Source organism: Selaginella moellendorffii, unplaced genomic scaffold (assembly GCF_000143415.4).
Source record: "Selaginella moellendorffii unplaced genomic scaffold, v1.0 SELMOscaffold_8, whole genome shotgun sequence".
NCBI lineage: Eukaryota > Viridiplantae > Streptophyta > Lycopodiopsida > Selaginellales > Selaginellaceae > Selaginella > Selaginella moellendorffii.
The window spans coordinates 2,134,462-2,256,922 of NW_003314269.1; the positions used below are offsets into that span (position 1 = coordinate 2,134,462).

At 45.7% G+C, this 122,461-nt stretch overlaps 32 protein-coding genes across 56 annotated transcripts in view; 14 read left to right on the forward strand and 18 right to left on the reverse strand.

The window, feature by feature from the left end:
* Positions 1 to 25,798: 25,798 nt before the first annotated feature.
* LOC9635400 (patatin-like protein 2) lies at positions 25,799 to 28,160 on the reverse strand. Its single transcript, XM_024672113.1, has 8 exons — positions 27,778 to 28,160; positions 27,187 to 27,277; positions 26,938 to 27,119; positions 26,696 to 26,864; positions 26,494 to 26,643; positions 26,351 to 26,428; positions 26,077 to 26,298; positions 25,799 to 26,017 (listed from the first exon to the last, which is right to left on the reverse strand). The coding sequence occupies exons 1-8, from the start codon at positions 28,158 to 28,160 to the stop codon at positions 25,799 to 25,801; spliced, it is 1,494 nt and encodes a 497-aa protein (XP_024527881.1).
* Positions 28,110 to 29,328, reverse strand: LOC9632090 (probable xyloglucan endotransglucosylase/hydrolase protein 8). Its single transcript, XM_002967327.2, has 4 exons — positions 29,134 to 29,328; positions 28,979 to 29,079; positions 28,733 to 28,926; positions 28,110 to 28,684 (listed from the first exon to the last, which is right to left on the reverse strand). The coding sequence occupies exons 1-4, from the start codon at positions 29,306 to 29,308 to the stop codon at positions 28,291 to 28,293; spliced, it is 864 nt and encodes a 287-aa protein (XP_002967373.1). The 5' UTR covers positions 29,309 to 29,328; the 3' UTR covers positions 28,110 to 28,290.
* Positions 29,329 to 29,424: 96 nt separating this feature from the next.
* On the reverse strand, positions 29,425 to 31,195 carry LOC112345444 (protein FAM133B-like). 3 transcript variants are annotated; one of them, XR_002992049.1, is made up of 10 exons: positions 30,761 to 31,195; positions 30,651 to 30,696; positions 30,537 to 30,586; positions 30,351 to 30,392; positions 30,176 to 30,292; positions 30,047 to 30,125; positions 29,908 to 29,979; positions 29,738 to 29,852; positions 29,620 to 29,672; positions 29,425 to 29,558 (listed from the first exon to the last, which is right to left on the reverse strand). XR_002992049.1 is itself a non-coding variant. In XM_024672193.1 (8 exons), the coding sequence occupies exons 1-8, from the start codon at positions 31,189 to 31,191 to the stop codon at positions 29,808 to 29,810; spliced, it is 882 nt and encodes a 293-aa protein (XP_024527961.1). In that variant the 5' UTR covers positions 31,192 to 31,195; the 3' UTR covers positions 29,699 to 29,807. The 3 variants fall into 3 exon arrangements, 1 of the variants encoding a protein (XP_024527961.1); XR_002992048.1 differs by having other exon boundaries at positions 29,620 to 29,678; XM_024672193.1 differs by lacking the exons at positions 29,425 to 29,558; positions 29,620 to 29,672 and having other exon boundaries at positions 29,699 to 29,852.
* Positions 31,196 to 31,324: 129 nt separating this feature from the next.
* LOC9632091 (ATP synthase subunit beta, mitochondrial) lies at positions 31,325 to 33,657 on the forward strand. Its single transcript, XM_002966979.2, has 9 exons — positions 31,325 to 31,811; positions 31,865 to 31,940; positions 32,000 to 32,088; positions 32,145 to 32,262; positions 32,315 to 32,418; positions 32,475 to 32,633; positions 32,685 to 32,909; positions 32,968 to 33,279; positions 33,351 to 33,657. The coding sequence occupies exons 1-9, from the start codon at positions 31,374 to 31,376 to the stop codon at positions 33,465 to 33,467; spliced, it is 1,638 nt and encodes a 545-aa protein (XP_002967025.2). The 5' UTR covers positions 31,325 to 31,373; the 3' UTR covers positions 33,468 to 33,657.
* A 26-nt stretch (positions 33,658 to 33,683) lies between these two features.
* Positions 33,684 to 37,629, forward strand: LOC9635401 (DNA replication licensing factor MCM7). 2 transcript variants are annotated; one of them, XM_024671707.1, is made up of 16 exons: positions 33,684 to 33,782; positions 33,837 to 33,904; positions 33,955 to 34,014; positions 34,075 to 34,298; positions 34,354 to 34,531; positions 34,581 to 34,703; positions 34,757 to 34,846; positions 34,900 to 35,042; positions 35,099 to 35,276; positions 35,332 to 35,523; positions 35,584 to 35,756; positions 35,814 to 36,017; positions 36,077 to 36,242; positions 36,301 to 36,522; positions 36,582 to 36,931; positions 37,008 to 37,629. In XM_024671707.1, the coding sequence occupies exons 1-15, from the start codon at positions 33,713 to 33,715 to the stop codon at positions 36,684 to 36,686; spliced, it is 2,196 nt and encodes a 731-aa protein (XP_024527475.1). In that variant the 5' UTR covers positions 33,684 to 33,712; the 3' UTR covers positions 36,687 to 36,931; positions 37,008 to 37,629. The 2 variants fall into 2 exon arrangements, with proteins under 2 accessions (XP_024527475.1, XP_024527474.1); XM_024671706.1 differs by having other exon boundaries at positions 33,955 to 34,298.
* On the reverse strand, positions 36,524 to 39,273 carry LOC112345294 (alpha-dioxygenase 1-like). The gene is given in 11 exon segments (XM_024671708.1): positions 36,524 to 36,958; positions 37,015 to 37,258; positions 37,330 to 37,532; positions 37,596 to 37,832; positions 37,898 to 38,043; positions 38,118 to 38,271; positions 38,273 to 38,320; positions 38,367 to 38,500; positions 38,562 to 38,720; positions 38,787 to 39,062; positions 39,153 to 39,273. Coding segments are annotated over 11 exon segments (1,860 nt in total). The 5' UTR covers positions 39,234 to 39,273; the 3' UTR covers positions 36,524 to 36,780.
* A 2,643-nt stretch (positions 39,274 to 41,916) lies between these two features.
* On the reverse strand, positions 41,917 to 44,010 carry LOC9635402 (uncharacterized WD repeat-containing protein all2124). Its single transcript, XM_002967328.2, has 10 exons — positions 43,663 to 44,010; positions 43,443 to 43,548; positions 43,312 to 43,372; positions 42,950 to 43,254; positions 42,750 to 42,889; positions 42,621 to 42,695; positions 42,479 to 42,569; positions 42,236 to 42,427; positions 42,131 to 42,175; positions 41,917 to 42,065 (listed from the first exon to the last, which is right to left on the reverse strand). Exons 1-10 carry the CDS (start codon positions 43,978 to 43,980, stop codon positions 41,992 to 41,994), a joined length of 1,407 nt encoding a protein of 468 aa, XP_002967374.2. The 5' UTR covers positions 43,981 to 44,010; the 3' UTR covers positions 41,917 to 41,991.
* Positions 43,999 to 46,440, forward strand: LOC112345357 (ALBINO3-like protein 3, mitochondrial). Of its 3 annotated transcripts, XM_024671873.1 has the most exons (15): positions 44,001 to 44,302; positions 44,357 to 44,463; positions 44,516 to 44,643; positions 44,705 to 44,776; positions 44,827 to 44,928; positions 44,976 to 45,029; positions 45,074 to 45,139; positions 45,185 to 45,232; positions 45,289 to 45,399; positions 45,448 to 45,503; positions 45,560 to 45,677; positions 45,740 to 45,802; positions 45,851 to 45,960; positions 46,018 to 46,218; positions 46,267 to 46,440. In XM_024671873.1, exons 1-14 carry the CDS (start codon positions 44,034 to 44,036, stop codon positions 46,196 to 46,198), a joined length of 1,485 nt encoding a protein of 494 aa, XP_024527641.1. In that variant the 5' UTR covers positions 44,001 to 44,033; the 3' UTR covers positions 46,199 to 46,218; positions 46,267 to 46,440. The 3 variants fall into 3 exon arrangements, with proteins under 3 accessions (XP_024527642.1, XP_024527641.1, XP_024527640.1); XM_024671872.1 differs by having other exon boundaries at positions 45,740 to 45,960; XM_024671874.1 differs by lacking the exon at positions 46,267 to 46,440 and having other exon boundaries at positions 43,999 to 44,302; positions 45,740 to 45,956; positions 46,018 to 46,097.
* On the reverse strand, positions 45,745 to 48,684 carry LOC9632092 (fatty acyl-CoA reductase 2). 4 transcript variants are annotated; one of them, XM_024671871.1, is made up of 11 exons: positions 48,169 to 48,679; positions 48,006 to 48,109; positions 47,749 to 47,948; positions 47,582 to 47,682; positions 47,373 to 47,529; positions 47,165 to 47,326; positions 47,030 to 47,111; positions 46,706 to 46,969; positions 46,539 to 46,657; positions 46,234 to 46,481; positions 45,985 to 46,163 (listed from the first exon to the last, which is right to left on the reverse strand). In XM_024671871.1, exons 1-10 carry the CDS (start codon positions 48,467 to 48,469, stop codon positions 46,271 to 46,273), a joined length of 1,701 nt encoding a protein of 566 aa, XP_024527639.1. In that variant the 5' UTR covers positions 48,470 to 48,679; the 3' UTR covers positions 45,985 to 46,163; positions 46,234 to 46,270. The 4 variants fall into 4 exon arrangements, with proteins under 4 accessions (XP_024527638.1, XP_024527637.1, XP_024527639.1 ...); XM_024671870.1 differs by having other exon boundaries at positions 45,745 to 46,481; XM_002967329.2 differs by having other exon boundaries at positions 46,539 to 46,969; positions 48,169 to 48,684.
* A 650-nt stretch (positions 48,685 to 49,334) lies between these two features.
* LOC9632093 (probable NAD(P)H dehydrogenase (quinone) FQR1-like 1) lies at positions 49,335 to 50,444 on the reverse strand. The gene is made up of 3 exons (XM_002967330.2): positions 50,140 to 50,444; positions 49,702 to 50,061; positions 49,335 to 49,633 (listed from the first exon to the last, which is right to left on the reverse strand). Exons 1-3 carry the CDS (start codon positions 50,367 to 50,369, stop codon positions 49,399 to 49,401), a joined length of 825 nt encoding a protein of 274 aa, XP_002967376.2. The 5' UTR covers positions 50,370 to 50,444; the 3' UTR covers positions 49,335 to 49,398.
* Positions 50,445 to 51,319: 875 nt separating this feature from the next.
* Positions 51,320 to 52,390, forward strand: LOC9632094 (CASP-like protein UU2). The gene is made up of 3 exons (XM_002966981.2): positions 51,320 to 51,722; positions 51,829 to 51,970; positions 52,030 to 52,390. The coding sequence occupies exons 1-3, from the start codon at positions 51,520 to 51,522 to the stop codon at positions 52,234 to 52,236; spliced, it is 552 nt and encodes a 183-aa protein (XP_002967027.1). The 5' UTR covers positions 51,320 to 51,519; the 3' UTR covers positions 52,237 to 52,390.
* Positions 52,390 to 53,712, reverse strand: LOC9635403 (auxin-repressed 12.5 kDa protein). Of its 2 annotated transcripts, XM_024672221.1 has the most exons (5): positions 53,503 to 53,712; positions 53,253 to 53,444; positions 53,011 to 53,140; positions 52,737 to 52,798; positions 52,390 to 52,677 (listed from the first exon to the last, which is right to left on the reverse strand). In XM_024672221.1, exons 1-4 carry the CDS (start codon positions 53,621 to 53,623, stop codon positions 52,771 to 52,773), a joined length of 471 nt encoding a protein of 156 aa, XP_024527989.1. In that variant the 5' UTR covers positions 53,624 to 53,712; the 3' UTR covers positions 52,390 to 52,677; positions 52,737 to 52,770. The 2 variants fall into 2 exon arrangements, with proteins under 2 accessions (XP_024527989.1, XP_002967377.1); XM_002967331.2 differs by lacking the exon at positions 52,737 to 52,798 and having other exon boundaries at positions 53,503 to 53,702.
* Positions 53,713 to 54,135: 423 nt separating this feature from the next.
* LOC112345378 (GATA transcription factor 27-like) lies at positions 54,136 to 57,354 on the forward strand. Of its 2 annotated transcripts, none has more exons than XM_024672002.1 (8): positions 54,136 to 54,754; positions 55,107 to 55,454; positions 55,521 to 55,962; positions 56,038 to 56,110; positions 56,175 to 56,278; positions 56,347 to 56,569; positions 56,631 to 56,706; positions 56,777 to 57,354. In XM_024672002.1, the coding sequence occupies exons 1-8, from the start codon at positions 54,715 to 54,717 to the stop codon at positions 57,262 to 57,264; spliced, it is 1,794 nt and encodes a 597-aa protein (XP_024527770.1). In that variant the 5' UTR covers positions 54,136 to 54,714; the 3' UTR covers positions 57,265 to 57,354. The 2 variants fall into 2 exon arrangements, with proteins under 2 accessions (XP_024527770.1, XP_024527771.1); XM_024672003.1 differs by having other exon boundaries at positions 56,634 to 56,706.
* Positions 57,273 to 58,364, forward strand: LOC9632095 (putative methyltransferase DDB_G0268948). Its single transcript, XM_002966982.2, has 2 exons — positions 57,273 to 57,547; positions 57,593 to 58,364. The coding sequence occupies exons 1-2, from the start codon at positions 57,401 to 57,403 to the stop codon at positions 58,229 to 58,231; spliced, it is 786 nt and encodes a 261-aa protein (XP_002967028.1). The 5' UTR covers positions 57,273 to 57,400; the 3' UTR covers positions 58,232 to 58,364.
* A 773-nt stretch (positions 58,365 to 59,137) lies between these two features.
* On the forward strand, positions 59,138 to 61,117 carry LOC9635404 (histidine decarboxylase). The gene is made up of 4 exons (XM_024672114.1): positions 59,138 to 59,428; positions 59,479 to 59,672; positions 59,783 to 60,466; positions 60,523 to 61,117. The coding sequence occupies exons 1-4, from the start codon at positions 59,138 to 59,140 to the stop codon at positions 61,055 to 61,057; spliced, it is 1,704 nt and encodes a 567-aa protein (XP_024527882.1). The 3' UTR covers positions 61,058 to 61,117.
* Positions 61,118 to 62,665: 1,548 nt separating this feature from the next.
* On the reverse strand, positions 62,666 to 64,739 carry LOC9635405. Of its 2 annotated transcripts, none has more exons than XM_024671604.1 (2): positions 63,363 to 64,739; positions 62,666 to 63,310 (listed from the first exon to the last, which is right to left on the reverse strand). In XM_024671604.1, exon 1 carries the CDS (start codon positions 64,727 to 64,729, stop codon positions 63,392 to 63,394), a length of 1,338 nt encoding a protein of 445 aa, XP_024527372.1. In that variant the 5' UTR covers positions 64,730 to 64,739; the 3' UTR covers positions 62,666 to 63,310; positions 63,363 to 63,391. The 2 variants fall into 2 exon arrangements, with proteins under 2 accessions (XP_024527372.1, XP_024527371.1); XM_024671603.1 differs by having other exon boundaries at positions 62,666 to 63,318.
* A 673-nt stretch (positions 64,740 to 65,412) lies between these two features.
* LOC9632096 (40S ribosomal protein S27-3) lies at positions 65,413 to 65,970 on the reverse strand. Its single transcript, XM_002967333.2, has 3 exons — positions 65,911 to 65,970; positions 65,755 to 65,856; positions 65,413 to 65,697 (listed from the first exon to the last, which is right to left on the reverse strand). Exons 1-3 carry the CDS (start codon positions 65,911 to 65,913, stop codon positions 65,542 to 65,544), a joined length of 261 nt encoding a protein of 86 aa, XP_002967379.1. The 5' UTR covers positions 65,914 to 65,970; the 3' UTR covers positions 65,413 to 65,541.
* Positions 65,971 to 67,063: 1,093 nt separating this feature from the next.
* LOC9632097 (dihydrolipoyllysine-residue succinyltransferase component of 2-oxoglutarate dehydrogenase complex 1, mitochondrial) lies at positions 67,064 to 69,296 on the forward strand. Its single transcript, XM_024671999.1, has 13 exons — positions 67,064 to 67,191; positions 67,243 to 67,294; positions 67,386 to 67,425; positions 67,475 to 67,545; positions 67,602 to 67,673; positions 67,755 to 67,810; positions 67,865 to 67,909; positions 67,972 to 68,226; positions 68,285 to 68,379; positions 68,434 to 68,524; positions 68,584 to 68,694; positions 68,753 to 68,947; positions 69,009 to 69,296. The coding sequence occupies exons 1-13, from the start codon at positions 67,108 to 67,110 to the stop codon at positions 69,198 to 69,200; spliced, it is 1,359 nt and encodes a 452-aa protein (XP_024527767.1). The 5' UTR covers positions 67,064 to 67,107; the 3' UTR covers positions 69,201 to 69,296.
* A 37-nt stretch (positions 69,297 to 69,333) lies between these two features.
* Positions 69,334 to 71,961, forward strand: LOC112345376 (pentatricopeptide repeat-containing protein At3g02330, mitochondrial-like). Of its 2 annotated transcripts, none has more exons than XM_024671998.1 (2): positions 69,334 to 69,442; positions 69,493 to 71,961. In XM_024671998.1, the coding sequence occupies exon 2, from the start codon at positions 69,672 to 69,674 to the stop codon at positions 71,910 to 71,912; it is 2,241 nt and encodes a 746-aa protein (XP_024527766.1). In that variant the 5' UTR covers positions 69,334 to 69,442; positions 69,493 to 69,671; the 3' UTR covers positions 71,913 to 71,961. The 2 variants fall into 2 exon arrangements, with proteins under 2 accessions (XP_024527766.1, XP_024527765.1); XM_024671997.1 differs by having other exon boundaries at positions 69,341 to 69,442; positions 69,497 to 71,961.
* Positions 71,962 to 74,916: 2,955 nt separating this feature from the next.
* On the forward strand, positions 74,917 to 75,490 carry LOC9632098 (40S ribosomal protein S30). Its single transcript, XM_002966985.2, has 3 exons — positions 74,917 to 74,964; positions 75,022 to 75,159; positions 75,250 to 75,490. The coding sequence occupies exons 1-3, from the start codon at positions 74,961 to 74,963 to the stop codon at positions 75,294 to 75,296; spliced, it is 189 nt and encodes a 62-aa protein (XP_002967031.1). The 5' UTR covers positions 74,917 to 74,960; the 3' UTR covers positions 75,297 to 75,490.
* Positions 75,491 to 75,625: 135 nt separating this feature from the next.
* LOC9635407 lies at positions 75,626 to 79,582 on the reverse strand. Its single transcript, XM_002967335.2, has 12 exons — positions 79,305 to 79,582; positions 78,718 to 79,003; positions 78,580 to 78,655; positions 78,406 to 78,462; positions 78,234 to 78,350; positions 77,566 to 78,174; positions 77,061 to 77,491; positions 76,899 to 76,998; positions 76,747 to 76,806; positions 76,610 to 76,693; positions 76,427 to 76,543; positions 75,626 to 76,363 (listed from the first exon to the last, which is right to left on the reverse strand). Exons 2-12 carry the CDS (start codon positions 78,807 to 78,809, stop codon positions 76,067 to 76,069), a joined length of 2,040 nt encoding a protein of 679 aa, XP_002967381.2. The 5' UTR covers positions 78,810 to 79,003; positions 79,305 to 79,582; the 3' UTR covers positions 75,626 to 76,066.
* A 1,543-nt stretch (positions 79,583 to 81,125) lies between these two features.
* Positions 81,126 to 83,955, reverse strand: LOC9632099 (probable arabinose 5-phosphate isomerase). 2 transcript variants are annotated; one of them, XM_024672333.1, is made up of 7 exons: positions 83,231 to 83,955; positions 82,726 to 82,949; positions 82,478 to 82,661; positions 81,997 to 82,425; positions 81,800 to 81,928; positions 81,568 to 81,744; positions 81,126 to 81,485 (listed from the first exon to the last, which is right to left on the reverse strand). In XM_024672333.1, the coding sequence occupies exons 1-3, from the start codon at positions 83,834 to 83,836 to the stop codon at positions 82,505 to 82,507; spliced, it is 987 nt and encodes a 328-aa protein (XP_024528101.1). In that variant the 5' UTR covers positions 83,837 to 83,955; the 3' UTR covers positions 81,126 to 81,485; positions 81,568 to 81,744; positions 81,800 to 81,928; positions 81,997 to 82,425; positions 82,478 to 82,504. The 2 variants fall into 2 exon arrangements, with proteins under 2 accessions (XP_024528101.1, XP_002967382.1); XM_002967336.2 differs by having other exon boundaries at positions 81,800 to 82,425.
* Positions 83,956 to 84,032: 77 nt separating this feature from the next.
* LOC112345411 (pentatricopeptide repeat-containing protein At4g02750-like) lies at positions 84,033 to 86,338 on the forward strand. Its single transcript, XM_024672115.1, has one exon. It carries the CDS (start codon positions 84,033 to 84,035, stop codon positions 86,277 to 86,279), a length of 2,247 nt encoding a protein of 748 aa, XP_024527883.1. The 3' UTR covers positions 86,280 to 86,338.
* A 14,590-nt stretch (positions 86,339 to 100,928) lies between these two features.
* On the reverse strand, positions 100,929 to 103,026 carry LOC9632100 (uncharacterized protein C24B11.05). 5 transcript variants are annotated; one of them, XM_002967337.2, is made up of 8 exons: positions 102,822 to 103,025; positions 102,693 to 102,758; positions 102,426 to 102,523; positions 102,339 to 102,376; positions 102,197 to 102,284; positions 101,841 to 102,149; positions 101,721 to 101,786; positions 100,929 to 101,648 (listed from the first exon to the last, which is right to left on the reverse strand). In XM_002967337.2, exons 1-8 carry the CDS (start codon positions 102,865 to 102,867, stop codon positions 101,559 to 101,561), a joined length of 801 nt encoding a protein of 266 aa, XP_002967383.2. In that variant the 5' UTR covers positions 102,868 to 103,025; the 3' UTR covers positions 100,929 to 101,558. The 5 variants fall into 5 exon arrangements, with proteins under 5 accessions (XP_002967383.2, XP_024527737.1, XP_024527736.1 ...); XM_024671969.1 differs by adding an exon at positions 102,598 to 102,638 and having other exon boundaries at positions 100,929 to 101,786; positions 102,339 to 102,369; positions 102,822 to 102,857; XM_024671968.1 differs by adding an exon at positions 102,598 to 102,638 and having other exon boundaries at positions 100,929 to 101,786; positions 102,822 to 102,857.
* LOC112345412 lies at positions 101,021 to 101,449 on the forward strand. The gene has a single exon (XM_024672116.1). It carries the CDS (start codon positions 101,021 to 101,023, stop codon positions 101,447 to 101,449), a length of 429 nt encoding a protein of 142 aa, XP_024527884.1.
* Positions 102,904 to 104,288, reverse strand: LOC112345372 (UPF0187 protein At3g61320, chloroplastic-like). 3 transcript variants are annotated; one of them, XM_024671965.1, is made up of 6 exons: positions 103,878 to 104,288; positions 103,577 to 103,811; positions 103,316 to 103,522; positions 103,168 to 103,267; positions 103,059 to 103,117; positions 102,904 to 103,010 (listed from the first exon to the last, which is right to left on the reverse strand). In XM_024671965.1, exons 1-5 carry the CDS (start codon positions 104,276 to 104,278, stop codon positions 103,086 to 103,088), a joined length of 975 nt encoding a protein of 324 aa, XP_024527733.1. In that variant the 5' UTR covers positions 104,279 to 104,288; the 3' UTR covers positions 102,904 to 103,010; positions 103,059 to 103,085. The 3 variants fall into 3 exon arrangements, with proteins under 3 accessions (XP_024527733.1, XP_024527732.1, XP_024527734.1); XM_024671964.1 differs by having other exon boundaries at positions 103,059 to 103,123; XM_024671966.1 differs by lacking the exon at positions 102,904 to 103,010 and having other exon boundaries at positions 103,074 to 103,117; positions 103,168 to 103,220.
* Positions 104,289 to 104,311: 23 nt separating this feature from the next.
* LOC9632101 (pumilio homolog 24) lies at positions 104,312 to 108,344 on the forward strand. Its single transcript, XM_024671958.1, has 20 exons — positions 104,312 to 104,566; positions 104,620 to 104,737; positions 104,787 to 104,840; positions 104,896 to 104,957; positions 105,018 to 105,099; positions 105,158 to 105,281; positions 105,331 to 105,414; positions 105,467 to 105,572; positions 105,622 to 105,775; positions 105,824 to 105,937; positions 106,000 to 106,071; positions 106,126 to 106,176; positions 106,230 to 106,280; positions 106,330 to 106,426; positions 106,484 to 106,641; positions 106,711 to 106,785; positions 106,836 to 107,110; positions 107,194 to 107,346; positions 107,416 to 107,713; positions 107,780 to 108,344. The coding sequence occupies exons 1-18, from the start codon at positions 104,352 to 104,354 to the stop codon at positions 107,336 to 107,338; spliced, it is 2,037 nt and encodes a 678-aa protein (XP_024527726.1). The 5' UTR covers positions 104,312 to 104,351; the 3' UTR covers positions 107,339 to 107,346; positions 107,416 to 107,713; positions 107,780 to 108,344.
* Positions 108,345 to 108,922: 578 nt separating this feature from the next.
* LOC9635408 (homeobox-leucine zipper protein HOX15) lies at positions 108,923 to 110,629 on the reverse strand. The gene is made up of 4 exons (XM_002967338.2): positions 110,204 to 110,629; positions 109,744 to 110,075; positions 109,599 to 109,678; positions 108,923 to 109,535 (listed from the first exon to the last, which is right to left on the reverse strand). Exons 1-4 carry the CDS (start codon positions 110,442 to 110,444, stop codon positions 109,181 to 109,183), a joined length of 1,008 nt encoding a protein of 335 aa, XP_002967384.2. The 5' UTR covers positions 110,445 to 110,629; the 3' UTR covers positions 108,923 to 109,180.
* Positions 110,630 to 113,334: 2,705 nt separating this feature from the next.
* On the reverse strand, positions 113,335 to 114,525 carry LOC9632102. The gene is made up of 4 exons (XM_024671972.1): positions 114,301 to 114,525; positions 114,030 to 114,222; positions 113,853 to 113,964; positions 113,335 to 113,784 (listed from the first exon to the last, which is right to left on the reverse strand). The coding sequence occupies exons 1-4, from the start codon at positions 114,510 to 114,512 to the stop codon at positions 113,522 to 113,524; spliced, it is 780 nt and encodes a 259-aa protein (XP_024527740.1). The 5' UTR covers positions 114,513 to 114,525; the 3' UTR covers positions 113,335 to 113,521.
* LOC112340447 (uncharacterized methyltransferase At2g41040, chloroplastic-like) lies at positions 114,512 to 117,539 on the reverse strand. 5 transcript variants are annotated; one of them, XM_024671959.1, is made up of 8 exons: positions 116,131 to 116,220; positions 115,734 to 116,064; positions 115,551 to 115,676; positions 115,404 to 115,488; positions 115,159 to 115,352; positions 114,967 to 115,073; positions 114,779 to 114,889; positions 114,512 to 114,732 (listed from the first exon to the last, which is right to left on the reverse strand). In XM_024671959.1, exons 2-8 carry the CDS (start codon positions 115,973 to 115,975, stop codon positions 114,536 to 114,538), a joined length of 1,062 nt encoding a protein of 353 aa, XP_024527727.1. In that variant the 5' UTR covers positions 115,976 to 116,064; positions 116,131 to 116,220; the 3' UTR covers positions 114,512 to 114,535. The 5 variants fall into 5 exon arrangements, with proteins under 5 accessions (XP_024527727.1, XP_024527730.1, XP_024527728.1 ...); XM_024671962.1 differs by lacking the exon at positions 116,131 to 116,220 and having other exon boundaries at positions 115,734 to 115,869; positions 115,932 to 116,060; XM_024671960.1 differs by having other exon boundaries at positions 114,548 to 114,732; positions 114,967 to 115,078.
* A 6-nt stretch (positions 117,540 to 117,545) lies between these two features.
* LOC9632103 (uncharacterized protein At1g26090, chloroplastic) lies at positions 117,546 to 119,252 on the forward strand. Its single transcript, XM_002966987.2, has 7 exons — positions 117,546 to 117,736; positions 117,789 to 117,938; positions 117,998 to 118,075; positions 118,153 to 118,352; positions 118,412 to 118,571; positions 118,632 to 119,030; positions 119,095 to 119,252. Exons 1-7 carry the CDS (start codon positions 117,566 to 117,568, stop codon positions 119,224 to 119,226), a joined length of 1,290 nt encoding a protein of 429 aa, XP_002967033.2. The 5' UTR covers positions 117,546 to 117,565; the 3' UTR covers positions 119,227 to 119,252.
* Positions 119,253 to 119,264: 12 nt separating this feature from the next.
* Positions 119,265 to 122,461, reverse strand: part of LOC9632104 (pentatricopeptide repeat-containing protein At4g02750) — a 3,695-nt gene continuing 498 nt past the window's right edge. For both annotated transcript variants that reach the window (XM_002967341.2, XM_024671957.1), the window contains one exon: positions 119,265 to 122,461. This exon is cut by the window's right edge. In XM_002967341.2, coding sequence (XP_002967387.2) covers positions 119,288 to 122,092 — 2,805 coding nt within the window. In that variant the 5' untranslated portion in view covers positions 122,093 to 122,461 and the 3' untranslated portion in view covers positions 119,265 to 119,287.

Here is a 122,461-nt window from a genome sequence, read left to right on the forward strand (position 1 = left end):
CTTCGTCCTTCTGCTCTTCCTGCTCATTATCTTTCTCTGGCTCCTCATCCCCCTCTTGCATTTCTTCCATAGGCTGCTCAGGCTGGATTGCTTGTTTTTCCAGGACCATCTTGGAAAAATCATCTGGCCGAGTCTCCATCTCAAAATACAAGACATCCATAGCCTGTTTTAGTGCGTGACCTAGGACCGTATCCTCACCCGACTATCTTAACATGGTTTCTGCACGTTCTTGCACCCTTCGAAGACGACGAGATGAGAAAAACGTGGCCCTGACTTGAAAAGCATCCCTCATCCATTGTACCTCTCCATTGAGATTGGGGAAGGGGAGTCCGCCATAGGAATCTGAGTCAGAAGGTGGTGACTGGCTCCTTTCACTCAGCCCTTGATCTGCAATGAATGGCATGAGCACACACGCCATAACCGCGAGGCATTACCTATCATCTTTTCGTTGCCCTTCTTCCTTTTCGAATCAAACGCCTCTGATCCCGACGACTGTCCAACGTGCTTTCGCTTTTTATGACCACTGTCAGTTTGAGCTTGGCTGGTGCTTGCCTGTTTTGCCTTTGAAGAAGTGTCTCCTGCAAGGAATGGCATGAGACCACACGCCATTGCAAATATAATTTGTACCTCCTTTTTTCCTATTGCTTGTCTGTTTGTCCTTCTTCGACGCGCCACCAGTGCGCTTTTCAGTCCTCGTGTCTGAATATTCACAACGATCTATAATCAAAATGGCGTGAGGCCTCACGTGACCTTACCTTGTGCAGGTTGTGACCTCGGCCTAACATCAGTAGCTGTTAACGCCGTTTCAGCATCTGGGGGTGGCCACGCTCCTGCATACAGAGCTTGTGAGATAACATTTAAACTTAAAGTGCGTACTCACCAGGTTCGTAGAGAAGATACTGTTTTTCTTTGGCAACTGTAATTATATGCTCCATTGAAGTCACCTCTTCAATGGAGTTTGTCACCGCAACACACGGGACACCCTTGAGTAGTGCGGCTCGAAAGAATAGTCCGCCGCAGTTGTACTCGACAACGTATTTGCCCTTGGAGTCACCCGCTATTGCGTTGAAGACCCAGCTGAGCATTTCCCATGCTGCACCTGGAGCTTTCTTTGGATTCGAAAGCTCCATAGCCGTCTTCAGTTCCTCAGGCACGGGTAAATTGACCTCCCTCAGATCAATTCGATCGGCTTTGTTGAACGAAGCTGGGAAGTCACTCCAGTCCCACTCTGCTGCAGGACCAATAACAAGGGCGACTGTGAAGATGCGGACATTCGTCGGTATCTTCTTCTTAGCCATTATCCCATGGATCTCCCGCATCTCCTTGCCTTTCAACCGAGCCTTCACCTCGTTCAAGGCCTTCCAGAACTTGTGATAGGATTCGGAGTCGTAGATCATATAGTGGACTGAAGATTCCACCTCCGCAAGTCCCACCATTAAGTCAATGATGGAGCTGACTTCGTCTGCATGAGTGATCTCCTCGTTTGTGAAGTCCATCACACAAAAGATGTTCTTGACCTGCTCATCTCCGCGGGAAACGATGCTCCTCCACCTTTGATCTTCATCCGAATTCACGTATACCCGGTAAGGTTCTCGATAGGCCTCTGCTGCGGGGTCGAGCTGTTTCTGAAGCCGGCGGTCGACATCCCTCTTAATGAAATTTGGATACTGATCCAACTTCTCAGCTTTACTTTTCGTGGCATCCCGCAGCAGATCGATGAACTTGGGGGCCCCCTTCACGTACTCGTCGATGTCTTCATTTGACAAGTCCAGCTCTTCCATCATCTCTTGCGTGGTGTCGATGCTCACCCTCGCCACGGCCACTTGCTCGAAGATCCAATCCTTCAATAGCGCACGAGCTCTCAGAGTCGTGCACAAGTCCTCGTATGTCACAATATGGCCGGGAGTCATTTTGGTCTTGTTGAAGACTACCTCACCAAGTAGAAGAGCATTAGCCACTGTCAGAAGGTCGTCGTCGTCTAGAGACCGCGAGAAACGCAAGGCGTTGAGCTTCAAATCATTGGGCTTCCGGCCGTCCTCCACACCCATTGAGTTTAGCAACTCCCCGTCATGGTACCTCCTTAGCACATCTACCCATTTGTCAAAAACAACTTTTGTCGCGAGTAGAATGTTATGGATGCTGAGTGTGTCATTGACCCCCAGTGTTTTCGAGAGAAGACTCGAGAATTCCTGCAATGGAAATGGCGTGAGGCCACATGCTATGCCACATGCAACGAGGCTTACCTGCCAGGCGCTAGTTGCTAGTGCACGTCCTTGTCCTGGTTTTTGTGGCTTCTTCAGTTGAACCCAGAGCTTCCGTGTTCGTGCCAATGTCTCGTGCAGACCCGATTTGTAGCACGTTTCTTGCTTGACATTCTGCGCGTGGGAGATGTATATGATAGATCGGAGGGGCGAGTTGCCTTTTATCAGGCAGACAACTCTTGTCTTGAAGACTTTCTTCACCTCCTCGCCCACCATAATATCCACAACTATCTGTTGCATCGCCAAGCTAGAATGCTGCCCGGAGACGGCATAGAACCGGATGTTCTGATCGTCCAACACCTTTCTATTGATCAAGTCTGGAAACCTCGTCTCGCCCTTCATTGTTCGGTAGTAGGGGATCACGTCTGCGATGTCGGGTGTTACTGGACTTGCCAGCATCTTCTGCTTCAGTTTCTCCACCCACTCATCAGATACTAGCCTGTGGTTGTATTTGCTTTGGATCTCGATACGGCTCACGTCGATTGTATATACTTTGTTGGAATAGTAACAAGTACTATTATCTGCGATGATTTTTGCTGCCTCTTCTTGCTCTTTCTGCTCTTTGCGGCTCTTCTTTTTGGTGGGTGTAGTGTTCGAACCCGAGGCAATGGCATCACCGAGTAGCTTCTTTTTTGGAGCAGCAGAGTCGGACGTCGGCTTGAGCTTGACCACCCTTTTCTGCTTCGGGGTAGTTTCCAGATCAACCCCCTTCCCCTTCGCTTCGCAAACTGGAGGCACTCTCAACGGCTCAATGTTAGAATATAGTTTTTGAACATCGCCGTAGGTGAGGTCCGTGGATTCCATGTGATCTTCATAGACCCGCAGCGTCTTTGAAATTGTGGGCCTCCTGGACAACCTCTCCCTAGCTCCCTCTAGGAATTCCTCATAGCCGCTGCCCCCCTCCGGGAAGCCGCTAGGATGTGCAAGGTGGATCTTGAAGGCGGACGCTGTCTCTACCACAAGTGCCAGTCCATATTCTTGCATGGAACTGCATGGAGTGTCTGTCACTTGGATGAGGATCCCCATGCATTCTTTTCTCCCACCATCTGTGTTGTACAGCATCAGATCCTCGCCTTCCATCCCGAAAGTCCAACTGGTGAGCTCCTCCCCCTTCTCTGCATCCACATTGACAGTGGCTGGAAGAAGAACGCAATTCCTCGCCTGTTCAAAAATGCACAACAATTAGAGCTGACAGATGAAAAGCTAGCAGCTGGAAATAACGTGAGGCCACACGCCATTCACCACTGCATCAGATGTCTTGAGGCTGCATCCTAAGATGGCGTGAGGCTACACGCCATCTGTAACCGGACTGCACTCGAGAGCCCAATCGGTGCATGCCAATGTTGCTACTGAATGGCATGTGGCCTCATGCCATTTTCTACTTCGTCTAAAAGACTTACCATTTGAAGCCGAATGGAGGCCGTGACAATCGAGGCCGGACTCGCTGGCGAATGTGCACTGTGTGTGCAGCGGATCGTAGCAGCAAGGCTACTCTGCCACTTACAGTTAGAGAGTGGTGCTGAAATCTCCCGGGACGCCAAGTGGGCTGCGTGTGGGTGGTGGAGTGGGCGGCGGAGTTGGCGGCGAAGTTACAAACTGGGTGTGTCTTGAAGTGGACGCCGATGCACACGAGCGCGATGCGAGCGCGAGTGTGATGCAAGCGCGAGTGGACGCCGATGCACACGAGAAACCTGTAGAGAAGTGAGCGTGATCGCGAGTGGGAGCGCGATGCGAGCGGGAGCGCGAGTGTGATGCGAGCGCGAGCGCAAGTGTGCGAGCGCGAGTACAAAGCAAAATGCAAAACCTAACCTCACACGCGCGAAATGTCACAACGGTTGGTAATCCCGCCACGTCATCATTCCTCGGACTTGGGCGCCACCATTAATTTCTGGATTGCCGCGCGCATGCAAGCACGCAAAATCCAAAAGAAATCCGCAACGTCATCATTCCTCGGACTGCATGCACGCGAAATCCAAAAGAAAGATCATGATTGGGATATCATTTAATACCCTCGCTATATTTATACCATGCATGATTGGATATTCCAAAGCATCTTGTATTTCCAAAAATGGCAGATGTTCAGCTAAATAAAGAAATTCTATCTGTTTCTATTTTTCTCTCAAATCAATATTATAGCGTGTGGGCTCATGCAATTTTGAACCAAAGAAACCCAAAAAACGTTGGACCCAAAATATTTTGAAAAAACCCAAAAAACCCTAAACATTTTAAACCCAAAAATCCAGGCGTCCTGTGGCGTTATTCCTTGAATGGCGTGTGGGCGCATGCCATTTTCAGGGCCAAATGCTGAATGGAGAAAAATTCCCTTTCAGTGCAAATGCTGCAAGAGGCAGATGCCGAGCACAAAGGACTGTAACTACCTCACATGACACAGATAAACTTTTCTCTATTTGGCAAAGATAAACTTTATAGCGTGTGGGCTCATGCAATTTTGAACCCAAAAAATGCACCAAAAAATTCTCGGCGTCATCTGGCATTATCTCTTGAATGGCGTGGGGCCGCATGCCATTTTCAGGGGCACATAGGAGTATATTCCTAGGATATGCTGACACGCGCGAGATTTTTTTGAGTTTTCTGGAGATCCAACCGTTAGATCGCAACTAGATTTTACAGAATGGTATACATGGTCTTTCTTGATGACCCTGCAAAGAAGCATCTCAATCGGACACCACATGAGACCACACGAGCCTTACAATGTTTCAGGGTCATTTGCCATAGATCCGACCGTCATTTGCTACAATGTTTCAGGGGCATTTGCCATAGATCCGACCGTTATTTTGCTCCAAGATTTCACAGTTTGGTGTGCATTGACCTTTCCATCGAAACTGCAAAGGGACATCACAATCAGATGCGGGATCACAAGAAACTAACTTCACTAACTCTGGTTTCACCAAGATCTACATAAGGAGTTATAAAATGAAAGGACCCTCTCTATTGAAATGTGTTTATGGTCCTAGGGGCATTGTGACATATCAAAGGATTTTGCATCAAGTTCTGTATTTGCATGTTTATCAAGCTACTGAATTGCTAAACCCTAAACCCTAAACCCTAAACCCTAAACATGTGGCAAATGCTGCGTGAAGAAAGATGCCCTTTCTGGGCAAATGCTGTAAGAGGCAGATGCCGAGCAGATGTATCTCAGGCTAGCGAAGGGGACAAACGAAAGCTAGCTATAAACATGACGGGATGCAAATAGATTACTAGGCTGGTCCTACGAAAATCAAAAACCATAATTGAAAACATTGAAAATGCAAAAAGAAAGGTTTATAATATTTTTGAATTTTAGGCAACCAAAGGAATGTAAGTAGGGCATGTGTTTGTAAGTTTAAAAATGCCTCAACCACTTAAATTCCCAAGTAAATAAAGCTGTTTCTATTTTTGGTACAGGTAAACTTTATAGCGTGTGGGCTCATGCAATTTTGAACCCAAAAATGCACCAAAAAATGCTCGACTAGCATTATTCTTTGAATGGCGTGTGGCCTTATGTCGAGCATTATTCTTTGAATGGCGTGTGGCCTTATATTGCCATAAATGGACGTACACACACAGCGTAATTATTCCTTTACACGGCGAATAATCTTGGCGCGGATCGCTGACATGGCATGGCAAAGTTCGAATCACTGACATGGCACAGCTGGATCGAGGCAAGGACATGATGTGACAAAGTTCAACCTCCGACAGCAAAGTCTAGAAGCTACTCAGTTTGAAATTTGTCAGAGGAATCATAAGATTTGGTTTGTCAGAGGATTTGATGTGACGTTCAAGCGTGTGTTATTTTTGAATTCTCGAACTCATTCCTAGGTCTATCATTTTTGTGCGCCGTGTTCTTGGTTCTGCTGAGCGCAGTGAGCGCTGCTTGTGTAAGCGGCGTTGTGGGCTATGGTTTATGCGTCTACGAGCGGTTGCGGCATTGCGAGCGCCATTGCGAGCGACAGTTTATGCGAGTGGCAGTTTGTGCGAGCGGCGCTACGAGCAGTTGCGGTGTTGCGAGCGGCGCTACGAGTAGTTGCGGTGTTGCGAGCGGCACTGTCTTTGGTGTGGCTACCGCTTCCTCTTGATATTTGGCACTTGTGCTTCCTGGTATGTTCACCATGGAATGGCTTAGGACCACATTTAGAAATGGCATGAGGCCACATGCCATCTTGGGCCCTTGCAATTTCATGGCTAGCGTATTGTCATGTATGTTTTCACTTGCCTGCAGCTGTGTGTATATCAAGATGGCATGAGGCCTCATGCCAATTTTGTGAATGCGAAATTTCACGTGGGTGTCAATAGCATGTTTGAATAATGGCATGTGGCCTCATGCTATTGAGGTTGTTTGGTATGTTATGATTTAGGCCATTCTCCAATCATTTTTTGTATGGTCTTAACTTCTTTTCTGCACTTTCAGAATGGCCTTCAGGGTTGGGGAAAAGGTTTACATTTTGAATGGTGGGAAAAGAGTTGCAAAAGGGACCCTTGTGTCTATGGATCGGAACTTTGTTATACACTGTGAAAGGCTTGGGGAAGGCAATGCTGCTGTATCAGTAGAGACTGTCTTCGATGGGAATGTGGTCGCTATTGAACGAGGAGAGATGGTCGTCGGGGTAAATGTTGTTGTTGCCTTGAAAAATCTTCAGAAGAAAGCAGATGTTGGGGACAGCGCAAGTGCGACGCATGTTCCCTCCGTGGATCTTAAGAACCGTGCTACATGGATTCAGGCAAAAGTGTTTCTAAACAACCCCGAGGGGGAGGTGGTAGCTGAGGGCTTAGCCACAGTTGTCGATCCAAGAGATGCGGTTGCTAATCAAGAATTGGGCTGGGATGATATTGGAGTTGCGATTTTAGAGGTTGTTGACACAGAAGAAAACAGTCTGACTATTGGAAGCATTGTGCGGTGGAAATTGAGGCACTTAGTGTTTGAGAATGTGAAGGATTCACAATCAAACACCACTACAACTGATGACAAAACATCTCTTCATGGGAAAAGAAAGTACACCTTCCTAAAGCGCAGCCAAAGGGATCTGAGCAACGAACCGAAAAGGCAGAAAATGGCGATGGAGGTTCGAATGGTCTCGACAGTTGCTTGTTGCAAGAGGAGGTGCTGTCAACATGCTGATTGGGATGCTATTGAAGAGGAGAGAGCAAGATACAAGACATTGTCCTGGAAGGCAGCTCGCAATTTTGTGTATGAGGCATTACGGTCATCTGTTGATGCTTCAGAACATCAGGTGGGGGGCATGGTCTTCCAGAGGGGTTTGGTCTGCATGAAGGCATGGAGAATCATTTATGGAGTCCCTCGAAGCACATTCTACAGAATCAAAACTGAGTTCGAGGAACAAAGGGTTCAACAGGCAGTCCATGGGAACGACGGTACGCACAAAACCAGGGGTCATGTTGTATATGGAGAGGCAATCTTCAAGAGGTTTGTCGAGACATGTAGCGAGCAGCAACCACATAAAACCCGCCTCTTGGAAGATGGAACACGAGACACCCAACGAGTTCTCCCTTCCATGTATACCAAGGGGGCCATATTGGAAGATGTGAATCGGGAACTCCAAAGTAATGGCTACAGGAAGCTGAGCCAATCTAGATTTAGTAGATTGTGGAGCAACAGGTTCAGGGATGTGAGTATAGGAAAGTACTCCAGCTTTTCAAAGTGTGACGAGTGCACTGCTATCAAAATGGCTTTGTCGAAGAATTCTTGCAGCGCTCAAGAGCGAGAGACGTTGGTTAGAAGGCGGCTCGACCACAACATCGAGCAGAGAAGCTGCAGGACTGCATATTATCATAACAGGATTCTCTCCATGGAGAGACCTGACTCTTACCTCTGCATCATCCACGACAAAATGGACCAGAAAAAGACGTGCTTACCTCGACTCAATCCTGCCCCCAAGGCAATCTCTTCATCCATGCAGCTGCCTGTGTCTCTGTTTGGCATAATCGCTCATGGGCATGGTGCCCAGAACTATGGGAACTTCTTTGTACCTCTATGGGGTGGCGGGGGTGCAAACATGATGATTGCGTCCCTAGCAAAACACTTAAAGTCTCTGCAAAGTGCGCAGACTGAGCTGAACGGCCAACCCTTGCATAAGGCCCTTGTCGATCGAACCCCATACAAGGTTCAGCTGGAGGAGGAGCAAAGGCTTGCAGTATCGTGTGGGGCCCCATGCCATCCCAGTGAATATGTTGGCCGTCAGATTGTAGGGTTATCACGTGAGGCCTCATGCCATTCCGACGAGGCTGGTCACTCGGTGAATGCACAGCCTCATCCAAACGAAGCAGAATCTCAAGGAAGTTCTTGCAGCCGATGTGGCCTTCCACCCCATCTTCTGCTCCAAACAGACAATGCTGGCAGTGAGAACAAAAACATGTACGTCTTCGCGTACTTGGCGATGCTTGTTGCCAAAGGCATATTTGAAACGGTTACACTTGGCTTTCTCATGGTTGGGCACACTCATGAAGACGTCGATGCCATGTTCAGTCACCTGGCAGAGTCCCTCCGGCGATCCAATGTCCTCACCCTCCCACAACTCTACGATGAATTCCAAAATTGCATCAAAGGCACTGTTGAAGCTGCACTTCTGACAGAGGTTCCAGACTTTAAGGGGTTTGTAAGAGGCTACATCAGGGATGGATCCGAAACGCTGATTGGCCATTCCAAGCCTCTTCAGTTTCATTTCAGCATGTGTGACGGTGCTCCAGTGATGAGGTACAAGATGAGAGAATGGGACACAGTGTGGCTGCCAGTGGACGGCATTGAACTCTTCAAGAGAGATCCCATAACTGGGGAACCTATGATTCCTCAGGGTTCCCCACGGCCGATGCACCCGGATGGACTCAAAGACCAGGAAAGTATAGTGGCCGGGATTAGACAGCATATTGCCTTCTGGAAGAGGGGGTTGGTGTTTGGTGGAGAATCCTATTTTCAGAGGTGCAAGCCTTTGCTCGAATACTGGGAGAAGATTATATCTGCTATCCAAAATGGGCCGGTTGTATATGAAGAATTGGAAGAGTCCTTTTGGCCAGAACCCAGAGCACCAGATAGTAGCGGAACAATGTCCTCTGGAAATGCAGTGACAGATAACGATGTTGAGGATCACTATTGTGGGCCGAGGAACAAGAAGCCGGATTCAGCATTCAATCCAGTACAGGTCTGCAAAGGAATGGTCGTGCTTGTCAGACCCAGTAATAAAAAACAAATGATATGGGTGGGGCGCTGCATCACTGATGCAGAGGAGGACGCGGAAACTAACTCCTTCAATGTAACTGTGGAGTGGTTCAAGCCAAGTTCCGGATATACGAAGGATTGCCTAGAAAAGAGATGGGTGCTGAATCCAAGGGATCCCAGCATGAGCATATCGGTGGATAATGTTGTGCATGGTTGGATGCGGAAGCAGAGTGCCACCATCACCTTGCCAGACCATGCAAGAGATGCAGCAAGAGATGCAGCAAGGTGAGATTCATTAATATTCCTTTACAAAGTTTCTAATGTATTTTATTTCAAGGTGAACAATCCGAATCTAAATCAGAGGAGGCTTGATATAGTGTGTGAGGTAAAACAAAGATGATGTGACATATGCATTTACCAATCACACGTGCATAAATCTAATAATATGGCGTGTGGCCCATATTAATGGCACATAAACCCATATTGTGGGCTTACGTGCTTTATGTACCATCATTCCCTTGCAGCGTGTGTGTTGGTTTCCTTTTATAACACAACGAACTCCATATTTTAGGGTGAAGAGCGTTCTCATGGCAAGCACAAAATCTGTAAGTGAGGCAGAAAAGGAGACGGAGAAGGAGATAGGTGAAGATGTAGAATATATAAGTCTTCCAAACTCCCCGTACTATACTCCAGGTGATCATTTTTCTGAACAAACGGCAACATTAACAACTATCGAGAACGCCCCAGTAACGTCAGAGACAACAATCCAAAGCAAAACAACTGACCCGGAGAAGGATGATAGTACCGCTGAGAGTACCAAAAAGGAGGTGTCCACTAGCGCTTAGGCTTATAATGGCGTGTGCCCTCATGCCATTTACTTGATCACCAAATACCTTTTTCCCTTTGCACTAGTATATCTTAATACCGGTCTGAGAAATAGAATGGCATGTGCCCTCAGGCCTTTTACTAAATCACCTTTGAAAGAAATGCAAGCCTCTATGTCGTAAAAAAAAGGTACTAGAGAAATTCCTTAATAATATGAATGTTATTTAGTTTCATGAAAATACACTAAGGGTCAAATGAGTTAAATGACTTCTCCAGACTAGCAATGCCTCTTGCTACACCTTCACAATTAGATTCGTTAGAAAAAGATAACATTGAATAATATCTAAATGTTCTCACCATTAAGTTATATGTCTGGCTAATAGGAATGATGTTCATCTTGGAAAGCTCACCACACGCTCAATGAACAAACAAATAGTGTGTGCGCGCATGCCATCGCTCTTCTTTAGCTTCAGATTCGGCTTGTTCACCTTGACAATGAGATTTATTATACAACTAGATGGACTCAGTCTGGACATAAGGTCACCGCGCTAGTCACCATGCCCCAGATATGTCTAGCCCCTGGACAAAAAACATATAATTTCACGTCATTTTCAAATACTTGAAAATTTGTACCTAGTCCCATTTTACTGAATAAATCCCACTTTAACGAAATAGAGCTTATATATTCTTTTCTACACATGCCAAATGTCTAGGGAAATAAATTGCAAGGAAATATAGACCACATTATAGTGGTAGAGCACGTTGGCACACTACCATTCTCTCATGTGAGATTGCCTTTTAGTCTTGGAAATGTAGATAAAGTTGATTCTTTGATGTGATATTACTTTTGAGTCTTTCGAAAGATTTTGATTTCTTTTATCATTATTTACAAACAATTCCCAAAAAATTTTAATGAGGATTCACTGCAAAATATACCTTGGTCTTATCATATGAGAGGATTGCGATATAGGCTAGTAATAAAGTTTTTAATATGAATTAATATGTAAATTACAAATGTCATGGAAAGTTTTATGGAGTAGATTTCTTGGTGCTTTTCACTGTGCTGTTCATTTTTTCATTTCTCTTGCTCTGGACTGTTGTTTCAGAAGTAATAGGAGCATTTTTATCAATTGTGATAGTGGTCTCCACATTCCCAGATGGGTAATAAGGACCAAGAGTGTAATATGGAGATTGTGGTAGTGAAACAAAATTAACATTCTCACATTCCTTTGCACTACAACTCTTACTCACAGATCTTGTATTTTCCTTGCTTCCCATCTTCTCAAGAACCCTAAAAAATCTTTTGAATGAAGGAATAGTATCTACAGCTGTAAAAGTATTCAAAATATTAAGTAGTCAAATCAAATATGACAGCTGTAACAGTTGTCATAATAAAATAATATAGTTTTATAAAAGATAGGTTCTCATGAACTTTGTCTTTTTTAAACAATTCAATCTTATAGAAACTTTTAACTTAGATATTTACGTATTTTAATATTTTAAAGTTTGCTAGAACCTTCATTTGTTCAATTTAGATCTCCTTTGTAATATTTCTTATTGACTATGTTGACTTGAGTTGACTTGTGTTGAATTGAGCTCAACTCAACTTTGGACCATCCCCCATAAAGGGAACCAGCAGTACCGACCTCCTACCGTCGTGGTAGTAAGGAGAGAGTGTCCATAAGGACTAGCTAACAAGTATCTTTCAATACCTAAAGTCACATTTGCGACACTCTCCCCCCCTTAGGGAAGATTGACGTCCTCGTTGATGTATACCCGAGTCTAACAAACCGTCAAGGAAGCAACTCCAAAAGTTAACGGAAAGCACACTATGTGGGAAACACACCAACTTAAATGAGTTATGGAACGACCTCTCCTCTACGTCCAAAGATGTTAAAACTCAGACACTTGTTGAATTGAGCTCAACTCATGAGCTCAACTCAACTTTGGACCATCCCGACAAAGAAATGACTAACGGAGTTAGCCACCCTTACTGCTCCGAGTACCACTCGGCTTACAAAGAATGATACATCCCTACCCACAGGGATATAGGGAGAAGGCCAGAGGCCCAACTTCCCCTGAGTAAGAAATCAACCCCGTCGGGAAGATTTAGACAACTACTATAAATTGGTAGATTAAGTTGTTTACATAACCACGCCCCTTTTCGAAAATGAGTCATCGAGAGAGAGGTGGGAACTTGTGATCAGTCTATAATAGTTATCCCCATGGTTATGGATTGGACCCATGCACTGAAATGCCGAAGTCAGCCTGCCAAAACTGACCCAAGTATGAACGAATAAGAGAAACGACACTTTTAATTTATAGAAATATATTACTTTATTAATTTGCAAGATTTATTACAAGATTTACAAAAGCTATTTTTTATTACTATTCTCATACTCCGTGACAAGCTTACGGGCATGTGTAAGATTCCTAAGAGGTTCCCAAGTTGATTCACAAGATGGGTAACCTTTCCACTTAACTAAGTATTCCTTCGCACGACCACCACGTGCCTTACGAGACAAAAGAATGGCCTCAACCTCATACTCCGGTTCACCATCAATAACATCCGGAGCTGGACGAACATCCCTAGAGCGGCTAGGATCCTCATCATATGGGGCCAGTAAACTGACATGAAACACATCATGAAGGCTGGACATCTCTTGTGGAATATCCAACTGATAGGATACATCACCAAGTCTTTTCAACACCCGATAGGGTCCAACATACCTCGGCAAGAGCTTTCGAGACAAAGAACCCTTAATGTTCAAGTTTCGGGAAGATAGCCATATTTGATCTCCCACTTGATAGGATACATTCCGACGATGCTGATCCTTATCACGGCAATACCTATTCTGAGCTTTACCCATCGCCTCAATATCTCTAGACCAACTTTGGCGTAGTTGCTCCACATAAGTCTCAACAGCTAGGACTAACATTTTGGCCATTGGTTTCGGTACAATAATTTGTTGAGGAACCCCACGAGCATTCCCTTGCAGCATCTCCCATGGAGAATAGCTTATAGAGTTATGAAATGTGTTGTTATAACAGATTTCTACTGTGTCTAAATGCTCAACCTAGTCGCGTTAGTCCACCGTGACATAGTACCGCAGATAATCCTCAACTTGAGCATTCACACGTTCGATCTGCCCATCAGTTTAAGGATGATAAGCCATACTAAACTTCAACTTGGTACTGAACAGCTGGAATAGTGTGCCCCAAAACTTCCCTGTAAACCTTGAATCCCTATCTGAGATCATCTCTTCGGGAAGACCATGAACTCGCACTACTTCATGGAAAAAGAGCTTTGTTGCTTGTTTCGCATTTACTGTTCCCGCAGTTGGAATAAAGTGTGCAATCTTCAACAACCGATCCACAACCACTATCAAAGTATCATAACCCTTAGACTTCGGCAAGCAAGTGACGAAATCAAGTGTCACACTCTGAAATGGCCATGCCGGTGCTAGAATGCACTGCAACTTTCCAGCCTGCTTCTCAGTTCTGAGCTTATATTGCTGGCATATAGGGCAGGAATGGACATAATCCGCTACATCACCTTCCATACCAGACCAGAAAAATCCCTTTTTCAATGAAGCCAGAATCTTTTGCTGTCCACCATGTCCCGCTGCCGGAACATCATGATGTTCCCATAGAAACAACTGTTGCAAATCCTTAGAGGGAAGATACAATCTTTCCTACTTATAGAATATAAGCCCATCCCGAATTGAGAAGTGAAGCTTCACATTGGTTCAACCAATAACTTTCGCCGCTTCGCTACCAGGGTTTTGCTTCGACAACTCCGCCCAGAGTAAGATTGCTTTCGCCAATGGATCACTTCCATATGAAGCTTGAATGTCCTCTAACCAGTCTGAACTGATTGCCGATATTGCCCGGAATTGAGCCTGACGACTCAATGCATCCGGAACAATATTGGTTTATATATGATTTCAATATCATATCTAGCAAGCTTCTCTTGCCAATGAGCCTGCTTTGGCGTAAGCTTAGGCTGTGTAGCAAAGTAGCTTAGTGTGTTATTATCTGTATAAACCTTGGTATGTCCACCCAAGTAGTGTCTCCAGTGTTCTAGGGTCGACACTATAGCAAACATCTCTTTCTCATGCGTTGGCCATCTTCATTGAGTTTCATCCAATTTCTTGGAATAGAACGCAACGGGACAACCATGTCGCCTTAGCATAACACCAACCACTTTGTCACAATCTTGCTGCAACACGGCACCGATAGCATAGTCAAATGCATCACAATGCACTTCGAAGGGTTTATCAAGGTCTGGGATCCTGAGAACAGGAACTGTAGTCAAGATCTCCTTCAACCGTACAAAAGCACGCTAACAAGCTGGTGTCCAATGAAATAGAATACTACTCTTTGTCAACTCAGTCAACGGAAGAGCAATTATTGCAAATTGCGAACAAACTTACAATAGTATCCTGCCAAACCGAGGAAGAAACGAACATCTGATACAATGGTCTTGGATCAACCTCAATTACACCACCACCAACTATATGACTAAGAAAGTTTACGCACAATTGACCAAAAGCGCATTTACTTTCCTTAGCATATAGTTTGTGTTCGCGCAACTTCTGAAACACCAGCTCCAAGTGTTTCAAAATTTTTCTTTCAGTTTTTATTAAATTTTTTACACTCAACTTTCTTCACTCTAAGCTCAAGTTTCAGGGAAAGAATGTACCAATTCATTTGATGGGCTCAAGAAAAGAAAAATTCAAGAAAATTCAAGAAAAGAGGTTAGAGTTGTGTTGCCGCCAACTTTAAGGGATGTGCCGTATTATGCTCTATAGCTAGCATGTGCTATGTCCAAATGGTGCTATGAGTGGCTTAGATCCTAAAGTGAGGCTCCTTTCTAGTAAGGATAAAGATTTGGAGCCAAGATAGTAGACTAAGTGGTCATAAGAGTGTTGTTTATCGAGCTTGTGGGGTTCCATAATAAAGTACATGGATTTATGAGTGTGCTCTGGAAAGGCAAAGTTAGTAAATAAGAGCAAACAATATTGTGGATATATGGTCCAAATAAAGGACTTTGGAAAGTCTGGATCTTCTTGGCATGAGTAAACACCACTTGTTGGGAACTATGTGATCCATGTTGTTTGAGATGTTGTTTGAGTTTCCCAGAATCTCCTAATCACTGAAAGTCGATTGCTAAAACACCAATAGTGTTATCACTCGCATGCTTTCATGTTGTCCCTAACTCCAAGCTTGACTAGAATCTCATTTGTTGTTGTTGAGAGAGCTGTGAAATCCCAAGAAGCTCGGTCCTCAAATAAAGAGGTTGAGGAGTTGGTCACTACTAGTGGTACATGGGGAAGATCATCACCTTTTGTGAGCATGCACTCTAAACTAGAGTAAGGAGAAAAGTTGCATAGGATTGGCATCTAGCTGGATAAGAGCCTCCTAAATGCCTCTTGAGCCACTGGAAGTGCCCATAGCAAAACAGTCCAATCAAATTTTCTCACCTTTAGCATGTAATAAATCTCTAAAATTGTGGTTGAGTTTTTCATGGAAGCAAGTTCTAATTGTGACAAGGACTATATAGCACTAGAACATATAGATATGGATGGTTTAGTAGTAGTGTTGGATGTAGAAAAAGTGTGGATGTTGAATACCACCATTTCCAATAGTGATGGATTGTTGAGGAGCTTGGGGAAGACAACAGCCAACTCAGCTAGAAAAGTAGTCCACTTGGGCACAAAAGTATGCTTAGGCTGTGAAGTAGGAGTAGAAACCCTCTCCATCAAAGAACAGCCGTTGTAAAGCTTGTTGGTAGTGATCTTGTCACTAATTTACATCATCCTCTTCTTCCAGTATGTTTTAATATTGGGCTTGGAGGTGCTATATGCATCCCAAGATGATAAGATTGGTGAGGGAGTGTGAGTTCATTTGCTGAAAGTCCACCACCATAAAATCCACCAGCAATGAGAACCCTTGGATTGATATCGGTACTTGGCAACATATGCCTAAGGGATCATAGTATGATTTCCAAAGGTTTTGAGGATGACGGCTCTGTTGTTTTGGATCTACAGCCCAACAGACTTTGCCAATGCCAAGGAGATGATATTACTTCTTGAACTCGAATCCAAGAGTGCTTATGCTGTGATGGTATCTTGCAAAGTAATCAATGCCATAAAAACTCCTAGATCTTGTGTTCCTATGATATCTATGATATGGATCTCCTCACCAACATGAAAAATATGTTGTCATAAACATGCAAGGGTTTCTAGCTGCTATCCAAATCTTGGGATTGATCACAAAAGTTGTCCAAGTGAAAGAGTGATGGAAGTGTGCATACTTGTTGCAGGATGTTTGTCAAAAGAGCTGAAGATGCTAGAGTCATGGGAGATGTAAGCCTACAGAAGATGTGCTATCAAGTTGAGAAGGTTCAACACCAATTATAGAGGATTTAGCAAATGCCAACTTAAAGGGCAATTTGCATGCGATGGTTGGGTCTAAGACTTGTGGAACAATTGAGCCTTGCTCTCCATTGATGTCTAGGGCTGTTTGCTAATGTTTCTTTTGAGCTCGGTCACAGCTATGAGTGTCTTATTGTTGATGTTCATGTGGAGAGCCATTTCCTTTCCCTTTCTTGTCAATGGAGCGGCTTCAATTGCACATTGTTGGAGCTATTACTAATATCCATATAGAGGTGGCCAAAGTGTAGAGTTATTAACAAGTGAATGCTCTTAGACTCTTTGTCTCATAAGAGGTCAAAACTTTAAATAGAGGTGATAACACCATTTTGTCAAGTGTCTACTTACCTCATAATGGTTATACCATCAATGGGGTCATCTAGTGCTATCTCTATTTGCTAGAGTCTCAATGCCTTAAGCTCATCAAGAATGGCGGAGTTGTTGTTGTTGTTGCAAGAAAGCTTGCTATTGATGCTCAAGGAAGCCTTTGTACTAGCAAAGTTCTATGATGGTAGATTTCAACAATTGTGGGATTCTCTCTTTCGTAACTCTGGAAGCAAGTTGGCAAGAAACTGTTGTGATTAGATGCTTCAGAAGGTGGCTAAATGGAGATTGGGCAACTTGAGAAACACCTAGAGTGAGGCAAAACTCATCACCTCCCTTAGCATACTTAAAAGCTAAATGACATTTACACTTAAGAAGTTTGTGTTGGATGAGCTGCTTTAGTCCCTAGATAAAAGTGGCAACTATATGAGGTCTAGGATTTGGGTGAGGCATAGCTTCCAATGTTGCCTGAACCACTAGATATAGTCAATAATAGATTCATGCTGTCAAAAAGAAAAAAAAATTGGTGTGAAGCTATTGGAGATCCTTCTCTTGTCCAAACATCTTGAGAAAAAGCCTTGTCACCTTTGTGTATCACTTCTATTTTGTATCCAAGATTGACTCTGCTCAAATCTAAGCTTATCCATGCATTGATTGAAGAAAGTAGTTATGTTTGCCCACATTTATTGTAATTCCATTTGAGTCACAAAAGACCTCAAATTCCACTCTATGACTCTGTGCTGATGAAGCTCCATGTGTGAAGAGGGATAAATCCACATTCTGCTATATAATATAGATTAGATTAGCCATCTTTATGGGCTGCTGCAAATCCCTAGGCAAAGTATCTTCTAGATTCGATGAATCCTTCCTCATGGAAATCAAGCTCTCATATTAAATGCAAAAACTTACCTTTAAAAGTGGAGACTAGTCCTTGCCAAATTGATCCTCTAAGTGATTGTGAATGTGTTGTCATTGACATAAAATGCTTAAGTCATTGCAAATGCTTAAACGTGGTAAATGTTGCAAAGTGGCAGCCTAATTCAGCAAATTGAATCTTCCCAAATGCCTTAAGCAAAGCCCACAACCAAAATAAATTGTCATTAGTGTTCTAATGACAAAACCTCCAAGCCCACTCAACCACTTTGACATGGCTTTGCATAGTCATATGACTCCAAATTTCTTCATGTTTCAGCTCCGATTCTTAGCATGGTGTCTTCAATCATGGAGCCTTCACAGACACCATTCTCATCATGGAGATCCAGTTTGACCACAACCACACAACACATTCGATTTCATGGAAGCTTTCCCAAGCATCAACACTTTGTTCGCCCACTAAACTTCTAGAAGCACTTAGAGTGACTTTCTCCTCTTCAGCAGCATTAACATTCCCCATCCAAGAGCAGCCAACATAGCCTAACATCATGCTCCAAGTCTCATATCAATGTCTTTTGCGACCTCAAATTCTCTCGACATTGCAAGCATTGGATTATCATGCCTACCTTCAGCTTGACTTTCAAAAGAATCCAGTGCCTTCTTTAGGATTCCCTTTGCCCTCTAGAGGCAAGCTTCTTCAAGACAACACTCAAGAAAAACTCGACTCACCGTCTTCTTCACTAGCGGTGAATTTTTTCCTCTCTTTAGGTTTTTTAGATTTCTTTTCTTTTCCTCTTTATTTTCAATTTTTTCTCATATCCTTCCAAGCAGTCTTCTTTTGTAGACACAAACTCAAGGTTGGATTTCAGCCTTGGAGTGGTATTAACTCCATTTGTTTAGGAGTTTATTCTTTCGGCTTTTCCTCTTTGTTCCTAGGTTCTTGTCTCTATCACTTTCAACAACACATCCTCCTCTTCATTTCCATCCACTTACATTCATACATCACTCTATTCACTTTCATAATCACTACATTCCATCATCACAAATACCTAATCTTAGTTTTTCATCATTTCCACATGGTACTTGGGATCTTCCAAGATCACTTTATCAACTATGCTATATCTTTTGTCTTTGACATTCAAAAAGCTTGATTTTTTCTGTGTTGTATTGCTAAAGTTTGCCTTGACTCCTAGGCTGTCCTTGTGGCAGAAATGCCGCTTCAAGCGAAGTCTGAACAAATCTAAAGACATTCCAACTCTTTTCTTCAATCACTTAGGCCTGTATAGAATAGGCATCTTGACCCTCATTAGTGGAGTAAAAAACTCTCTACATCCACATGCTTTTAGCTGCATTTGGCTATAGAAGCCACTTCATCTTGGTTCATGGCACGCTCTACATGAAATCCTAATGACATATTAGCTATTACTTCCAGTCTTGCTACATCATATTAGATATGGTCCTCTTTTTCATCATCTACCACATGTTCAATGCATTCACTCCACTTTTTCTTCTATAGAACTTTGAGGATGAGTTGGGCATGTTCAAGGAATTTCTTGGAGGTGTGAAGACTTACAAGGCTAGAGTCTAGATTCATGCTTTGTTTTTCTATTGTTTTTTCTTTTTGTTATTTTTCCCAACTTGAGTGTCTAATTTTAGCTTAGAGTTTTTCCCATGTGATTTTCCCTCTAACCCAAAATTTTACACTTCATTTCCCTTTTCACTTTTTCAACTTTTTCTCCTTCTTTCCTTTGTCTTCTCTTGTTTCTATCATTTAGAGTAGTTATTAGCTCTTGGCATCAGACTTCGTCAACTTGGTTATGGATTCTTACCACATCAAACACACACACACATATATTGATATGACTTTTTGGTCAAAAGTTAATAGAAGTGATGGGATTAACTTTAGATGATCTTGGAATTTAATATGCAATAAAAATAATTAGGAACCTTAAAATTGTCAAAGAAAATAATGAACAAGCGAGCCAATAATATTGATAAATTCACACCATCCCAAGTATATCACTAGAGAATGAAGAGGACTAGTGCCACAACTACAAGCTCAACCTCAACACTTTTATCAAAAAGTTTCAAAATTAAGAAACAATAAACATGTAAAAATTACAAATACTTGATCAAAGGAGGCAAAAATAACATATTCAAAGGCATTAGAGTTGAAAGTGGAAGTTAATAGCATCAACATCAAGTAGCATATTGTAATCTTGAGTATGCAGTTATTAGTTATAAAATTAATACTACAAACAAGAAAATTTACAAAATCACAATCAACTAGATCCCAAGTTACACTTGCACATAATTCCTTCAATGTCAAACTTTTAGTACATCTTTCATCCCTAATAAGTAATATATTTTGTATATTGTATGCTTCTTAGGATAAATCCAAATAAAATCAAATGAAACTTTAGATTTATATTGAAAAAGAATTAGATATTAATATTGTATTGAAATTTAATATAATTAAAAATAATTATAAGTGTGAGTGCATGGAATATAAAAAGGGAATACAGAAAATGTATATATCAATTAGCCCAAAAACCCTAGCTTATATACAAAAGCGAGTGGTCCAAATTAAAACCAATCTAACAGTTACCAAAATCCCACTATGCTAATATTAGTATATAGCATCATAGCTATACACTTGGACTTAACATCATTCGCTCATCTCAAAATAATAAAAGCCCATCAGGGTTCTCTTGTAGATGGGCCAGGATTTGGACGAACGTCAAAAGGAGATATTGGCGAATCTGTAGGTGGTATTAGTTGTTCTTGATCCCTTTGTACGAAACATTTCAACCATTGGATATGCACAATTTTTAAAGGATCAGCTTGCTAGACATCATATCGAACCTTATAAACTTGTAATCAAATTTGCTGCAACATCTGATACGGACCTTTTCACTGAGCAAGGAGCCCCTTAGATAAACCATGTATTATAGGATGAGGAAAACAGACTAACACCAAATCATCCACTTTGTACTCCGCAAGTGGACAATGATGGGAGTTATAGCGCTATTGTTATCCCACTTGTACCTGGCCTAAGTGTTTGGCAAACTCGACTTGAACAAGTGGAAGAATGCTCGTCAAATACTAATCCCACGACTTACCATCGGTAGTTCATGGCAATCACAAAGGTAAACCCAGCTTTGTTGGTAATATTAGATCATGATCATATAAGAGTTTATATGGTGAAGCATTAACAGAACGCTACACCCCTATAACATATGCATACCGAAGAAAAAGCAAATAACCATCTCAATCCAAATACTAAAAGTTCATGTACTTCGCGATCATTCCTTTGAATATCCAAATGAGTCATTCCACTAAACCATTTAACTGTGGATAATAAACACTCGTGAAAGTGTGGCATATCCCCAACCGAAATGTCAAAATATAAAATGCCTTAGCCATAAATATGGAACCATTATCTGAAAGAATCCACTCCAAACAAGAATGTTGAAACACTACTCGATTGAGAAGGAAGTATGCAATAGCAATTGTAAAGGTGCTAGCAAGAGCACTAACTTCCACCCAATGAATCAAATAATCAAAAGCAATAATAATATACTCATTGCCAGTAGTCAATCGTGGAAAAGGTCCCATAAAATCAAACACTACCAACTCAAATGGACGGGAAATTGCAATTGACTCTAACCATCCTTTCATGACACAAGGGTGAGTATTACGAACTTAGCACCAAACGCAACTATGCACATATTGAATAACATCACGTAATATCTCTGACCAATAGAAAAACCTGAATAACTTTTCGGTCACACAACAATATCCTATATGCCCGTATAGAACAAAAGAATCATAGTAGGCATAAAGAAACCATGGAATAAAAACAAAAGGCACCACTAGCCATAAATGATCATTAGGATTCGTTCCTACAAAATAAAGAAGATCGATATTGAGAATGTAAATGCCAAAATGGCAAGTCATTAACAAGTGATGCAAGATCCTCAAACCCATCTCGAAGTCTTCAGATTTATAGCTCAATCTTTTGAGCCTCGTGAACTTCATCAAGAAAAGATAAATCTTGCTCTATATCTTGTAGACACTAAACATTAAGTATAACAACTGCCAACGGCAAAGAATCCTCATTTAAAAAATCCATAGATAATGGTATTAAACACTCATTTATCATAAAGTAGTTCACTTTCGCTAGTTGTAATATATAATTAATGTATGCAATGGGATAATGTTGAAGATCAATACATCTTCAAGACTAATATCAAAAATATCTATATGCAAAATGAAAGGTTGAATGTAATCAAGATACACCAAAATTGAGAAAATTGTCAACACTTCTTTTAGATTTATAAATGCCCTCTTGTAATCCTTAGACTAGATGAAATATGATATGAATAATTTAGTATACAATAGTTCAATACAATCAAAAGAGATTAATAAAACAATCAAGACATTACACCTTGCTAAAGAAGTATTACACATCATTCACACTTGCAAACTTTCATAAGAAATGTAAAACTTAAATTAAGTCATGTTTTGGATCCAAACACACAATTTGACCACTTTAATTTTAAATCAACTTCTCACAACATCACAGACATTCTCTTTTTACATCCCTTTTAAGTGGATCAAGATACAATTAATAAAATCAACAGTCATCTCTAGCATATCACAAAAATTTCACTATTATTTACTAAAAAGTTATTAGAGCATTATTCAATTTGAATGACATCATTAATAACTCATATAAACTAAATGGGGTATGGAAAATAGTTTTGGGAACATCCTCTTTAGCCATCGACACTTATTAGTACCCAAAAACAAAATCTAATTTAGTGAACTAACAACTTTGCTCCAAAAGGTTTAGAAAATTGGTAATGTGAGGAAGAGGGTATATATCCAAGATCATCACATCATTTAACAAATGATAATTAATATAAAAACATATATTCTTATCAAGCTTTGTCATAAAATGAAACTTATACATTTAAAGACTTTAAGTCTTTTAAATAATATTTTTCTCTGTGAGTGCATGGAATATAGAAAAGGAATACAGAAATGTGCATATCAATTACCCCAAAAACCCTAGCTTACATACAGGAGCGAGTGGTCTAAATTGAAACCAATCCGATAGTTACCAAAATCCCACTACGCTAATATTAGTATACGGCATTGTAAGGATTGAGGGTCATTAACTTATTCATACAAAATCCTTTCACTACTTACATGATTTCTCATTTTACAGAAAAATCCTAATATCAAAACCTTGCATAAATAAAATGTTCTTAGTATGAAGGACTTCACTTAAGAAATGGAAAATGCCAATCTAAAAAACACTAATAATGCTAATACATATGGCTATAATTATGGATCTAGTAAAATTTGCATCCTAGAACCAATGTGCACAGTTGAAGATAACTAACATGAATGCCATTGGAAGACTCTTTCTCTGTGTCTGCTATCTAGAGTGATCCAACTTGATCTCACATCTGTCGTCTATTGGCAATTAGCGGAAATCCCTGATATTCCTTTGCTGCGCATTTGCAGCGCCCGGCTGGTGCGTCATCAGGAGAGGCGCAAGCTCTTCTGGGCGGACGCCATGCTGTTCGCGTCTTCTACAAATGGCGCAGCACCGTGGGTAATAAGTATTTGGCGCGCAGCATCCATGAAATCTATGCCCGCGATGGCATCGCGCCCCTCTTCCCGTCCTTCCTCGATGAGCTGCACCACTTCTCGTGCTCCGAGCATCACGTTGATAAGGTGCGCTACGATATCTGCAAAAGGCATGGGTATACAAGCCGCTTGGCTCTGGATCTCTGCTGCTAACCCAAACCGACAGGAAATCTCGAGAATGAGATCCCTGACCAACTCTGCTCAAAAGGTCGTTGTGATTGGGGCATGCTAGTTCCTTCCCTGAATCACAGACACACTTCCAGCTCCTTGAGTTGAGCACTTGTCATACTTGTGAGACGAGTCAAATTGTTGACATGTAGTCGCCAGAATTTCAATGAGCGAGAGAGTTGTTCCATCTTCCAGCTCCACACCATCATCTTGTTGGCGGAAAGACTGAGCTAGTTTAGTCTCGGTAACACAATGATCCCTTTTTACCGAGAGAAAAGCTGGCACAGGGGCTCTGTCACGTCGAAAACGTGGTGGAGGGGCTTGATTTGGACTCGAACGCTTTGGGAGGTGTTGTCAAGGCTTGAAGCAGCAGAGTAGCTTATCAATCGCTGGAAAGCAGACAAAGAATCAGTACCGAAGGAACTGAAGTCTAGAAACATACAGTCATGCAACTTCTCGTCTGTCCAATAATCCTCTTCGTCTTCCTCGTCTTTCACCTGCAAAAATCGAGTCAAACGAGAAGAAAAGAAAAGTGAGTTTCTTACCGAATCCAACAGACTAATCATGATGGGACGGAATGCCGGATTGCGCCAGAAACATGCATCTGGATCCCAGCCAGGAGCGATCAAGTACGTAGACCATTTTCTTTTCTTCAAGCCTTTTCACGTTTTTCCGTTTTCTTCTTTCCTAGCAGGACATCAAAAGATCATGGACGCTCTCAGCATTCGACTGACAGATTCGCGGGTCTTCGTTCCAAAGTCGAGCTTCACTCCACAGTTTTGGAGCTCCATTGTCCGACGAGGGCCATGAGCAACCTCTTCTTCTAGTGGCTCCAATGCCCCGATGGCCAGGGCAAACACCAATATATTATGGTGGACAGATCAACGAGGCCTACAGACAACAGGGTCTACCACTCTGCCAAAACTCCCCTTCGCCCACTTATCAGAGGAATGAGTTTGGGCGCAATATGAGATATGGCGAGAGTGCATGCCTTCTGGCATTCTCCAGATCAATGCCGAGCAGAGCTTTGTGAACTTCGTGGCCGCAGTATGTGTGCAAGAAGATTCGAGTTCTCTGACGGACTGGCGACCGGACGACATGCTGTACTGGGCGTCTTCTGGAAGCTACCATTTGCTAAAGCCAGTGCTGGGTGGAGACCACAAGGCAAATGAAGTGGTTTTTATATTTTTTATCGGTGAGTGTGGGAGTGAAATCTTAGTGATTTGATTTACTGTGTCTTCTTGCAGGACTTGAACACACATGACGCGTTTCTTGTGAGGAATATCAAGGTCGAATACATGGAAAATTTCATTGAAAGCCCAGAAGAGTTTGAGATTGTTTTCCGGGAAATAAATTTACCAGGTAGAGTTCAATCTGAGATATGTTGTTTGTTAACGGGATCTGAGTGCAGAGTGCACGAGAGCTAGCATGGAGCGTCGCTTGGACGGCCCGACGATAGTTCGCTGCAGAAACGTCAACTTCGAGTGCTTCCGTCATGGTAGAGGAGGCCTATAAGCGAAAGCTCTCGTCGAAGTGGCAAGGATTTGGAGAGTTTGTTCCACAGCTGGCGTATTAATGGGAGCGTAGCAGAGAACACCACAGAGAAAGATATCGCGGAATGCAGTCGTGCAGCAAGTGACTATCCGGGAGAAAGGATTGCTCCTGTGACGCGGGGCCAAGAAGTGGGACCTTGTGTCGTCAGGCTCGTCAAGGATTGCTCTGCTTTTCTTTTGCTCTGCTCGTTCTCTAATCTGGTTTTTAAATCTCTTGCAGGATTTGACTACGAACGCAAGAAACGAGCCTAGAGAACAAATTAATGTTTTCCTGAAGGCAAGGAAGACAATATCAGACCAAAGAGATTACTGGAAGTGTTATGTAAGTGCTTGAATTTTCTCTTGAAACAGTTTGTCATTGACATTCGACATGGAGGCGTTGCTGTTTAGTCGCCTTTTCCGGTTTCTAGCTCTTCATGTGCATTGACACGGTAAGTACAAGCCTCGCCTGAAGATGTAATAAAAATTGAACTACTTACATTTCTAAATTATAATTGTTTTCAATGAGAATCTTAAAATGGAATTTTAAAGACTTGTGCCTTTTCTATTCTGTGATAACCAGTTAGCCATCCTCTTAATGGCTTCTTGGTTGGTTTCATTCCCAACATCTTGCCAGGTACCCGTTTCCAAATTCACCATTTGCACTCGCCGTTCCAACAAGCCTTTCCCAACCATGGCCAGCTTCTTCAAATTCTCCAAGCTCGAGTTGTCAACTTCCGCAATGCTGCCCTCGAGCTCCGGCGTCTGTCAAAAAGAAAAATTCCAAATCCACGACATTTGTCAAACTCGAACTTTTCTAGTACCTGAATCCGAAGGAAGTTCTGCTCGCACACACTAAGTCGGAAGAGCGACGAGATGGTGTGGTCAACAATGTCGGCGCTTGCGTTAGAGAGCATGTTGATGATTGGAGCCCCGTTCTCATGAACCACCCAGCCGAGAGCCCCCCATTTTGCTATCTCCTTGGCCGTGTAGCTCACGGTTTGATCGCCACAACCAAGAGATATGACCAGCAACTCCTCGAACCTCTGATAGCAATTCACAATAGCTAACACGAATGAAATATAGTTATCTATATACCTCGAGCAGTTTAGTGCCTACCAATCCTGGATCCTGAGCTTCTGAATCCTTCAGAGCTTGAACAATGGCTAGAAAAGTCTTCACATAGATAGAAATTAGTTGAGTAAAAGGACTAGAGCTTTAAAGACCGTATGAAAAATTACTGGATTGTTTGCGGCGAGGCCACCGTCAACCAGGTTGAATTCCACTCCCGTAGGCATCTGGAAATATTTTGGAGGCAGATAAGTTGGAGCCGCGGTGGTGCCCCGGACAACATCTCGGAGAAACGCATTCTTGGATTCGTTTGTTTTGGCCTGGAAGTCTTGAACTTCTTAAATATCAGAACACAAAATCATGGACACAAACCTCTGAAGTTGTGAAGAACACAGGCTGCTGGAGTTTAGTGTCAAAGGTTGGAATGACGAGAGGAACGAGTGTGTCTCTCATCTTCAAGTCGCCAATATACTCGTGGAGAAGGCTCTCCATAGGCTTCTCGGAGTACTTTGGCCCGAAGAGTCCAGCAGCGCTTTTGAGACTGTTCAGAGTGAGAATTCATTGCTAGGAGCTCGAAAGTTTTTTCCAGCTGAAAAAGAACAAGGAGAACATACAAGTACTGCGGGAATATCTTCTGCGCATTCGCAAAGTAGAACCCAGTGATCTCTTTTGCCATGAACATTGGCCGATTGTCTTTGCCAGGAGTCCCCAGCATTGCGGCGATGATCCCTCCGGTGCTGGTTCCAGCAATGGTGTCAAAGTAATCCGCGAGCCTGACACTAGGACCATCTAGCTCCTGACAGAGAGAGATCAGATCAAAGCCAATAAAGATGACTCTGCTTTGATAATTTTCCCAAAGAAACCTGTAAGCAATCCTCAAGGTACTCAAGAATTGTTGCGGGAATAACACCCCTCACTCCACCTCCATCGATGCTCAAGATGCACTTCCTCCTCCTGCTTGTTTCCATGAAATTCTTGTGCGATGGATAATTGTAAACAGGTGTAGTTGTGCCAACATTGGATCATGCATATATTCAGGATCCGTGACGTGTTTGTTATTTGCCCGTCTTACGAGACGTGCCTGTGAAAACCAACAGTGCAACATTTCTCTAACATGCAGCATGGACGATATATTGATCTCAAGACACCTATATCTTTTCCAAATACATACGCAATTGGATGCCTTGCGTAATTCTGTATTTTAGTTGCGTGTACGTGTAAAGAGATAAATTTAGAAATCCTATCAGTTTGCGTTTCTTGCGCTCTTCAGACAGCTGGGTTGAATGGTGTTAAATTTGCAAACCTGCGAATGGCCTCCCCGTTGTAAAAGTTGACCCCCTTATACATGTGGAAGTGGTGGTTTAGCGGCGGTGCGGCAGCCCAATGGGAAGCTGTTAGCGCGGTTCACCCACAAGCTCGATGTCTAGTAAGTTCTAGCAAGATCCGGCCCTAACTTTGCGTCGTCTTGCAGCACGGTGCAGTCGTGCTCAACGAAAAGCTTTATGTTGTTGGGGGACGCTGTGAGGACACACCTGAGCGATGCGCTGGTAAACTTCTTCTGGCTTGGTGTTTCGCTACGATGTCGTGAATTTTTCCGCAAGGTTTTCGATTTGAGAAACTCGACTTGGACTCCACAGCTGTCTCCTAATGTTGACCAGGTCGGCAAGGTTGGCCGGCTTCGAATACTCAACTTGCTGGATGTCTGATCCAAGAACAAACTACATGGATCTCTCTTATTTGGATTCTTACGCACAGCCCGAGCTAAAAAAGCGCCGAGACCACCATATCCGAGCTTGCGTTGAGGGCCACATTCGTTATTAGCTGTGTCACCCACCATCCCGCGGCGTTCTTGTCACAGTTTGGTTGCCACAGCTAAGTGATAACACGAGCAAATGCTCAAACCCCTGGAAACCACATACCCAGCAGCACCACCCTGTGGTTTTGGAAGGCACATACTTTTGATGGATCTACTTGGGATTAACGCTACACTCGGTGGGAGGTGATGGATTCCTGTTGGTGTCTAGGCAGTAGTCATATATCAAGAACTTGGATCTCACCACGCCCAGCGCTTGCTCTTCTTGAACGCTCAGCTCCCACGAACTCGGCCCATCCCACCAGTGGCTGCTCGTGTTTGCGAGGCACGCAGCGTCCCCTTCGTCGCATCCATCCACGGCGAATTCGGCGTAGGACGCCACGAACGGCGCTCCACTCCAGTCGATCTTCTCTTTTCCACCGCGCGTCGCCCAGCCGTCGGCGTTCCAGATGCTCGAGATGAGCCGCATTGGCTGTTTGGACGGGAACACGTCTTGGGTGGCGCTTGTGAGCCTGTGGACGCGGACGGGGGTCTTGTCGACGTAGAACCTGCGACTCGGAGATAAGATCGAGCAAATGAATGAAAGGAAAGCTTACACAATGTGATGCTTGTTCCAGAGGAACGAGTAAGCGTGGAAGTCTTGAGAGGGATCAAACCAGAGCATCAGCCGCTGCTCCCTCTCTCCCTTTCCATTGCTATAGACGTTGGTTTGCAAAGTATATGGCTGCCCGGATCGGTTGCCAAGGAACTCGAAGTCGAGCTCATCTCGGTTGTCGGTCTCGGACGATAGCTGCGAAACAAAGGAAATAAAAGTTGAAGCATCGAGAAAGACGAAGATTTACGTAGTAAGCAGTGACAACTCCGGCTGAATCACCCGGAACCAGCTTGAGATTCATGCTGATGAATCCAAACAGGTACTTTTTTATCGTCGAGAAGGCGGATCCTACAAAGAAAACGTAAAGGAAAATCAGTAGACTATTGAAAGAATGTTACTTACCAGAGTTGCTATCGAGCATCAGCTGCACAAGGCTCCCATTTTCTCCAGTTGTTTGTACATGGTCGTCAGCCCACATAACAGAGAAATTCTCGTCGAAAGTTGGAGGCCGCTGCTTGGCCTGCGCGAAGCTAACAGCAAGCAAAAGAACAAAACCAGCAACAAACAAACGCTCCATTCTTCTCTCTCAGTCACTCACCAACAAGCACTCCCTCCTTTCTTCCAATCCCATAAATACTACCGAGGAAGAATTCTCTCTGTAAAGCTCATCAAGATTTTAGTGGTAGTTTGAAATAAAGGAAGAAAACGTTAACTGATGCAGGCCAAAAGGCTAAAAAGGGCTGATTGCTTCAAAAGCAGTGCTGGACAGATCCAGCTTTCTTTTGTTCTGACCTCGTCTCTCAACATTTTTTGGCTCGGCTGTAGAGCTGCAGTACAAAGGACTTTTTTTAGCGTTGCAATACTTAAGCACCAATTAATACAAATAACCTGGGGTGCATAACGCTCTCCTCCACTTCTTCACACTCTCATGACGATCGGTACTGTCTCTAAATACTCATCGCAATCATTATCGAGAATCAGTCACAATGAGATTTGCTTAACGTACCCATGGAGTACAACAGCAAAATGCAACTCTGGCTGTGTTCGATTTGATAGTTTTTTCTCTCTATATGGTACTACAAAGCGTCAGGCTCCAGGCGCTTCTGGATCGCATTCGCTGCCTGGCAATACGTTCGCGTCACATTTCACAAGATCAAAAGGATGACAGGTGCTTACTTCGAGATTCCCGAGACGATATTGGTACTGCATTTCCTCACGAAGTTGGGCTTGCTCACGCATCGCTTGTGCCTGCGGGATTTACCAAAGGAGTGGAGATCATTTAACAAACTTTACGGATGGACTTATTTGAACGCACCATGCCAGTTTTCATCGAGTGCTTTAGTTCTTCAATGTGTGCCTCTTTCTCATGCTCCCGCAGCATTTTTAGTTCTTGCCTGAAACAGAAATGTGTGTATGATGGGAAAATCCTATCAGAGCAAAATACCTTCGTTGCTCTTCATCGTTGAATTCTGTCCGCTCCACTTCGACAGATCTGTATTTGGCGCCCTTCTTCCACTCCTTGAACATCTTTCGCTGGTGATACTTATCAACATTGTAGTACCTACGAAGAAATCAACGTTAAAAAAAGTAAGAAAAACCTTGACTCTAGCACTACTGACTTCTTCGAGGGAAGTGTTGCAGTGTTATAATCTTCCATGTACCTGTAAAACAACAAGCCACGACATCAGGAAATTCCAAAGCACACTGTCTCGAAGGAAAGCAAATCCACAAAGAGCGAAAACAAGATAGGTCATGCAACTCAATGCTCACATAATTCGAATGCACGCATGAGAAAAAATTCGTACTCCTTAAACATTTGTCTCTCCTCCCAATTCGGTAGCGTCTCCAGATTGACCTGCGTAAGAAAACCAAGCAACACAGTAAGAAGAAGAAACATTTTCTTTTCTGAAAATGCCTACTTTCTTCACTTCCGAAAGCCATGCGCTAAATTCCGGCCTCTTGTTCCTGCGCATAAACAAAGCTTCGCAATGCCATCCAGAAACATATTGAAAAAAATTTATGGACTCACCACATATCGATCTCCTTGATAAGTCCATACTTCCCCCATGAAGCAGTCACAGGCCCACTCTTCTGGCGCTCGGCCTTCTCCTTTTTCTTCTTCTTCTTCTCCTCCTTTCGCTTCCCCTTCCCCCTATCCTTGCGTTTCTTCTCTTTATCCCTGCTCTTGTGCCTTCGCTCCTCCTTGTGCCTTACTCGGCTGCGTGAGCGCTTACTCACATCGTCGCTACCATCGCTCTCCTCCCCGGACGAGCTACTATCAGATGATCCTCTAGTTCTTCGTCGATGATGCCGCTTCCTACGCTTGCTCCTGCGATTTTCACTCTCGCTACTACCGCTATCGCTGCTCCTGCTCCTCGAATCGGATTCTTCATGCCTCCTCTTGCTCCTCCTGCCGCGCTTCCCTCCCTCGTCCCTCTCCAGCTTCTCTTCGTGCTCCATTGATGCCCTAGCCCTAATAGCCGTTTGACGGAATATACCATCTTTTGATTGAACGGAACATCTTCGCATATTCTAGCTGGGATTACCATCGGACGGTGGAGGTTTTCTCTGAGCAAGATATAGCCCACGCATTTCCAAAGTAAGTACGCCCTAGGGTTTGGAGCTGCGAGCGAATTGCTACTATGGCGTCGAGGCGGGCGCTGGGGCAGCTCCTCCGTGCGGCATCGAGGAAATCTTCGTCCCAGCGAGCGAGGTGCCTGTCTTCGCTCTCCTTTTCTTCAGCGCTCCTCCCGGCATCGAGGAGGGCAACTGGGGATTCGTCTTTCAGTAGCGATGGCCATGGCCTGGGCACTAGGACCTACGCCACAGCGGCGGCCGTGAAGAAGGATCCGGAAGCCCTGGGCTACATTGCTCAGGTGATTGGCGCCGTGGTGGATGTCAAGTTTGACAAGGAGCTGCCATCGATTTTGAACGCTCTCGAGGTCCAGGATCACTCCTTTCGCGTCGTGCTCGAGGTCGCCCAGCATCTGGGCGATATGACCGTCAGGACGATCGCCATGGACACTACCGATGGGCTCGTGAGGGGGCAGAAGGTCTTGAACACCGGAGCTCCCATCACTGTAAGTTTTTCGCCAATGTAGGTTCTTTACGTCACGCATGACATTGTCTCTAGATTCCCGTTGGGAGGTGCACGCTCGGCAGGATCATGAACGTGATTGGAGAGCCTATCGATGAAATTGGGGATTTTGGTAAGTGTTACTCTACAGCGCTTCGTTCTAATGAAAACCTTTACTTTTTGTTTTCGCAGTCACTGACCATTATCTCCCAATCCATAGAGAGGCTCCAGTCTTCACTGAGCAGTCCACAGAACAGGAAGTTTTGGTGACGGGAATCAAGGTACGATGCAAATGTACATTTTTCTATACTGGTTAACAAGCCATTCTTTCATCCAGGTGGTGGATCTTCTTGCACCATACCAACGAGGTGGGAAAATCGGACTTTTCGGGGGTGCTGGTGTCGGGAAGACAGTGCTGATTATGGAGCTTATTAACAATATTGCTAAGGCTCACGGTACACTGGCCACCGGTTTTATAAGCTACATAGCTCAGTGTTGATCTTTCAGGTGGTTATTCTGTGTTTGCTGGTGTCGGGGAACGCACTCGTGAAGGAAACGATCTCTACAAAGAAATGATTGAAAGTGGTGTCATCAAGCTGGGTGACAAGCAAGTAAGCATTGCCTTGCATTGTTCTTATCTAACTAGTTCTGTGTTCACTTGGTTTAGAACGAAAGCAAGTGCGCACTGGTGTACGGGCAGATGAATGAGCCCCCGGGTGCTCGTGCTCGCGTTGGCCTCACAGGATTAACAGTGGCAGAGTATTTCCGTGATGCAGAAGGCCAGGACGTGCTACTGTTTATTGATAACATTTTCCGTTTCACTCAGGTGCTGTGTTTTTTCACATGGAATGTTCCCTCATTCGTTTGAAACTTACAGGCAAACTCGGAAGTGTCTGCTCTGCTGGGACGAATTCCTTCTGCTGTCGGATATCAACCCACTCTGGCAACAGATCTTGGGGGTTTACAAGAAAGAATCACGACTACTAAGAAGGGATCCATCACCTCAGTGCAAGCCATCTACGTGCCTGCTGATGATCTAACAGATCCTGCTCCAGCGACGACTTTCGCTCATCTTGATGCAACTACTGTGCTTTCACGCCAGGTACAGCGACACTGTTCTTATCTTGGAGCCTTTTGACACCTTCACTTTTGTTTTGCAGATTTCCGAGCTTGGTATCTATCCGGCCGTGGATCCTCTTGACTCAACCTCTCGTATGCTGTCTCCTCGTGTCATTGGAGGAGATCATTACCAGTGCGCTCGTGACGTCCAAAAGGTGTTGCAGAGCTACAAGAACTTACAGGATATCATCGCCATTCTGGGAATGGACGAGCTCAGCGAAGACGACAAGCTCACCGTGGCTCGGGCTCGGAAGATGCAACGTTTCCTGAGCCAGCCTTTCCATGTCGCGGAGGTTTTCACAGGCTCCCCTGGAAAGTACGTGGACTTGAAGGAGAACGTCGCGAGTTTTCGGGTCAGTAAACATCAAAAGCTCTTCTCATATTTTCCTAGCAAGCAAAGGACTGAAGTTTGGATTCTTTGCAGGGTGTTTTGGATGGCAAGTACGATGATTTGCCAGAGCAATCTTTCTACATGGTTGGAGGAATCGATGAAGTGGTCGCAAAGGCTGCTAACTTGGCTAAGGTTTCCAAGGAGAAGTAAGCAAGTGACAAAGGAGGCGGCTGCTGGAACTCGGTGACGATGATGAACAAAGAAGTTTTTTTGGTGCTTCTAAGAACTTTGAGCTCGGGGATTTTGGCCGCGAGCTCTAAAACTCCAGAACTCTTGTTGCTGGTTACCTTGTGAACGGTTTTTGGGGTATTCCAAATAATGGTAACAATAACCCGAGAGAGAGACTTTTGCTTTTTTCCCGCCAAAACTTTGCTCTAGGGTTTTTGTGCTCGGCTATGGCGGCCAGGAGCTCCCAGGGTGCGACGCGGTTCTCCGGCAAGACTCCAGATTACAAGTCCGACAAAGGTGCGTCTTCTAGAGTCGATTCTCGGCCAGCATTCGCTGATTGGATTGTTCCAGAGCAATGCAAGGATCTGCTCAGGAGTTTTGTGGATGCCGATGGGCGGATGAAATATCTGGAGATGCTGGTAAGCGAGCGAGGAGTTTGCTTCTCATCGTTTCTTCCATTCTTTCTCAGCAACAAGTCGCCAATAGAAAATTGCGCTCGGTGGATATCTCTCTGGATGACTTTTGTAATGTAAGATGTCTGTCGTTTGATCGTTTTCTTGTTCTTATTGTCTCTCTTTGCCTTCTCCAGGATTTTGACGCTGAGATGCTGGTGCAAAGAATTCGGACCAACACAAAGCGCTACCTTGGATTGTTTGCTGAGGCCATAGATGAGATTCTACCCGACCCCACGGTGCCTATCGATGTGGATGACGACTATGAAGTGCTCATGCGACAAAGGAATAATGATCCCAGTGAAAACGCTGACAATGCAGATCCACGTCAAACGCTTCCTGCCGAGATCAAACGATACTTGTGAGTTCTTTCTTTGTAGTGAGTTTGTTCTCTGGATCTCACGTTTGTCCTGCAGTGAAGTACATATTACAGCTCTCACCAGTGAGAAGCCTCGAGCGCTGAGGGAAGTCAGAGCGTCTCATATTGGACAACTTGTCAAGGTCAGAGGCATCGTTACTCGTTGCTCGGACGTGAAACCATTGATCCAAGTAGCTGTCTACACATGTGAAGAATGCGGGTTTGAGATATATCAGGTTTGAGCATCTGGATTGAAGTGGCTACATTTTGATTTGTTATTGATAGGAAGTTACTTCCCGCACGTTTATGCCGCTGCTGGAATGTCCTTCTACGAGGTGTCGTACCAACAACGTCAAAGGGAGGCTTATACTTCAGCTCAGAGCATCCAAGTTTTTGAAGTTCCAAGAGGTGAGTTAGAGATTTTATTTCTTTCTTAATCGCTTAACCATTGAAAACAACAGGCCAAGATCCAAGAGCTAGCTGAGCATGTCCCTAAAGGCCACATACCACGATCCATGACCATCAATATTCGTGGTGAACTGACTCGTCAGGTAGTGTTTAGTTCAAGGCTTCTTCTGTGCTACTCTTAATGTTGACCTTGCAGCTCGGGCCTGGAGACTTGGTAGAGATATCTGGGATTTTCCTCCCAGTTCCATTTACCGGTTTCCGGGCGATTCGTGCAGGACTCGTAGCAGATACGTATCTGGAAGCTATGTCCATAAAACATACAAAGAAACGCTACGAAGAGTTTGTATTTTGTTTCTCTTTTATCTTTCTTGTTTATAATAGTAGCCTGTTTACAGATATGTGCTTAGTGGAATTGAGCAAGACACAATCGAAGCGCTTGCTCAAGACGGGCAAATCTATGACAGGCTATCCTTTTCCATAGCTCCGGAAATTTTTGGTCATGACGATGTCAAAAAAGCATTGCTTTTGGTTCTTGTTGGAGCACCAACGCGCCATTTAAAAGATGGTATGAAGGTACGTTCTCGTAGTTTGTTTCTTTCCTTCTTGCTTCATATGCTAATTGTCTTAGATACGAGGGGATTTGCATGTTTGTTTGATGGGAGACCCTGGAGTTGCCAAGAGTCAACTTTTGAAACACATGGTAACCATCGCTCCTCGGGGAGTTTATACCACGGGTCGGGGTAGCAGTGGTGTTGGTCTGACAGCTGCAGTGCACAGAGACCCCGTTACAAACGAGATGGTCCTTGAAGGCGGTGCATTGGTATGCTCTCTTTTCTTCTCATAAAGTTTGCATTGTGCTGACAATCGAACTGTTGGCAAGGTTTTGGCAGATATGGGCATTTGTGCTATCGACGAATTTGACAAAATGGATGAAACAGATCGAACATCTATCCATGAAGTGATGGAGCAACAGACTGTAAGCATTGCCAAAGCTGGCATCACAACTAGTCTAAATGCTCGGACCGCTATCCTTGCGGCAGCAAATCCAGCATGGTAAATCCTCTTTATGATCAATGATATGTTGTAATCTTTTCTTTTCGCAAACGGCAGGGGACGATATGATATGCGACGCACGCCGGCAGAGAATATCAACTTACCACCGGCATTGCTTTCCCGATTCGATTTAATGTGGCTCATTCTAGATCGAGCAGACAGAGAGATAGACTCTGCAATGGCAACACACGTTCTTCACGTGCATACACACGGTGTACCGCCTCCTACTGCTGGCAATCCGCTGGAACCATCCATGTTAAGGTACATGGTCCCACTACAATTGTCGTAAGGTAATAGTTTTTCATGATTTTTTGTTGCAGAGCTTACGTCGCCATGGCCAGAAGAGTCGTCCCTTTTGTACCGCGTACCTTGACAGAATATATTTCCAGCGCCTACGCAGCTTTGCGCCAAGAGGAGGCCCAGAGCAACGCACCGCATTCTTACACTACCGCACGGACTCTGCTCAGCATAATGAGAATATCAGAGGTGATGGTTTCTTTTGTTCTTTGCTGGTTTCATTTTGTACTAAAGTATAAATCTTCAGGCATTGGCGCGTCTCAGGTTTTCCACCACGGTGGTCCAGAGCGACGTTGATGAGGCACTGAGGCTGATGCAAATGTCCAAGTTCTCGGTGTATGCGGACGACCAGAGAAAGACCGGGCTGGATCCAATCTCCACTATATACACTATCATTCGCGACGAATCGGCAAGGCTGAGGACCTTGAGGCTCAAGTATGGAGATGTGCTCAACCAGATCTCAGTCAAGGTTTTGCGATGCCAAAGTTCTCCGCTCTCTTTATTCGTTAATGCTTGTTTCATTTCCAGGGGTACAAGGAAGCTCAACTCAGGCAATGCTTGGAAGAGTACGCGGCTCTCAACGTCTGGCAACTCGATCCACAAACTCTTGACATACAGTTCGTGGACGTATGAGCCGTATGAGATAAGTATATCTTGAGGAAAGAGTCTCGATGGAAGAGAAGGTACTGGCACAACCAAATGGAGGCTGGAAAGATCGAGGGAACTTTCACGCACTCCACACGCTGAATGCGCTGCGTGCGTTTAGCCACTTATCAACCAAGTTGCCGTGGTGCCTCTGGAGGACGTCTTTGAGGCTCTCGGTGTTGTTCACCCACGCCAGTCCCTCCTTGGTGTAGCTCTTGGCGTTAAAGTTTGAGGTAAAGAATCGATCAGCTTCTAGCCTCCTGTGGGAAAGCAATGCAATGTGTTAAAACTGTGACTTGGTTCTAGCAGTTTTTACCTGGTGGCCATGAGGAGAAAGATGAAAAACGACGTCTCGCTAATGGCGAAGCCTTTGATCTTCTTCTCCGCCAGCAAGCCGACGAGCAAGTCGAGCTTCTCCACGTCCTCGCCGTATATCTCCCTCAGCAAGGCGAGTGTTTGTTTGTCATCGGTGAGATCCTCCCACTTCTTGATTGGAATCATCAACATGTTTCTCCGAAAGGCATTGTATCTTGCAACTTTTCTTTCGCGATCACGGTAAACTGGGACAAAAATTACAGAGAAGCAAAGATAAGATCGAGGACAACAAGCGTCTGGCAAGAACAGAACTTACTCTCGAGGGCGGCCATGTCGACGTGATTCGGCCGGTTTATGCCGTCGGTTCCAGTCTGGGGAAGGTCCCTCATCCACTGCGGATAGTTGAAAAGAACGAGCGCCCCACAAGCTTGATGCCCAAGCGACGCGATCATTCTCTCGTTTCCAATGCTACCCAGCGTTTTTTCTCCCTCACTTCCAATGAGCTCGATCATGGGAATTCTATAGAGCACAAGAAAAAGTTTAGTCAGGAGTGGTAAAAGAAAAAAAAAGAGATGGAGGTACCTCTTTCCAGTGGCTCGAGGAGTCTTTGTTTGTTTCTCTTCCGCACTGCCAGTGATGTCTCTCAGCACAATGTCGTCTGGTAGCAAAGGATGGAGGCGATAAACGCACGTAAACTCCTCCGTCAAGGCGTACGGAACGCCGTGGTTTATTGGCTCCTTCATTCCAATAAATCCACTCAGCAGCGAGGATCCAGTGTGCCCGATCCAGCTCTTGATTCTCTTCCCCAGTAAACCATACCTGGATGCACTCTCGAAGTCAGTCGAAATCGCTGGAGAAGATGGAAGTGAAGAAGAAAAGCTCACCAGTTTGCATGCATTCCAATGTCGAGCGCTTTCGTCTTGAGCAGCTCCACAGTCCAGTCGATGGTGTGAATCTTGGCAATCACGGCAGCGACCACCAATCTCGCATGAAGGTAGAGCTCTTCGTCCCCGAATTCCGGATGCGTCCTCTGGAACGAAATATCGGAGAATAGCCACGAGTTAGCGGCAATCCAGAGCTCGAGATCGATCGAGACACACGCACCTTGAGCATGTCACACACGGCATTGTGTTCCTTGACGAAAAGCGCCTGGAGAATCGAAACCCCGGCCCAGGTGTTCTTGACATCGCCGGAGATGGCGACGCCGTGGTCGTCGCGCTCAAGGAGGCCATTTTGGCCAATCTTAAGTTTGCCATCGCACCCTCGCCAGCGCACCGTCGTGGCTCCCGTATAGAACACTCCCATCCCTAGAATGTAAAATGAAACTTCCCTCCAATTACAAGAGTTTCGTACCACCACGATGTTCTCATGTTCCTATGGCCCAAAGCGATGTCTTGCGAGCCCGTTTCGTCCTCTTTCGTGCGGAGGAACCGAAATTCCTTCAAGGGACACTGCGCTGCGACTGATTCCGGAGCTACAATCTCTTGCTGGATCGAAAACAAAATCATCCGTGAGAAGAATCCTTGGCTTCGATCACACGAATCATACCTCTTTTGTGTCTTCCTGGTGGTCGACCCAGTCGTGGATCATAAACTGGATCCAGGACGCCGCGATCATGTTGAACTGCTTGCCCGTGTCCGCGAATTCGGATTCCTTTCTCGCCAGAAATTTGGTCGCCACAACACTGGGATGTGGATCCAAAAGTTCCTGCTCGACGCAAATCGAATCTCATGAATGAGAGAGAGAGAGAGAGAGAGAGAGAGAGAGAGAGACCTCGGATCCGGATGCTGCAGCAAAGGCATTTCTCCCAATGAATGATCCATAGTCTCCACTTTTGACATTGACGTGCTCGCCACCGGATTTTTTCTTCCGGAAAGGCGGAGCTATGCAATCATCCTGCGCGGCTTTTTTCTCTTCTTCTGAGATTGGAGGACCGACGTACTTCAAGTTGTAGTTTTGGTGGAGTGTCCTCCGGATGTCGAGATAAAACAGCGAGAACACAAGCGGGAGCTTGTGCCACGCCGTGTGTTTGTCGACGAAATGGACGATCTGATATCATCAATCACAAAGGAGGAAGAACACAAGAGCAAAGCTAGTTAGTCTCTGAGACATCCATAATCGCAACGAAGTCTTTCCCACTCTGAAAATGATCCGGTGCTTGAAGCTCATGCGCTTGTAGGCCTCATTGATCTGAGCGTCGCTCGACACTGCGCCTCCCATTCTCGCCCGCCCTGTGCTCTGCTTTCTTGTGGTTTCCTCTTGTCAACTATGGGGACAATATAAATTACTGCGTTACACTAGTGCACAAATATCGACTGCCATTTTGGAGCGGACTGGATCAGCACGTCGCCAACCAGCTCGTAAACCAATTAATTAGTGTCAATTCACGTGGAGCACGAGCCAGGCCAGCCGTAATAGCTACATCTCACCAACCCTAGATTAGACACAAACGTCCCTTTTCTTCTTTCTCGGCACTTGCACCCTCTTGCGATTCTGATCAAACTCCCACACAAGGCCATGGCCAGAAAGGTGGCGCTCCTTCTCCGGGAATGAATGCTCGGTTTGTATGCTCTTGCAAGCATTGCTAGTCTGGAACGAAAGTATGCATCACAGACCTGTATAGAGGGTTCAAGAGACTACCTTAGTTCCCGAGGATTCTCCAGCAAGAAGTTTTCTTTCACTGCTGCTTGGTTTGATTTCTGCCAGCTTTTTGGAATCATCTGCGTTGTTTTCTAGACCCGAGAGCGTCCTCTGAAGAGAGACAACGAAGTGATATGGCATAACTGATAAGCACAAGCGTGAACCTCCACAGAACGCTGGCTTTGTTGCAGAGCCTTCCGTTTTTCATATATACTTTCGTCGAGAGATTTCAGTGTTGCAGCGGCAGCCTGTTTCTTCGACTCAATCTCAGCTATTTCTGCAAGAGAAAAAACTTGAAAAACAAACAATAAAGATGCGAGAACTGGTTTACCTGAACACAAAAGCTTGTACTCTTCCCGAGCTCGACGGACGAGCGAGCCATCGATCTTCATAAAGCAGTCGGGATATTGCTCGCTGTGTCTCGTCGGACTCTCAACCTTCCTTCTCAAGTCTTGCTCGCTCAGCTCCTGCTCGAGGACACAGAGTCTGCTGCTTAGAATGGTGATCATGGATAGAATGTCCGTCGAAGCGTCCGGAGGCAGTTCAGTGCTGTTCTTGAGCCTCAGCGCGTGAGAACTTTTAAGTCGAAAGTTTACCCTGTCGATGCTGGCCACTGTGTCTCGAAGCTTATTACGTGTTTTGTCCCTTTCCGAGTTGAGATCGCTCTCAATCTCATTCAGTCTTTCTGTAAGCTGTTCGATTATCTGGTTTGCTTGTTTCAGCTGGTCATTCGCTGTCACGTACATTTCTCTCATCAACTCTGCCTCATTCAAAGCTCGCAGCAACGAGGCCTTCGACGCCTTAAGTTGCGCAATCGTCGACATGGCATCTTGCAGCTTGTCTTGACCTGTAAAAATGGTGAGTACAAACCTCATGAGCATAAAAACTATAAGACAAACCTGTAGAAACCTCTCGCTCGAGTTCGGCAATCTTTTTCCACAAAAGAGAGCTGGAATTGCGATCTTCTAATAAATCGCCTCCTATCCTATCAGCAGCAAGCGTTCAGATGTCCAAACTCTTAAAAACCAACCTTGTGGTCGTCGTAGACGATTTGATAAGTCGCTCACAACGTGTTTCAGTTCCTTGATAGAGTCGAAGGACTCAAGCAACTGTTTCTCAGCAGCAATGTATCTGCTTGCTGCTGACTTAAGGTCCTGTTTAAGCCCGTCATTTTCGTCAGACAGTCGTGAAACTGTTTGCAGCGCATCTTTTAGTCTCAATTCTGCACAAAAAGACCCATCAGACGTGAGTCAAAAGATTAAACCAGCAGCATACCATAGGAAAACGCCCTGCTCTGTTCACTTTCGAGGTCTTTGATCCTGTGGTTTAATCCCTCAATCGTCGCGTTAGAATGTCCGTTAGCTGTGTCGACAACCTGCTTTAGCGGCTCAGCCTGCTGTAGCACATTCCTCAACTCATTCACTGTTGCCACAGCGTCACCAACACTTAGTTGAGCTTCGGCTGTATCATTTTTTTCATTTTTTTTCTTGGCGCTCTTGAGAATGTGCTCGAGAGCTCTCGTGTCGGCAGCGTCAGCTGGACTGCAAAACAACTAGTTTACACAAAAATCAACGACATCAAAAAACAACGTCCAATAGCATACCGCTTGACATTGCAACACTTTGCAATTTCCAGCTCTTCGATTATGAGGTTGTTTTCCTTGGCAACCTGAGAACAAGGTCATATATGCAAAGTCGGAACAAGAAAAGAAAAAAAAAGAAGGAGAAAAAAAATCAACCTGATGGTGAGATTGTTGGAATTGCGCCAAGTTCTCTTCCATCTCTTTCATCTTCTCTTTCACCCAGAAAGCCCTGGCATATCACAAAGTCTTGAGCTGTTCATCCAATCTCCTCGTAAGACTTTCCTACTTTTCTCGAGGCAAACATTTTTACCCGCTGAAATTCCCATTCTCGGCACCACTGTTGGAACTCGGTCGAATTCCTTCTTCGTTGCAGTTGCTGCCGATCTCTACATTCCTTTCTAGACGGCACTCGGCCTCTGTCAAGCGCTTGCACATGCCGGCATAATCCGATCCACTGTGCTCCTTCATCGCCGTGAAGATCTCCTTGAGCTGCAATACTTCGTCCCTCAGGCATTTGCGCTTCTCCTTGAGCAGCGCATTCCTCTTCTCAGCTAGATGATCCAGCATGTCTAGCTTCGATTCGTCCATCCGGCCCCCTGGATTCGAGGCGCAAGCCGCCGCGGCTTCTATCATCGCCGATCAATCGCCGGAACATGCCGGGGATCGAAAAACCCTAGCGAGAACGCTAAAGCCACCAGTTTATAAATCTCAGCCGTCAATTTCAACAGTCAGTTTGAATTTCGCGGGCTCAACATTTTAAAGGGGCTGCGACCAGAGTTTAAGTTTCTTGTCCACGCTCGCGGTTGCCAAGATCAAAACTTTGCCTTGATCTAGCAAGAAAACAAGAAAGAAAGGCGTCACGAAACGTTCCTCTCTAAAAAATTGATTCATATACCTGTGGAGACGCTTTGAGGAGCCCAGGTAATGCACGTGATTTCACCTGTAAAGTTTTCGAGAAATCAGTGATCTCGACTAGAATTTACGAAAACTTCGCACTTACCATCGTGTGCGTTCTCTGCTGTATCAAGAACTTGGCCGTCGGCAGTGCTTAACCACGTCAGAGTTGTCCCGTGCGTGGCAGCGAGAATTTTATCGTCCGGGGACACGGCGATCTTCTCGTACAAGCCATTGTCGCTCGATGGAATCGGGAAGACTTTGATACATTTGGGATCTTCATCCATCTGGTATCTCACTGCATAAAAGGCTTTCAGTACAACACGAGAATGGAAAGATCTGCTAGTACCGTTAATGTTCCAAATTCTTATGAAACCATCTTTCGACGCGGTGATTATCTTCTGTGAATCCCATGTGAAGCACGTCCAAGTGACAGCGCTCTACACACCAAACCATGAATCAGATTACGTAGTTTACGATAACGTCGTTACCTTATGGCCCTTCAGCAGCATGACCTTCACCACATCTCGAACCTGCCCATCTTTCCCATAGACGATCTCCCAAATCTAAAACCAGAAAAGGTTCAATAGAGCCTCGTACAGAATCGAAACAAGGCCTACCTTCACATCAGCAGTGAAAGCGGCAGCGGCAAGGAAGCGGCCGTCCGGAGAAATCGTAGCCATTGTGTTCTGAAGCTGGTTCGTGTCTACAGTCTTCACGCAGGTGCCATTCCCTGCTGACCAAATCTTGATGTCGGTGCCTGGAAAAAACATGCAAAAGCGTGAGAAAACCAACCACAGCACAGATAGAAAAAACGCACCTTCAGAACAAGTGGCGATCAAGACACTCTCGCCATCACCACTTCCATATTCGCAACGAGCGCCAACACAAGTTAGCACGTTTCTTCGGTCATGGATTTGCGTTTTCCTCCATTTTATTTCTGGCGGCGGGACCTTTCCCTGCTCTCTTGCTTGCGCAGCACCCTTTCCTTCGGGAGCACCAAACATGAGAAGCCCGGACCCGTTGATGTCCTGAGTAGCCACCACAATTTGCGCAGCACCTGGTCCATCTCCAAAGGCTACCCCAGTAGGAACTGTGCCAAGGGGCACATTGAGCCTCAAAACACTGCAAAACGAAAGGCAAGATAGAACAAAGAAAACCGGAAAAGCAAACGATACATACTGCAAGTTTTTGCTGGTGGGATCATCCAGCTTGAAAATGCGCACCACTCTGTCAGCACAGGCTGGTTGGAAGAAGATCAAACAATCATGTCAAATACTCCAGACATCGAAAAAACTGATTTTTTTTTCTACCTGTAGCAAGGCCACGACTGTTGGACGAGAATGCAATGCCCGTGATAGCATCGACATGCCCTTTGATAGCGTTGAGTTCCAAACGATGCCGAGGAGTAGGCCGTGCCTGCGCAATATGAGAATCAAAGACATTAGTCTCTACACTAACTAAAGAGAAACAAAACCTTCTCCAAAGATCCTACAAGTAAATTCAAGCACTAGCTTAGCTCTTGGATATTACCTTAGGCTTCACCTGTGGCGCTGCCTTCTTCTTCCCAAGCTCCTGATCGGGGATCGCCGGAGGACGAGGAGGAGGGGAAGGGGGAGGGGGAGAAACTCGCCGCTTTCTAGCCGGCGGAGGAGTATGCTGCTGCTGCTGCTGCTGCTTCGCTTGACTCGCGACACTGGATTTCTTCCTGATCAAGATCCATGCTACTGATCTCCACACAGCCAGCACAAATCCAGCGATGAAGCGGATTACGACAGCGCATGCGCATCCGGCAGCGGCAGATCCAAGAACGGCGAGTAGCAATGCGGTGCCGTCGTAGCTCTCTCCCATCCTAGCCCTACTGGTTTAGGGTTTTACAAAATCTTCGATTAGGGTTTTAGGCTATGGCTGCGAGGTGTCTGGCGAGCGCGCTGGTGCGAAGGCGCCCATGGATGATGCCGATCGCGACTTCCTCCGCGATTACGAATCCAATGCGGTCGTTCTCGTCAGGCGCCGATGAGGAATTCCAGGTAGCGCCCGAAATCTTGAGGGATCCGGCTATTGGCGACGCATTTCATCTGGATACAAGTAATTTGTGGACGATCTTTAGAGGTCCGGTGAGCCTTGTGGCTACGTTCCTGGACAGCGTTCACGTTGCAACTGGAGCTCCCTGGTATGTTCGTGCTCGTTTCAAATATTTCGTTTTTACGTCTTTTCTTTTGATCAGGTGGATTGTCCTTGCGGGATCAACAATTGCTGTGAGGGCGGCCCTTTTCCCTGTTACTGTGATCCAGCTACGAAAGACTGCCCAGCTCGCGCAACTCTCTGGAAAATGTAAGCTCCACTATGGCCTTTTGTGATCTCACTTCTCACACTTCACGTCCAGTGCCCTCGCCAGTTCCTCCTCCTGGGAGTGGTGTCACGCAGTTAGAGCAATTCAAGCTCTATTCTCAGAAACGAAAGGAGCTTGGAGTTCCCAGTCCTGCATGGTGTTTTGCTTCTCTTTTCGTTCAAGTAAGATTAGTAAGATTTTCATGAAAACAAAAAGATTTACGTTTATTCTTTTCTCCACCAGGTGCCTATTTTCATATCCTGGACTTTAGCGATCAGAAACATGGCCATAAACAAGTACCCTGGATTTGAAACAGTCAGTAACAACTTTGGCTTTGTAAATATTTCTGATCCTTCTCCGCACAGGGTGGTGCTCTATGGTTTACAGACTTAACTGTTCCTGTCAGTGGAGATTTAGGAGCTCTCTTACCGATATCACTTTCCGTTGCATACATTTGTCATATCGAGGTAATTTTTGACTGGAGCTATTGTCAAATCTAGCGATTGTGCAGTAGGTGTCTTTGAAAGGAATTGAGCCAAAGCCCGGCATTGTGGGATCTTTGCTTTCGGTAAGAAAACTATTTTTCGAGCAGCGTACTTATGTTTCAAACAGTTCTACGGCTGGTGGCTGCGTTTCTGTGTGATTCCAGTCTGTATCTCGGGTTTTTATTTCCCTCAGGTATTTATAGCTTGGTTTGGTTCTGATCTTCAAGCTTTATTGCAGGGTGTTTTCATGTACTGGCTCCCGAACACTTTGTTCTCTCTTGCACAGGTATAAGCCGAGCAATTCTTATTCAGCTTCTTCGCGCTTGACGTTTATGATTTCAGACACTATGTTTGAGAAGCAGCTATTTTCGAAAAAGATTAGGCTTGCCCGTGATGGTTGCACCTAAAGCTTCTGCTGATCCTCGTGCCTCTCAAAGCGAGACTCTTATAAAGGTAAGTTTATCTTAGTTCGAATGTGGTGAACTTTTATAATTTGCGCAGCTCGCTGCGGAACATGTCGTTCGCAAAAACCGTGACGCAGCAGTCCAATGTTTGAAGTGAGTGTTCGTGATTGACATCTGGTATCACGTGTCTTTCATCGTTGAACTGGCAGGGCTGCTCTGAAAAAAGATCCGGAAAATGCGACAGCCTATTTCGCATTGGGAAAGTTGCATACAGACGCCAGTGAATGGGCTGAAGCAACAGACTTGCTTGCTCAAGCAGCTTCAAAGGTGTCGTTGTATCCGAAGCGTGTGTAGCTTGTCTCAATTTACTGTGTTTATCTGTTTAACAGGCCAAGGACAATAAGCTTCAAATTTCAGCCTACTTGGCGCTTGGAATCGCTCTGTACAAGCAGGTTGGTGTTTTCCATCGATGGCTACCGAATTCACTATATTGCTTGCAGGGTAAAATAGGCGAGGCCACAGCTGCGCTCAAGTGCGTGGCTAGCATGGAAGAACCTCAGGATGGCGCTTCCCGAAAGAAATATAATGTGGCCCTTGTGACTTTGGGAAGGTACCTATCTTTCAAACACGCTGATCTCTGAACTCTTTCTTCCTTTTCTTATTTCAGCTTGTTGAGCCAGGACGGACAGAAATTTGCAGCCTTGGAGTATCTTGAGCGGGCTGCACGGTACGATCCCAAGGTTGGCGACCTTTATGTGGAACAGATCAAGAAGGAACTTGCTCAAGCTAAAGAAGTTGAGGAGGTCGAGGAAGCTGATGTTCAGACAGGAGACAGTCATGTACGATGAAAAGTTGAGGGCAAGAATTGGTAAGTGTTACGTACATTACAGTATTGACAATATCTTCTGCCAATTAGATCTTTAAACTGCGAATAATCCTTGGATGGACTCTTTCATGGTGATCAAACGGAATTTTGTGTTGAAAGTGCTCCGGTTGTTCTTCCGGAGCCCTGGTAGGTGTACATTCGTTATATATTCATTCCATCTGATTGACCCGATGTCAAAGCCAAAACCTTCTTTTTCTTCGGGCAGCATTTGCTCGTACAGTGTTTTGGTGTTCGTTATATCAAACCTGTAAGCAGGTTCAAAGCTGTTACAACACAGTTGAATCTCGGAGAAGATAGCTCACCGTCCTTTGTAAAAAGTGTAAGCGGAATAAGTTTCTACGAGCTGATCAAGTCTCTCTGCGAGGATAGCGGTTCGTTTGGCAGAGTTTTGAAGCTTGCGGCTGCCAGATAACCGTGCAACCTGAAAAGAATAACAAGAATTTAAGGCAAGAAAGTTTGGAGGTCTTACATGGATCGGGAGGCTGTAGCAGAGAAACTTATGGACGGAGAATGCCAACTTGTTGTCGTAGAACGTCATCCTGCGCTCGACAGGATTTCCGTTTTCATCCAAGACTGGATTGGACTGGAAATACTCTTCGGTACACACTGCTAGTTCCCGGAACGTCAAGGGGTTCACTGTTGAAGATCCAACGTGATAGACACTGAGGCCGGGGCGTCCAGCGTGAACGCTCATGGCTGCCAGAAGTGAGTTCACAACCATGTCTGCTGGAATCTACAGGCCACAAACGAACTTGTCAGCGGACAGCAGTGACAAAGCAAAATGGCAACTCACGACATCGAGGACGCAGTCCGGATCAGCATAGAAACCCGTCAGGTGGCCAAGTCCATAGGCAAGAAGCATTGGGTCCATCATCCTGTGTAAGCTCACATTGTTTGCTCGCTATGCAGGTGGGAATACTTCACGTACCTTGTGCCTTGGATCCAGCCTCCAAATGGCTGTGCGGAAGTTCCTTCCACCACCGACGGGCGAAGAATGACCACGGGAACGTCTCCTCTGCTTTGGGTGACGAGCGTTTCGCCCATAGCTTTGGTGAAAACGTAAGTGTCTTGCCACCCGTGAAGCTGAGCTCTGCGGCATTACAAGTCAAGGCCAACACCTCCCAGTGACCGCGTACCTTTGCATTCCCAGCTCTTTTAGTTCCTCAGAAGTGGCTTTTATGTTTCTTACAGAGTCAATCTCTTTCCACACGTCCAGAGGAGGAGCTATACCGTTCGACATGCTAGCGAGAGGTTTTTCTAAAATTCTTCCTTGTCTGAGCCCGTTCGAGTATGCTGTCACCCAGATGTATCAAAACGAGAATCGTGTGCGGCTTGCGGCACTTACCAGTGGAGACGTGCAGGAACAACTGCAACCGTGAGCACTTCTTTGCAAACTCCAACAGGTTTAGCGGTCCTTTCGTGTTGACGGCCAGAGCTACGTCGTATCTTACAGCCAAGAAAGGGAAATTGCAAAATCAGCGCAAGACTGGTACGTAGCCGCGAAGAACCAACCTTTCAAAGAACTTGGTGGTCGCGGCTGAGTTAACCACAACGTCCAACTGGCTGAGGAGCTGCTCCTTGGTGTGCTTCTCGAGTCCCAGATCGTTCTTCTCCACGCTTCCGGGGATGGCAACGAGCTTCTCAAGCATGAACTGGCGATAGTCGGCCCCATACTCCTCCCGAATCAGCTCAAACAGCCTCGACTCCAGTATCTGCCAGGGAAAAATCAGATTCAGAGAAACAAAAACTCCGGCAGGGAGGCGACTTACATCCTTCTCCAGTCTCTGCCGAGCCTTCTCGTGACTGTCAGCGTGCACGAGAAGGTAGATCTTGCTCACTTTCGGCTGCGCACGCAGGATCTTCTCAACAAGCACTGGAAAAACAAAGAGAGCAGACTCATACACGACGTTTCGAGCAGAACGCCAGTGCCACCTTTTCCGAGGAAGCCCGTAGCTCCAGTGATGAGGATTCGTTTGTTCTCCAAGAACGGGAGGATCCCAAGCCGCTGCTGCTCGACATGGTCAATCCGTGGAAAGGCAGTAGCAGTAGCAACAGCAGCAGTGGCAACATTGTCGCGCGTTATGTCCAGCGCGCAGCACAAGGCACGACGGCGAGTGGACGAAACCCGGTGCGTCTCCAGCCGCGAAGAACAAGCTATCGAGTTCCGACCACCGGAAGAACCAGAACCAGCTGACCGATAGATTGCCGCCTCGAAAGACAGGGAGGGAGCCATTCTTCTGCACAGCAGGAGAGCATAGAATCAAGCGTTTTATCCTGTTGAGTGTTGGAGGAGGTCACGAGGTGGGAACACAATTCGATCGCATGTACAAGTCGGCAAAAAAGTTCCGGAGTGTTTGTGTCCACGCACTTGACATTCGATCTGCAATTACGCCCAAGCTACCCTCCACCACGCGATAGGTGGATTCAATTGACACCTGTGAAAGCGATCCGGCGAGCGAGAGCTATCGATCTTCAAAGGAAATAGAGAGAAGTATCTCGCTCTCTCTCTCTCTCTCTCTCTCTCTCTCTCTGTCGCGTGTAGTTGTTTTTTGTGCCGGGGAAGAGAGATCGAGGACAGGGTTCGGTTTGGAGGTCAAGCTTGGGTCCCTGCATCATAAAAACACAAGGAAGCGCAACACGCTGCTCTTCGAATACTTTCTCACCGCAGTGTTTTGAGCTGATTCGCTTTGACGTTTGCTCGATTATAGGTGGAAACGCTACACCTTCAATTGCGATAGGCTACAAGCCGTGTAGTCTTCCGCTGAATGCCTTTTGAAGTACTTTCTAGTCGGTAGAAATATGGTGGCATATACCATGGAAGCTTTGGTGTCTGATTCATATAATTAGTTAATTCTTGAGTGCTAGGGAACAAATTCTGGTAAAATGTTTTTTGTGCCCAATTTCAAAAGTTGGTACCAATTGAATGATCAAATATTTCTTTAACTACCTGTTAAAGGACACTACTGGGGAGAAAAAGAAGGAAAGATGTTGGAAAGTGGCAAACAGGTTTCATGCGAGTGGGGCATTGGAATTCTGCCTGACTTACGATTGTCAAAAAATAAATACGTAACTTAAAACTAAACTAGGTTAAGAATAGATTTAATGTGGAAAGATAAAAGTTTAATGGCCAAATTTGTACATAAAAATGAATTAGTTCTTCCTTTAGTCTGCTGCATTAACAAGTCTCTTCGCAATTCCTGCTGTATATCTCCCTTGGTGCTCAGCCAACTCAAGCTCGGTCTGTGTTGGTAGCCTGGAACCATCACCAGCAAAAGTTCCAGCTCCATATGGGGAGCCACCCCTCAAATCATCCAGCTTAAACATTCCAGCACCAAATGTGTAGCCGATCGGGATAAACACCATGCCGTGATGAGCAAGTTGAGTGATCGCAGTCCATCTAGAAGCAAGTCATAAGTTCAGAAGATCACTCGAAGCAAAAGATGGAAATAACTCGGACTGACTTACGCCGTCGTTTCTTGGCCACCACCTTGGGTTCCACTGCTCACGAAGAATCCGGCTGGTTTTCCAGCCAGCTTTTGCTGCTGCCACAAACTCCCAGTAGAATCGAAGAAAGCTTTCATCTGAGCGGCCATGGCACCGTAACGCGTGGGGAATCCAAAGAGAAAGGCGTCGGCGGCTACGAGCTGTGCAGCGGTGATGGTTGGAATGGACTCATCCTTCGGCGGAGCGTGCATCTTGTCCAACACCGCCTGTGACAAGTTCTCCGCCACTCTAAAGAGAAATCCCTCCGCTCCATCCACGCTATCCACGCCTTGCTTGATCTTCTTGGCCAGAGCCTCGACGTGACCATACATGGAGTAGAATCTAAGCAAGCGTCGAGTGAGAATGCGCTCTATCTTAGACCGAGATCAAAGATCGCAGGAGAAGAGAAAAAAAACTCACATAATGTAGACTTTGATGGTGGTTTCGGGAGGAGAAGATGGTGCTACCGCCGCTTCCACCGCTGGATCGTCCTCATTCTCGACTTGGGCTTGCTGGATTTCGTCCGGACCGCATTGGGTCTGTGGCGGATCATCTCCTGGATGATCGCCTCCATCGGGCTTGGAGGAGAGCGGCGAGGAGCTCTTGTTCTTCCTGGATTTGCTGGGTATGCATCCGCCCCCTCTGCCCATGACCTAAATGCCCCTCACTCGATCATCCCACTGGCACCCAGACAAAAGAGAAGAAGAAAAGGAGGATTTCTTCTTTTTTTTTTTTTGCTCGCTGCGTGGGATAATGTGCTATGATGCAGTTTGTCTGTCCTTTAGCGAATTTGGCATCGTAAATCCAACTTAGCATTTCTTGCCAATGATCAACTTGTCTACTGACGTACCGTACGTAAGAATTCAAGCATTATGCATTCCCAGCTCTTGAGCAGTGGCTTTTACGGAATTGATCTCTTTCCACACGTCCAGAGGAAGACCATTCGACGTGCTAGCGAGAGGTTTTTCTTAAATTCTTTCTTCCTTTTCTGAGCATCACCCAGATTTGCGGCACCTATTAACCGTGGAAACGTGCAAGAACGACTGCAACCGTGAGCACTTCTTGCGGTCGCTTACACAACCCAGAAAGATCGCAAAAAGACCTGACAATCAGCGCAACTTGCAACTCGTAGGTGGGAGCAAGAGTTAACCACAACGTCCAACAGGCTTCCTTCCTCGGATCGATCACAATCGGAACACATTTCTGAGCGATTGGGACTGATGAATCTTCCCAACAGATCCCTTTGAAGTGTAGACCCTTGTGACGCCAGCTGAGCTCTGAGAAGTTTGTCCGTGCTCCACACAATTACACTTAAAACAGATGATGTTTGATCGATGTTTTCTCGAGGAAACAACTAGCTGAAGGTGAAGATCTCCACCTAAGCTTTCTGGCAGTGTGTATGAAATTTGTAGCATTAACACGAAATATGGTGATATATACTGGCAATGAGAGTGATCTAAGAACTCTTCCACCTGCGAAACTTCCACCTTTCTATAGTATTTTAGCGAGCTGCAATGGAAGGTGCCTTTGGCAAAGTTTTGGACCATGACAACGTGATATCGCAAAAAGAAGAGGTTTCAAGGATGTCGCGGTTGGGTAATTTAATCCTTTCTCCCCCGCGTCGTCGTGGACTTTTGCAAGTGTCCATGTTAAATTCCTGGAGAGCGGCTACACACAATCGTGCCTGCGCGGCGTACAAAGTCGGCAACTTGGGTGTTTCCTTCGTGAAATCTGGGTTTTATACGCAGCGCTGCCTAGCCTAGGATCGACCGAGCTAGGGGAATTTTGGTAATCCAATCGATGGAAGAATCACAGCAGCAAAGCAGCAAATTCGATGCTCCCCCATCGCCCTATGTCCCGTCGCGTGTCTACTTGGCCCAGATCTACTGGAAGAAGCCCGCGATTGTGGTGCTCCGGGTGCTCCAATTCATCTTCTCGCTCATCGCATTCTCGGTCATGGCGGATGTTCTTCACGACGTCCAAGGATCAATCAAATCCTTGAGGTATGTCCCAATTCTCTGTGAATGCCCCAATTCCCTCCCTCTCTCGCGCGATCTTGCACACACCAATGAACGACGGACTCAAAGTTGCGAGTGCTCTTCTTTGCAGCTACACGGTGGCCATCGGTGTTTTGGCATGCGCGTACGCTTTGGCGCAGCTAAGTTTCTCGCTTTGGTGCGTGATCCGCGGCGCCACGTCTTCGGCTGGGGTGACTCCGCTGTACCAATACGCGACATTCATCTGCGACCAGGTCCAAACCAACGCAATGCCGATGAGATTGATTCTCATGGTTGATCTTTTCTTTGGCAGATGAGCACTTACTTCCTGATCTCGGCCGCATCCGCCACAGCCACACTGATCGACGTTTCCGGGGTGTGCGGTTCGAACGGGTCCGGCACCAACCTGTGCTCAAGATCCACTGCCTCCGTCACCTTTGCCTTCCTGGCGTTTCTCGCCTTCTCTGCCTCCTCGGTTCTCACAGGCTATTATCTCGTCAAATGCATCTTGAAAGCCTGAAAAATCTGTTAAAACACAAAAATCAAAAACCCATTTTTTATATTTTTTTAATTTTGCTAAGACTAGTTTTTGGAAGGATACTGGAGGATAAGAAATCTGATCTCGCACAGGAGCTTGCTGACGATGAGATATACACTCACCAGCATTTGCAAAAGCTGACAACTATGATATACTATTCACACCTGTACAAAAATCTTACAAACAGTGATAGTAGAGAAAGGAAGGAAGCAAATGCCAAGCAAACAACTCCTACCTCCCAGGGCCAGCTACATTAACTCTATCATCTTCAGGTATTTGCTCGTAATTTCACCACCACTCCAAACTTTTAAGACTTTCGATCGCCTCTCTTAAATAGATGAGATATTTTCTTCTTGCATGCAGCCATGGCACCTGGAGATTTACGGGTGGTGCCACTTGTTCTTGCTCTCGGGGCTGTACATCCTGAAAATCCAGGAACACAAGAAAGGATGAGAAAAAAGTTTTGACTCGGAAACTACAACCATCGACATGGAAGAAGCTCTCCCTGATCTTTCTTCAGGTGTCCAAGACACTGATCACTACCCTGCGTTTGTGTATGAGAAGTGATTGGTAGCGATTCTTACGATCTATGGACACCGAATCTGCTAAACTCTATCTTATCTAGAGAAACAAAAAAGTTCCTTAGAGCTCGTAAGAAATCCATGCAAGAAACACTAAAGCATGAAGAGATAGAGAACCAGCTAGAGCTCGGACGAACAAGGGCTAGAAACCAAGAACACGAGAGAGACGGCTTACCAGTCATACACAGACGGAGAGTTTGGTGTCACATTGTCGTAGCGAGCGGAGCCCTGGCGCTCCACTGCCCGCGCTCGCCCGGCTCCCGGATGGAACACCGATCGCCAAACGTTATCTTTGGGCGTGGTTCCTGTTCACGAGAAGAGCACAGTTAGATTCCAAAGACTCCCTCAAAATCTCGACAAGATAGCAAAGAATCGTGGGAGACAAGGCGAGGACTAGCAAGATCTTGCAGATATTACCAGGAGATCCAGCCATAGAAGATGGGGAGCCGACGCTAGAGGCGGCTCCCGTCGGGGTAGCCGGCGCGGACTCGTCGCCAAAGCTGGCCGATCGGATCAGCGGCGGGGGGCGGATGTTGATGCTCTGCGTGACCATGGTGCTGGAGCGCTGATATTTCGGGTCTCGCGCGCCAGGGGCGCCGAGCGGATCACCTGCCACAAAGATCGACCGTGTGAGCAAGAAAACGATCGCAATATCGCTGCCAGAGACCATCCAAGCCAGTGAGATCCCTGGCGACCGCCTTGGCATTCTTGTTGCGCAGCATTCCCAGGCCTCGATCCGGCTGAGGCCCGGCCACCACATCGTCCCACAGCTTGTCAAGAAGCCCCATGGTGGATCAAAGACGAGCGATCGAGAGAGAGAGAAGACGCTGTAAACCCTCTCAAGAAGAAGAGGAAGAAGAAGAAGAGAAAACAAACAAGCTCTCTCTCTAAAGCCCTACCATGTCCCCCAAGCATCTTGCGATCGCAGCCGTCCACCCAATTACCCGCCATCACCGTGGCGTCCATCCGCCGGCCACGTCAGCCCGCCAGATATCGCTATCGTACGGCGAGAATATTCACCCTGTAGAGAGACCTTATCCGGTTCCCGACCGTCGGATCCGCGCCATCACGTGCCCATCGACGACTGCTTGCTGTCACGCGCGACGATTGGCCCAGATCACCATTTACCCACGGCGAAATCTTTCACCCGGCCAGGAAACGAATCCGTCAAGATGCCAAAAGCATCTACGAGCGCATCCAACGGCGGGGAATTTTTCCGCGTGGAAAAGGAAGGAAATATAAAATGTGGTCGCCCCCACCCCCACCAAAACCCTAAAAAAAGTGACAACACAATTGTGAGCTCAAACCACACAAAAACGCACACTCTCCACTGCCCTATCTGCTCCCCTGTTCGTGCCCTGTTGGGGGCGACGGTGGCGACGCTCAATGGGCTCTTCTTCCTCGCCCATCAGGTCGCCTTTCCAACGAGCTCCATCTCGCCTAGTTCTATCCTTTTCCTTGGTTTTGTCCCCTTTGTTTTTTTTTTTTTTTTTTCTCTCTACTCTTCGTCTGGGTCGTGAGGTGAATAGCTCTTAGGGCAACCAAGAGCTTGAGAGCTCTCCAGGGAGAGAGAGCTAAGTAACTCCTCTACTGTCTCAGAGCTTTCTAGCGAAAGAAGAAGAAGAACGCAGCAGCAGCAAAAAAAAAAAAGATTTTTTTTCCTTGCCCTTTTTGTCAATTGCCTGAGTAGTTCCTCCTTAGGTCTCTCCGTCACGGCCTTGCTTGCTTGTCCGCGCGAGAGAGAATTATTTATCCATACTGTTCTTCCTCTTTCCTTCGTGATTTTTTTTTTTGCTTTGTTCTTCCTCTTCACTCGGTTGGTTCTTTGCATGGGAGGTGTTTAATCCCCTTGGAGCTGCTCCTCCACAGCAGTAGAGGAATGGGGAAGCAGGGCCCTTGCTACCACTGTGGAATTACCAGTAAGTTCTCATCCATCACCATTAAGCTACAAGGTTTGCCTTTGTATACTCTTTGTTTGGCTTTCTTGCAAACTTTGACGTGTTTCCTTCGTTGTAATGGACGTTGTGCTTTTGCTGCTTGTTTGTATCACCACGATGATTGATACGAAACAGCTCGAAGGCAAAGCTATATGACATGGTTTTTATCTCTCTGTGTATCCTGGTCTCATAATCGAATCAAACTCGGTTGTAATTGCCAAAAATGCCAGCGAAGAAACAAAGTCTTGTGGAAAAACCTCTCCAAAGTTTGCTCCCTTTGATCTATAACTTACTCGTGTGCTGCTTCGTGTTTTTGTTTTTGCCATCTTTCCAGCAACACCACTGTGGCGGAATGGCCCCCCGGAGAAGCCAGTTTTGTGCAATGCCTGTGGCTCGAGGTGGCGGACTAAAGGCACGCTCATCAACTACATGCCAATGCACTCGGGCGGATTTGGAGTTGGGAGTGACAAAGCGAGATGGAACTCTAACCGGACCGCTCCAGAGAAGACGATCATCTCGCGCAAGAGAAAGGAACCATCGGATGGAAACTCGGAGAGCGCTCTCTCGAAAACCAGCACGTATTTCTCCACCAGCGCGGAGGACGATGCCAGCACGCGATCGAGCCTCGGCTCTGAGGTTTCGACGTTCGATGGTCCCTTCTACAGATCGGCCGTCGCTCCTGGTAACTGGTTTTCACCGTTTTTCACCGTTTTCTCTTCGGCTGAACTCGTGAATTTCGTCCATGCAGTGCGTGGAACGCCTTGGGACACTCCAGTTCCATCTCGCAGGCGCACAAACATGTTCCGATCCCGGGCCTCCTCAGACAAAATCGCCAGGAACCTCGTCTCGCTCGAGGAGCAAGAGGTGTCGTCGGTGACATGCCCCGAGAATGGTGACGCTGTAGTTTTGTTCGAGACAAAGTCACCGCTGGTAGCGGTGGAGATTGGGCTTGGAAGTGTTTTTATCCGGCAGCCTGCGCAGCAAATCGCCCAGCAGCAGGAGCACGAGTCCGAGGCGAGCTCGTTGCTCATCGATAGTGGCACTAGAGGAGGAGGAGGAGCACACGAACTCGGTGAGGTTCCTGGTCAAAGTACCGGGCTCTACAATTCGGCCCCGTTGAGAGGAAAGGAGAAGCTCGCCATCGGCTACCAAAGACCCGAGACTCATTACAATCCCAGTAGAACGCTCTTGTAAGTATCTCTTTATTTTCTCTTTTCTAGTCTAGATTTCTCTATGAAGATGATTTGAAGCTTCTTGTCTTCCAGAGAAATTTTTCCCTACAACAAGAGAAATGTGCTGCAAAGCAAGCAGTCTCCACTCAACTTCCTGGAACTCAAGGCAAGCTTTCTCTATTCTCCTAAAAGGATTTACTGTAACGTGTTCTTTCGACACGATTGAACAGGATGTGATTAATGCTGATACGTTTACCGAGCTATTGACGGATCAAGAGCAACTCCAGCTTCTAAAGTTCCTCTCCTCGGTGGACATCTCGCATTGTCCACAAAGGTAAAAACTTTCTCCTTTCTTTCTTAGTATCTGAGAAAGAAAACTAAGTGGAGAGCGCTCTCGTGCAGCTTGAGCAGCATGTTTAGCAGCTCCCAGTTCGAGAGGGCAGTGTCCAACTTTCAGCGGCTTCTTTCCGAAGGAACGTTCGACTCGCCCGAAGCTGGATCCAGTCCTCGCGTTTTGCAGCACTACCAGCAACTTCTATCGGTCACGGACTTGGCAGCGTCCGGATGGGCCGAAAGCTTGTCTCAGCTTCAAAATCAAGCTCGAACTTCCAAGCGCCGGGCTGAGGTGAAACCAAACTTTCTCGTTCGCGTTTCCTTTTTTCATCTCTCTCCTACTTACGTTACAGCAGCCGCCGTGTGGCAAAGAGCACAAGCTTCTCAAGCCTCCCTGCGCAGGAAATGCATCGCTGCTCGCGATCGAGAGTAAGAGACGAAAAGGTTTCTCTCGAGGACTCAAAACCATCTCTTTTTTTTTCTTTCTTTGTCTCTGAAGGGACGGACGACTCAATCCTCCATGGAACTCACAAGCAACACGAGCTTAACTACGGGGTCTCTTCAAGCAGCTCGAAACCAAGCCAGGAATCATCCGGCCCCCGGCGAGCTACGACTTCCTCTTTCCTGCCCGAGTCCACGGCGATTCCAGCGCGAAAACCCGTGAAGAACAACCTCATGGAGGAGGGCCACGACAGCGGTGGCGAGCAGGACTTGCTCGTAAACGTCCCCTCGAGCATGTCCTTCCGCCACGACGCCGAGCTCCTGCTACTCCAAAAGCCACCATCCATGGATCATCTCAGGGACAAAGGAGGGAATGGAAACGGTGGGAGCAATGCGAGTGGAGGCGATTGCGCGGACTTGATCGTCACGAACACTTGGCATTCGACCGACTGGGATGGATTCTTGTGGACGAGCCCGGCATCGGCGAGAGGAGGAGGATCGACTAGAAGGCGGGTTCTTCCCAATGGAACCGTGCTCAATCCGTAAGTAGCAAGAACGGGAACACCGAAAAAAACGAAGAACAAAGAGAAAACGAAAAGTAATGTAACTTTTCCCGGTACATTTTGAATTTGCGAATATCCGCGCTATCTTGTCAAAGTCGCTACAGTTTTTAGGGCTCTTCATGGCGGGGCTGTTTGATACCCAGGCGGAGATCTACGCGGCTGCGCGCCCCGATTATCCGGATTCCCTCTTCGAATTCCTGGCGTCGGTTACGCACCATGGATGCGTGTGGGACGTGGGCACTGGAAATGGGCAAGCTGCGATCAAGGTAAGCCAAGCCGGGGTTTGTCTAGAATTTTTGGGGGTTTCTTAGCTCGCAGAGATCTTCGATCGAGTGATCGCGACGGACGTGAGCTCCCAGCAGCTCCAGCAAGCCCCGCAGCGCCCAAACATCAAATACGCCGTGACTTCCAAATCGATCACCCGCGACGAGCTCCACTCGGTGATCGGCCCCGACCACTCGCTCGACCTCGTCACCGTCGCGCAGGCCCTCCACTGGTTCGACCTGGACGCCTTCTACGGCCACGTCGGCGCGATGCTCCGCCGTGGCGGCGACCGCCCGGGCGTGCTGGCCGCGTGGTGCTACCAGCTCTGCCACGTGGACGCAGACGTGGACGCCGTCCTCACCGAGTTCTACGCGGCCACGTCGCCCTACTGGGCGCCACAGCGGCAGCTCGTGGACAACGGCTACCGTACAATCGACTTCCCGTTTGAGCCGGTCGCGGGCCAGGCTAGTACGGGGCCGTTACGGTTCGAGTCGATCAAGCGGCTCAATTTGGGCCAGCTCTTGGCCTACTTCCGGTCGTGGTCCGCCGTACAGACCGCCATGGACAAGGGGGTGGCCATATTGGAGGAGTTTCGGCCGGCATTTGAGAAGAGCTGGGGCGGTGATCCTATGGTGGTGAAAACGGTGACTTGGCCTGTCCATCTTCTGGTTGGCAAGCCAAAATAATTATCTTCAGCAGCGAGTTTTACAACTGGATGCAATAACTCTCCTCAATCATCCCAGGTCTAAAATAAGTATTTAGACTAAAATATCAGCAGTTGGACCCTATAAGCTAAACCATATTTAAACCCTTAAACCAGCCGATCTGGCCAATCGCTTTCTCATGATCGAGCAAGACATTTGAAAACAAAGCTTTTATTTTGTGCTTGGTCCCGTACTGTACTACTCTTGGATATCAACGTCCACAAGTTTCCATAACCATGCTCAGCACAGTTCTTTCCCGTCGGCTCCTCTCGATCCATCCATCAACATGGCGAGTTGCATGATCCTATCTCAAGCAGCAGCAGTCCCACTTCATGGCCAACCAGAAGATGACCTTTGACGAACTGCAGGACTTCCTCGACGTGCATGTAAGTATATCGTATGATTGGCTGGATATTGATTGGCTGTGGTTACTATGCATTTGTGGAGACTACGCACCGTTGTGGAACGCGAACTCACAAATCGGACCTCCTGGGTGACGAGGAAGGGAACAGCTACTGGGGATTCCTCCTCCACTATAACATAAACAATATTTTGCAACATTATAATAAGATTGCATTTTCTGTGCAACGTTATTTTTCAATGCAACTTTGTAGTAATCCTTGTACCATCAAAAAATACCAATTTGAATATATACGGTGACACCTTACGATTTTGTATTCTTCCATCGCTGGCATCAAATAATGAATTTTATGGTCCCAATCCTTTACTTATCTGATTTCTTGAAAGGGACATTTGACCCTTCAAGCTAGAATTTTGCTCCACGCTTTTCTCGTGGTTGATCTTGCATATAAACAGTTTCCATTGCTCAGCACACACTAGTCCTTTTTCTCTCTTAGCATCGGGTTCTTGATCAGTCCATCCATCAATATGGCGAGTTCCATGAGTGATCTATTTCCCGCGCAGCGCGTTTCCCCTCCCACCACTGACGATTATGTCTATCCTCCACTTCCCAAAGCTCTCGAGGGTGTCAACTTCGATCTTGCGTCGAGTTTGAGGGACAGCAAGCTCCAAGAGCATCCGGCCAACCGTCTGCAAGCCCGCCAGGAGGCCCTTAACAAGTCGCTCGACTATCTCAAGCAGCAGCAGTCCCACTTCATGGGCTTCCAGGCCAACCAGAAGATGAGCTTTGACGAACTGAATGACTTCCTCAACGTGCATGTAAGTAGATATTCATGGTCATTGTTATCAAATGTTTGCTCTGGTCCCAGATTAACAACATTGGGGACCCATTTGTGGAGGGCACTTGCACCACCAACACCAAGTTCATGGAGCGCGCCGTGCTCGACTACTACGCGTCGCTGTGGAACGCGAACTGGCCTCATAAATCGGCCCTCCTGGGTGACGAGGAAGGGAACAGCTACTGGGGATTCCTCCTCACCATGGGATCCACCGAAGGCAACATGTACGCACTGTGGAATGCCCGAGACTACCTCGGTGGCAAAATCCTCCTCATGGAATCCGGCGGAGACACAAAGAAGGCGGCGGCTCCGCGGCTTGTGTATCGCCAAGCAGCCGTGCCTCCAAATGCCAAGCCCAGGCAAGGAGCGCAGCTCCATTCCCAGAATGCTCCGACGAGTTTTGTGAGAACTACTTCTCGCCGGTTGCGTTCTATTCGGAGGACACGCACTACTCGTTCGCAAAGGCGACCCGGCTCATCGCCATCCCCACTTTCGGAGTGGTGGGCGAGGAGAAGTACCCCGGGATGTGCCCGATCACCCAAGATGGGAAGTGGCCGGACGAGGTCCCCTCGTACGAGGAGGGCCCCGAGGATGGAACCATCCACACCCAGTCTCTCGCGGAGCTAGTGCTCTTCTTTGCACGGAGGGGCCACCCCATCTTCGTTAACCTCAACTATGGCACCACCTTCAAGGGCGCCTATGATAGCGTCGTTAAGGCCATGGCCGCGCTCATGCCCATCTTCCAGTTCTACGGCCACGACAAGCGGGTCATCGACGCCGGCGGCAAGGAGAGTGTACGGACGGGATTTTGGATCCACGTCGATGGCGCACTCGGTGCTGCTTACATTCCGTATCTGAAGCTGGCCGCGGAAGAGGGCTGCAAGTTTGAGGATGGTGACGCTGTGGAAGTCGCGCCCGAGTTTGATTTCAGCCTGGACGCTGTGCATTCCATCTCAATGAGCGGGCACAAGTGGATGGGTGCGCCAATTCCATGCGGACTTTTCATGTCCAAGAGAAGGTGATGTTCTTACGCCACCTGATGAAAAACGTTGACGAAAGTTGTGGCTCTTCCAGGTACCAAATCAACCCACCGAGCAATCCGATCTACACTGGCACTCCAGACACCACCTTTGCTGGCTCCAGGAATGGCCTTTCGGCGGTCTTCTACTGGAGCTACATCTCCAAGCATACACTCAAGCAGCATATTGACAAGGCCGTGAATTGCCAGGGGATGGCACGATTCATCTACAACACCATGAAAGAGCTGGGCAAGAAACTCAAGCTCGATCTCTGGGTTGCACGATCTCCACTCTCGCTCACTGTTCGTTTCCGGCAGCTCAACCATGACCTGGTGCTCAAGTACAGCCTCTCCAACGAGACGCTAGTGGTCAATGGTGTGCAACGCCTCTATTCACACGTCTTTGCAATGGAGCATGTCACCAAGGAATTGGTGCTCATGCTAGTGGAGGACGTGATGAAGCTCGGACACAAAGCTTTCAAGGATTTATCGGATGGAATTGCAGGTGGAATCGATGGACTGGCTACAGCGATGGATGCTCCTCTTGTTTCATGTGTGCCATTCCAGAGTCGTGGTTTCACCGGCAACTAAAGAACTTGTGATCATAAATTACATAATAAGTAAATAAATGTTGTTGGAGATTGCAATGGCGCTCAATATTACTAGAAATTGCCAAGTGGAATGCTAGGCGGTTAAGAAAGCTGCTTTTAAAAGAAGTCTCCCGCTGCTTAGTCACCAGCTCCCGCCTCAAGCACTATCTTTCCTTGGGTGATGTCCTTGCTTTGCCCACACTATTAAACCTCGAGTATGGCTATAAGCAATTCCCTTTGTGCACTTTAAATATTCCATATAAGGAAATTCCTTATGAAAATGGTGGATCATTTCAAATAAAATCTTTACAAATAGGTCATGAAGGCCCGGTTTTTTCTACGTATTTAAATTATCAAATACTTGTCCTTATGAAGAGCTATATTTTATATCCCATTTAGTTTATTTTTAGTTTGCTAGTTACACAAATAATAAACGAGTGAACATTTCTGGGCATAAAAGCAAGCCACAAATGGCAATTTTTTTTAATTATTACTAGTGACATTATATTATATTCCATAATGCACTTCCTGCAATTTCTTGAGTAATATTTTTCTAGAAGAAAAAGTTGATATAAAGCTCTAGTCATACTCTTCTAGGAACAATTTTAAAATTCTTAATTAAATCACATATTGATCAATTGGACTAATAAATAATACTAAACATGAATGGTGCTACTAGTAAAAAAACCAGCAATTATTTAGAAATCTTTTAAACAATTTAGAGATTCTCTTGATAGAATTTATTGATTTCAATGTTGGTAATATGCTAAGTTTGTGTGTGACAATCCCAATGATTAATTATATTTCAACAACACTAAACCCATCTCCAAGCCTTTTTTCCACGTCTTGTGAGAGCTCAAATGAGTTCTTTCTTTCAGATTACTTGCATTTGTGCTGAGGAAGTCGAAAGATGGCGGAGTATGTATCGAACAAGCTAAGCTTCATAAACAATGAGACCAAGTAGGCCTTGATTGATGCTCCTCTACGATCTCTAATAGCGGAGGATGTTTTTCTCAGGTTTAACGTAAACGGGCCACGATACCACTCTAAATCGTATCTGAGCAAACTGCTTGAGCCAGAAAATCTGCAATCGTTCTAATCCGTTCAACGGTTTGTTGGCTTGCTTAAGTATGTCTTTCCAATGGAACTGCACTAGGAGATTCACGGGCCAAGTAGCTTGAGAAAGAATGACAAAGGACTTTTAATTAACTATATTACCGTACATGGCAATTGAAATTGAAAGAAATAATAATGTTTTAAACATAATTATCTGCTTTTTTAGCGGATCACTATCTCGATCGTCTAGACGAGGGTTTTAGAGAGCAGTTCCCTCACGTCAACCTCAAGGCCGAGGTTCCCCAAGGTTCCAAGGAGAAAAGGAGCTTGCTCGATTGCTACGATCACTGCGAGCCCGGTCGATCGCAAAGCCAAACGCCAGGGGGGGATTGTCCAGGGACCGCGAGAGGAGGAGGAAAGCTGGAGCGGCCCTCTCGCACAGCCGGGAGGAAGCGAGATTGGCCACCACTCCATACCGAGCTCCGGTGAGCTCCTTGTAGTTGACGAGCCTGTCCAGCACCAAGTGTGGAAATCGACCAAGATGACGAGCGTGAGAGCCTCGAAATGCCACCCGAATCGAGGAAACGGAATTTCTCTTCAATTGCGGGATTCAGGAATGGATTCCTGGTTTGAGCATCTCCCCGACCAGAAGTAAGGTTGTTTCTCGTCATGGACGCCGGTTTGAGTCAATGCATGGTGCTTCGTCCAGATCCCTAGAGCAAATGCTGGAGTTCATGAGAAGCTCGCTGCTCAAGTTCGACTATGGGGGTGCAAGCTCGAGAACGCTGACAAGATCGTTGGCCAGGCGGTGACGATCGAGGGATTCAAGCTTGAAGATCTGAGCGACACCGAAGTGTTGCCTCTGCACTCCGCGGGGAATCCCAGCAAGTCAATGCAAGATCGTCGGAGTGGATGGCGGGAGAACAAACTTGAGGCTGGTTGGATTTGGCGACGCCGAGCTTGTGCAAGTTTTATCCTACGAAGGTATTGAAAGGTTGTCGATTTCGACAAGGATTTCCTGGCAATTCTCGACTCCAGGGGCAAAGATCACTTGGAACACTCAGTATGAACATTTTTCCCGAGCTGGAGAAAACGGAAATGTCAAAACGCAGTGGCTGCAAATCTCAAATGTATTTTGAGGCGTTTTCTTCCGAACTTTGCTTGATCCTGGCTTGGTATTTAGATCGGCGAGTGTTACCTGCAGTTCTAAGAACTTCATGAGCTCTAGCGATTGAAAAACAAATACTTACTGTATGTGCTCGATCGTGTGGCTTGCCGCTTAAACTCGAGAGAAAGAATGCTCGGACCAAACTATGGTACCTCCAGGACGAATGTTTTCGTAGTCGCAAGTTCTCAAGTAGAGCCTCTTGAGCTGCTGGAGGAATTCCCCTTCCATCTGGTTGAGCAGCAAAACGCACCAGGTTCGCTCGTGGACTAGATCCTGGCATCGCTCGCACTGCTGCCTTGAGCAGCAAGCATGGCAGAAGCAAATTCCGGAGCTCTCCTTGGAGTGGACGTGAATCGCAATGGACTCGACGTAGCTCCTGGACAAGCCCGAGTTCTTGACCGCCACTGCCGCCGCCGCGAGGATGGCCGGGACTTTCCACCAGATTGCTCTCCTGGCTTGCAGCAATCCAAGGAAATAGTTTTCCACTTCTTCCCGCTTCTGCTGTGGAATCTCTGGAAAGCTCACCGCTCCTCCTTCAGAAGCTTGCGAAGAAGAAGGGACGAGCGAAGCCAGGAGCTTGCGGAGAACGAGTTTCCATGCAGTGGAGGCAAGATAGAGCAAGCAGAGCTCGGCAACCTCCACAACTTCGTCACCCTGCGTCGCGGAAGTCACTGCCTTTCTGTGCAAAGAATCCAAAACCGGGATCCACAGCTCCATCTCGGCGTCGAAGATCGTCATGGCTCCCGTGAGTTTGTAGATCGTCTTGGCCGACGTCCAGTAGGAGATGGCTTCCTGGCACCATCTCTCGCAAAGGCAAGAGCTTCCTCTACTGGTGTCCGGGTGATCACTAGTTCCATCTTCCTTCCAAATGGGAATAGCTCGCGTTTTCACCAACCTGCTTGAACTTATCTCCTCTACGACGCGCTCGAGCCCTTCGCCCAGTCGATCCAAGCCCGACTTTGCTCTCTCTCGAGACAATACCTCCAGAGTGATCGCCTCGGGAACCTGAAACTCATCGAAGGATCGCTTCCTGGCCGAGGATCCTCCCTTTCTCTCCCGGAGAAACTCCGCGAGATCGGTGTCGGGGGCCGCCACCACGAGCGAGACGAGCTGCCCGTTGCCAATCCCAAAGGCCTGGATCAAGAAACTTACAAGGACGTTTCTCGCAGTGGAGAGTAGCCGGCATGTGAGCTGAGGCAGGCCCGGCGGATGGGGCGTGGCGTCCATGAGATCCAGCAGCGCCATGTCGAGAATCTCCATGGACGAGCGCCCCTGGTCAGTGGCTGGAAACCCCCGCATTGCTCGCTCCAGGAGCGCCGCCCATCGCATTGCCCTGGCCACGCCCCGAGGATGCCAGAAAACGGGCGCCCCGGAAGACTGGTAGCCTGACGCGAGCACCAGAATATCGAGAAACGCGGACGCTACCTGGATCAGCTCCTCCAGGCTCATGGCCTCGTGCGCCCACGCCATGGATGCCCTAGCTACTTATTTTCTTCTTGACGAACACTTCGCGCCTAGAAAACACAGGTGGTAGAGAATAAACACAAATTATATTTATGGTAAAAAAGCATTGTTTGCTTATTTAAATTAAAATATTATCATAGATGCTTGCTTATTGAATAACTTAGTAAAATAGTATATTTGAACTTTTAAAAAATGATTGTGAAATATATAAACTTTCAACATTCAAATTAAAATAATATCTCTTTGGTATGTGTATGTCGCAAATACAGAATTCTATTAATGTTGTAATTCTGTTTTGATGGTAGTTGATATTGTTACTACTTATGTTCAAGGGCAAATGCAAGGACATGGTTATGGTTGGTTGATCAATGGTTTTTGAAAACTCATTGAAAATCCAATGCAAATAAAAGCAAAGAAGACTTACTTATAACGTTCTCGCTTTGAGAACAAAGCCGCCCTGAAAAAGATTGCTTTCCAGTAGCTCTCACCGCTCGTCATCTTCCACGACGGTGCTTGGGGTTATGTAGATATTCTTTCATGGTTTGTGACCTCTCCATGGACCTAGAAAAGCTTTTAGCATATCAAAGAGTTGGAAAGAAGAGAGCTACCAATGAACTTCTCGCTATTTCTCATACAATCCTTGCAGCTGTAAGAAACCCAAGAAGGAATTCGAGAAAAATCCCAATCCATTGAAGCAAAATTGGGCTACTTTCTATTACACATGTGAAGGGAACAAACACACACGGCTAGTGCTCTACGCATCGTTACTTTGGTTTTGATGCCTCGTTGCTGGTGTTCTAGTCGCTCTTCTTCCGGAAGGAGCAGCCTTCTGTGAGACGAGCCTTTCCTCCGGTGGGCTGGCATAGAACGTTTTGGCAATTGCTGCAAAACACCACCGTCTGCGAGTGACTGAAGACAGTCGTGATGTTGAAGCATCCCTGGCATTTCACGTCCTGCGGCGAGACGAGAATTAGCGCTATGGGAGAAAGGGGAAAGGGCTACAAGGTTACCATGAAGAAGGAATTGGGAGTGGGGACGAGGCGCTTGAGTTTGTGCTTGCGCTTCTCCAGCTCCGCCGGCGGATGCAAGAGATCGATGTCGTTGGAGAGAACCTGGCGGAAGAAGCACACGATTCAAGCACAGAAGCGGTGAGGAATTCCACTTACCATTTTCGACACACACGCACCAAAACCCTAGCCGCCAGAGCCCTAGATTCTTACTATATATCTAGCCCTAGATCGCATCCTGGCCGTTCAAAGCTGGAGCCGCGTTTTTCTCGATATTCTAGAACAGAGAGTAACTCGTCCATTTCATCGTGTTAGTTGGGTAAAACAGATCATAATGGAGGCAGCTCCTTCTCAGCATCGAAGAATGTCGAGTTTTTGTACGGTTAGGATCGTCTAAAACCTTAAAAAGTAGCATATTCTTTTCAAATAAACTTTAAGGTAAAGGAGTTTCTTTTTGTAGTAGGACACCTAAAGTAAATTAATTTTTGTCGACTTGACGACTTTAACTTTGTTTGCCAGTGCAAGTTGTATTTATTTTAAGAAACCTTTACTGTTTTAGTAATGTATTGATTTGGTCATGGATGCTAAAACATTAGCTAGAGTTTACATGTTAGTGATTTTGGTTTTCGCTTTGTTATTTTCACTCAAGGTATATAATCCAGATTTTTATCTTATTTTCTTTCTTTTCCTTTCATTTTTAATAGGCTTGCAATGGGTTTTCTAAATCATGTAGTAATTCTACAGTCAATTTTGTTGGTGTTCTATGGGCATTTTGTGCCCCATCACAGTGGTTTCAAAGTAACTTGCCTCTAGGTTCTAAACTAGGCAACGACAATGGCAAACTTGTTCTTGGGAGTGATTTTTGGAAAACATGCCAGCAGTATTTAGTGGATTCCAACGGAATAATTTCGGGACTTTGTTTAAATGAGACAGGCTACCATATTTCTGTAGTGTTCCCCTTGGATAATTTTGTCTCAAACGAGAATGGTTATTTGGTTTTTTGCTAATGTAAGCCAAGTCATTCCTCTAATGTAGCAACACACTCCCATAAATTTTTGAATCAGTACTGTTAAACCAAATGTAATTCCATTTACTAATAAGCAGCTATTTAATCAGCAAATATCTGATATCCTGCCTGAAAGTAGTGCTCCACCTTTTACCACTCTTTGCAATGGAACTCAAATTCGTATCATAGGTTTTGCTGTTAAACTGTTCGTACAGTACGGTAGGAACTAACCGGGTGTTTGTTAAGACAAATATATTTATGCTAATCATTTGGTCTTTATGTTCCACGTGGCCTAACAGGATTAGGGGCGCCGGGCATAAGCCCTAACTCTGGGATCTAGGTCTTGATTGATGGAGCGCTGTCGAGCTCGTCTCGCGCGGAGCCGCTCGCCGCTACTGCGATGGTATTCCGCGGCCTCCAGGGATCCCTCTCAGGTTTGTCGCATTTCGATCGATCCCCCGAATTCGAGCTGTCTGTGTTTGCAGCAGCGCCTGTGCTTGCTCCACCTGAGGAGCTACCTCCACACGGAGTGTGTAGGTACGCCGCCGCCGCCGCCGCCGCCTTTGATTACCGCGATTGCGCTGTGGTTTGACTGGAAATCGTGCTTCTTCTGTGTGTCTTTTGCCAGATTCTCCGTTGCATTTGCGGCGATCGCAAGTATGGAACAGGTATGGGTGGAAATCTCGCGGCTTTTGTGTGAGTGTGGCATTTTACCAGGAAAGTGGTGTTGTTGGATCGAGTGGAATCGGAGTTCCAGAAAATCCCGAGACGGGGATTTGCTGCTGGGGGTAAGCTTCAAAGCCGAGTCCCTCTTTTGCCGATGCTGATTGTTCTCACACAACAGGGGAAGGTGATATCATTGTCCCTTCAATGGGAGAGTCGATCTCAGATGGGAGCTTGGCTTCTTTTTCTAAGCGTGAGTATCACGTCTTGCTTTTACTCCTTTCCTTTTTTTTTATCGTGAGGCGAAAGCTAACCTCCTTGACAAATATTACAGAGGTTGGGGATGCTGTTAACGTTGACGATGTGATTGCACAGATAGAGAGCGAAAAGGTTTGGATTTTGTATGCATTCAAGTTAACGTTGCAGCTCTTATGGCGACTCTAGGTGACTATCGATGTTCGCAGTCCTGTTGCTGGCACTTTGAAAGAGGTACTATGCTTTTGTTTCTTCTGGGGTAGTGGAAATATATATATACTTTTTTTCTTCTACAGATCGTTGTCAAAGTCGGCACGACAGTGAAGCCGGGTGATAAGATTGCCTTTGTTGCGAAAGGGGATACTTCTGGTAAATCTTCCGCTCCACCGCCGCCGCCACCAAAGTCTGAAGAAAAGCCGTCGCCGCCTCCCAAAGAGGCAACAGCAAAGTCAGCTCCACCTCCTCCGCAACCGCCGCCGCCGCCGCCGCCACCGTCCTCGCCGCGGCCTTCAACAGAACCACAACTACCTCCTAAAGAAAGGGAGCGACGAGTAAGCGTTTTCCCATATGTCTCTAGGGACATCAGTAACTATTGTATTTTTTCCACAGGTTCCCATGACGCGCATCAGGAAAAGAATTGCCACTCGTCTAAAAGATGCTCAAAACACCTTGGCGTTGCTCACGACTTTCAACGAAGTTGATATGTAAGAGTAGTATTTGTTTAAGTCGAGCGCTTATAGGAGGCTTTATGAAAACAGGACAAATGCAATGGCTTTGCGTGCAAAGTACAAGGACGAGTTTCAAGAAAAACATGGAGCAAAGCTTGGGTTCATGTCGGTGTTTGTCAAGGTATTCGGCGTGGATTGCGTAATTCAAGAGTTTCTTTTTGCTGACAGACGTCATTTTAGGCTGCTGTTAGCGCTTTGCAGGCGCAGCCCGTTGTAAACGCTGTGATCGACGGAGATGACATCATTTACAGAGACTACGTCGACATCAGCATTGCTGTTGGAACTCCAAAGGTATTGTCATGTTCTCGGAGACTAAAAAAAACCAATTTTGTTTTTCCACGTTGTGCAGGGCCTGGTGGTTCCCGTGGTCAGGGGTTGTGAGAAGATGAACTTTGCAGATGTGGAGAAAACAATTGCCAAGCTCGCGAAGAAAGCAAACGACGGAACCATTACTATCGATGATATGGCCGGCGGGAGCTTTACCATCTCCAACGGTGGAGTATACGGCAGTTTGATCAGCACACCCATTGTCAATCCTCCTCAGGTTTGGACCTTCACATCTCAGAAGACCTTGTTTTCATTGAATTTTTGTTTTTGTTTTCCAGTCTGCTATTCTTGGAATGCATTCCATCCAGAAGCGTCCCGTGGTGATTGGCAACGAAATAGTCATCCGACCGATGATGTACATTGCTTTGACATACGATCACAGGCTGATCGACGGCAGAGAGGCGGTTCTTTTCTTGCGGCAAGTCAAGGACGTGGTTGAAGACCCAGCTCGTTTGGTTCTGGACCTCTAAAACGATCTGGTACGCGGCTTTGATTTTTATCTAAATTTTTGGATCCGTAAATTTCACTCGCAATAAAACTCAACCCGGTAGTGTTGTGTTTTTCCAGTTCATAGCTTTTCTTATGTTTTTTGCAGAGAGAAGTTAGGGCCCTTTATAGGTAGAAGAAGAGAGGCGAGTTTCTGTGAGTATGGCGCGGCATTTTGGTATGTTTTCTCTCTTCCAAGAGAAAGGATGAGCCGGCACTATCAGATGTAAGCCTCGAATTTTTTCTTTCATTCTAGCATGCTTAACAACAGTGAAGCCAGAGAGACCCACATCCTTGCGAACTTAAGCGAGGAAGGCAGGACAGGAAGCTTGGTCTCTCAGCTGAGAGCTTGCGGCAGCTCACGAGATTTACAGAGAGGCAAAAGACTTCACGCAGCGGCCGTGAGATGTGGCCGGGAGGATTCAGACATTTACGTTGCGAGCTCGCTGCTAAACATGTACTTCAGGTGTGGAAGTGTCAGGGACGCCGAGGTGGTGTTCCAGGGAATTGCTTGCCAGAATGTGGTGACTTGGACGACGCTGGTCTATGGATACAGTGAGAATGGACAGGGAAGCTTGGCTTTGCAGTGCTTCTACAGGCTCCAAGAGGAAGGCTGTAAGCCAAACGCTCGGACTTTTGTGGCTGGAATCAAGGCTTGCAGCAGCGTTGCTAAGCAGGAAGAGCTCGAGGGTGATGGACAGAAAGAGCTTCCGAGAAAAGAAGCAGCACTTAAGGCAGGGATTGCTGTCCACTTGCGAGCTGGGAAAGCTGGGATGGATACAGGGATCTTCGTTTCAAATGCGCTGGTGGATATGTACTCCAACTGTGGAAGCATGTTGCTTGCTCGAGAGGTGTTTGAGAAGATCAAGCTCCCGGATGCGGTGTCGTGGACCTCGTTGATCATGGGCTACGCGGAGAATGGAGAGGAGAAGGTGGCGCTAGAGATGTTTGAGAGGATGCAGAGAAGGGAGAGCTATTGTGCTCCAAGCGCTCGGACGTTTGTTGCTGCTCTCAAGGCTTGCTCCGGCCTGGTAGCAGAAGATGGGCAGAGGCTTGCTGCTTTGGAGAAAGGCATGGTTCTTCACTCGCAAGCTGCTTCGTTCGGGTTTGATCTGGATGTGTTCGTCGCCAACACTCTTGTGGACTTGTATGGGAAGCTCGGGACGATGGTTGATGCTCGGAAGGTTTTCGACCGGATGGTTCGTCACACAGTGGTTTCCTGGACCGCCTTGATTCTGGGATACGTTGAAAACAACGAGGCCGAGGCTGCACTGGATCTCTTCCCGTGCATGATCGCGTCGAACTCCCGGCCGGACGCGAGAAGCTTCGTAGCGGCAGTCAAGGCTTGCACGGGCGTAGCAGCCAAAGAGGATGGATCTCGAGTCGATCATGGCAAGCAGCTTCTAAAGGTGGCGGCGCTGGAGATGGGGATGTTCTTACACTCGGAGGCCATGCGACATGGTTTGGGCTCAGCCTTGGTGCTTGGAAACGCGCTGATTCACATGTACGTGGAGTGTGGAAGCCTCGTTGACGCTCACAAGGTATTCGAGAGGATGAGGCTTCGCGATCTCGCTTCATGGACTGAGCTGATACTTGGCTATGCAGAGAGCGATGGAGGGGAGCTGGCTCTTAGCCTGTTCGAGCAGCTCGTCGATCGAAACGGCTGTGCTTCGTTGGACGGCCCCGTCTTCGTTGCTGCTCTCCAGGCGTGCTTGAGCTTGTCGGAGAAGGAAGCAGGGACTGCAATGGATGGCAAACTTCTCAAGGCGAAAGCTCTCGAGCGGGGTATGGCGATACACACCTTGGCAACCAAGGCGGGGCTCAAACCCCACGACCTCGCCTTCGTTACAAACTGCCTGGTGGATCTCTACGCGAAGTGCGGCAGCATGGCGGACGCAAGCAGCGCGTTCCTCTCGATCGACTCGAGCTCCCGCGGGGTAGTGGCCTGGACAGTGCTCATACAGGGACACGCCGCGGCCGGAGATGGCGTACTGGCTTTGGAGATGCTCCAGCGGATGAAAGCCACAGGCATCGCCCTCGACGTGAAAGCTCTCGCCGCGGGGCTCAAGGCTTGCGAGGCCATGGCGGACGTGAGCGCTGCCAAGCTACTCCACTGGGAGATATGCCGGCTGGGGATGGAGAGCGATCCGGTGCTCGGGACTTGCCTGGTGAGTTGCTACGCGAAGTGTGGGAGCCCGGCCGACGCGCAGCAGGCATTCGACGCGCTGCCAAGCCGGGGCGTGGTCACCTGGAACGCTCTCCTCGCGGGTTACAGCCACCAGGGAATGACCAGCCGAGCTCTCGGCCTCCTGGAAGCGATGCGAGAGGAAGGCGTGCGACGAGACGCGGTGAGCTACCTCTCGGTGCTCACGGCGTGCAGCCATGCCGGGCTGGTGGACGAGTGCCGGGAGAAGTTCGAGGAGATGCGCAGGGAGGAGAGGGTGGAGGCCAGGATCGAGCACTACCACTGCATGGCCGATTCGCTGGGGCGCGCGGGGGAGATCGATGAAGCGGTGGCGATGGTGAGGGGGATGCCACACGAGGCGAATGAGGTTACGTGGAGGTCGGTGCTGGGGGCTTGCGCTCGATCCAAGAATGTGGAGGTGGCCAAGGTTACGTTTGAGCTCTCGGATCGCGCGAAGGACGATGCCTCTGGCGCGGGCTATATGCTCATGGCAAACACTGTGCAAAGTTGAGAGACAAACTATATTCTAAATAATATTCTTACAAATTTTGAAAGTTAAACCCTAATCTAAAAGCGATCTATTTAGGTCTGGGCTGCCTGAAATTGACTGCTTTTCATCTTCCGAAATTGACAGGCTCTCGTCAGGGATGAAGACGGGCATTGATGGAGGTCCTTACAAGGTAGTTGATAACATTTGTGTAGATTTGTACAAGGTTTGGTGTACATCAATTGAATCGTCATGGCGGGTAAACTTCGTTGTTACAGTTCAGGGCAGTAGGTTGGGATCCGTCTACCACAGTGATGTTCACGAAGGGGATAGAAAATAGGTTATCCTTGCAGGCAGCATCTCATGGCCTGGATTTGGAGTTCCAAGAAACAGTTGTATGATGGCTCTTCAAAGGAGCCTGATATCTCGTATGCTTCTAGACAGCCACGATTAGCTCTGGAAGTGGCCTACAAAAATGAGAATCTAGAAACGCTGGTAAAGTAGCAGACTGGAAGCAGTCGAGGGCCTTCCTTTCTCTTGGGGCTATGACATGGTAAAAGTAATAGAGAAATCAGAACAGGTACAAATGGCAATGTATTGGGTTCAACCATAAGTAATAAACGTCAGCCATTTCAGCAAAGAGCAAAGGAGCTTATTTTATGACAAAGACTAAATTGCACTTTCAGTTGTCTAACAGTGGTTGACGATTTTAATGTCGAGATAAACTTACGAGATTTAGGAGAACACATAATTGGGTTACTTAAGGATGAAGCAGAAGAAAATCATAGGATGGTGATGGAATCTATCACCGTTCACTCATTAATGACAATAATTCTTGCTAAACAAGAAACGAAGAAATGAAATAACACAATTCAGTGCATTGGAGTTAGACTGTCCCTATGGTTTTGTAATAACTGTAAACCTTCGTTACATGTTATAAGAGAATAGTTTTAGAGATTAAGGCCAAGGACCAAAATTGAATCTTTTTAATTCTAGTTCTCCAATATGAGTGTGAGAATAAAAAAAGAAGCTGAATTCTCCACTATGAATAGAAAGATTATTCTGTCAATATTCTCAAACATTGAAAACCATAAAAGATAAATCTAATGTTCTCAAACATTTAAAACAAGAAAGCCTTTGTATAATCTACAAATTCGCTTTGATATGGTGCCTTTTGTTTGTCATCTCCTCATGGTGTTTTTTGTCATGTCTCCTCATGAAGGATGAAGGGAATGCCATGGTTCCCCATGGTTTCATCCTTTTAAAATAAATAAGGTATGAATGCCAAGAGCTTTTTGCTCTTGCATCCGTCTTTTCTTCCTTTTTCCGGTTTAGAAAAACGAGTGTTTTGCTTGTGATCCTTCCTACCAACCAGAGCGTAGATCAATCCAAAACGACTGAAAAGCGTACCTCCTTCCGTTCCTACGTTCCGAGCTCAAGGTTAGCCTCCGAGGTGGAAGGCTAGTTCAAACGAAAGTTATAATCTCTAAACTCAGGAAGTGGTATTTACCTGGACGTCCGAATCGTGTACGCAAAGACTAGTTCCGGAGTTGGCTGTCGCAGCCACATGCTTATACACCTCACGGCTCCTAAAAACTGCTCCATTAGTCGCTTGTTCTTTCTATCAAGCACGAAAACTTACCGGTGGACGTGCTTGATGCGGGGCTTCTTCATCCCAAACTCGATGATCCTCTGGATCTGTTTCTCCATTTCTTCTCGCTTCTCTATTGCTGCCCCCAGCCGAGCAACCCAAACATCTCCAGGATCGAACACGGTGTCAGGACGACACACTGGATCCACAACCTTGGCTTGGTCTCGTTGATAACCCTGCTCGATGTAGTCGCTTCGACGTGGATCGCGACGGCAGACTGAAGTTCTTGGCGGCTCATCTGCAAGCTCGTGGACGTGCTGCATGGGAGCAAAGCCATGGAAGACCGGAGGATACTCCACCGTGCTTCCCCGGATCTCGTCCTCATAAGTTGGCACCTCCATCAGGTGGTGTTGAACTGGAGCCCCAAAGATTGGATCCACGGGGCAGACACCGCCGAAAAATGCCGAAGGAGGCAAGCGCCTTGGAGGACTGGCATTTAGCTGCGACGGTTGAAGATGCTCCTGCTGCTTCTCTCGGACGAAGGCACCGAGCTTGTCCCTGAGCCGTGCATCCTCTATCTCGCTCAAGGGAATTATGCTATCTCGCTTGCTGCTGCTGCCATCGCCAGGAAAATTGCTGCTCCCGACGTACTCCACCAAAATGCTGTCAGCCACCTTGTCTCTCCTCCTCTTGCAGAGTATCCAGATGCTGGTGACGATGGCCACCATAGCGAGCAGGAACATGACGATGCCTGCCGCGAGCAGCCCAGGCGGCGTCGCAAACGCTGCAGCTGCCGCTGCTGATGGCGATGACGACGCCGGAGGGGGAGCAATAGTGGAGGAGCTCCAGCCGAGTGACGAAGGCGGCGATGGCGGCCTTGGTTGCCATACTATCGTGTCGTGAGCGGGAGGTGGCGGCGGCCCAAACCTCCTTGGTCGCCAAGTGATTGTATCGGAAGAAGGTGGCGGCCCTGTAGCTGGAGGATGGCCGCTGCTGTGCCTCGGCTTCGCTGGTGGGGACTTGGGCTTGACCGTCTTTGCTGGAGGCGGCGGCGGTGGCGGCGGCGGAGATGACGCCCTCCTTGGCGATGGTTTTTCGCTCTTGGGCGGCGGCGCGCTCCTCCTCCTGTTGTGTGCCTGATGATGCGACGGCGCCGGTGGCGGAGTGGCGGCGATGTGGCGAGCCATAGCGCTAGCGTCTTACCAGAGAGAAAAATGGAACTCACCGCTTCTAGCTCAAAACTCGCCTTTATATTAGGGTTTCTAGGGTCTAAATGAGGCACCTTTTATACCTTATGGCCGTTTCACCGTCAGATCTTTCCCCATCCGGACGGTCCAAATGAAATTTTCATCTGGTTTAGGACTAGATTAATGTGATTAATTGAGGGGCCGTTCGATAATCAAATTCAATAAGGACCGTCGATCGGGGACACAAACATAGGGCAAATTTAGGGCAGGAAGAGTTTTGCGTGCGCGAAGAGGATGAGTAAGTGGGCGCCGGTTTGAGAGCTGTGGTGCTATAGTCTGGTGTGGTTTGTCGCAGGTAAGGTGCACGGATCTTTGGCCCGGGCGGGCAAGGTGCGCGGACAAACGCCCAAGGTCCAGAAGCAGGACAAGAAGAAGAAGCCCAAGGGCCGGGCGCACAAGCGGGAGCAGTACAACAGGCGCTTCGTCACGGCGGGTGAGTGGCAATCGCATTCTCGAGAGCTGGAAAAGCCTCCATTCTTTCATTCTTTCTCCTTGTTTTTGCTCACGCTTCTCTCGTTTCCAGTTGTTGGATTTGGCAAGAAGCGCGGCCCCAATTCGTCCGAGAAGTAAAGAGGATGAGATTGATGTTCTAGAATTTTTGTTCTTTGTATGAAACGCGATGTGAGAGGTCACTCAATTGCAAGACACTCTTTAGTGTGGATCGTGGTTATAGAAGGCCTTCAAATTTCTCAATATCTTCCAGCGGAGATCTATGTTTTTGGGCTGGAGGAGATCACAAATGCAATGGATGCAAATTGATTTTATTATCACTGAATGTGTGTTGGAAAAGATGTCCCAAGAGGAAATGTATGGAAAATGTGGTTCAACTCGTACGGTGGGGTAAGTCGTGCTTTTATTCCTTCCAGGATCTTCCCAATGTCAATTTTTCTCCATCAATGTGAGATTTACGTACTGGGCTTCTATTTCTTCAGGGTGACCATCACACTTTAAAAGGTCCCAAAACGTCCCTGTTTTGATGTTCTGGCCTCGGCTGCAAGCATGAGGTCCTTGCCCGAGCACAAGCGTCAATGCCCAGCGAGAAAGATCGATCGAGACCCCTCTTGAATGAATGCCACTAACAGTTTTGGCGATAGCAACGCCAACTTCTTCTTCGTCTTCGCGACAGTAAATGAGTGCTCTTTTCACTCCATTATATTGGCGATCAGTAAGTAACTTATATTGTACAGATACACAAAGGTGGCGGCGACGGTGGCAGCGAGGCAGCGGCGGCGATGGTTCTCTCCTTTTTCTCTGTCCTGTGTCACAGTGACTTGATCAGGCTGATCAATCCTCGAGCTTTCCCCGGTTTGATTCTCTCTCGTTGGACCGGGCTTTTGCTTCTACGCTGTCAACAAGTAACGAAAGTTGAAGTCATATGGCATCACCTGGAGGGGCGGCGATGGCGAGCAGCGCCCGATGCATCTCTGGAGCTCGCGCTGGAGGTCGCCCGGGAGCTGGTCGCAGATCCACTCCACCAGGGACTCCCTGTCCTTCGCAAACACCCGCAGGTTCCAGTCGAGCAGCTTTGGGATGAGGACTTTGCCTTTGCTCTGGCTCACTCCCACCGCCGCCTGGAGGTACTCCTTCTTTGCGGCCTCCAGCTCGTTCTCCACGTCGCCAGCTGTGTACACGCGAACCTGGAAGAACGTTCCGTGATTTCTTTCCTTTTTTCTAAGACAGAAAAACAAAGACAAACTTACAGCTGGTGAAGACTTGCTACCGCAGCAAAGTGCGAAGCAGACAAGTGGCTCGGGCCACTCAAGTCCCAAGTTGTTCTGGATGTGTGCCTTATCTTTACTTGTTAGCTTTACAAAAGCCTGGCAAAGCAGAAAGATCCATCCATCAGCCGTGACTTGATTGGTATAGAGGAGAGAATAGCTTACTTGTTTTGAGTGGGAGGGAAGGCGGAGGATAAAGTGCTCGATTGCAAGAGCGTTGAGTGTGTATCCTCCGACATTTAGCGTTGCCTGGAGATGAATGAAAATGGGATTAGCAGATCAGACACACTTCTATAGCATACCTTCCGCATAAGCCCAACAACTTGATGAGGACCACAAGGGATCCCGTATTCGAGAAAAGCCTACACAAGCATGACGGAAGTGTGAGCGAGTGGAGTCGGGTGTAAAGCGAGAATTAAAAACAAGACAAACACGAAGCCGGACAAAAACTTACATGCATCATGCATGCGTTGTATACGTTAATCCAAAATGCCAGCTTCTGCTGTCGAGTCATATGTTGTAGATCGACCCCCGCCAGCTTGCCTATCAAAACTCTGCATCGATTGCAAGAAAGAAAAGAATTAAGTATCTGGAAAAGATACAATCACAATCTCACCTCAGTCTCCGGAACAAGGATGCCGAGTTTGGTATCCTGCTGTAGTCAAAGGAATCGGCACCAATGTTCTGGAAGTGCCTGTAGGGACCGACGTCCCGAGACTGACATCCTTGGCAGCAGACTCCATATGGATCACGGTCGAGCTCGAGTGAGAAATCCGAGGCGTTCTTGGCCGTCGTGTAGCTGCTCGAGGAGGAGCTCTTTGTCTGCGAGCTAAAGCTCGAGAATGTGGACCTGGAAATAACGGACGAGGCGTCCGAATCGGAGAGCGAGTACAGTCTCGTCATCATTCCGTAGATTCCCATCAGGCACTTCACCAGCTCTTCAGAGACCCTGTTTGGTCCGCTCAGCTTCGACTTCTCGGCAGAAGCAGTAGGAGTGGGAGGTTTTGCGGAGACTGTTGGAGCCTTAAAACTTGTATGAAGCTCGGTCTGTAAATAAAACCATACTCGTGTCACTCAACCAAAGAAAAGCAAAAGTCTGAATAAACTTACAAATTACGTACCTTCGGTGTGGTGCTTGCTGGTAATAGTTCCTTGTCCGTCTCTTCTCTGGGAAATGTAACAGTCTCAACGTCCTGATTGGCTTTCTTGAGCTGTTGCTGCTGCAGATTCTCCTTCTCACGTTCTTCCTCTTGAATGACGGATAGCTTAACGTTCGGGCCGATCCCAAAGTACTTCTCCCTGACACCTTTCACGAATCCATTCGAGTTGAGCAGCTGAGACTTGTGTAAATTCCTGTTCGTGGCTTGATCCGGATTGGATACCTCGTTGGCTATAGATGCCTTTTGAACTTGCAAGCCTTTCTTCTTCACGCTTTCAGTAGCCACTTCCTGCTGTTGCTTTTGTTGCTGGTGTTGTTGGTCATCCTTTCTTACCGACGGCAGTAGCTGTGCGATCAAAACGTCCTTCTTCCCTGCTGCTGCTCGCTTATCTCCGGCCGAAAACAGCTTGGCTTTCCTCAAGCTGGCCGCTGCATCGGCTTTCTGTTGTGAAGAGAACATTGACGTGTAGACGGCTTCATCGGTTAAATCCTGTTGTAAGCACAGTACACGGTCCTCCAGCCGCACCACCTCTTCTTCTAGGACTGCTACTTCGGCCAGGAGCTTCCGGGTCTGCAGCAAATAAATGAACATATTAATGCCTTTGCTCAAATTTAACTCTAGAAGCATACCTTAGCCGGAAGATACTGTGGAACTCTGGGTATCGCCCCGATTGGTCGATTGAAAGCTCGCTGCAGTGCCTTGTGGACATTTTCCTCTTGGATCAGCTTCCTTCGCAACCCCGCGACCTGACAAACACACGACAAAAGATATCAACCATATGAATCCAGAACGTAGACATACATCTTGCTCCAGCTCAATTCGCCGCTCCCTAAGCCCATTCCTTCGCCCGACAACGACCTTCGAACAAAAAAAGTTATCAGATCTCGACTGATCACGGGAATGCAACAAGAAAAAAAGAAAAAGAGAGAAAAAAAGTACTATCAAAACGCGCAAGGAGCAAGAAAAGAAGCTTACATCGTTTTTGCTCCCGACTCTGGTGTGCCTACTTCTACCTTGCAGCATTGACACTCTCTCCGGTGCATAAGCTGCTCTGAAAGATCACGATGGAAACAATTGAGAAGCTTTAAATTTGCGGCAAGAAGAAGAACTCACCTTTCTTGGCGAAAATCCGTGAATCCCAATTTTATATCAGAAGAACCCAGGCCCTGGACAGCACTCCACGCCGCTGCTGCGCGAACCCCCATTCGCGAATTCGTATTCTTCGCTTGCGACAAGGCTTCTCCTTAGCATCTTCTAACTCAATGAAAATCAGCACCGTGTTCTTCCATCCATTCCTTTCTGGCCAGACGCTACGAGGATTGCCGCATCAGCTGCCCCTGCCGCTTGCGCGAATGCCCCAAATTTGCGATCTCTTCGTACCGTAGAAGGAACTCTGTGGCTGGAATAATCAAAGGATTTGTCCAGTTCTTAGCTCCAGCAAGGAAGAAAAGGAAAGAAAGAATCAAGCGATCACTTCGACCAAATTCTCGAGAAAAACAGGATATACGCAACCAGGACGAGGAGCTACGCTATAATCACTGGTACTGCCTCCAATCTTTTTCACATTCGTTCACGCCTTTGGGAGAAAGAGGGACAGAGTACACGGCACAGCGATGAATGAATCGGAAACCGATAGAGGAATGAAAGCAAGAAATCAAGAAAAGAGAGGAATGGAGATGATAGAAACCTCTCACGCTTACATTTACGATCACCGCCGGCGGGCGGCATAGCCTCCTCCACTCGCCGTGCTCGCGCTTCCATCACCTGCATTGGCCGACGACGCAGCTCAGCATCTCCGCGGATCGATCGATAGCCGGGAATTTCCCCCGCAATTCAGATCTATCGGCGGAACGGCGCCGGATTGGCGCTCGAAATATCGGTCAAGATCAAGATCGCGAGCTCGAGCTAGCCTAGAGCGCAAGAGAAATATGCCCGTTTGCTTTCCTCCCCGTGCTAGAGCAAGCCAGGGCACGCTTTGCTTTCCTTGCTTTGCTTTGGTTTTCTTTTTTTCTTTTTTACCTTTCACCTCTCCCGCGTGGCAACCCCGCCGCCGCTGACCGGCGGGTAATCTTGCCGACCGGATCTTCAGACCGGTGGTCGGCGCCACCACTTAGATGACCGTTGAGAACAGTTCGGAGGTTCGATTCCCAGTACCCGTAACGAACTTAATTAGTTTGTGATCCGACCGGGGATCGAATCCCATCACTCTCAAAGAGCATATTAAAATTTCTTGTAGCCATGCAAAACAAACGCATTGAATCTTACATGAAAATTTTACATCCTCTCCTGAAAAACAAGGCATATGCAACCACATGGTTGTGAGAAGTTTACTCTTAGTTTTTGCATTTCTTGGCCTTGAATCAAGGCTAATGTTTTGGGTATGGTAGCTTCCAAACATCCCCCTGCTTGCAAGGTGGCCCAGGGAAAACAAAGTAATTTGCCTGAAAAGACATGCATAGCTAGAGCTAGGCTTTCTCTCAAACTATATAATCCTCTACAAAAAGTACACAAAGGGACAAGATCCCAAAACCAAATCAATTCAAATGTGCTGGTGTGGTGGTGTTGTTAAAAAGAGCCCAGACTTGAGATCATCCATTGTTGTGTTTGAGAATAAAAAACAGTTGACCTTGTTTGTGAGTGTTGAGTTTTGTTTTCCTTGGACAGCCAATTTGGGCCTGTCTCTGGAAATCTTTTGCTCCTCCCTCCTCATGGTGCAATTGCTTGCTTGGTGCCCCACAACATAGCTAGCTCAATCCTGTCCAAGGAATAAAGAGGGATGGAGGTGGCCTGGTCATAGTCCACAGCCAAGAAAAATGGTCAGACAAAATTTTCACAGCATGCAACAGTGATCTAACTAATTTGTAGAGACAGCAGGCAGAGATATTGGATTAAAAAATTATGGGCAAAGCTGCCAATTCTCCATTCACCTCGAAAAGCTGCAATTTTTCATCTTCCTCATAATTTTTTCATATTTTTTCTCTGTTTTCCTGGGTGGCAGTAACATCTGGGCTGAGCGATCAGTTTCGCAGTTGCTAGCTGCTTCTGCTGGCTGGTGTAAGGTTGTAGAATGGGACCTGGTTCATGAAGTCCTGGTGTGTGCTTAATTCTCCTCTGAAGTTTCCCAAATCACCCAGGAACAAATACCTGGCAAATTTTCTCTTTGGCTCTGCTTTGGGAGTAAATGATTGCTGGGAGCAGCTGGTCCTGCCTGGCTGACTGCCCAAGAAGCAATACAAAGAAAACACCAAGAGCAGAGAATGGTCCTGATGATTCGTTTCCAGCACACGCGTGCACCATCCAAGTTTTTCACCCGCATGTTTTTCGTTTTTACTTTTTACACTGCAGCTGCTGGAGATCAAAAATACTTTGCGATAAAGCAGACAAAACATGATTCGCTCCCTCGACCCACAAGGCAAAATCATTGTGAATTGTTCTAAAGCCGATGGTGAAGATCATGAAAATAAGAATTCGATGGAGTGTGAAGGAGGGGCGATCGATCACCCAGTCAGTGTTGAGAAAAGTTTAGAAAGCCAGCGAGCACATGTTCACCATTACTCTGAGGGTGGTACAAAATGCAAAAGGCCACCCTTTTAAGCCACAGCTTGTTTGTCCGTCGTGTGTGTTTCTAGCGTCCAAAGCTTTGAAACATGGGAATATGGACGGCTATATCTCCACAGTCCCTTCCAAAAGAGATCTTGAGAGAGGTACTGGAAACCAGCTCGCTTTCTCGTAGCGAATCTCTCGACTCCGGTGGCTTTTTATCTGTAAACCTCACGATCAGTGTCCGAGAACAATCTTATAAGAAAAGCTAAAGCGGAGCGACGAGCACAGGTCCTCGGGAGGAGATCTAGCCGGGCACAGATCACCAATCTGATATCGTACTGCAAGCGCAACAAAGAGAGTGAAAGAGAGAAAGAAAAAATCGAATTAAAACCAGCAGCAGCAGGAGCCAGAGCAAACTACCTGGCATTGTCTTCACAAATTAACAAATGCGGAGCTCCATCGCAATCAGCCCCCTGAATTGAGCCGAGCAATTGGTAGGCCTCGTTGACAGCGACTCGAGACAGCGGTGATCCTGATGTACGTCCAGAATGACACAAAACCCTGTTGGCGATACTGATCTTCCTCGCTGTCCATTTACTGTAGAGGCCAGAATAGTTAGCTAGAGAGCGAGGAGCGAAAAGCTCTTGCAAACCTTACAACGGGGAGCGTTCGCCAGTTTACGCTTCTGCGAAGGATCAACGTTTTCGTTTTGCTATTTTTGTTTTTGTTTTTCTCTTTTTCTTCCTGGGAGCAGCCCGATTGTGTGAACTGCTCGTCTTCCCTGTCTCTTGTGCTAGGAAAGTGATCAGTTCTGGAGCATTTAACTGATGAGTACCTTGCTTGCTTTACCAGTGAAGCTGAAAGAACTTGCAGGAGCACCATGCTCTTGTTTGTCTGAAGTAACACGAGATTCTCACGAGAGTTTTTCTTTTTCTTTCCTTGCCTGCCTGCACGAATTCTCAGCACGCCTTAGAAAAAAAAAAACAGGAAATGAAAGAAACTGAGCTTTCCCGACCAGAGTAATCCATGCTGGTTATGCAGCCCCTGAGAGCTTTAAAACAAACATCAGAAGGCACACGAAAGTCATACCAAAGCAGATCTGAGTGCCGAAAACAATATGCCAACAGGGCAGAAGGATAGTTAAATTCATTTACCGGTAAGTACTAGAAGAAGTGGTCCATATGATAGCGAATAAACGCCTTCGCCTGAGAAAAACTTACAAACCGACACAGAAGCGAAGTTGTAGAGTACAAGTGTTATTGTCCGGCAGCACTTTTCCTGGAGAACCACAGTTTTGAAACTCAGTATCTAGAAGCCACCGAGAAGTAACCTGTGTGTGTGTGCGAAGTTATATAAGTCACAGGCCAGCGGAAACCAAGTCATGAAGCTTAACGATCCCGATTACAATGCCAGTTTCGTCCACCACGGGAAGAAATGTGACGGGGGATGGAGGCCCTTCCATTATCTGCATGGCATCGACAGCCATCGCATTTGCCGTTGTTTTTCGCGGAGATCTGGAGAAAGAAAAAGAAAACAGCTATGACAATGACGAGAGAAGCTTGGAGGTTTCCTGCATACCTGTTGCACATCTCCCCGACGGTCAGCTTGAAAACCTCCTCCCTCTTGGACTTGAGTGCTCGACGGAGATCACCATCGGTAAAGGTACCAAGAAGCTGCCTGTTGTCGTCGACGACGAGAAGACAACCGCAGCCCTTTGCAGAGAGTTCCAAGAGCTGCTCCATTATCAGATCGTTTTCCTTGCATAGTGGAAGTTCGTCTCCTTTCTTCATGACATCTCGAACCTTAGAGATGGATGATAGAAAAAAATCGTCAATCTACGATGGTAAAGATATAAACAAGAAAATCACGCAGAAAAACGAAGAGAAAAAACAACAAAACAAAGAGAAAAGAGACAAAAGAAAACAGAAACAATTAAAAATCCGGTAACCAAGTAGCTACGCTACGAACAAACCAGACCAAGTCTTGGAGGACAAAAAAAACAGCTTTGAAAGCCGAGATACGAAAACAAACTTACAAACCAAGCAACAAGAGAAAAGAGAAAGAAAAGGAAGAAATCACGTACTCGAAAGATGAGTCTCTTGCCAATGCGACCAGCCGGATGATTGAGAGCATACTCCTCCCTAGTCAGATTCTTCGCTTGCATGAGCGCAATCGCCACCGTATCGCCAAAGAGCATCTGGATGGCGGTGGAAGTCACCGGCGCGAGATCAAACGGGCAGAGCTCCCTCTCGAGCGGCAAATGGACGTGCATGTCACACACCCGGCTAAGCTGCGAGTTTAGCAGCGAAGAGATCCCCACCACGAACGCTCCTCTGGCTCTCAAGCACGGCACTAGTCTCAAGAGCTCCTCGGTAGCGCCACTCTTGCTCAGCAACACCACCAAGTCCTTGGATCCCACCATGCCAATGTCGCCGTGCAAGGCATCCGTGGGGTTGAGGAACACCGACTTGGTGCCCGTGGAGACGAGCGTCTGGGAGATTTTCTGGGCGATGTAGCCGCTCTTGCCCACGCCGGAGAAGAATATGACGCCCTCGGCGGCCAGGCACAGGTCCGTGAAGGCCTGGATCTGGGCGTAGTCGAGATTGGCGAAGAAGAAATCCAGGTACTTGTGCTGCTCCTCGAACAGCTGCTTGATCTGCGCGGTCCCGGAGACGGCCAGCGCCCCCATTTCGATCGCGAGCGCCGGGGATTCAAGCGCGCGCGGATCTATACCTGGATGGAGAAATGGCGCCTCCCAAATCAAAATTCCTCGCGCCTTGCCGAGCTCACTCTCACAGTGGAATGCGTCTGCCCTAAAAACCTCGCCGACGTGGCAGGATCTTAAAGATACTGGCGGCATATTCGACTTTTTTAAAAAACATGATATGCTGCTCAAGCTTAGTGGACGCGCGAGAAGCCAAGAGGCCCAGCGGCCCTGTGTAGAGAAGGAAGTGGTCGATCGCTACGCACGGGTGATAAAATTGTGTGGAGTCTCCAAGAATCTCTCGCAAGCCACACAGCTCCACCGGGAAATCCTTCTCCAGGGACTAGATGGCAGCAGATATCTTTGCAATCTCCTTGTTGACATGTATGGGCGGTGTGGGAATCTCGAAGAAGCTTGTTTTGTTGTCTCCAACATGCCGGATCCGAATGTTTTTACTTGGAACATTGTCCTTGCAGCAGTTGCCCGGAATGGGTTTGTTTTGGAAGCGGTTTTGATATTTGAAACCCTGCCGGAAAAGAACATTGTCACCTGGAACATCATGGTACAGGCATTTGCGAGAAGCAGAAATCTGCAAGAAGCTAGAACTTATTTTGAGAAGATGGAGGAGAGAGACCAAGTTTCTTGGAACTTCATGATCTTTGCATATGCCCAGAAAGGAGATATTTGCGAATCGAGAAAGTTGTTTGATCTAAACCCGTGCAAGGATGTTGTCTCGTGGAACACCATGATCACAGCATATGCAAAGAACGGGGATATTTTAGAAGCTCGAAAAGTTTTTGATGAGATGCCAGTAAAAGACACAGTCTCGTGGACGGCAATGTTTACTGCTTACGCGGAGAAAGGTGATTTGGATCAAGCAAGGCTGTTGTTCGACTCCATGCCAAATCGAAACACCATGGCTTGGAACTCGATCATTGGAGCCTACGTTCATCACAAAAAGCTGGAGCAAGCACAAGATCTTTTTGACAAAATGCCAAAGCCGGATGTAACTTCATGGAACACTATGATCACAGCTTATGCCCAAAGTGGTGGCCTCGTCAAGGCAAGAAAGATTTTTGACGAAATGCCTCGGAGAGATTCCGTTTCTTGGAATGCAATGCTAGCCGGGTATGTCCAGCACGGGCTCGTCAAAGAGGCAAGTCTCTTCTTTGAGAAAAATCCCATTCGTGACGAAGCATCATGGAACACTATGCTTGGAGCGTATGCCCAACAAGAAGATATAAAGGCGGTGGAAAGGTTCTTCAATAAAATGCCCAAGAAAGATGTGATCTCATGGACGACAATGGTGGGAGCATACGCTCAAAGTGGCGATTTAGATCAAGCCAAAGAAACGTTTGATTCAATGCCACAAAGAAATAACATGTCCTGGAACACGCTCATTGCCGGTTATGCTGAGCGTGGCGACTTGGAAATGGCTGGAAGTGTGTTTTCCGCAATGCCTTCCAAAGACACAGTATCTTGGACGGTGATGGTCGTGGCCTACGCTCAAAGTGACCGGCTTGTGGAAGCTAGAGCCATGTTTGATAAAATGCCCCACCAGGACGTGGTTGCATGGACGAGCATGGTGACGGCCTACGCCCAAAGCGGGGATCTAGTTGAAGCCCGGCACTTATTTGATAGGATGCTCGAGAGAGACGTGGTGTCTTGGAACGCGATGATCGAAGCTTATGCTCGGCGTGATCAACAAAAGGAATCAATGAGGCTCTTCGCAACAATGGACTTGGAAGGGTTTCGAGCAAACCAGCAAACTTTCCTCGCAATCCTTGAAGCTTGCACGACTCTCTCCGTGCTGGAAGAGGGCACCTTGATCCACGGAGAGATGATCCAAGCCAGGCTCGAGGCTGGAACTCTGGCTGGAAACTCGATCATCAACATGTATGGCAAGTGTGGAAATTTGGATGCAGTGCTCGAAATGTTTGAGAAGATGGCTGGAGATCGAGACCTTGTTACTTGGAACACCATGCTTTCGGCATTTGCCCAGGCTGGGTGGAACAAGGAAGCCCTTGATTTCTTTGGAAAGATGGACATAGAGGGCATCCATCCGGACGAAGTCACTTTTATGAGCATTCTCTCTTCGTGTAGTGCGGTGGGATTACTGAAAACTGGAATCAATCACTTCGTTTCTATATGTGGTGACTACCACCTTTTCCCTATCTTGGACCACTATGTGTGCATGGTTGACCTCCTTGGACGGAGTGGACGTCTTGAGGAGGCGGAGGACTTGGTCAACTATATGCCATACGAGGCAGATAGTACGGCGTGGTCAACTCTACTCGGTGCATGTAAAATGCATCGGGACACGGTCAGAGCAGCCCGAGTGTTTGAGATGGGCAGTCATTTAATCAAAGAAGAGCAGTCAGCTCCATATGTATTGATGTCTAACACAATTTTGTCGATGTCAAATTAGACATTCAGCTGAAAATGATGCTTTCTCTTTTACTTTTAAAAGTAAATACACAAATAAAATTCATATACAACAAAAAAAGATTTTAATCATAATTAAAATATCTATATCTGTTCTATCCTGTTTTCTTCTTATTTTCTCTTGTTGCTACTCTTACCTTTGCTTTTATGTAAATCCTTTCATGATATATAATCTCAATATTTTTAAAATTTTCAGTAAAATGGGAGAACTATGTAGTACCATAAAATCTAGTTTTTGTATAGCATTATAGAATTTATTATCATTTTACTTAATTATTATTTTGGTATTTTCTTCTCCATTAATTATCTTCTCTTTCATGTAGATATTTTAATTATGATTAAAATAGTTTTTTTTATATAGTGGTATATTAATTTCACTTGTGTATTTACTTTGAAATTTCTTAAGATATCAATGGGTTCTTTTTTTTAGCTCCAATCAGATTTTATTACTGTGTGGAAGTCATATCAAGTGTTAGAGCAATATAATATAACACTTCACTCATAACTCCAATAAATTATTGAACACCAACTACTTCTTGGTTTCAAATTAAATTTTAGTATGCTAGCAAAATTTAATAACATATGATCTAAGTTTTGTGGCTTCCTCAACCAAGTTAGACTTCAAAGCACCATGTAACCTAATTAATTTTCTACTTTAACTTATGAGATTAATTTTACTATGATACCTCTTTCTTGGTTTTCTATATTCTTTAGAACCTTGATCTCTTTGTTTAACACTTCACTAGCATGTTCAGCAATACTGATCAAAAGCACATCACCATTAATAAGTTGTAACAATTGCACTATGCTTAACATCAAAGTTCCAAATGGTAACCATTAATATTTCATAATACAATGTAGTTCATAAGGGATATTTCCACCTTGGCATTTGTGAGGATATCAAAGATCTCATGCTTTATTATCTAAATCTAATATCTTTCATGATTACCAATGTTTTTGTTATTTATTTTGATAATAAGAAGAATATCAATTGAGACATCATCATTAAACCTTTGTTCCTCATCTAATGACCCTAGTCTTGGAGCAACCAACACATGAGTAATATGTTATTACAATCAAGATTGAAGTCATATATTAATAGTATCTTTCTAATGCTAAAAGACAATGTCTAATCATGAACTACCTTTGGATATATTATAGCCATAAAGATCACTTATAGGAGTAATGTCCTTATCCTTGCACTTGCTATTAGGCTCATGGAGAATGAAAATATTCATTTCAATTAAAGAGAATAATTTGATAAAAAATCTATAAGGGTTTAGAGGGAAAGAGCCCATAAAAAAAATGTACCCCCTTTTCCAATTAGTTAAAAAATTTAGAATATTTAAAGTTATCATTTTTACATTTGACTAATACCCAAGATGAATGACCTCACAAGAAGTTCAAATTCAAAAGTTTACATTTGATATTACAGAGGTATCAGATTTGAATTTATTGATTGATTAAAAGAATCACACCATATGTTAAAATTAACATTTAGTATATTTAATTTGGTCCAATTGGGTTTGACATGAGGTAAGGTGTCAAAAGATTAAAGCTTTTGGGAGAGGTGTAACTCTTAGCTTTTGTTCACGAGGGTATGAATTTTTAAGAAAGCGTAATAAGTTGTAAGCAGAAAAAAAAAATTAAAAATTTGAGAAATGATTCATAAGAATCCAAATCATCTACAATATTTTAAATTAAGTATCCTAAAACCTTTAACCAATTAATAAAGGGAGTGCACTTTTTCTTATAACCACTTTCCCTTTATATTTGTCATTTTGAGTTCATTCCTTCTTTATGAATCTTTAAACATTTCTAAATTATTACTCAATTTGAATTCATTAAGTTTAATTTCTCTTTTCAAGTTTTAAGTGATAGTGGTGTTGATAAAAATTTCATTGACAAAAATTTTTCTCTTTATTGTGGCATTCTTTTTTACATTGTTCAACTTGTGTTGAAGTGATGGATGGTCAATAAATTTCTTTTGGGCTCATCAAACATAAATTAAGTTGGTATCTTTATCTCAAAGACCTTTATCATTTTTTAATCTTTTTTGATTTGATCTTGTGAATTTAATAGTGTAATAGATGTGGTTTAATGATTGAAAAAGTTTCCCTTCATTTAAGTATTATTCTCATGATTTTTTAATTAAAATTTAGCATATTTCTTCATATAAATTTTGAAATGTTAGTTATCAAAATTTTGATTTTGTCTTTGTAATTGTTATTCATTTAACATCAACTTCATTTATTAGGAACAAATCCACTCTTACCTTAAAAGTATGCTAAATTTGAGGATATTTTTTATAAAGGAGATTTAACATCTTGCCATTGTATCAACCTTTTAATTATTCTATTGATCTTGTAGAGGGGTAAATTATCACTATAAGTGTGTTATAACTCCTAAATAATAGGGAGTTTAAGTGTCTACAAGATATTAGAATTAATTTTAATCAAGTATGCTAAAAACTTTTTTTGTATGTACAATATGCATTAACAAACCAAATGCCTTAACATGTTTTACATAAACTCCTTTAACCTCTTTTTCTTACTCTACTGCTTTGAAAAATCTAGCTTTATGAATTATATTAATTAATCTTCCACTTCCTCAAGGATTTGATAATGTTTTTATTGTGGTCTACCAATTTTCCCGAATGAAAAATGTTTTACCATATCAAAAGATTATTGATGAATAACAATTGGCTAATCTTATTTGCAAGATTATTCATCTCTATAGACTATTGAACAATATTATTAATGATCAAGAGCCTTAGTTTATTTCCATCTTTCATTTATATCAAAAGCAAATTATCAACTTCTCACCATCCTCAAACAGATAACTAATTGAATTATACTATTCAAAATTTTAAGTAGTAATATGGATTTTTTATTTTCTAATAATAAGATAATTATGTTTTTCTCCTTTTTTTTATTGAGTTAATTATAATAATTTCTAGCACTCTTTAGCACATAATATCTAATTTTTTGTTAACTATGGTTTTTATCCTTGTGAGTAATATTCATTTCCTTTATAAATGATTCTATTATTGCTTTGTTACCACTTGGGATTCTTTTCATAAGGAAGTTCATCATTATTTTTCTTGTGTTCAAACTGCTTATTTCTGTGCAATTGATAATTTTCTCTAACTTAGTCATTCTTTCCAAAATGGATCAATAGTTAAGCTTATTAAAAGATTATATTTCTGTGTTCTAAATTTGATTATTAATGTCTAGGTCCTTTTTTTTGTGCTCTTTTGCATCTCTAAAATCATTTTTCGATTCAATCTTTCACCATTCATGGGCTTTCATTTTGCACTTTATTAAAATATTATCATTTCTGATCCCATTTATATTTCAACTTAGTATTGATATCATAAACTTATTATTTGGCCTTAGTCACTCTTTTAGAGATTGTATTTAAGAATTTATTTTCCAATTTGCTTATACTTTTGAGCTAATTATAAATTTTATCAGGCATTTAAACCTTATTTCACACAAATTTAGTTACTATTTAGTGTTCAGCATCAAAGGGGATGATGTTATATATTTACTATATCTTTTTATTTACTAACGATTATATTCATTAATTTTTATAATAGTAAGAATTGAGCCTTAAACCTTTAATGATATGTTATTCATATGGAAGGGATCTAAGATTAATATAGACTCATACCTAGGATGTGTTGAAGGTTTTGAAGACTTTATACTTAGAATGTTTAACATAAATCCATTTTCCTCCTTTATTATTTAATATTTCTGTGAATTTTATTATATCTCCTTCTCTCCACAATGAGCTCTTGACAATATATACTTTAGTATTTTATGTTAATTTTTTTAATAATAACTTCATAATAAAGTTAAGAAATATAATTATATTTAGCAGTAATAACCCTAAGTAGAACAAGTGGATCTTTAAATATTTCTTATAAGTATTATGTTAGAATTTATCAAATAAAAATAAAATAAAAATAATAAATATATATAATAATATAAAAATAATTTAGTGGTGTGAGATCTAAGTCTATAGCTATAATACTGTATACTAATATTACTATAGTGGGCTTTTGATACCTGTCAGATTGATTTTAATTTGGTATATAAGTGGCTAAGGTTGTTTTAGGCTAATTAATGTGTAGATTTCTGTATTCTTTTTCTATATTCCATGCACTTATATTGGAGAAGATGAGGGGAAATCTTGATTATCTCTAAGAAGTGCTTGGATTTAGAATTTTGGTTTAGATTTAAATTTTGCATACTCTAGATCTCACTTTCTTTATAACTTTTTCAATTTCTTCTTTTGCAGCAACCTTCTTCTTTGACTCTAGAGTAGTAATTGGTGCAAGTTATATGGTTGCAAATAAAAAATCACACTCAATTGACGGTGACATTCACAATACTATGTACAACTTTCATTTTTACTGCCAATCTCCACGTCCAACTGGAATTCTTCTATGGGAATATTGGGGATGATGTGTACCATTAGTTTAATCATTTTATGGTGATTATTACCTATCATTCTTGGGATAATACTTGGCATTTATGTAAGTTTCCCAAATGTTTCTAAGGGATAGCATTGCAATGGTACAATGGTTTAAATGTAGCCACTTGTGCCAATTGGAGCATTTTCCCAAATATTTTTAAGCACACATTTGGATAGTTTGACGATTGTGATGATGACTGACTTTATTGATGATGTCTTAATCCACTCGGAGGGGATTGTATATAACTAATTTTTTCATTTTACTTTAGTCACTTAACCACACCTTCAACACTTGAAAGAGTCTCACTCACAACCTTCATAAGTTTTATTCCGGACTTGGCTAACCCCGAGAATGACATTTATACCACTAAACCTTTGCACTTGGTCCAAGTGCTCCACATGTCCAATTCGATGATTGACACCCAAAGGTACCACCGATATATCAGTCTATTATGTTAAGGCCATGCCCATTCATTTTTTTTACACCGGTGATCCAACATTACTTACATCACAGCCCCGTCTCTCAAAGACTGAGGCATCTGTCCATAAGTGATCATCTTAGATCCACTCCTTAGCATCCTTAGGATGCTCGTAGACATGGGGAATAACCATCCCTAATATCTCTTTTTCAGTCCCTACCAAGTCCCTTTCTATCCATAGCCGTGTTCACCAACATTGCCACTAATTCAAGGCCCATAAGCCTGATGAGTCAAACTCAGTCTTAGTCTCGGACTCATACTCGGACTTGGTCTTGGTCTCAGTCTCAATTCCATCTTGGACTCCACCTTGGGTTCCATTTCGGACTCCATCTCGAACTCCATCTCGGGTTCATCTCGGACTCCATCTTAGGTCCATTTCGGACTCCATCTCAAATCCATCTCGAACTCTATCTCAGACTATATCTTAGGTCCATCTCAGAATCCTTCTTGAACTCCATCTTGGATTCCATCTTGCATTCCATCTTAAGTCAATTTTGACATTTCCACATGTAATGTGTTCATCCTTTTGTGTCCCTTTTCTAAAGACTCACTTATTGCTCGTTTTGAGCTTGTTTATCGAGCCCTTCATTGGGAGTTCCACTCCTACTCTTGACTTTTCAAGTTAAAGCTTTTAGTTCAAATGTATTACGTTCATTTGGTTTCCACTTTGGCCACTACCATGTGGCACCCTTTCGACTCCACTTTTGGGGCTCTGGGATTTGTGTCTCACATAGATGTGGGAGGAATACATTTGTGATGTTTGGAAGATGTTAAATCAATTGTAGAAAGTTAATTTAAAGCTAAAGTAGTCAAACTACATGTTTGGGTTTAAGGACATGACTTATCTTGGATATTGTATTTCTCATAAAGGTTTGAAAGTTGATTTTGACAAATTTGTGGTTGTTTTAAAGTTACTTATTCCAAAGTGTGTGAATGATGTGCAATGCTTCTTGGGCAAGATGCAATATTCAATCATTTTGTTGATCATCTTTTGGATTGCACTACACTATTGTGAGCATTGTTGAAGTCATTAAAATTATCTTCCATTTGGTCTGAGGATTGTGAACAGGTATTTATTAATTTTAAAGAGTTGTTGACAATTTGTTTAGTTTTAACATATCTTGACTACACTTGACCTTTCATTTTGCATATGGATACTTTGGATATCGGTCTTTATGATATCTTAATGCAAGAGAGTACAAGTGTTTTTGATCAATATAATCTTATTATGTATATCAACTATACATTATAACTAACAGAAGTGAACTACTCTACAACAAAGAATGAATCTTTAGCAATAGTTTGGGGTTTCAAGAAGTTTCATGCATATTTGTATGGTTTTTAGACATTGTTAGAAGGTGATCATGTTGCAATTATTTTATTATTGAAGTGGAAAAATTTGGTTGGTCGTACTACTTAGTGGGCTCTAACACTTCAAATGTATGATTTTGAGCTTGTTCATTGCCCAAGGAGTTTTATGACTGATGCTAATGTCGTTTCTCGAGCTCCTCTCCCTTTTTTGCTCTCTTATTTTATTCTTAACAAGCCTATTATTCTAGTATTTGTGTATTTTTTAGACAAGGATTTCATACCATCTGCAATTGCTATACTTAATTTTTAATGTTTATAAGGTGTAGAGTAAGATTTAACTTCTTTTGATGAGGTTTATGAGGCTCAAAAGGTTGAGCCATGGATCTGAAAGCTTTGTAAGAGGTTAGGAATTCTACATCACTTGTTGATAACTTGCTATTTTAGCATTTATATTCTCAATATCGCTTTGAGGATGACATTTTTTATTTTTTTTGGGATTTATTTTGATGATCATTTACGGTTAGTGGTGCCTTCAATATTTATTCCATGCTTTCTTCATGTTTACCATGATTCTCTTATTCTATGTAGATATATAAGATATTGTCATGTGATTAAGAAGTTGCATAAGTCTTTATATTGGCCAAAGACACAACATGATATTATTTGATATGTGTAATGTTCCCCTTGTATTACTGAAGGATAGTTAGAGTCAATTATAATTTCTTATTTATTTAAGTTGGTGGCATTTGATTTGATAGGGCTTTCTTTACTGTTAATTGTAGGTAATGAGTATATGTAAGCAACTAAAGAGAATGACTCGAGAAATGATTCATAAGGGTTTAAATATAAAAAGAAAGGGCCTATGAACAAGAGTGCACCCTCTTTTCTAATTGGTTAAGGGTCTTGGGGTATTTTGGAGTTAAGCGTCTTTAAGTTTGAATAGTACTGAGTGACCTCTCGAAAAGTCCAAACTCAAGAGCTTATAGTACATCATTATTCGTTGGGTGGAAGTTGATGTTCTTTCTAGTGCATCAACAATTGTTGTTAGCTATTTCCTTTTAATCAAGTGGTGTTTTAATATTTTTATCTGAAGCAAATTTTCTCAGATAATAGTTCTATATTTATGGCTGAGGCATTTCATATTTTAATGTTTTGGCTGAGGATATGCTACACTTTCATAAGTGCTTATCATCCATAAACAGATAGCTTGGTGAAATGGCTTGTTTAGATCTTCAAAGGGATAATCATGAGGTATATGAACTTTTAGTATTTGGATTGGATGGTTATTTGTCATCTCTTTAATATCTGTATGTCATAAAGGTATAGAGTTTTGTTAGTGCTTCACTATATAAACTCTTATATGATCATGATCTAATACTACTGACAGAGTTGAATTTACCTTCACAATTACCATGAGCTAGCAATATTATGTCTTAGGATCAGTATTTAATAAACATTCTTCCATTTGTCCAAGTAAAGTTTATTGAACACTTGGGCCATATACAAGTGGGACAATAACAATGCTACAACTCCCACCATCATTCATTTGCAAAGTAAAAAGTGGACAAATTAATATTAATCCATTTTCAATTTTATAGTATATAGTTTATCTAAGAAGCTCCTTGCTTAGTGGAAGGGACCATATCAAGTGTTATAGCAAGTTGGACCACAAGTTTATGGGGTTTGGCATAAGGATAATGAATAAGTAGCACTATCTACAAATCCACTAATGCCTCTTCTTGATGTTCCTTTAAATATTAGTTTATTCACTAAAGAACCTTGATAACCTTTCATCCTTTTGAGAGGAGGGGATGATTTGAGGTTTAATTGTATAGTTATGATGCTATATATTAAAATTAGCATAGCAAGTTTTTTTTTTAGCCATCGGATTGATTTCAATTCAAACCACTCGCTTTTGTATATAAGCTAGGGTTTTTGAGCTAATTAATATGCACATTATGCACATATAGTAGCAATAAAAATGATCTACCATAATTTATGAAATTATACATAGATAAATTTAATATTGGGTCATACATAACTATTTTATTGGATCTTATCACTTAATTTCTATTTTAAAGCTTATGAACTTTAAAAATAATGAAGAGGTTTTCTTTAATTTAATTGATTTTAATTTTTCAGTGATCAAAAATTAAATAAATTAAAGAGGACATTAATTAAAACATTAAATAAATTAATTTTTCCATCTCAAAATTTATAGTTCAAATATTTAAGCCTTGAGCTCGTTAACACTCTCAAATGAGACACAAGCTAGCTGTGACGAGTCCCAAACTGGGTAGCCCTTGAGATGGTACAAGTCCTTGATTATCACCTCCCTTTCTTGTTTCATGGTTATAAGATTTAAATTAAAATTCAAGTATAGACCATTATCAAATTTATTTGTTATATGTAGAGTATGATATAATTTTCATATGGAGGTTGCAATGAGTAAAATTAAATTACATAATAATATATTTTTTCATATTATTATAATATACTATCCAACAATATTGTTAATACTATACTTAAATGATACCAAAATAAATATAAACATGTATATATTTTGTTTATACTAAAAACATATATTTAATTTTATTGACAAAAATGGTGTGCAAGCATTTTTAGTAAATTAAAAGGAACTTATTATAATTTATTAAAATTATATAACTAAATATTTTAAAATTTAAATTTAAATTTATAAAATAACTAAATTATTTAATTTAGGTTGTGAGTGAATGGAATATAGAAAAGGAATACAGAAATATGCATATCAATTAACCCAAAAACCCTAGCTTATATACAAGAGCGAGTGGTTTGGATTGAAACCAATCCAACGGCTACCAAAATCCCACTACGCTAATATTAGTATACGGCATGGTAGCCGTACACTTAGCCCTCACATCATCCCCTCCTCTCGGAATAATGGAAGACCATCAGGGTTCTCTTATAGACAAGCCGGGATCTAGAGGAATGTTAGGAGGAGGCATTTGCGGATCTGTAGGTGGTATTAACTACTCATAATCCCTTTGTATGAAGCGTTTCAACTACTACACATGCACAATCTTTGGAGGATTGGCTTGTTAGACATTATGCTAAACCTCATAAACTTGTGGTCCAACTTGCTATAACACCTAATACAGTTCTTTCCACTGTGCAAGGAGCCCCTTAGATAAACCACGTACTGTAAGATGGGGGAAACGAATTAACACCAAATCATCCATGTTGTACTCCGCAGGTGGACGATGATGGGAGTTGTACCGCCATTGTTGTTTCACTTGTATGTGGCCTAAGTGTTTGGCAGACTCCATGCGGACAAGTGGAAGAATGCTCGTTAAATACTAATCCTATGACCTAGCATTTGCAGCTTGTGGTAATTGCGAAGGTAAACCCAGCTCCGTTGGTAGTATTGGATCATGACCATATAGGAGTTTATATGGTGAAGCACCAATAGAACTCTGCACCCCTGTTACATATGCATACTGAAGAAATGGCAAATAACCATCTCAATCCGAATGCTAAAAGTTCACATACTTCGCAATCATCCCCTTGAATGTCCGAACGAGCCGTTCCACCAGACCATCTGATTATGGATGATAAGCACTTTTGAAAGTGTGGCATATCCCCAACTGAGACATCAAAACATGAAATGCCTCAACCATAAATGTGGGACCATTATTCGAAAGAATCTGCTTTGGACAACAAATGCTGGAACACCACTTGATTTAGGAGGAAGTATCCAATAGCAGTTGCAGAGGTGATAGCAAGAGCACCAACTTCCACCTAATGAGTCAAGTAGTCAAAAGCAATAATAACATACTCATTGCCAGCAATTGACCGTGAAAAAGGTCTCATAAGATCAAAAACCACCAACTCAAACGGACGGGAAATTGCAATTGACTCCAACCATCCTTCTGCAACCTGAGGGGGAGTATTACGAGCTTGGCACTAAACGCAGCTACACACATACCGGATAATATCACGTCACATCTCCGGCCAATAAAAAGACCTGCGCAGCTTCTCAGTTACACAACGATGTCCTATATGCCCACATAGAACAGGAGAATCATGGTAGGCATGGAGAAACCGCAGAATAAAAATAGAAGGGACCACCAGTCGTAATTGATCATCAGGATCCATCCCCACAAAATAAAGAAGACCATTTTCAAGGCAATATTGAGAATGTAAATGCCGGAAAGACAAGTCATTAACAAGTGATGCAAGATTCTCAAACCCATCTCAAAGCTTTCGAATCCATGGCTCAATCTTTTGAGCCTCGCGAACCTCATCAAGAGAAGGTAGATCTTGCTCTGCGCCTTGTGGACACTGAACGTCAAGTATATAGCAACTGCCGACGGCACATAATCCTCGTCTAGAAAATCCACAGAGGTTGGAACAATAGACTCATCAGAAACATGAGAAAAGAATGGAGAAGGAAGAGGAGCTCAAGAAAGGGCATCAACATTAGCCATAGAACTCCTTGGGTGATGAACAACATCAAAATCATATATCTGAAGCTTCAAAGCCTATCGAGCAGTACGACCAACCAATTTCTTCCACTTCAATAATGAAGTAACAACAGTATGATCACCTTCAAGTAACGTTCGAGAACCATGTAGATATGCATGAAGTTTCTTGAAACCCCAAACTGTTGTTAAACACTCCTTCTCTGTTGTGGAGAAGTTCATTTCCGCTGGTTAAAATGTACGGCTTATATATGCAATGGGATGGTGTTGACCAGGCACACTCGAGCTCTTTTGCATCAACACACCTCCAAGACTAATGTCAGAAGCATCCACACGCAAAATAAAAGGTCAAGTGTAGTCAGGATATGCCAAAACCGGAGGAGTTGTCAACAGCTCTTTGAAATCCCCGAACGCCCGCTCACAATCTGGAGACCAAATGAAAGATGATGTTGATGACTTCAACAATGCTTGCAATGGTGCAGTGCGATCAGAAAGATGATACACAAAACGACCGAGATACTGCACCTTGCCCAAGAAGCATTACACATCATTCACACACTTCGGAGTAGGAAACTTTAGAATAGCCATAAGTTTGTCAGGATCAACTTGCAAACCCTCACGAGAAATACGTTACCCAAGATAAGTTGTATCCTTGAACCCAAACACGCACTTCGACCGCTTCAGCTTTAAACTAACGTCGCGTAGCCAATCCAACACTTTACACACATCACAAATGTGCTCCTCTTACGTCCCCTCCGAGTGAATCAAGACATCATCAATGAAGTCAGCAGTCACCTCTAGCATATCACAAAGAACTTTGTCCATCATCCGCTGGAAAGTTGCTGGAGCATTGTTCAAACCAAACAGCATCACCAAAAATTCATATAAACCAAATGGTGTACAAAAAGCAATTTTAGGAATATCTTCTTCGGCCATCGATACTTGCCAGTATCTAGAAGCAAGATCTAGTTTGGTGAACCAACGACTTTGCCCCAGACAATCCAAGAGATCAGCAGTGTGAGGAAGAGGGTACACATCCGGGATCGTTATTTTTTTTAACGGACGATAGTCGATGCAGAAACGAATACTCCCATCGGGCTTCATCACAAGATGAGGTTCACATGCCCAAGGACTCCGTGACTTCTGAATAACACCCTTCTCCAACATCTCCTTGACGTTTGCACGTAAAATCTTGATCTCCTTGGGTGACCGACAACGAATAGGAATCTTGATTGGACAAGCATCTCCGGTGGGAATCGGATGACGTATGGCAATCTTGGCCCCATATGATAGGTCAAATTCAAAGAGATCAGAATACTCCTTGATGAGCCGGTCAACAGCTGCAACACAAAGATTATCAGAGGGATCGGAAAAGGGAAGAGTAAAACAAGATGGAAACACAGGAGGAAATAGTGGGGGAACAAAAGTAACGGAACTAGAGGTAAAAGTAGAGGGACAAAGAAGTACAGAAGTGAGAGGAATGGATGAAATATAAGGAAGTATGAGACAAAGGGGAGAAGCCTCAAAGTCACACTTGGCATGATTGCGCTGCAACAAATCTATACTAAGAATGAGGTCAAAAACTTGACTCGGCACCACCCGCAACGACTGCAACTCAAGCTTGAGATCGCCCACATGCACAACTAGGTCCACCTCATCTCGTGCACATGCATGTGTACGGCCGTTGCCATAAAGAATGAAAACTGGATCCACCGCACAACGCAAGTGTAGACGACCTTGTGTGGCAACAGGTCGAGCAATAGAAAATAAACTCGAACCTATATCAACCAACACGAAGAGAATAATAGGAGACCTCTTGTTATAAAAACGAGCTTGGAAAGTAAACACTGGATGAACCGGTGCCGAGTGAACCCCTTGATGATACTCCCGAAAGAAAAATGGAGGGGTCACTAACTTATTTGCGTAAGATCCCTTCGTTACTCACGCACCTCCTCGTTTCTCAGGTGCACCTCGGTGTCCAAACCTTCCACCGCAGCAGCACCAATGGGACGTTGCTGACGCCAAGGTCTCCACCCAAGAAATGGAGGTCGCCAATTCGGAAAGTGCCGACAACGCCGATAAGTATGACCAACTTCATCACACGCCTAGCAATGAACATCACGGCCACGACCACGTCCTCGCCCTTGTCCTTGGACTCGAGTAGCAACAGCATCAACCTCCATTAGAATATGACCATCACTCATAGGAAGTGGAGCTGAAGGACATGCAACGAGAAGTGGAAGAAGCGACGTCTCATAATATTGTGCCAAGTGAAGAGCATCGTCAAGGGTGGTGGGAGCAAGTGCATGCACAAGTCTGACAAGATCTTGACGAAGTGCTAGCCACAACATTTCTAGCTTGATCCACTCTAACATATTAGGCTTTGCATGAAGCAAAAGACTTCGAAAACGAACGCCAAATTGCATCACCAACTTAGATGGCCCTTGGTGAAGACGATGCAATTGCTAGAAGGCATCATCACAATCGTTGACATGTTCGAAGGCGCGTTTGAAGACGTCCAGAAGAACACTCAAATCCCCACGAGTGGCTGCGCTCAATCCATTGTACCATTGCAATGTCGTCCCTTGGAGACACGTGGGGAACTCACGCAAACGTCGAGCATCATCCCAAGAATGATATGTGGCAATCACCGTAAAGTGATCGAACCAATGGTACACATCATCCCTAGGATTCCCACGAAAAAACTCTGGCTAAACGTGAGGATTGGCACCAAGAGCAGGAGAAGTTGGACCACATGCTGTGAATGCTGCCATCAATTGAGTTTGGTTGGTTAATTGCAAGTGTATAGCATCAAGCAATTGAACCAACTGCTGCTCTAAAGTCAAAGGAGGAAATTGTTGATCTGCCATAAAGATGAACGAAAAAGAAAGAGCAAAAGAAGAGAAATGACAAAAAACTGGAAGGAAATGGTAAATCTAGACAATGCAAAAAGCTAGATCTAAACCAAAATCCTGAAAGGAAAGAACAAAAGAAAGGAAATGGAAAAAGCTAAATCTAGATGATGCAAAAGTTACATCTAAACTGAAATCCTAAATCCAAGCACTCCCCAGGGACAATCAAAAGTGCCCCTCACCTCCACCAATGTGAGTGCATGAAATATGGAAAGGGAATACAGAAATGTGCATATCAATTAACCCAAAAACCCTAGGTTATATACATGAGCGAGTGGTTCAAATTGAAACCAATCTAACAGCTACCAAAATCCCACTACGCTAATATTAATATACAGTATCGTAGCTGTACACTTGGCTCTCACAAGGTGTGACTGAAATATTTGTTTTATTTCCATATGAGTTAACCTATAACTAAAGTAATTGACTATAATGTGTTTGACATTATTCATTGAATTTGAGGATTTGATAGTGTTATGAATTTATTTAAAATGAAAGGTAAAGATTGTAAAATTTTATAATGTTTATAGAAAAATACAACTATATTTTTGGTTATCATTGTTAAATGTGAATTAAAAAATTAAATAATATAAAAATGTTTTATAAGAATTTATGTAGACTTTCATAAAATTGATAAAAATAAGGATTAATATATATAAATGTAGATTATATTGTGGTGATATTTAATAATTTATGAATAATAAAAAAATTATTTTCTATTATTTATCATTAAAGATAAGGTTTTAAAAATAGTATGTTTAATTTTACAAGAAAATACCATTTATATGTTCAAGATTTATAGTTAAAATTTTAGAGAATTATAATTACTCAAAACCTTTGTTATGTTGAAGTTTAATAAACTCTAAAATAAATAAACAGAAATTTGATTTATTTTACTATTTACATAAGCAATAATAACTTTTGCATTCTCCAATTAATCATATCCAAAAGTTCCCAAATTTTGCCACCTAGCCTAGCATGACACTTAAGTATGTTAAGCATCTTCTCCCCTTCAAAAAATATAATAACAGTCTTGTGCGTATAAAGTGGTTTTGTCTATAGCCACAAGTTTTAGCTATGGCGGACGAGGAGGTCCAGCACGTTTTCGTCTACGGCAACCTCCGCCCCGATGCCGGAGGCCCGCAACGCCTCCGACTAGGCAGCAGCAGCCGCGGCGAGGCGGCCTGGCTCCTCGGCGGTCGATTGTTCTGTGTCAATTCACGAGGAAGAGGAGCCTCTTCCATCAGGCAAGCTGCGGTAAGCCTGGACGAGCCTGGAAATGCCGTCAAAGGATACGTAGTGTCTGCTAGCGACCCCAGTGATCTCTCTAGCTTGCTCCACCACTGTGACAGCTCCGAGGAGCACCAAGGATTCGACCGTGATGTTGTGGAAGTCGTGACGGAAGCTGGAAAGCGAGTAGCTGCGTTTGTCTATCACTGCCCCCAGGTGGATCGTTCTATGCCTGTCCATGGTGGAGACTGGATGAGCTATCCCAGAAATCTGTAAGACCCCTATGGTTTGTCCTTGGACGAAATAAGACCGTGACAGGGACGCTGTTGCAGTTTGTAACAGTTTTCCTGTGAGTCTCGAGACTGTGAATTCATAGCAGGGCGAGTCAGTCCCAGATGATTGGAACCTCTTTCCTTGCGTCAACGATGTTCGCAATGGCGTAGTCTGCTCCTTCACACTTGGTGACATTGCCAACCTGAGGTAACGCTCGAGATAAGTCGAGAGCCAGATATCTCGAGCCAGAATGAAAGGAAAGAAGTTTTCTTACCAGCACAGTATGAAGACCCACAGCTTTTCCTGCTGCAATGTTTCGCGGGGAATCATCAAAGAATAGCTGCATGGTTTCACAGAGACATTAGAAGGCGCAGTGAGCTATGAAATGACTTACAGCTCGTTTAGCGTCCACGTTGATGATCTCAACAGCTCGTTTCATAGCCTCTGGCGATGGCTTGCAGATAATCGCGGCCACCGTGTTGTTTGCTTCGGGTTTACAGACCACAGCCACGCTGGTCGAGCTTTCGACCATTTTCAAGCTCTGCCTCCCAACGCGCTTATCTTTGCCTGTTGCTTTCTTTATCATATCCGTCCCCTCGTGACCCATGATTGTTTCAAAACATATGACGGTGTCAAAACAGTCTTCTAAGCCCATTCGGTGTAGAGCTTTAGACGCATGATTCTTGTCCGCGTTAGTGAAGACCTGTAACGAAGGACATGAAACGAATAACCAGATTTTTAAAAGCTCACATATTTGCGTTGCGGCATGCTCAGAAGCATCTCTCGTAACTCGGGATTTGGCTTCAAAAGATCATAAGGTAGCCTGCCGTGTACGTAACTGCATATGAAATACACCGTGTAAAACTATGTTGGAAACAAAAAGGATTCTCACTTGTGAAAGTCATCGTAATCAAAGTTATAGCCTGTTGCCTGGTAAAAGTCCTGTCATGAGGTAAATTTCAAGCTTACAATACAGTACCCTTAGTCCAGCCATTGTAGTTCCATGGCATCTGTACAAAGTCTGGCCCAAATCAGTTGCAATACTCTTATCAATGCCAAGTTTATCCACCATGTATTCTGGAACGAAAATGAAGGCAATAGCGTCAGGAAGGAGAATGAAGTATTTTGAACTCGTATGGTAAAAAATCTACCAGACTAGAAAACATTCTTGGCTTGACGCTCGACACGAAATCTGGCATCATGGCACGCTCAATGAGACGTAGCAGAGCCTACTAAAGCACCATACCTTCGATATTTTGCCTGCATGCTTCTGCGATACCGAGGCTGAAAGGATACAAAGTATCATCCAGATCTGTAAGCAGCCATGCCTGTTAAGTCGAATCCAAGGAATTGTAGTAATTGTAAAACAGCATACCAAAAAGAAGGCAATCAAAATGCGTGTGCTTCTTTTCGTTCCCCATCGAGAAGTACTGCTTCTGCAGTGCGGAGACGGAAATATAAAGTGTTAACGCTTCCACAAATCTTCCATGAAAGTTCTTGTTCTTCCTTCTTCTGTCAAGTCTGCCAGCCTTCTAGATGAGGTTGAAAAGGCACATCATGCCAGCTGAAACGACGCGTCCCTTGGCGAAGGAAGAAAAATAAAAAAGCGTACCTATGTACGTCAGGCTGAAAACTTCGACTACGCACTATGCCCGTTCCGGGCATCACACTCTGCACCTAGAAAGGTCATCACGAAGAATAAATCAAGAACCAAAGTATACCTTCGTGAGCTTCAATCATTTCAGCCACATTTTTCTGGACCAGCTCGCAAATGCTTCCTAGAGGAAGGATTGAGAATGGCTCTTCGATTATCACTCCTACCTGGCGAAGAACCGTCTAAGGAAAAGTTAAGAGCGTAGAAATCCATACCTCGTCGATGCAAAAGAGTGCAGTGGCGCTAAATCCCGTGGCCGGAATGGTGAGCCAGTGGTAGAAATCCCACAGCGCCAGCGCCAGCGTGAGGTGCCAGATGATGAGCATCCTGGAAGTGAGGTGCGAGTAAGATGGCGGAATTGGAGTTCGTAGAATGCGTGCACAGGCGCCAAGATTGTCGTGGAGCTGCGTGATATTGAGATCCTGCAACCAGGGAGTATGAACCCATTGATCATAAAAAAGAAAGAACTTGCTTACCATGATCGCCTTGTTGTGAGCGCTCATCCCCTGGCAAGCTCCAGTCGTCTCGGCGATCCTCAGCAGCACAAGAATTGGTCGATGCGTCGCAGCTAAAACAAACGCTAGATCTTCCCCATCGAGCACGCCCTTGAGCTCCTCCTGGAGAGCCTTGTCAGTGTCGATGTGGAAGCAATGGAAACGTGGCATTGACCACCATTGACCATTACGTTGACCAATGGTTGACCCCAAAGCCCTGTTACAATGTAGCTATCGCCGATCAATGATGAAGCACAGGGACTAGCGCGCAAGATCTCTACACCTGTTCACGTTCGATCCAAACGCTTTCCTGCCCTCGTTGTAGCGGCTGTAGGAAGAATTTGTGCGGAAGACGAGGAGCAGCGCCAGCGCGGGCGCCGTGAGCTGGAATGGAATCGGCGAGATGTGGAGGAGCGAGGAATAGGAAAATATTCCGGAGATCACCGCCTGGTTGTAGGCCGAGATTGCCGAGGATCGCTGGCGATTACTCGCGACGAGGCGATCGCGCGGATGACGGCGGCTGCTCCTGTGCCGGATCCAGTCCTCCCGGCTGACGGAACTGCCTTCTCTTGATCGGCTTTGGAGGCCCGGACGAAGAGATTCCGTCCCTGATTCATGAAGAAAGAGGGCCGATGTGGAGGATTGGAGGCGACGCGAGAGCACACAGCGCGATCTGCCAAGCATTCTTCTTCATACATCCAAACTGCCCCCAACAGAAAGTTAGGGTTAGGGTTCTAGCGAGGTTTAGATTGCCGCCATGGCGAAGCCAGCGCACAAGAAGAAGGATGGCGCTTCTTCTTCTTCTGCGGCATTGAAGCCGAGAAATGCAGCTGGCAAGAAGAAGCGCGGCGATTCAGGGAAGAGCAAGGGATTTGGCGAGAAGAACAAGGGCAGCAAGGTCGCGATTGCAAAATCAGGGCATTTTCAGAAGAAGCGTAGCGGTGGAGGGGATCAATCACGAACACCGCAAGAGTGAGTACGCTGCTAACTTCGTTCTGTTTCATTAGAAGAGTTCTTTTTTCCAGAAAGAAGCGAAAACTATCGTTTAAGAAAGACGAGGGGGTAAACGAAGACGCTGCAAAGCCTTCGGACATTCACAAGAAATTCGACAAGAAGAAACCTGTGGATCGCAAAGCTAAGAAGGTTTTCTTCCTTCTATACATGTTTCAATGTATTTATCTTATCTTGATAGGAGCTTCTGGAGTCCCGGAAAAGGAAGCGAAAACCAAATTTCGACATTGAAAAGGTGATCCATTGTAGTAAACAATGCGAAACGAATTAAATGTTGGGCGTGCATTCAGGACGTTGTCTCGCTATGGGAGAAAATGAGGCAGAGAAACATAAAGGCCGAAGATCGATCAAGGTATAATAAAGTTTCGAGGTAGCTTGGAGTGTGCTGAAAAAATTATCTCTGTTTTGTCAGGATTGTGTCAGAAACATTGGCGAAGATGAAAGGGAAAATGGTGCAAATGGCCATGTCTCATAGTTGCTCGCGTGTTTTGCAAGTGAGTAGATTGTTTGAAAATTTTCTGTACCTGGTGATTGTGTGATTGCGTTTTGCAGTCTTGTGTCAAACATTCTCAAGAGGCACAAAAAAACGAGGTTTTTCAAGAGCTCAGGCCCAGCTTCCTAGATTTGTGTTTGAACACTTACGCTTGTCACCTTGCACTGAGAATGATTGACAATGGTGAGTACTTTCATCAACGGTGTTTTGTTCCAACTATGTCGATTTGCAGCTAAAAAGGATCAGCTTCAACAACTTCTTTCAATTCTGCATGGGAATGTTGTGCGTCTTCTTAGGCATCCGACTGGCTCAGCTGGTACGTGCTTCAGGAACATACTCTAGTGAAATAATAGACTGGGACTTTGTAGTTGTCGAGCATGCCTATCACGCTGCCAGTGGTTCTCAAAAACAGGAGCTTGTATCGGAATTTTTTTCTCCCGAGTTCCGCTTGTTTAGAAACATTACCAAAGGAAGGTAAGAGAACAATTTTCATAGTGTGGAACTATAAACTTTCAATATGCAGGATCAAGGAGATACTTTCCGATGAACCGGCTGCCAAACGTAAAACGGTTCTGGAACACATGACACTAAGTATTCAACCGATACTAGAGAAAGGAATAGTCGACCACTCAATTATTCACCGAGTACTTGTCGAATATTTGAGTATAGCTCCAATGGTAACAACTTTCTTCTTTTTTGTTCATGCTTATGACGATTTTGTTCAGAGTATGGTTGGTAATATTGTTGACCAACTTTCGGGACCTCTTCTCGTGCGTATGCTCCACACAGCAGATGGTGCGAAACTTGGTGTTCTGTGTGTGCGCCATGGATCTGCAAAAGTACGTGTAGCTTGGTTCCTTTTTCTTTGTATAATCTGTTGACTGGTAAATCACGTGCACAGCAAAGGAAGAAGATTATTAAAGCGTTGAAGGGTCAAGTCTTAAAGGTTGCTCGCGACGATCATGGTTATGCTGTAAGTTTTTCTCGTTATTATCCGCCGTACGTCCTTGACAGGCTCCATCGGCAGGTCCTTCTGAGTGTAATTGACGTTGTTGACGATACTGAACTTGTGACCAAGGCAAGTGTGTAAGTTGTGAAGTTTTTTCACGCCTTGAATTTCTGTGGGTGCAGGTTATCATGTCAGAATTGGCAACAGAAATCAGGGAGTTAAGTGTGAACAAGGTAGGCTTCATCTTAAAATTTCTTGTGGGATATTTGTCGTTCGCAAAAGTATGGCCAGCGATTAATTCTACATCTTCTCACACCAAATATACCGAGATATTTTCCTGCGGAGCTGCTGAAGACACTCAAGTCTCCAGTCGAGTTTAGTAAGTCCATTTAACTCATTTTGATGACGTTGTGTGATGAGGTGGTTGCATGTGCAGTTTCAAGTTCGAAAACGACAGCCGATGCTTGCGAAAAAGGAGATGATGAATGCGGGGACGTAAACGATGGTGACGACAATACGGAGAGTGCGCGCATTAGCAAAAAGGATCCATTCTTACGAAGAACCGAGCTGCTTTCGAAAAGTGGATTTGCGCAGGTACTTTCTCTTTTAGAGCTGAGGGCTTGCAGTGTATCTCAGTTTGCTCTTGGCTTTCGGCTTGTGTAGAAGCTAGTGGAAGCATGTGCGACCAACGCAGGGGAGCTGTTACGATCGCCTCTCGGGAAGGACGTCATCTACGAGGTAAGCTTTTGAAGTCATCGATTTCTTTTGAGTATATGTGCTTGGTGCAGGTAGCACGCGGTGGCGTTGACGGAATAATGTTGAAAGCTACGCCGGAAGGAATATCATCAGTGCATAAAGCAATAGCGGACCTAGCTGCATTACCAAAAGACAAGAAAACAGAAGAGGAACACGTGCTGGAGCACTACCATGCTAGCCGCACGATCCGGAGGCTGGTTCTGGACAGCAGCTGTCATAAGTTGGATGGGAGCTCGGAGTCTTTTGCGCAAATGCTGTGGAGCCTCGCACTGCAAGGGAGGTGCACAACATGGGCGCGAGGTCACAGGTATTTGGATTGGACCTTTTGGTTGGAATCGATTTTGAATTTTGAGTTTGACCTGATCGACGCTGTTTGATTCTCTCTGGCAGTGCAAAAGTGGTAGCGGCCTTTAGAGACAGCGAAGACCCAGCCGTGCGGCGAGTTGCAAAATCCGAAATTAACTCGCTCGTCGATAGTGGAGTTCTGGAGGGCCGAAAGGCTAAAGCAACCTCGGCGGACGCAGCTAGAAAGTAAAACACGAGGTAACACTTCGCATCTAGTTCTTTCAAAGCGAGCACTCAGTGCAGTGGTTCGAACTTACCCATTGGCAGTCGTACATTGTCCCGCAATAGCAGCCATGATTTGTGAGAGATCTTTTTTCGAGCCAGTTGACGAACGCGAAGCGGGAACACACTGGGCCCTGGGTGTTGCTAACGAGCGAGCGGAGGTGCATGCACGTCGTATCTGTGCAAGGAGGAGCCGTCCAAAAGCTGAGGCCCCACGAGAAATCATATCCAATCTGCACGAGGCACCGTGTGTAACTGAGGGGGGCGGCTGGAGGGGAGCAGTACGATGCTCACACTTAACTCCCTGCGGTACAAGGCCCGGCTGATGGAGCGTCGGGTCCAAGTAAGTGATCCTTTTGCTGCGATTTGTCATTTTGGTAGGCCTTTCATCTCATCACATCTCTTTCAGGCCCAAGGGGAAAGAAGAAGAACATCTCATCTCGGTGGTTACATTGGCACCGCCCCGCACACTTGCCAATTCAGTCCAGATTGCAATCAAAGGCTGGGGCTGCTACTACTGGCTGTGCTGGAGTGATTTAAGAGCAGCCAACCAGTCAAGCCAAGCTGAAAGAGGAAAAAGGTGAGGGAGATTCCCCCAGGAATTCCAGCACAGGCAAAAAGCAAGCGAGCAGCACTGTTTTGATGCGGACGCTGCTCACTCGCCCAGAGGAGCCCATCACTACTGTAGCAAGGGTAGCAGCAGTGCAATAATGCATGTTTGCTGTTGGTGCTGGTGACCAGTGAGCACTGTGGCCAGGCAAGGACAGTAGTAGCCACACCTCCATGATGCATGCTTTGCCAATTATGAGGGCAATCTAGTGCATGTGTCAGGGGGAGGGGAGATTGCTTCAGACAGCAGGTGCAGTGCAGAATGCAAAAAGCAGATTTCAGAATTCAGAAGGTGGCTGGCTAGCTGGTTTTGATGTTTAAAAGTATACATACGGTTCTTTAGAATACATAAATTTATGTAATCATGCAATGCTCCAGTGAAGATCCACCTCTTGAGAGGTGGAACAGTGACCTTGCCTCTTGCCTCTTTCTCAGTCCAGCTTGTGTGGCTGCAAGGGCTCCCCTTGCCGCCATCACTTTCAACATCTCATTCACTTCTATTCCAATCACTCCTTGTTTAAAAACCATGTCCACAAAAAGAAAGGATGCACAAAACAGGAACAACAGCAACAGCAGCAAGTAGCTCTGAACACAAAAATACTCAATCAATAATGGCACCCATACATTCTTTCAAGAATAGAAAAAAATTGGAGAAATTAAAAAAGAAAAGGGTTGATTGAGATCCTGCTGTCTGCTTGCTTTGCTTTGCTCTAATCTTGCTTGCAAGACATGAGCCATTATGGTTGCTGGCCTTGTTTGTCTACACACACAACATATCTCACCTGTATACAATGAAGACTCAGAAAAAAAAGAACCGAAGGACACTTCCAGCATGGGGTGTGTGTGTATGCAGGGCTTCACAACTGTTTTTCCTTTTAGCTCATTCACACTCCCACTCCAGATTGGCATTTGCAGTTGCAGAAGTTGCCATGCCTAGTCAAAATTGCAACTATAACACAATATCCCAGGTGGAGACTCATGCCAAGAAAAATGTACAGAAAAGCCAAAGGGCTTGCTCTTCACTGTTCATCTCCTCCAACCAGCCAAGATGACCATTGATATGATCTTCCCTGGCACCTTCTTCCTCTAAAAATTCTCTCTTCCTGGATCCCTGTACACTAACATAGACACAAGCTTGAGGCTGTAGACTCTAGCTCTAGACTCTCCTTTTTCTTGAACACCAAAAGTTGTGTCAGAAGTTTCACACGGGTTGCAAGAGAGAAGGTGTAGGCCTGGACTGTGCAAATCTGGCCATGGTGGTGGCTGCTGTGCTTTGGAAGTTCGTTGACAATGGCTTGCTTGGAACCTTGGTTGTGGTATTGCCGGTGTTGTTGCCGTTGTCCATGGACGACGCCAGTCTCTCGCAGGAGGGACACATGGTGAGCGTGGTGGCGGGGAGAGGCATGTAAAAGTCGTGAGTGATGACACAAGGTGGAGAGATTTTGAGGGCTCGAAGCTCCTGGAGCTCCTTCTGAAGCCTCCGGTTCTCCTCGCTCAGCCCCTCGCAGTACTTCTTGAGAAGCTCGCAATCCACCTCGGTCTGCTTGAGCTTGGTCCTGCCCGAGTGAAAACGAATGTAAGACGAAGATCTAGCGATCAAGAAGAAACCAAAAGCCTACCTTGCTCTCCGGTTTTGGAACCAAACTTCCACTTGTCTGGGCCTGAGGTTGAGCTGCTTCGCCAGTGCGTTCTTTTGTTTCTGGAAGCAAAACAAGAAATATCATCAGTTTTCGTGATCCCGATCGAAAAGATGCAGACTCTTACCGGATTGAGAGTGCTGTGCTCGCGGAAGCTATCCTCGAGCAGCGCTGATTGCTCCTTGGACAGCCTCAACTTCTTGCGGGTTCCCCCTTCCTCCTCGTCGCTGGCGGCGCGGGAAGAAGTCATTTGCTCCGCCTCGTCCGCCTCCCTCTCCCGCTTGGTTTGCTGATGGTTCGCCACCCTCGCCGCCGCCGACGACGAGGCCGGCTCCGCGGCCGCCATGAGTTGAAACGACGTAGACACACCACCACCACCACCAGCTTGATCCTCGTTCTCGCCCGAGCAAGGCACCCGGTTCATGTCCAGGCCTTTGCAATTAAGAGGAGCCTCTGTCCCTGCAAGCACAGTTCCAAAGAAACTTGGTATCATGACCGGATCGAGGAGTTTGTTCAAAGCCATCAATCACAGAGACCAGGAAAGTCAAGAACTAAGAGAGCCATCTAGAGACCCAAGATGAGTATACCATTTGAATCGATAGAGTCGCTTCTCGACTTGGTGAAGAGGGATTGCCACAAGAGGCCGGCGTTTTGCTTGTTGGCCACGGGGCGGGGGAGGAGATCCATGGTGGATCCTCGCCTCTCCCCCTCCGCGTCCTCCACATCGGGCGCTGGCCTCATGGGGAGGTAGCCATTTTGCTGCTGCTGCGATTGGACGCTTATGCTCAGATCTATGCTCAATCCCAAGCTTGGATGATCCGGCTTCATTGCTCCACACGCTCCAAGCTTTGGATCAAATCGGGGCTAAGACACGCCCGACGCGATCGCTCAAATCTAGATGAAAGATTCGAGCACCAAAATCTGTCTAGAAGAGGGACTGATCAAGAGCGGGAAGAGCGTGCTGCGTATAAGAGAAAGGAATGAAAGCCCTCCTCTCTCTCTCTCACCCTCTCTCTCCCCCGTGGCTTTGCTAATATACATCGGCATACATGGATGAGTAGTGATGACCACCACCATAGCTAGCCCGTCACCAGCACGTCGCCGTGACGGGCGGGATTCATAAAAAGTCTTGTCGCGCGTGTGGGGACCGTCATACGAGCGCGTCCGGTGTACGTGCGGACCCAAAAGAAAAAGAAAATAAAGGAAGGAAAATGTTGGTGATTATTCGTGATGATGGTGGAGTCGAATATTTCCAAACTGGTTAAGAATTTTGATATATAATTATCTTACATCTAGATTGTTCCTTTGAGATCACACCACCACCACCATCAACAACAACAACATCCAACAACAATCGCTAAATGTGGAGAGCATCAATCCAATCCAGCCTTGAAAATCTGATCAGTGATCAAATTCTTGCAGGGCCCCACGTTTTTCTTTTTTTTTTCTTGACGTGTGAGGAGTTAACTTCATATTAATCTTTCAATTCATATATCAAAGTCCTGAGTGATGCCATTGTCGGTTGGTTGATTAGATCCCCTGGAGATTGATAATTAGGCACACTATTAATTGACGAAATTCTCATCAATCTAACCAACCTAGGAAAGAGACTCCATGCTTATAATCTATCATAGGACAGGATAATCTTACCAGTAAAAGCACTGCCCCTTGCTTGCATGAGCATGAACCCAGTATGACGTCCAAAGGACTCCACAAAAGTCGTGATTGGTAGAAAACCATGGCTCTCGCTCGTTGGCGGGTTTATAATAAATAATTCTTCCGTAAATTAGAAAAATGAAACATTTCCTGGATTTTCCACCAGGCAAGTTGCAATGCATTTGGCCTCTCTCAAGTAAGGATGATTGGTGCACTAAAGGAACTATGAAGGGTCCCCTTGTCACCTTTTATGTGAGGTGACAAATATGATGCCACACTTGCCAGCACCTAACCTTCTCCACATTTCAAGCCACAGTTTTGGTGTGTGGGGCAAACTAGTCTCACATCTCCCCCCTCTCCTTTTGATCCTGGAGTCAGGGCAAAATAAAAAACAAACTTGGAAACTTCTCTGGGCTTCACCTATATATATACAAGTGCGAAAATCTGAAGTGTTTGCGAATAGAAGGGAATAGAGAAACATATCATGGAGTGAAGTTGACCTATGAGTTTAATGATTGTTGCAGCATCTCACTCATGATGATAGGGGACCTTGGACAATGCTTGGCCGAGTAAGAAGGAGAAAATCAAGGAATTACAAAACCCTCTATCTAAATCTTTTGCTGCTTGGAGCCAAAGGGAGTGAGGCAAAAGCAGTGATAAAAAAGATAGGGACAATACCTTCCCTGCATGGATCCATCACCACCTTAGGCATCATCAAGTCCATCCATCCTTGCTGACGTGGCGGACTTGATTGAGGTTTGTTGGGACGTCCAATAATTTCTACATTGTCGTTGTCCACAATTATCCACACCGTAAAAGGCATGGTAATAGTAGCGATAACAATAGGAATACGGTTGTCCTTTCAAGAGCGCCACCACCAGATCACCACCACAGCGCCACCACCACCGCCCTCGAGCCACTGTTCCATTATAATTGATTGATGGGAAAAGGTGGCGGTGGTGGCCAACTGGCGGCGGACCCTCCCGATAAAGTCAAACACATGATTCCATTGCTAAACTTAACGATTCCACGTGTTTTAGCTATGGCCGGGTCAAGAATGGGGCCATCGCCAATCATTCTTCCCCGTCTAGGAGCGGATATCCCGTGAGAATTTTGCGTTTAAAAACATGGTGGCGGGAATATCCGCTGCTATCGCACACGTGCATGAGGTTGACGTTGCGGTCAACCTTGTTTTGCATTTTGTTTGCGCGAAAAAAAGGAATCTTGTTATTGCGCGGTGGAATCCGGCGATCCATGATAGCAAATTGGGGTCGATCCGCGTCCCACGTGTAGCAAACTAAGCTTGTTTTATAAACACCAAGTGATCGATCGAGAGATTTGTCAATCAATCAGCGAGGAAGCGCTTGGTGCTCGGCACTGCTCTTTGACTCGAATCGAGTGACACGAAAGTATAAGGTGTTTAATAAGAACTCAATTGATTGATTGACTCTGGGAGGGGCTTTCCGGGATGCTTGGGAAAGTGTTTGTGGTGCTCACTACCACTTTGTCTTTGCTTACTGTCAGATCAAAGTGTTTTGCGGGATCGCAAAGTCATCGAGGAAAAGCATCGTGCTCTGTGTGAACGAGAAAAAATCTATAGCGACTGTCCAGTGCTTTTCAAAATGCTCACACGACCAACAGTGATGAAAGCAAGAAAAAAAAAACAAAAGAGGAGACAATCTCGAGTTCCATTCCCATTGCCACATTCTCTAAACTCAAAGGAAAGTATTTGGGCGCCGCGGCGTACAGCGTAGCGTGCCCACGGCGGGCAGCAGGACAGCAGGGGGGCAGCACAATCATTGACGCGGGCAGCATATGTCGGCTACAGCCCCGACAGGCCGACGTGCGCCGACGATACGCAGGGGATCCGATTCGATCGCAACCGTCAGCCGGGTACATCATCATGGCCGTCTGATATTGTCGGCCATGATGCATGCATGGCCATCGGCATGATTAATTCCAGAGAAAAAAAAGGTTTAAAGTTTTGACGGTTAGGATCCATCCAAGCCGGAGTTTTTTTCCTCCACGCCATTCCATAGAGTTTCTTTTGGACAACACAACGGAAGGACAATAGCTCTGATTGATCATCCAGTTGTTTCCAGAGAAACTTCGCTGGGTGGAAGAATCGATCCACATAGCCAATCCAGTTGTAGATATGATTGGAACAACAGGATATCAGAATCTCATCACGCCCACCAAGATGCAACTTCAGAGAAAATCTCCACTTTCTTCTTCTTTGTTCCTGTTTGTCATGATCCCTTCCGCCGGTTGAGGAGTACGAGCGAGAAAAGAAGAACCGTGAGAACCATGCAAGCTTTGAGACTCCTGTCCAAAGGCTCACTCTCGCGACCACCAAAGAGTTTCCTGTCCGCGAATGCAAACACCTCGTGGACAACGTCCACCAAGGAGTCTAGCAAATCGTAGAGCGTCTTCCTGAGCCAGTGGAACGCGACCAGGAAAGGATTAGTCTGTTGCTCGTCGTGATGGAGGAACTCGAGCGATCGCCCCGCGCCTATAAGTAATACAAAGATGAAAACCTTTGTTCTTCTTCCCAGTGCAAAAGTCGAGAGGAAATCTTACCAGCGAAAGCTAGGAAACGCTCCCTATTGCCCCGTAACAGCTCTTGGACTCTCTCGTTTCGTACGAAAGCGTTCCACAGCGCGGGGTCCCGGCTCAGAGACATCACTGCTGCCTGGATCACAAAAGAAGGAAGATTAAATCATGGGAAGGAGGAAAGAATGAGCGAGAGGTGGATACCTGTACATCCGAATTACTTTGAAATAAATCCACGCACTGCGCAACCGTAGCTCCTGATCGCTGCTGCTCTGATCCCTGCACGGCGTGGCTTTCACTCTCAGCACTGAAAACTACCTCTTTGGAAGAGGAAGATCCTTTAGCGTTGTCTCTCAGGACAATTTCGCTGACCACGACTGCTTTTGGAGCGGGATTCCTGGATCAACCCAAGAAAAAAGAGATTATCCAAGCTCGGTAAAAGGCAAAGCGCAAAAAGAGTTTGCGAAATCCTTACGTGCCACCAAACACATTCCCGAGCTCCTTGGACGCTGCCTCCACTTCCTCCGCCGTGGGACCGCAGAAATCATAATCATCCGACAGTACCTCGCCTGGCGATGGCTTCCGTAGCCGCGAGTTGGCGCGATCCGCAGAGGAGGCCAGCGCGGAAGTGGACGCCGTGGCAGCCCCGGCGGGACTGGCAGCGATGAGCGAAATCCCGTTGGGCATTTCCCCCTTCTTTAATAAGAACCCTAAAAATCGAGGAACCCTAAAAAGCGCGAGGATATTCTATGGTTTCCAATGTCTTTTACAGCGGCTTTGTTGCCGAGAACAAGACGAAGGCTCCTTGGCGCGTGCTCTTCCAGTTGATGAGCCCATTGGCCGTGACGATCTCTCGCAAATCCAGCTCCGTCCACAGGCGTAGAGGGCATTGCATTCTCCCCAGTGCCTGCTTGCTGCGATCAAAAACTTGACAGAAAACCACTCGAAAGAACCTGTCTTAAAGGCTCCAGCAGCTTGTCGATCGGTGGAGGCGGCAGAGGGAATAGAAAGGTGCTCGCTACGAAGATCCCTCCCGGTTGGAGCAGCCTCGCGATCTCGGCCACCTGCATTGAGTAGAACTAAGTAGTAGAACTTGAAAGAAAAGGAGAGCTTTTCCTTTCTCGCTTGGATCGCTACTTACGGCATGGAGAGGCTGAGGCCAGCAATGAATTGCCGCACTGGTGTGAACAGCCGCTAAGCTGGAGGATGTGAAAGGCAGCCTTCCAGCGTCGGCCTTGACGAGCACGACTTTGCTATCAAAGTTCGAAAGAGAAAGGCGAGCGTGAGTCCAAATGGCGGTCTCGCTTTCACGGCCAGGGAGTTTAAAGAGTACCTGACGTTGATGTCTGGATCGCCTGCGAGGAGGTGGAAGGACTCGTTGAGCATGGCTTCCGAGTAGTCCGACGCAATCACGAGCTTGTACGCGTTGCTGGCTGCGAACTTTCGCGTCAAAGTGCCCCCGGCACAGCTCAAGTCCATGATGGCTTTCCCGAAACATGGTCTCAAGATCTCCTGTGCCATAGTAAACTGCAAAAACCAAGAGGTCAGATCTCGTTTCTCCCGAAGTATCCTTTCTACCTCTTCGTCAAAGCCTGGGAATCCAACGAGCTGAAAGACCTGGTCACGGTAGCTCTTGTCGTAAAAGCGTGCTACGATCGAATTCCTTGAGAAAAGAAGAAGACACGAGACGAGAGATATGAGCGGGATGGGTTTAGCTTCTCTTACTCAAACACCGACGCTGAGAGTGGAACTCCGCAAGCTCCCGGAATCGTCAAGTTTATGATCCCGCGGGAGCTGGAGTGGTAGCTCCTCCGGCAGCCATTACACCGGAAGGAAGTGCTTGCAGCGTTCCTGGAAGGAAGATTTCTCGTCAAAGATACAAGAGATTTAGAGACGAAGAACACGTACTCAACGCTCACGCTTTCATTGCTGGATGTCCAGAGTGGCTGCAAGCATATAGGACACGCCAGGCTCTTTAGAGTTGTCCTCGCATCGTCATCTTGTTCATTCTCCTGTTCTTGGTACATCTCTCGAGCACCTGTAGCTATGAACCTCAAGCCGAAATGATGATTAGAGGACCAAAGTTCTCGTTGCTTGAAACCATACACTCGTCTGATTATTATCCTTCTCCTAAGGAGGACGAGTGCCATTCCTCCTGAGAGATCGAGCAAAATTCACAACGGAGGAACTCGACAGAAAAAAAGAACAAGAAAAGCCTGGATTACGTAAAAAGAAAATCCTGTGAATTCACACACACGACCGGAAACAGCGTCAAGCGAGTGAGAAAGAGATGTTTTGGATTTACCTTAGGCTGGTTTCGTTGCAGAGAAGAGAATGTATCGGCCGCTTGTCTGGCTCTTCCAATCAATTAAGCCACCGGCCTCTACAAGTTGCTGCAACTCCTTTTGTGTCCAGGCTTTAAAGGGGACCTGGAGCTGCATGATTGCCTGCAAAGAAGTATCATCCCACCCATAAGCCACCGACGAGTAACAAAGAAAGAACAAAATAAAAAATAAAAAAATGAAGAAAGAGCTCGAAAAGAAAGAAAAATATCATCGTTCGTCACCTCGCGAACAGGATTGATAATTCCATCTATCGGTGGAGGAGGTTCTGGAAACACGAAAGTACTCCCAACAAACAGGCCTTGTGGCCGGAGCACTCGAGATATTTCTGCCACCTTCATGATTTATATGTAAGATCAATGCCATGAGAGAAGTGGAGTGCGTACCGCTATGATTGGCTCGGGCCAGCAGTGGATTGCTGCCCCGGAATGCACGGCTGCTACGCTAGAGTTTGCAAGTGGAAGCCTGCCTGCGTCGGCTCTCAAAAGAACACACTCACTGTTCATGAAAAATGTTAGGAAACTGCGCTTTCCAAAGAGCACGAAGAAAGAAACTTTTGGAATGAATAGCAAACCTCATGTCTAGAAAGCTATCGCTCTCCAGAAAACCCCGGCATTGCTCGAGCATTTCCTGAGAGTAGTCGGCCGCGATGACACGCTTGTAACTCTTGCTTGCGAGGAAGCGTCGAGTAAAACAGCCTCCGGCACAGCTGAGGTCCATGATGGTTTCTCCACGCGCGACGGGCTCTATGAGTTTCTGTGCCATTCTAAACTGGAGAACAGGAAACCAAGGAAAGAACAAAGAAAACTTATAAACGTCAATGCATGAAGAGACAAACCTCTTGATCGTAGCCGGGGAAGTTCCAGATCCAGAAAAGGTCGCGGTAGCCTCTGTCGTACGCGAATGCCAGCAACGGGTTCCTGTTTCACTCGCTATGCTACTGCTGTTAGTACTTGGACAAAAAGAAACGCAACGAACTTACTGGAAAAACGAAGCTCCGAGTGGAGCTACTGTTGTCGGTGATATTGTCAAGTCGATGATCCCACTCGAGGTACTGGTGTACGACTTTTTGCAGCAATCACAGGCAAATCTTGGAAAGTTCCTCGGTTGGTCATCGTTCTTGAAAGATTTGCGGCAAACAGGACACGCGAGCTCCAGCTTATCAGCTTTTTTTACGTTTGTTCCTGCCTGTAGAGAATGAAAACATCGTCAACAAACTACACCTCGACGGAGAATGAAGAACTTACAGAAGCAAACGCCTTGAATCTGGATCGCCCAATGGATGGTCGAGGAGGAGGAGCAAAGTGGAACCGAGAAAGACTCGTCCGCTGGAGAAGAAGCATCGCCATAAAAGTTCTTACCTAAAGCTTTGTCCATTTGATAGATAGAAAAGATAGCATGGCTTGTGCCATGGCCCCGAGTTGGGTGTGGCGAGGAAAAGAGAGAAAGATACAATGCAGGGCAGTGGCACAAGAGCAGCAGAAAAAGGAGGAGAAAAATCCCAAGCTGGTGACTTTCATTGGGAAAGGAGGAACTGGCAAGACAACCTGTAGCGTCTTGGCTGCTCAGGTACTACCATAGCTTTTCCATGAATTCTCGTAACTCTTGGAACTCTATCTAGTTCTACGCCAGCATTGGCCTTCGGACGTGTTTAGTGATTCAGTCCCAGGATGTTACTGCTGATTTTCTTCTGGGTCATCAGCTCAAGCACCAGCCTACGAAAATTCTTGAGAATGGATCTCTCACAGCACTTCGACTCGAGACTACCAAGGTTTGCGTTCTATAGTTTTGTTTTTCTCAGTCGAGGTGGCTTTGGTCTTTCGCTTGCAGATTTTAGCACAGCCTTTGGAGCAAGTCAAGAAAGCGGACGGTCGAATAAGTTTCAGCCAAGGAGCTCTTCAGACGGAGGTTTGTTTGTGTTTTCGAGAACTTGTTATGTTTTTTTGTTTTTCTGGAGATGATGAGAAGTGTTTGGAACAGAGAAGGTTGCTGGTGAGGAGCTGAGCGTGTTGCCGGGCATGGATTCGATCATGGCTTTGTTCGTTCTGGACCAGCTGTGTGGCTTTGCTCGCCGGTTTTTTCCAAAACGCTCGAAAGTTTTCAAGCCCGAGTACGACGTTGTCGTCTACGACGGCCCAAACAGCGATGAGACTCTAAGAATGTTTGGATGTGCTGAAAGACTAAGGTAAGCCAAAAGCTTTCCAAACTTTGGAAGTTTTTCCTTCACGTACTTTTGATCCGCAGGTGGTACATGAATCGGTTTAGAAGCATTGCCGAGAAGACTGATATTGGAAGAGTCGTACTTCCTTCCATTTTGAGACTCGCCGAAGCTTCACTGCTCGAAGATTTGTCGACTGAAAGATCAACTTCGGAGCTTTGGGAGCTAGCAAACACTGTTCTCCACGTAAAACACACATTTTCTATTTCTTTTCAGCTAAAAGTCTCTCGTTTCTTTGTTTTCCAGGGAGTTGAGCAGAACTTTGCCAATCCCAACACATTCTCCAGCTACATTGTGACCGATCCAAGGAGCAAACTGACAGAAAAAACGGCTCTCCGGTACTGGGGTTGTGCTGTGCAAGCCGGAGTTCACGTTGCCGGAGTCGTCCACCACCAGAACTCCAGGGCTCAAACTTGGAAAGAAGGTTTCTCTTCTCTGCCCGTGGCTTCCATTCCAGAACTAACCTTCGGTGAGAGTCCACCCAGCTGGGAGCAAATTCTTTCGAGCCTCGACAAACAAACTTGCGAAGTATTGCGGGGAGATGGCTCGTCGGTTTCGACCCCGCCAGTTTCGCTAGATCACTCGTCTGGGACAGTCACTTGTTTCTTGCCAGGATTTGACAAAGCCGACGTCAAGCTCTCCCAGGTAAGCCACTGTTCCTCGATTCAATCCTTCCTGAAGGAAAGAAAGAAACGGTTTTGTTTTCCAGCTGAAACGATCGGAGCTGCTGCTGGATGCCGGAGATCAGAAGAGAGTGATCAAGCTCCCGCCGCAAATGCACGGCAAAGTTAAGGGAGCAAAGTTCCAAGACAAGAGTCTGATCATCCAAATGACCGCCTAAAGAACAATGGAAGAGTTTTGCCAGTCTCTGCGAAGATCGAACGAGAAAATGGATTTTGCTTCTAGTCACCTCCATTCGCGTAGCAGCTCTGGTCGGCAACAACGTTTGCAAAGGCGACATACCTCCCAGAGTTCTTCGCGTCGGCAGCCACAGCGTGGCTGGAAATCCTCTTGGCTCGCTCCAAATCCCCCTGGGTTCCACAGGCAGTGAGGAGCGACCCCCACGCAACATCGTTTGGGAAGAAAGGCATGGCTTTGATGAGCTCCTCTGCGAGCTCGAGCTGGCCCAACCTCGACACGATATCAACCATCCACTGGTACTGCTCGCGGCCGGGCCTCACCCCCAGATCTCTCGCCAGTAGCACGAAGTAGCTCGAGGCCTCCTCGAGCAAGCCAGTGTGGCTGCAAGCGCGAAGAACTCCCGAGAAGGTGGTGGCGTCGGCTTTGATCCCGTGGAGAAGCATTGAGTGGAAGTGCTGGAGCGCAGATTGGCCGCAGTGAGAGTGAGCGAAACCGGCGATGATCGCGTTCCAAGACGTGAGATTGGGACGCGGGATGTTGTCGAAGATCTCCAGCGCTTGCGAGAGATGCCCGGCCTGGGCAAAAGCCGCGAGGATCGTGTTCCACGCGACGATGTCTTTGTGGGGTGTTTGATCGAAGAGCTCGCGCGCGGGGCCGAGATTGGACGCGCGGGCGAATCCAGCCACCATTGCCGTGTAGCTAGCTGCGTCCTTCTCTTCCATGGATTGGAAGATTTCCAGAGCTCGCTCCATCTCGCCGATCTGGGCGTGCCCGGCGAGCACTGCGTTCTTGGCGCCAATTGTTTCAAACCCCGGTGGTATATTCTCCAAGAGCTCTTCCGCCATTTCAAGATTCCCGCGCTGGGCGAACCCGCCGATCATGGCCGTCCACGTGGCCGCGTCGCGGGAATCCGACGGCATCGCGTCGAAGAGGGCCCTCGCCTCGCCAAGGTTGCCATTCTCTGCGTAGGCCGCGATCAAGGCGTTCCAGGCTATGGGCGATCGATCGCTAGCAGCGCTTTGCTCGAAGATCCTCCTCGCCTCTTTCAGCTGCCCCCGATTCGCGTAGCCCTGGACAATCGCCGCCCAGGCCCCCGACGCCTGCTCCGGAGCCTCGTCGAAGATCGAGCGCGCCTCCTCGAGATCGCCGAGCTGCGCGACGGCAGCGATCATCGCGACCCACGAGCCCCGATCGCGTTGCGGCATCGCGAGGAAGACGCTCCTGGCGCAATCGAGGTCCCTCTCGCCGCGCGAGCAAGCGCCCAGCAGAGCATTCCACGAGAGGACGTTCCTCTCCGGCATGGAATCAAAGAGCTCCATCACCCGCGAGAGAGGCAGATGATCCGCCCGCCCGATCGCCGCCAGGAGCACCGTCCAGGCCACCACGTCCCTCTCCGGCATCGCCCAGAAGAGGCTCTGCGCTTGCTCGATCCGGTCGGCCTCGCAAAACCCCGCCACCATCGTCGTGTAGGAGAAAGAATTCCTGCAAGGCATCGCCAAGAACACTCTCTCGGCATCTTCCAGAAATCTACGACCTCTCTGCGCGAATCCCTGGAGCATCGTCGCCCAGGCCACCCCATCTCTCCTCTCCATGGCATCAAACACGGCCTTTGCTCGATCGATCGCGCCGGAAGAGAGCAGCGCTCGAAGCATCGCCGTGTGGGCGACAGTATCCTTAAGCTGCTCGGGCATGGCGGCGAAGAGCTCCTCCGCGGCGGCAAAGTGGCGGCGCTGCGCGAGCGAGGCGATGGCAGAGGTCCAGGAGAAGGAATCCGGCTGTGGGATCCGGTGGAAGAGCGCCCGCCCCTCCTCGATCATGCCTGCGGTGATTGTCGCTTTGACAAGCTCGTTCCACGCAACAACACTGTGTTTAGGCATTCGATCAAAGTGATTTTTCGCGGCGGAGATGTCTTCGTTGGAGCAAAACGCCGCCAGCATTGCTGTCCACGAGACAAGATCACGCTTCTCCATGGAATCGAAGGCGTGTTTCGCGGCAAGCATTTGCCCCGCTTGGGCATTTGCTATGATCATCGTGGTCCACGCAACGTGATCCTGGTAGAGCATGGTTTCAAAGATCATCTTCGCCAGATCGTGCTTAGAGTGCTTAACACACGACTTGAGCATTGCGGTTGATGACACTTTGTCCCACATTGGCATGCTCTTGAATACCGAAAGAGATTCCTCAAAATACCCGTTCTCGGCAAATGCATCCGAGAGAGTGATCCAGCTCAGGCAGTTTCTCTCGCGCATTACATCGAAAACCATTTTGCAAAAAGGTACATTACCGTGCTTGCTAAAAGCAGCTATCATTGTTGTCGCAGACACAACGCAATGGAGTGGCATGAAATCAAACGCTTTCTTCGCTTCCAGAAAATGCCCCATTTGGGCATTTGCCTCAGCCATGACAGTCCAGGCGATTTCGTTCCTTTCGGGCATATGATCAAAGAGGGCCTTGCTCTCAAGCCAAAGCCCGCGTCCAGAGAAAGCTTTCAACACAGCAGTGGAGCTCAAAACATTTCTCTCCGGCATCAATTCCAGCAATCTATACGCATCCCACGCATACCCATTCTGGGCATATGCAGTAACGAGCATTGTCCACGAGAAGCTGTTCCGCGCGGCCGTGTTCTCGAACACCACCTTCGCGTCTTCCACACTTCCACACTTGCCATACATTTGGAGCACCAGATTCGAGAGAAAAGGTCCCCGGCTGCTGTCATCATGCTCGCTGCGAGAGGCGAGAATGGCGCCATGGAGCTCTCTCGCTCTTTCCAAATCCCTGGAGCCACCAACAAGCCTCAAGAGCCTCTGCCACTCGAAATCACGGAGCCCTCCTCCACCCCCGAGCATAAACCATTTAAAACGTGGGAGGCTAACAACTTGCAAGTTTGACTATTTTGAGAACGAAGCTCATGGTGGTCTCGAGCAATACTTCCAGATCAAAGCTCTCAAGCAACGATGGCTAGAAAAGAGATCAAGTGATCGACCCAAAGAGCTTATTGCATAGCCAAGAGGAGCTCTTGCTGGGCTATATACACAAAGCTCAGAGGTAGTGGTGGAAGATCTCCCAGAGCGGCGAGACGAAGAGGAGGAGGATGCCAATGGTGTTTGGGATGCCGTTTTGGGCGGCGAACGCCTTGCGGAAGCCACCGGCATTGTTGATGTGCTGGACGAGGAGGTAGCAGCCGATTGCCAAGCTCACGATTATCCCAGCCAAGC

Excerpts from the sequence above, each read along its gene's own strand:
- LOC9635400 (XM_024672113.1), bottom strand. The coding sequence starts at position 28,160 with ATGGTGGGTGACACAGCTAATAACGAATGTGGCCCTCAACGCAAGCTC. Across the intron at positions 26,644-26,695 it reads TGTTCTTCACAACTTCAGAG|GCCAAAACAAACGAATCCAA; the intron begins GTTTGTGTCCAT and ends CAAGACTTCCAG. Across the intron at positions 26,429-26,493 it reads GCCTCGCCGCAAACAATCCA|ACTTTTCTAGCCATTGTTCA; the intron begins GTAATTTTTCAT and ends ATCTATGTGAAG.
- LOC9632090 (XM_002967327.2), bottom strand. The coding sequence starts at position 29,308 with ATGGAGCGTTTGTTTGTTGCTGGTTTTGTTCTTTTGCTTGCTGTTAGC. Across the intron at positions 29,080-29,133 it reads GATGCTCGATAGCAACTCTG|GATCCGCCTTCTCGACGATA; the intron begins GTAAGTAACATT and ends TTTTCTTTGTAG. Across the intron at positions 28,685-28,732 it reads TGGAACAAGCATCACATTGT|GTTCTACGTCGACAAGACCC; the intron begins GTAAGCTTTCCT and ends TCCGAGTCGCAG.
- LOC112345444 (XM_024672193.1), bottom strand. The coding sequence starts at position 31,191 with ATGGAGCACGAAGAGAAGCTGGAGAGGGACGAGGGAGGGAAGCGCGGC. Across the intron at positions 30,393-30,536 it reads GAGAGACAAATGTTTAAGGA|GTACATGGAAGATTATAACA; the intron begins GTACGAATTTTT and ends GTTGTTTTACAG. Across the intron at positions 29,980-30,046 it reads ACTCGATGAAAACTGGCATG|GCACAAGCGATGCGTGAGCA; the intron begins GTGCGTTCAAAT and ends TAAATCCCGCAG.
- LOC9632091 (XM_002966979.2), top strand. The coding sequence starts at position 31,374 with ATGGCGTCGAGGCGGGCGCTGGGGCAGCTCCTCCGTGCGGCATCGAGG. Across the intron at positions 32,089-32,144 it reads TTTTGGTGACGGGAATCAAG|GTGGTGGATCTTCTTGCACC; the intron begins GTACGATGCAAA and ends TCTTTCATCCAG. Across the intron at positions 32,910-32,967 it reads CTACTGTGCTTTCACGCCAG|ATTTCCGAGCTTGGTATCTA; the intron begins GTACAGCGACAC and ends TTTGTTTTGCAG.
- LOC9635401 (XM_024671706.1), top strand. The coding sequence starts at position 33,713 with ATGGCGGCCAGGAGCTCCCAGGGTGCGACGCGGTTCTCCGGCAAGACT. Across the intron at positions 34,532-34,580 it reads GCGGGTTTGAGATATATCAG|GAAGTTACTTCCCGCACGTT; the intron begins GTTTGAGCATCT and ends TGTTATTGATAG. Across the intron at positions 34,847-34,899 it reads GTGGTGAACTGACTCGTCAG|CTCGGGCCTGGAGACTTGGT; the intron begins GTAGTGTTTAGT and ends TTGACCTTGCAG.
- LOC9635402 (XM_002967328.2), bottom strand. The coding sequence starts at position 43,980 with ATGGGAGAGAGCTACGACGGCACCGCATTGCTACTCGCCGTTCTTGGA. Across the intron at positions 43,373-43,442 it reads CAGTCGTGGCCTTGCTACAG|CCTGTGCTGACAGAGTGGTG; the intron begins GTAGAAAAAAAA and ends TCTTCCAACCAG. Across the intron at positions 43,255-43,311 it reads CCCACCAGCAAAAACTTGCA|TGTTTTGAGGCTCAATGTGC; the intron begins GTATGTATCGTT and ends TTCGTTTTGCAG.
- LOC112345357 (XM_024671872.1), top strand. The coding sequence starts at position 44,034 with ATGGCTGCGAGGTGTCTGGCGAGCGCGCTGGTGCGAAGGCGCCCATGG. Across the intron at positions 45,504-45,559 it reads GCAGCAGTCCAATGTTTGAA|GGCTGCTCTGAAAAAAGATC; the intron begins GTGAGTGTTCGT and ends TTGAACTGGCAG. Across the intron at positions 45,961-46,017 it reads GCCCTTGTGACTTTGGGAAG|CTTGTTGAGCCAGGACGGAC; the intron begins GTACCTATCTTT and ends TTCTTATTTCAG.
- LOC9632092 (XM_024671869.1), bottom strand. The coding sequence starts at position 48,469 with ATGGCTCCCTCCCTGTCTTTCGAGGCGGCAATCTATCGGTCAGCTGGT. Across the intron at positions 47,327-47,372 it reads AAAGAGCTGGGAATGCAAAG|AGCTCAGCTTCACGGGTGGC; the intron begins GTACGCGGTCAC and ends GTAATGCCGCAG. Across the intron at positions 46,970-47,029 it reads CGGACTGCGTCCTCGATGTC|ATTCCAGCAGACATGGTTGT; the intron begins GTGAGTTGCCAT and ends TGTGGCCTGTAG.
- LOC9632093 (XM_002967330.2), bottom strand. The coding sequence starts at position 50,369 with ATGGGCAGAGGGGGCGGATGCATACCCAGCAAATCCAGGAAGAACAAG. Across the intron at positions 50,062-50,139 it reads ACCATCAAAGTCTACATTAT|ATTCTACTCCATGTATGGTC; the intron begins GTGAGTTTTTTT and ends ACGCTTGCTTAG. Across the intron at positions 49,634-49,701 it reads GGTGGCCAAGAAACGACGGC|ATGGACTGCGATCACTCAAC; the intron begins GTAAGTCAGTCC and ends ACTTGCTTCTAG.
- LOC9632094 (XM_002966981.2), top strand. The coding sequence starts at position 51,520 with ATGGAAGAATCACAGCAGCAAAGCAGCAAATTCGATGCTCCCCCATCG. Across the intron at positions 51,723-51,828 it reads GGATCAATCAAATCCTTGAG|CTACACGGTGGCCATCGGTG; the intron begins GTATGTCCCAAT and ends TCTTCTTTGCAG. Across the intron at positions 51,971-52,029 it reads CGACATTCATCTGCGACCAG|ATGAGCACTTACTTCCTGAT; the intron begins GTCCAAACCAAC and ends TTTCTTTGGCAG.
- LOC9635403 (XM_002967331.2), bottom strand. The coding sequence starts at position 53,623 with ATGGGGCTTCTTGACAAGCTGTGGGACGATGTGGTGGCCGGGCCTCAG. Across the intron at positions 53,445-53,502 it reads GGATCTCACTGGCTTGGATG|GTGATCCGCTCGGCGCCCCT; the intron begins GTCTCTGGCAGC and ends TCTTTGTGGCAG. Across the intron at positions 53,141-53,252 it reads TTCTATGGCTGGATCTCCTG|GAACCACGCCCAAAGATAAC; the intron begins GTAATATCTGCA and ends TCTCGTGAACAG.
- LOC112345378 (XM_024672002.1), top strand. The coding sequence starts at position 54,715 with ATGGGGAAGCAGGGCCCTTGCTACCACTGTGGAATTACCA. Across the intron at positions 55,455-55,520 it reads CAGATCGGCCGTCGCTCCTG|TGCGTGGAACGCCTTGGGAC; the intron begins GTAACTGGTTTT and ends TCGTCCATGCAG. Across the intron at positions 56,111-56,174 it reads TCAACTTCCTGGAACTCAAG|GATGTGATTAATGCTGATAC; the intron begins GCAAGCTTTCTC and ends ACGATTGAACAG.
- LOC9632095 (XM_002966982.2), top strand. The coding sequence starts at position 57,401 with ATGGCGGGGCTGTTTGATACCCAGGCGGAGATCTACGCGGCTGCGCGC. Across the intron at positions 57,548-57,592 it reads ATGGGCAAGCTGCGATCAAG|CTCGCAGAGATCTTCGATCG; the intron begins GTAAGCCAAGCC and ends GGGGTTTCTTAG.
- LOC9635404 (XM_024672114.1), top strand. The coding sequence starts at position 59,138 with ATGGCGAGTTCCATGAGTGATCTATTTCCCGCGCAGCGCGTTTCCCCT. Across the intron at positions 59,673-59,782 it reads GGATCCACCGAAGGCAACAT|CCGTGCCTCCAAATGCCAAG; the intron begins GTACGCACTGTG and ends ATCGCCAAGCAG. Across the intron at positions 60,467-60,522 it reads CTTTTCATGTCCAAGAGAAG|GTACCAAATCAACCCACCGA; the intron begins GTGATGTTCTTA and ends TGGCTCTTCCAG.
- LOC9635405 (XM_024671604.1), bottom strand. The coding sequence starts at position 64,729 with ATGAGCCTGGAGGAGCTGATCCAGGTAGCGTCCGCGTTTCTCGATATT.
- LOC9632096 (XM_002967333.2), bottom strand. Across the intron at positions 65,698-65,754 it reads CTCCCAATTCCTTCTTCATG|GACGTGAAATGCCAGGGATG; the intron begins GTAACCTTGTAG and ends GTCTCGCCGCAG.
- LOC9632097 (XM_024671999.1), top strand. The coding sequence starts at position 67,108 with ATGGAGCGCTGTCGAGCTCGTCTCGCGCGGAGCCGCTCGCCGCTACTG. Across the intron at positions 67,295-67,385 it reads CCTCCACACGGAGTGTGTAG|ATTCTCCGTTGCATTTGCGG; the intron begins GTACGCCGCCGC and ends GTCTTTTGCCAG. Across the intron at positions 68,948-69,008 it reads CCATTGTCAATCCTCCTCAG|TCTGCTATTCTTGGAATGCA; the intron begins GTTTGGACCTTC and ends TTTGTTTTCCAG.
- LOC112345376 (XM_024671997.1), top strand. The coding sequence starts at position 69,423 with ATGAGCCGGCACTATCAGAT. Across the intron at positions 69,443-69,496 it reads ATGAGCCGGCACTATCAGAT|AGAGACCCACATCCTTGCGA; the intron begins GTAAGCCTCGAA and ends CAGTGAAGCCAG.
- LOC9632098 (XM_002966985.2), top strand. Across the intron at positions 75,160-75,249 it reads CAGGCGCTTCGTCACGGCGG|TTGTTGGATTTGGCAAGAAG; the intron begins GTGAGTGGCAAT and ends TCTCGTTTCCAG.
- LOC9635407 (XM_002967335.2), bottom strand. The coding sequence starts at position 78,809 with ATGGGGGTTCGCGCAGCAGCGGCGTGGAGTGCTGTCCAGGGCCTGGGT. Across the intron at positions 76,999-77,060 it reads TCCTTGTTCCGGAGACTGAG|AGTTTTGATAGGCAAGCTGG; the intron begins GTGAGATTGTGA and ends CAATCGATGCAG. Across the intron at positions 76,364-76,426 it reads GTAGCAAGTCTTCACCAGCT|GTTCGCGTGTACACAGCTGG; the intron begins GTAAGTTTGTCT and ends ACGTTCTTCCAG.
- LOC9632099 (XM_024672333.1), bottom strand. The coding sequence starts at position 83,836 with ATGGGGGCGCTGGCCGTCTCCGGGACCGCGCAGATCAAGCAGCTGTTC. Across the intron at positions 82,950-83,230 it reads GCAAGAGACTCATCTTTCGA|GTTCGAGATGTCATGAAGAA; the intron begins GTACGTGATTTC and ends TCCATCTCTAAG. Across the intron at positions 82,662-82,725 it reads GTCGGGGAGATGTGCAACAG|ATCTCCGCGAAAAACAACGG; the intron begins GTATGCAGGAAA and ends TTCTTTCTCCAG.
- LOC112345411 (XM_024672115.1), top strand. The coding sequence starts at position 84,033 with ATGCTGCTCAAGCTTAGTGGACGCGCGAGAAGCCAAGAGGCCCAGCGG.
- LOC112345412 (XM_024672116.1), top strand. The coding sequence starts at position 101,021 with ATGGCGGACGAGGAGGTCCAGCACGTTTTCGTCTACGGCAACCTCCGC.
- LOC9632100 (XM_024671967.1), bottom strand. The coding sequence starts at position 102,867 with ATGGGGAACGAAAAGAAGCACACGCATTTTGATTGCCTTCTTTTTG. Across the intron at positions 102,377-102,425 it reads CTACAATGGCTGGACTAAGG|GCAACAGGCTATAACTTTGA; the intron begins GTACTGTATTGT and ends GACTTTTACCAG. Across the intron at positions 102,285-102,338 it reads GATTACGATGACTTTCACAA|TTACGTACACGGCAGGCTAC; the intron begins GTGAGAATCCTT and ends TTTCATATGCAG.
- LOC112345372 (XM_024671964.1), bottom strand. The coding sequence starts at position 104,278 with ATGCTTGGCAGATCGCGCTGTGTGCTCTCGCGTCGCCTCCAATCCTCC. Across the intron at positions 103,812-103,877 it reads TTTGGATCGAACGTGAACAG|GGCTTTGGGGTCAACCATTG; the intron begins GTGTAGAGATCT and ends ACATTGTAACAG. Across the intron at positions 103,268-103,315 it reads CACTCTTTTGCATCGACGAG|GTAGGAGTGATAATCGAAGA; the intron begins GTATGGATTTCT and ends GTTCTTCGCCAG.
- LOC9632101 (XM_024671958.1), top strand. The coding sequence starts at position 104,352 with ATGGCGAAGCCAGCGCACAAGAAGAAGGATGGCGCTTCTTCTTCTTCT. Across the intron at positions 105,415-105,466 it reads GCATCCGACTGGCTCAGCTG|TTGTCGAGCATGCCTATCAC; the intron begins GTACGTGCTTCA and ends GGGACTTTGTAG. Across the intron at positions 106,072-106,125 it reads GCGACGATCATGGTTATGCT|GTCCTTCTGAGTGTAATTGA; the intron begins GTAAGTTTTTCT and ends CTCCATCGGCAG.
- LOC9635408 (XM_002967338.2), bottom strand. The coding sequence starts at position 110,444 with ATGAAGCCGGATCATCCAAGCTTGGGATTGAGCATAGATCTGAGCATA. Across the intron at positions 110,076-110,203 it reads CGACTCTATCGATTCAAATG|GGACAGAGGCTCCTCTTAAT; the intron begins GTATACTCATCT and ends CTGTGCTTGCAG. Across the intron at positions 109,536-109,598 it reads TTCCAAAACCGGAGAGCAAG|GACCAAGCTCAAGCAGACCG; the intron begins GTAGGCTTTTGG and ends TCACTCGGGCAG.
- LOC9632102 (XM_024671972.1), bottom strand. The coding sequence starts at position 114,512 with ATGCCCAACGGGATTTCGCTCATCGCTGCCAGTCCCGCCGGGGCTGCC. Across the intron at positions 113,965-114,029 it reads AAAGTAATTCGGATGTACAG|GCAGCAGTGATGTCTCTGAG; the intron begins GTATCCACCTCT and ends TTTGTGATCCAG. Across the intron at positions 113,785-113,852 it reads GCGTTTCCTAGCTTTCGCTG|GCGCGGGGCGATCGCTCGAG; the intron begins GTAAGATTTCCT and ends TATTACTTATAG.
- LOC112340447 (XM_024671959.1), bottom strand. The coding sequence starts at position 115,975 with ATGGCACTCGTCCTCCTTAGGAGAAGGATAATAATCAGACGAGTGTAT. Across the intron at positions 115,074-115,158 it reads GATCCAGACATCAACGTCAG|TCGTGCTCGTCAAGGCCGAC; the intron begins GTACTCTTTAAA and ends TTGATAGCAAAG. Across the intron at positions 114,890-114,966 it reads GGCCTCAGCCTCTCCATGCC|GTGGCCGAGATCGCGAGGCT; the intron begins GTAAGTAGCGAT and ends TACTCAATGCAG.
- LOC9632103 (XM_002966987.2), top strand. The coding sequence starts at position 117,566 with ATGGCTTGTGCCATGGCCCCGAGTTGGGTGTGGCGAGGAAAAGAGAGA. Across the intron at positions 117,737-117,788 it reads GTAGCGTCTTGGCTGCTCAG|TTCTACGCCAGCATTGGCCT; the intron begins GTACTACCATAG and ends AACTCTATCTAG. Across the intron at positions 119,031-119,094 it reads CCGACGTCAAGCTCTCCCAG|CTGAAACGATCGGAGCTGCT; the intron begins GTAAGCCACTGT and ends TTTGTTTTCCAG.